This window comes from Sinohyriopsis cumingii, chromosome 17 (assembly GCF_028554795.1).
Source record: "Sinohyriopsis cumingii isolate HCF-2022 chromosome 17, ASM2855479v2, whole genome shotgun sequence".
NCBI lineage: Eukaryota > Metazoa > Mollusca > Bivalvia > Unionida > Unionidae > Sinohyriopsis > Sinohyriopsis cumingii.
Window position 1 is genome coordinate 115,875,114 of NC_142977.1, and position 144,179 is coordinate 116,019,292.

Sequence of the window (144,179 nt, forward strand, 5' to 3'; positions counted from 1 at the left end):
TTACATAACACTGGCATCACACCTCTGTCCGCGTAGGTTCAAGTCTCTGGCTCGGCAGCGTAAGCATCCCAGAAGCTTCCATGGGGTCTAGGGTTCGATACGCGTTTACTCAAGTTCTTCCTCCACCAAATGTACTGACCGTTATGTATAACCTTCTCTTTGCTATAACTTTGCGTTAAATCTATGGATACATACATCCGCACGCACTAATGCACTCACACATATATACATCCATGCTTACATACATACATGCATTAATGCACGCACGCAAGCACACACACACGTACATAATGGGTGGGACATCATGATACATGTCTGCTGCATGATGCCTCAATGGTATACATCACTGTAAACTGTCACGTCGTAGACATCCTAGCGATATGACTGATTTCTTTTTTTTAAAGCTACGTTAAAAATCCATATCATACACACACACACACACACACACACACACACACACACATTGTTTCAGGTCCCAATTTCCTGCTGCGGGGATTGACATGGGTTTGGGGGCAAGCCTTCATTGGCTTAACCATGAGTGTAACTATATAAGTGCCATACAAGAATCAATCATTACCGATAACGTAATGTTTTTGATATTTACTATTTTTCAAATAAAATCAGATATCTTAATGATATAATGGTTTATCTGTTGACAAGCTATCGAAAAGCTGATAAAACGGGTTTGCAATGAACCAAACTAATACATTGTATATGTGTGTGGGGCATACTGTGATACCGGTTAGGTGGCAGGGGCCAGTTTATATGTACAAATTTAATGCCGCAATCAGCGACCTGGTATAAAAAATCATTTTAAAAAAATGAAATACCAAAGCGAGGTTAAGAAGGTCAATATTGTTGGATACCTATATTAAAACAAAGCATAAGAATATTATCCACTTGACCAAAGAAGTCAATGGCAGTTCATTACAGTTTATGCACCCCAACCCCAAACTGATATCTGCAATTTTCATGTCCGAAGGTCATTTTAGACACCATGTTTAGCTCACATTGCAATCACAATCCCTTTTCCTAGATGACAATTCAGCAAAACAGTGTGTGTACTAAACAGGCTGATATAACTGAAAATAGTTGTCATCCAAGCCGTTTTTGAGATATTCTACTTACCTCAATTCCATGTGTTTACTTCTAAGGGAGGCTAGCTCTTCTTCCTGGCCAACTATTGGTATTTCACTATCAACATACGGCAGAGTAACTACGGAAGGTGTACATGCCTGAAATCAATTTCAAGAACAACACAAGCCCGAAACACCTAGTTCATAAATATATCCATATCTTTAAATAGTAAACAATAATAGCTGAAAAAGTCACACCATAGCCTTAAGTTCAGAAATTTGTCAGGGACCCATTTACGAAACTGGACTCTGCCACCTTATTCTGTTAACATTAGTCACTGCTTGCATATTTATTTGATAATCTCAAATAAATTGCTAAAGTTTATCAAATTGATGCACTTCAGGCTAGATACTGGAAAAGCATCACCATAAGTGTCTAAGTATACTGATTACACGTAAGACTTACACTTCAACCTTTTACAGTGACGGCGCCAAAGGGAAGGGCGAGGGTAGCAATTTCCGCATTGGAGCCAGGCAATGGGTCCGCCGTCGTGGTCTTTATTTATAGTTTGAAATTTTTACTGTATTTCACCTCACCTTGATGTATCAAGGGCAATTGTATATATATATGGAGAGAGAGAGAAGGGGAGGAGGTAGAGGAGTACGAGGGGTGCCATTGAAGAATAATGCCTCTGGGGCCTTAAATTCACGCACCGCCATTATTCATTCGGCAAATATATTAGCGGCTCTACCGTTCAAGTTACGGGATGTTTTGTATTTTAATAAAGGACAGCCTGGAGAATCGTACGCACTGGAGGTTACTTTCTATAATTTCAGATTTTCTTCACACTTTCCGTCGACTGCTGGATAATCCAGTCTACGTGCCGCTGATAGCCGCCATTTGTCTGACGCTGCTTTGAGTGTCATCAGGGGTAGCATTAGGGCCGAAATACTTGGAGGTGGAATTCTTTGTTCCTACCTGGAAGGCTAATATAATTCAGGGTAAGCTTGACGTTAGACGGTATACTAGCACATGAAAGACTTTTGAGAGGCAACTGGAGAAAAAAGACCGGTCCAGGGATACCTAATGACAGGCGACTGGGGCCGGTCTAAGTGCTAATGAATTTGGCACAGATCTTGATGCTTGTAATATAAAGTTAACAGGAGAGATGCCTGTCTGTCTGTCTGTACATACATACATACATACATACATACATTTCGATAAAAGTGGAGTGGTTAAGACGTTTAACTATTTATGTGACCATTTATTCAAGTATAGATCGACTGATTCAATGTATGAAATATGGGTAAAAACATGCCATAAAAAATAACATAAACAAACTAAATGAAGGTAGCGGTGAAAGAAGATGCTTTGGTTTCAAATAGCAAATAGCACAGCAGTACAAGTAGTTATACAAGTAGGTAAATTGGTGCCCAAGCAGTTGGAGTAAAATGTCTGCCTTGGACCTGGGCTGACCCAAGAGAGAGAGAGAGGTCTTGTGATTTATCCATAGATGATTTTAACAGTTAACAGGAATACAGGCTTGGAAAGGTATAATTTTAAGTGTTTTTCTCCCAGCTATCTTCACGCTTGGCTTCACCGTCTCGCCTGCATGAATCTTATTATCTAACTACTTTGGGAAGAAAAAAAAATCTGTCCAGGTCACGTGACTTGTCTGTTAAACTCTGGGCGGGATGAATTATGTATTTGCCTGGCTGTCATATGGCCGTATTATATGCAAGTTCATATTTGCAGCACCAAAGGACTACAGGTAACACATTTGTATCGTATAGTCATTTTTTCTGAAATAGCGACCTCTTCGTCCTCAAAACTGCCTTTAATTTCATCGTCGAATGAATTAATACAAACCGATCGATAACACAGCTTTATTACCCATGAAACATATCAGGTTAGAGGTGTTTGTTTCGTCTTATGTGTGGAATGAGATTTGTTTACCATCTTAGTCCTACCTGATGTAAGATAAATTTAGACTATCACAGAAACATTGGACTCGAGACTAAAACTCTTTGCAACGCGCCTGTCCCCCACCCCGCCCTAACAAATCATTAATCGTGTTGCATATTTTCCGTTCATGTCATGCGTGTGTCTTTTCTAAAATGTTTTCCAAATGTACCACCGTTGTATTAATGTTCCAACTATATAATCTATGTAATCTAGGGTTGTTACCTGTTACGCATTTTAAGGAACCTTTCTGTATCAACTTGTAGCATACAGCGTTGTAATATGTCAATTTTAATTTCTTAAGAGCTGATATGTACTCCGTATTTTGGAGCTCTTCACAGGACAACCATATGTATATACGTTCCCACTCTGCTTGTAATTTTTAGTCATGTGTGTGTGTGTGTGTGTGTGTGTGTGTGTGTGTGTGTGTGTGACAAGTAGACATTGTAAGTAACTCAATCAATATAGCTTACATTTATGGGCTGCTAAACATCAATATGTGTAGGTGTGAAAACTGCATTAAAGGATGTTTTCGTGATGGGTTCTCACTGTTAATGAATTTACCTGATGATTCACCTTAAACCTGTGCATGCGATTCATTTCAGTCTAACAACGGGATGATTTTGATGAATGGTGTTATCACACTCGCAAACAGATAAGGAAATAAATTGTGGACATGTGACCATAGCTAATATCTAATTAATGTTTATCTGAATTTATAAATTCAAAATGTTATAGGGAAGATAATATTTTCCGAAACATATGCTACGTTTTGCGAATCTTCTTTCTTTATTTTTGATATATACAAAATCAAATACTTCCGTAGAGCATATATGCACGTCTATTGCAATTATTTATATCAGTGACATCAATCTCGCGTTCAAAGCTGCAATGTTATGTTTCTCACTAATACATGTTCTGTAGCCACACTGCTTTTATTCAGAAAAAGAAAAGATTTTCTGCTTTGTCCAGGTAAATCAGTGCATGGATGGAATGGTAGAGTTGTATCTGGTTTTCATTAGCAGACTGCTAATTATAGTAACGCACTTACCCAAACTTTTTCCTGCCGAGGCTTATCCAAATGTCATCCGTGACGTAATCAGCCATTGTTTCTTGTTGCCGTTACAAAATCTGACTAATTGGATGAGATGACTGACGCGGTCTTTTACTCTTGACACAAATCGATTGTGAAATAAACCAGAATGCTTATAAATATTCCTGTGTCCGTTGAATTATTTAAAGCGAAACCTTTAAATACTATCTTAAGAACCTTGAGTATACAAATAACACGGTCAGGTCATAAACATTATATCATGAAATATAACGACTTGGTGTTCACCTCGTCTGAATGAAAAATATTTTGAACTAACTGGTTTTAAAACTGTTCTAAAAGTATACTGATGTCTATTATACTAAAGTGTCCATTATAACAGGGCTACCTATACACGTTCTTGCTAAGTCATGATTACATTTTACTGTGTGGTTATCAGTCGGTTAGATATTTAGTATCATATGTAAATCCCCAGTAGGTAACGTTGGTTGATTGGTTTAAAACACATTATTGCCTATGTCATGTGATGAAATGGGAGATAAATGCCTTTCCAAAGGACTGACCAAAACCAAAGACGTGGCTGGCCTGGTCGGTTATCGAACCCACATATCCAAACCCAAATGGATTATAAGTTCGACCAAATGATCTACGGAGCTGACATATTGTAAAGTAGTATTTAACTTCAAATCGCCGGATTTGTTAATTCTACTATTAAAATTCAACGGTCTTTAAAAGGTACTCACGCTTTTCAAAGAACTCCGGGAATAAATAAATAAATAAATAAATAAATAGGTAGCAGAGTTGAGACCAGCTTAATACTTAGCTTCGTCAAGATTACAGATAATTACTGGCAGATATGGCGCATATGTTACATAAATATAGGACACGTGGTTTCCCTTGATTTTCTTGTCAAAGATGATATTCAGTTATTGAAATTTCATAAGTATGGCAATAGTACTGCAAACTCATAAACTCATTTTCTTCTCCATTTGTTCTTGGTTTTCTCTAGTTCGTCAACTAAAATTGGTTTCATTCAATGACGCAAATTAGTTTCCCTGTAGGAACAATGCCAGTAACTAGATCAAATTAGACATGTACAAATGACATAAGCGCCATATTGGTTATATTTACTCAGTATATTTCACACAGAAAGCATTTATTTTACCTATACACAGCATATTGTACATATAGTCTACATATTTTACATGTACACCGTATATTGTACAGATGTACCCTAGGATTTTCGTATGTACTATATATTTTATATTGCACCATATATTTTACATATACACCGTATATTTTGCATATGCACCAGATATTGGGTCCAAAAATATGTTTCCGGTCGGCCGACTATCACTGTTTCTCATTACCGACCCTAGCACTTTTCCCCCATTGTAAATGACCCCATTGTAAAAAAAAATAAACCACATTGACTATATATAATGTTTAAAAAGAGCAGAAAAAACCCGACTCACTTATCCTAATTTGATAACACCAGTGCAATAGGAAACACATTTTTTTGTGGGCCTTTGACATGTACAACGTATGTCTATATGTTGCACATATACACCGTATATTTTACATTTGCACTATATATTTTACGTATACACTATATATGTTACATGTACAAGCATATGAATCACATGTACATCGTATATTTCAGCAAGGAGTACAGAAAGGAAAAGAAATGAGAATCATGCATGAAGAAACAGAATCAGACTTACCATTAAAGAAGAAAATATTTTAGAAATGACAAACAAGTATTAGATTTGTACAAGGACACATTGTTTGAATCTGGACCTAAATTTAAGTGGACTTGGTGTGTGACATAATCTTAAAATTCAGCGACAATGCCGGAAAGAGCCCATTTTCAAACACCGGTTTTTGTATCTCCTTCAGAGATACGGATTAAGAAGAGGATAACAGAGACTGAATGTGGAATCGGAAAATGCAAGCCAAAACGTCTGCAATGCTGCGCAAACATCTGCACGATGGTCAGTGTGTATTGTTTGTCAGGTTTATTTACGTCTGTTTTAAGGACTTACGTAGAATATCAAATAAGTAATTTAAAGAAACAGTTTGGATTTTCTGATTCTCATATCACTCTTCTACTCCGACTGTATGACGTTGGGTTCTTATTGGCAGTCCTGTTTGCTGGATTCATAGCTCGGACGGTTCACATACCACGAATGTTAACTGCTAGCACAGTGCTCTATGGTATCGGTGGGATAATTTTCTCTGTTCCATATTTCATATCTGAAGATTCATTTCGATCACTGCAAAACGAAGTCATGAGCAAGGACATGACTGATTTTAGTTTTTATTGGAATCCAGTTTCCGATATGCAGTCATCCCATCGAGCCCCACTGTGTTCCTCAAAAGAGATCTCACTAGACAACTGCTCCGCAGTGAATCAGCAGTATGGAGGTCATACTTCAAGCCAGAGCAATATCCTTCCAATGATACTGATGTTAGGTGGAGCGTTATTACAAGGAGTTGGACAAGCGCCGAGGTATCCTTTGGTAGCCACTTACATCGATGATAATGTAGATAAAAATCACACTCCAATGTATTTAGGTAAGAACGTATTTTGATTTGACAGAAATGGTCATTTTTATCTTATACAAACAGTTTCAAAAACATCATGTGCAAAACACAGTAAGATGTAGATTTTCCCTCCTTATTGTAAGATACTTCCTCTCCCGAGTAAGAGTTTAACTGACTGACTGGTATGCATACACATTTTGCACGCAATGCTCGTACTTCATCCCCTCCAAATTGTTTAGAAAAGTACACCGAGAACACATTAATTAATACAATAAATTGTAATCGCAAAGACTTACATGAAATATCAATTCACCACCAGCAATGGATCCTGAAAACGTTTGAAAATTGTAATTTTTTCTGTCATCTGTATTTAATGAAAAGCGAGTCGTTTAGCAAACCCCTCCTATAAAATCTTGACCCCACCAGTCATAGCTGGTCTCCATGCCTGGCTGATAGGCCCATGCTCACAAAACGGTATGCACTACGTATATTTACAGAACAAATGCTTGCTGGTTTCTTAACAAAAAACAAACCAATGTACATCAGGTCTCTCTCAGTGTGAGGTAAATTGTTATAATAGTCAGCATAAGAATTTTCAAGACGGCTCAGAGACGGAAACTCATTTGTTGTAGAAAAAGCAAAACGGCGTATTTGGTATTTGTTGTTTGACTTTTGTCCCGTGATTACTCACGTGCAATGTTCAGTCACTCTCCAAAATGTCCATTCTATTGCAATATTATACTAGTTAAAATTTTAACTGAACCTGCATTTCCCTAAATTGCAGAACGACAAGGAATTGTAAGCACTAGATGATTACAAGCATGAATATAAACAGGTATTATATGATTTACCGTCACGTCAGCACGGTCTTGACTATATAATACCAATTAAATGTCATATTTAAAAAATATGGCGGTGAATATTCAAAAACTAACAAAATATCGGGCATCGCGAGATAGCTGATTATCGTCATAACTCCATAGTCGTTTTGTCCGTCATGATAAAGTAGCTGCTAGATGTAACAAAACTTTGTAAAGAAATGGATATCTGTTCCAAACCGTATGGGAACTTTATTAAACTGTTATCATTATAATGAGGAACATGCTCACGTAGATATAAAGGTGGGGAGTGGGGTTATTGCAGAACCCTTAAAAGGAAAAATTGGAATACTTTTAGAAGAAGAATGGAACCAAGTCAACCGTCTTTATTTTCTATTAGTGGTGGTGACAGTAGTGCATCAAATATACATGAATTCAATGTTATTTGAATACATATCTCTTTTTGATATTGTAACTCAAATCAGTTTTACTGAAACATGGAGATCTGTCTGGGACCAGGTTTACTATATTAAAACATAGATATATGTTGGACTGAGGCCATCTTTACTATACCAAACATATATATCTCTAGGACTGAGGCCGTCTTTACTATACCAAGACATATATATCTCTAGGACTGAGGCCGTCTTTACTATACCAAGACATATATATCTCTAGGACTGAGGCCGTCTTTACTATACCAAACATATATATCTCTAGGACTGAGGCCGTCTTTACTATACCAAAACATAGATATATGTTAGACTGAGTCCATCTTTACTAGAACCTGAATATGTGTTGGACTGAGACGATTTCTACTTTACCAAAACATAGATATATGTTAGACTGAGGCCATCTTTACTATACCAAAACATGGATATGTGATGGACTGAGACTATTTCTACTGTATCAAAATATGGATATCTCTAGGACTGAGGCCATCTTTACTATACCAAGACATATATATCTCTAGGACTGAGGTCATATTTATTATACCACAACATGGATATATGTTAGACTAAGTCCATCTTTTCTTTACCAGAACCTGAATATGTCTTGGACTGAGACTATCTCTCCTGTATCAAAACATGGATATGTGTAGAACTGAGACTATCTCTACTGTACCAAAACATGGATATGTGTTGGACTGAGACTATTTCTACTGTACCAAAACATGGATATGTGTAGGACTGAGACTATCTCTACTGAACCAAAACATGGATATGTGTAGGACTGAGACTATTTCTACTGTACCAAAACACGGATATGTGTTGGACTGAGACTCTCTCTACTGTACCAAAACATGGATATGTGTAGGACTGAGACTATCTCTACTGTACCAAAACATGGATCTGTGTTTAACTGAGACTCTCTCTACTGTACCAAAACATGGATATGTGTTGGACTGAGACTATCTCTACTGAACCAAAACATGGATATGTGTAGGACTGAGACTATTTCTACTGTACCAAAACATGGATATGTGTAGGACTGAGACTATTTCTACTGTACCAAAACATGGATATGTGTAGGACTGAGACTATCTCTCCTGAACCAAAACATGGATATGTGTTGGACTGAGACTATCTCTACTGAACCAAAACATGGATATGTGTAGGACTGAGACTCTCTCTACTGTACCAAAACATGGATATGTGTTGGACTGAGACTATCTCTACTGAACCAAAACATGGATATGTGTAGGACTGAGACTATTTCTACTGTACCAAAACACGGATATGTGTTGGACTGAGACTCTCTCTACTGTACCAAAACATGGATATGTGTAGGACTGAGACTATCTCTACTGTACCAAAACATGGATCTGTGTTTAACTGAGACTCTCTCTACTGTACCAAAACATGGATATGTGTTGGACTGAGACTATCTCTACTGAACCAAAACATGGATATGTGTAGGACTGAGACTATTTCTACTGTACCAAAACATGGATATGTGTAGGACTGAGACTATTTCTACTGTACCAAAACATGGATATGTGTAGGACTGAGACTATCTCTCCTGAACCAAAACATGGATATGTGTTGGACTGAGACTATCTCTACTGAACCAAAACATGGATATGTGTAGGACTGAGACTCTCTCTACTGTACCAAAACATGGATATGTGTTGGACTGAGACTATCTCTACTGAACCAAAACATGGATATGTGTAGGACTGAGACTATTTCTACTGTACCAAAACACGGATATGTGTTGGACTGAGACTCTCTCTACTGTACCAAAACATGGATATGTGTAGGACTGAGACTATCTCTACTGTACCAAAACATGGATCTGTGTTTAACTGAGACTCTCTCTACTGAACCAAAACATGGATATGTGTTGGACTGAGACTATCTCTACTGAACCAAAACATGGATATGTGTAGGACTGAGACTATTTCTACTGTACCAAAACATAGATATGTGTAGGACTGAGACTATTTCTACTGTACCAAAACATGGATATGTGTAGGACTGAGACTATCTCTACTGAACCAAAACATGGATATGTGTTGGACTGAGACTATCTCTACTGAACCAAAACATGGATATGTGTAGGACTGAGACTTTCTCTACTGTACCAAAACATGGATATGTGTTGGACTGAGACTATTTCTACTGTACCAAAACATGGATATGTGTTGGACTGAGACTATTTCTACTGTACCAAAACATGGATATGTGTAGGACTGAGACTATCTCTACTGTACCAAAACATGGATATGTGTTGGACTGAGACTATTTCTACTGTACCAAAACACGGATATGTGTTGGACTGAGACTCTCTCTACTGTACCAAAACATGGATATGTGTAGGACTGAGACTATTTCTACTGTACCAAAACATGGATATGTGTAGGACTGAGACTATTTCTACTGTACCAAAACATGGATATGAGTAGGACTGAGACTATCTCTACTGTACCAAAACACGGATATGTGTTGTACTGAGAATATTTCTACTGTACCAAAACATGGATATGTGTTGGACTGAGACTATTTCTACTGTACCAAAACATGGATATGTGTAGGACTGAGACTATCTCTACTGTACCAAAACATGGATATGTGTTGGACTGAGACTATTTCTACTGTACCAAAACATGGATTTGTGTAGGACTGAGACTATTTCTACTGTACCAAAAGATGGATATCTGTTGGACTGAGACTATTTCTACTGTACCAGAACATGGATATGTGTTGGACTGAGAATATTTCTACTGTACCAAAACATGGATATGTGTAGGACTGAGACTATTTCTACTGTACCACAGCATGGATATGTGTAGGACTGAGACTATTTCTACTGTACCAAAACATGGATATGTGTAGCACTGAGACGATCTCTACTGTACCAAAACATGGATATCTCTAGGACTGAGGCCATCTTTGCTATACCAAAACATGGATATGTGATTGACTGAGACTATCTCTACTGAACCAACACATCGATATATGTAGGACTGAGGCCATCTTTACTATACCAAAACATGGATATGTGATGGACTGAGACTATCTCTACTGAACCAACACATCGATATATGTAGGAGTGAGGCCTGAATATGTGTTGGACTGAGACTATCTCTACTGTACCAAAACATGGATATGTGTAGGACTGAGACTATCTCTACTGTACCGAAACATGGATATGTGTTGGACTGAGACTATCTCTACTGTATTAAAACATGGATATATGTAGGACTGAGGCCATTTTTACTATACCACAACATCGATATATGTTAGACTAAGTCCATCTTTACTATACCAGAACCTGAATATGTCTTGGACTGAGACTATCTCTACTGTATCAAAACATGGATATATATAGAACTGAGGCCATCTTTACTGTATCAAAACATGGATATCTCTAAGACTGGGGCCATCTTTAATCTAATGAAACATATATATATCCCTAGGACTTAAGCCATCTTTAATATACCAAAACATAGATATCTGTTGGACTGAGGCCACATTTACTATACCAGAACCTGAATATGTCTTGGACTGAGACTATCTCTACTGTATCAAAACATGGATATATGTAGAACTGAGACCATCTTTACTATACCTAAACATGGATATCTGTAGGACTGAGACCATCTTTACTATACCTAAACATGGATATATGTAGGACTGAGACCATCTTTACTATACCAAAATATGGATATGTGTTGGACTGAGGCTATCTCTGTTGTATCAAAACATGGATATATGTTGGACTGAGGCCATCTTTATTATACCTAAACATGGATATATGTTGGACTGAGGCCACATTTACTATACCAAAACATGGATATGTGACGGACTGAGACTATCTCTAGTGTACCAAGGCATGGATATATGTAGAACTGAGGCCATCTTTAGTATACTAAAACATGGATATCTGTTGGACTGAGGCCATATCTACTATACCAAAATATATATATATCTCTAGGACTGATGTCATCTTTACTATACCAAAACATAGATATCTGTTGAACTGAAGCCATTTTTATTATACCAAAATATGGATATCTGTCGTACTGAGACCATCTTTACTATACCAAAACACGGATATCTCTTGGACTGAGGCCATCTTTACTATACCTAAACATGGATATCCGTTGGACTGAAGCCATCTTTACTATACCAAAACAAGGATATATTTTGGACTAAGGTCATCTCTACCATACCGAAATATAGATATCTGTAGGACTGAGACTATTTCTACTGTACCAAAACATGGTTATCTGTAGGATTGAGACTATCTCTGCTGTACCAAAACAGGGATATAGGTTGGAATGAGGCCATCTTTACTATACCAAAACATGGATATATGTTGGACGGAGGCCATCTTTATTATACCAACACATGGATATGTGATGGACTGAGACCATCCATACTATACCAAAATATGGATATCTGTTGGACTGAGACTATCTCTACTATACCAAAACATGGATATATGTTGGTCTGAGGCCATCTTTACTGTACCAAAACAAGGATATATGTTGGATTAAAGCCATCTTTACTATACCAAAATGTGGATATATGTTGGACTGAGGCCATCTGTATTATACCAAAAGCATAGATATATGTTGGTCTGATGCCATCTTTATTATACCAAAACATGGATATCTGTTGGCCTGAGACCATCTTTACTATACCAAAATATGGATATATGTTGGCCTGAGGCCATCTTTACTATACCAAAACATGGATATATGTTGGCCTGAGGCCATCTCTACTGTACCTAAACATGGATATCTCTAGGACTGAAGCCATCTTTACTATACCAAAACATGGATATCTGTAGGGTTGAGACTATTTCCAATGTACCAAAACATGGATATAGGTTGGACCGAGGCCATCTTTACTATACCAAAACATGGATATATGTTGGACTGAGTCCGTCTTTACTATACCAAAATATAGATATCTGTAGGCGTGAGACTATTTCTCCTATACCAAAACATGGATATCTGTTTGACTGAATCCATCTTTACTATACCAAAAACATGGATATATGTAGGACTGAGACTATATCTACTATAGTAAAACTAGGAGGTCTGTTTTTCGAAGGCCAGTTTTACCATACTAAATATATGGAGATCTGTTAGGCAAATACCAATTTGAATATCTCTTGAACATTTGAATCAGTCTTAGAACAGTTATAATATTCTTAAAACACATAGATCTGTTTGCATGACTGCCCTTTTGCTATATTGAAGATCGTTCGATCTATGTACCTGACACAATTGTGTAACATAAAGGGTTTCCTATGGCTACTTTTCAGGTATTGTTACGGGTATTGCACTGTTTGGTCCAGCTCTAGCCTCAGTCATTAGTGGAATTTTGAACAAAATTGATGTGGTCGTAGGCGGTAAGTTCCTTCACCCTCCCCACACTCTCTCTACGTTCAGTCATGTCTGTCACATTACTTAAATAGCCACTCCCCATGTTTAACAGCTTCAACATTTTGTAGCTCTTTAAAAAGAAAGATGTCCCTTGTCTAATCTCTCTACTTAATACGATTGTATTGTTTGTGTTAATGTTTTCAAATAGATTTACGTTAAAGATTTTTCCATTTCATGTCTGAACGGCTAATATACTTACAAAGAAATGAATATTTATTTGCAATCAACATCCAAATTTATTAAATGGCAAACATAATGAAGTCATCGCGTTCTTTGACAGGAATTGCAAGACATTATGGTTTGTATTAATCCAGTCGGACTCTTCCAAAGCAATTGCATCACAGTGTTTGTTTATTTCCACGTTTATACCATGTAAAAAGGAAATTTCACCTGATGTGCAAACGTTTTTTGCTTTACTGTGTTTTTTTTCTTCTCTTTTTGGCAGAAATTTGTTTTCACACGCAACATCGTTCTAGAATTGGATCATGGTTGCTTGGTTTCTTCATTATCGGAGTAGCGTCGGTTCTCTCAGGTATTCCATTGATGTTTTTTCCGCGATGGACAAAGGTGGGGGCCGTGAGAAAATCCAGACTGACACTGGGCAAAAGAACGAAAGAGAGCAAATCCACATGCAAAAGATGCCGTACTGGTATTACGTGAAAATAAACAAGTCTTGTCAATGAACAATTAATTTGTATTTTGAACATAAGTTACAAAACTAAAAATTTCCATACCTATTCCAACCCATCATGCCGTAAAATGATCAGTGTTGGGCCTTATGCCAAATCAGTACAAGTTTGGCCTCCCGGATACAAGTGTTTTGCTGAGGCTACGGGTAAGGATTTAACAAGGAACAGAGTAAGGTTGACTGATATGGTGGCACTGTTAATTAGTTATTCATTCTCCAGTTGGAAATTAGTGGAAATTCCACAGAAGAACTGTGGGTTCAAGATTGTTTTTATAGTTTTGGGTTGCTTGTGCTTCGGATGCTGCCATCGAAATGATTCATTACATTAGGTATGTCGACATAAAATGTTTCTCCACATTTCGAGTAATGTTGCTCCAGATTCTGAAATCTTACTCGACATGTGCAATCGTAGTTTCTGATTGGTAAGTATGTTCTCGAGTAAGCTTCGTGGTCAAGGGCAATTTAATGAAGGAGGAGACGAAAATCACAAGAATTATACTGACTGTTCGAGTTATTGGTACATCATGTCACTAGAATGATATGGAGTGTTACAGGTATTCATACTTCATGTCATGGAATGCAACCGAGTGTTCGAGTTATTAATACTTCAGGTCACGAGAAAGATGCTGAGTGTTAGAGGTATTCAAACTTCAGGTCACTAGAATATTTTCCAAGTGTTCGAGTTATTGATACTTCAGGTCGTCTGAATGCTACCAATTGTTAAAAGTATTCATACTTCAGGCCACTGGAATGCCACAGAGTGTTCGAGTTATTGATACTTCAGATACCTGTTCTACTGTATAGATATATTCCTTTCTAAAGTTCAGTTACTGATAGCACCACAAAATTACTAAATCTCCGGAAGGTCATTGCCACCAGGCGGGTGTGTGCCCAAAACCTGATGCTATATTATTTTTTTCATTATCTTTCTCGTTATACATAACACTTCTAAGGTTTTGCTAATATCTTCAAAACGAATACTAGCAATACATGTACACATCATGTAATGCCAGTAATTTCTTTGGAGGTACGGATGACATAAATGGAGACTGGAGCCATTGCGTCTGACTTAACATCACATTCTCCGGTTTCAATTGACTTGTTGTCATGTTACTTATTGATGCCATTAGTTGTTATAGAAATTCAATGCAATCAAATCAACCGGTAAAAATTGCTACTTCGACATAATTATCTAAAAACTATAGTTGACTAATGTTTCTCACTATGTAATCTCCGTTGCGTGCTATAATGTTACCATTTTGTTTGTCTGTTTGCAGTGTTTACTGGAATTTTGTGCCGAATAGCCGCTAATCCATTGTTTTGGTTGCTGACCATTGCCGCCTGTCTACATTTTCTAGTGGCGTCTATGTCCGAAGTTTTCTCAGCCAAATATATAGAAATAGCTTTGTCCATGCCGACGAGGAAAGCAGTTGGTTTACATAGTGTGTACAAAACTTAATGGTCATATTGACCTATAAGGAGTCGTTACTCTGACAATAAAAATTGAAATTGTTCATGATCTCCTATTGATCCATGCCTTTCTGAATTAGTTTATATATATTGAACACTACATATGTGTAAATTCTATCAATTGCTAAAACATGTAAGGTAATAAAATTAAATATGTACTCACATCAGGATTTAGATCTCAAATACTAAATTAACTATAGACGTTAACTTATCGTTACTAATGAGCATAAACTTATACCACTTCTTTGTATACCAGAACAAAAATAACAACTACAAACCCAATTATGCAATAAATAATTTAGCGTTTTTAAAAGTAATTTTAATGCTGCAGTATCTATCCATATGTCTAGAAGATAGGCTTCCTCATTGCTACCTAGTCCCCTATCGATATTTCTACTCACCTACCTTGTTACCTACGAAATACTTACTTCTTCACTAAATATGCTCACCGACCTACCTATCCACCTTTTTAACCGCCTAACTTCCTACCTACCAAATTCTCCACTTACATGCTCATTTACCTACATATCTACCTTTCTACTCAGTTATATCCTGCCTACCGAAATACTCACTTCTACATTGACATTCTCGTTTACATATCAATCTACCATTTTATTCAGCATAAATGCATATATTTGATCACTTACTTCATTTCCATGTTAATCAGTTTGGTTCTACTATAATTATTATTATTATTATTATTATTATTATTATTATTATTATTATCATTATTATTATTATCATTATTATTATTATTATTATTATTATTATTAATTTTATTATTATTATTATTATTATTAATTTTATTTTATTATTATTATTATTATTAATAATTTTATTTTATTATTATTATTATTATAATTATTATTATTATTATCATTATTATTATTATTAATTTTATTATTATTATTAATTTTATTTTATTATTATTATTATTATTATTATTATTACTATTATTATTATTTTATTATTATTATTATTATTATTAATTTTATTATTATTATTTTATTATTATTATTATTATTATTATTATTATTATTATTATTATTTCTAAACTGTTATGTGCTTACTAAATTGTGAATTTACGATCTAACTGGTCATAACTCTCGACTTTTCTTCAGACGTATAATCAAAACTATAATGTATTTTAACAGAAGCCATCAGTGTGTTATCGTCAGTGTTTGGCACAGTTATCGGGGGAGTCATTATATCAAGAACGAGGCTACATCCAGTTACGTGCACGAAGTTAGTCATCGTTGTGAGTGTCACAACCACAGTTTTAGGGATGTCGTCACTGTTTCTCAGATGCTCCATACCAGAAATTAAGGGATTCACTATTAACGGTACAATTCAAATGTACGTTCCTTAAAAAAAATTGTCCACTCTCTTGTAACGTATATATGGGGTTTGTGAATGGGGTCAATATAGTTCGCATCAACACACGACCGATCAGCAAGCAAGCACAAAATGTCGTATTCATATTAATAGACTTCGTATCAACACACGACTGATCGGCAAGCAAGCACGAAATGTCGTATTCATATTAATAGAGTTCGTATCAACACACGACCCATCGGCAAGCAAGCTCGAAATGTCGTATTCATATAATATTGAGTTCGTATGAACACACGACCGATCGGCAAGCAAGCACGAAATGTCGTATTCATATAATATGGAGTTCGTATCAACACACGACCGATCGGCAAGCAAGCATAAAATGTCGTGTTCATATAATATGGAGTTCATATCAACACACGACCGATCGGCAAGCAAGCACGAAATGTATTCATAGTAGACAAATATAACAAATTCTGTATTAAAGGGAGACAAATCTGTTATGTAAGGCACTCGGACCGAAAGCCCCGTGACGTTGGTTTCTGCTCGACTGTTATTGTCTTTTTCTGTGAGAGAGAGGTTTTTTGCATTGCCACCATGCACAATGGAGAAAGTTTTTGGCTACCTTTACGTTTCTTTTATTTACTATGACATCTTGACATGTGGTAATTATGTGAACTATACACTATCTAAAGCAGACAGCTATCAAAATGGCCGCTTCGATGTGCTCCAAAAATGTGCCTGAACACCTCAAAATAAACTATCGTTAGCAGTTTTTGAAATGTGGAAATTTATTTTGCCAGATTAGATAATACATGCTTTTGAAAGTGAATTCAACGCACTAAACAATATACAACACGTAGTTTGCAAAATGTTATAAACTCTTTTATCCCCAATTTACTTTAGTGAAAGTGAAAATGACGAAGTGAACCTGTCAGTCTTTTCTGAGAAATGCAAATCTAACATAAGGCCAAACTGTATACCCAAACTACACCTAGCAATCATGCATCACAATACAAATTTATTTTAACACTATATATGATAAACGCTGTCTTTTGTACAAAACCAGTAGAGCCCGTGAGGAAATCATGGAAAATTCGTTATCTTTAAATTCCAAATTCTATATGAAGTGCGAAACTGTAGAATGGAGCCTTTAATGCAGGTCATAATTGGGTGTTGACTGAAGTAGGCTTATATTCTTAGAAAGTACGCTCTCCTTGTCTTATTATATGTCACAAATAAGAAACCTTTGTGCAGTAACTTACGCAAAATGTCTAACATTTTGGAGGCTAGTTTCGCTTGCCAGTAGCAGTGACACCGACATTTTTGTTTATAGTTTGCTTGAACAAGTGTATTTTGTAAAATCATTTTTAAAAACTGTCTTTTTTTTAAAGAAATGAACTATAAATGCTTTTCATTTGTCTGTCTGTAAAATGACTAAGGAAGATACCCATTCTTTGCACCATTTCGACTTTAACTGTAGTTTCTAACGTGGATAAATGTAGTCTAGGGGTTACCAAAATATATTTGTATATAAACCGCACCCAGGTAAGAACATCGTATTCAAGGCTCCCACCTCGACCCCCACCCACCCCACACACACTTAGCGCCTAGTGGTCTACGCTCTTAGCTTAAATGCACATAAAAATCTTCTAAACCATGGAATGAATTGCTGTCGCATTGTGTCAGCCTTCATGTTATTATACTAAAATTGAATTATCCGATTATCTACACAAGATCAAGAAGAAAAAAAAAAAGAAACTTCTCTAGTGAGTTCATGCTTTAATAAAATAAACAAGGAACTGTCCAGTGGTCCGTAATGAACTCTGTAATGGCGGTTGATGAGCATTACCCTTAGTATTAGTTGATAAATAAGATACATGTATATAAGGTACATGTATATGCAAATGCGGGTTCTGAAGTAATCCTGTTCAGTTTTTTTCCAATGATTGACGGAAATATCAAAGCGTGTACCGATTGCCCTTTAGTTTTAAATCTTTTAATTTCTTGCGACTTATATGGTATTAAATTCACTGGTATTTGGTGTGTGTGTGCGTGTGTGTGTGTGTGCGCGCGCGATTTAGATTTTTAACGTAGATTTAACATTGTAACAGTCATATCGATACAATCTCTGCAGTGTGGCAGTTTAAAGTGATGTCTAGTACTGGGGCATCATGCCGCAGACATGTAGCATGATGTCCCACCCAGTCTCATTATCCTGACAGCAGGCCGATCAGTTTAAACACTAATCTCTTAATGCTGAGTGACTAGTGAGGCAGCTGTTAGTACCATCTCTAGAAGTCTTTGGTATGACTCGGCCAGAGTTTGAACCCAATACCTCCCGCATCTGAGGCGGATGCTTTAACCACTAGGCTACCGAAGCGGGGCCTGTTATTTGGTAACATTTTACAAATTATTGGCTTTCTCTGCAGTTGTAGGTTTACACCACTGTTTCTTGTTTACTTTGTACATTTTGCTTTTTAGAGAAAATTCCCATCCAGAACAAAACAATGATTCCTCCACAAAATGTACGGATACATGTTACTGTGATGTGATGGACTTCTTTCCTGTATGCGGATCTGATGGAAGGAATTACTTTTCTCCATGTACTGCTGGCTGCACAACGAGAGAGGAAAAGGTCAGCGAATAATCTCTCTCTCTCTCTCTCTCTCTCTCTCTCTTCGTATTTTCATGCATTCGCCATTTCTTTTATTTAAACAACTTTTTCTTCAAAGATTGAAAGTGAATATTATGAACCCATTTATATAAAATATTTGCAACGAACACGAAAACGTTTAGATATAAGACAATATGTGATACGGCAAAAATGGCTTAAGGAATACAACGTCTTTGTAATACAATTATGTAGAGGCTTTTCAAGTATGCATACTACGTTCAGACATTTATTTTATGTTATTCAACTGTTCTTGTTAGATATTCGCCAATTGTTCGTGCATTGAAGGAACAAGGACAGCGACACCTGCACTCTGCGATACCGATTGTGACAAGATTGTACCCTACCTAGTCGCAACTGCATTGACGGATCTCTCAGCAGGATTTTACTACATGCCGGCTTTCTTTGTCTTTCTCAGGTAATGATTGATAACGTCCGTTTGACCTTTCATTTGAATGGGCATTAGTGTTTCGTCCAATGGCGTACATTCGTCGATAATGACATATCTGTTTCAGCTTGCATTAGAATATGTTCTATGACATACTCAATTGACAAAACACCAACAAAGAATAACAAATCCGTCTGACCTTTTATTAAAGATGTACCAGAGTCTAAGCCAATAGCAATATACTGGTAATAGAAATAAACAATATGTCAGTTTGACCCTATTTTTCTGTACACTTAGAATCACTATATATTACCATACTATCAGATATCATCACTATACAGTCTGTTGCTGTTATGTTTATTTGTTTTTGTATTGAATTACTTTTCTCGATGATTATATGTTATGTATATTTCTATCTTGTAATTGAGCATAGTCCAAAATCAAGTTAATGGTATACCTGACTAGTGATATTTATTTTACAGACAACATGATAGATCGCTAACGCTTTAATGAGGATATAAGTTAAATTTTCTGATCATTATTACTGGCAGTAAACATATTCATTTGACTCAGGGTCTAGGACATTAGTCTTATACATGGAAATTCCTAAACTTTTTGATAACTTTGAATGTTTTTGAAAGGAAACTGTGTTACTGCCTAGCTCTATTATTGTGGTTTTTTTATTGTATATTAATGTTGTTTGCCTGAAAAATGTATTATTCCAACCTTAACATCCTAAGTGAGTCAGTCTTATTGTTGTGTTCAGTTTTTAATTTGGGTGGATTTTTGTCTTCTTAAAGAATTTACTGGAGTTACAGAGTGTTCATTAATACTCCTGCGGCTAAATCATTAATTTGGAATTATAGTTCATTCAGTCAAGGACTTTTATAATGATAGTATCGTGATAAAACACTGTTATTATATCGCCACATTGCAGGCCATTGTCACATTATCACATTCAATAATATATGCGCATCATCATATTCAACACTGGAATGTACTTGAAGCACCAGTTGAATTCAATTGGAACTTCATACATTTGTACTTGTGTTAGAACTGTTAGGATTATTTGGGATTAAATTCACAGTACTGTAATTTATTTTTACATTTTAACTTTGTATTGAAAGAAAATAATTTATTTGTTGAATTTCAAAAATCTTGTTGGTTTTTTATCTTTTCTTTTACTTAGTTTAATACTGCTGAGTCGTGACAATTACATACAGTCTTTGGGTTAAATTATACGCGGTAAAACTAGAGGACATTTGGCAAATTGATTTTAGCCATTTGTCCTGTTGTTTTCCGAAAGTCATTCTTTTGGAAAACAGTTAAAACGTCAGTCTTAAACGCAAAAAAAACTTGAGCGCTGTGTGTATGTGTGTATGTGTGTGTGTGTGTGTGTGTGATAAAGATTTTTAACGTAGCTTTAACACTCTTTCAGTCATATGTGCAGTGTAACAGTCATATCGATACAATGTCTGCAGTGTGGCAGTTTAAAGTGATGTCAAGCACTAAGGCATCATGCCACAGATATATATATAGCATGATGTCCCATACAGTCACATTATCCTGACACCAGGCCGATCAGTCCTAACACTAACCTCTTAATGCTGAGAGCCTAGCGAGGCAGCTGTTAGTACCATTTTTTAAAGTCGTTGGTATGCATTGGCCGGGCTTCGAACCCACGGCCTCCCGCTTCCGAAGCGGATGCTCTTACCACTAGGTCACCGGAGCGCTCTTGAGCGCTGAGACTGATCTTTTAGGTGAAATTCCAAAATTAGATTTAAAGCTACTGAAGTTAGCAAACGGAATTTATCAGCCTTTCCTGTTCTTTACTAGAAAGGGATCCTAGATATGAATATTGTTTATGTTGAAACACAATCATGCCCTTCAGATTTATTGTCATCATTATTAGCAACATGACTAAAAGCTTCAAAGGTACATGCATAATAATACAAATTAAAGTGCACTCAGTACATTGGTAGTTAGCCTATCGCTGACTGTTTATTTAAACGCTAATAATTCGAAGTCTTTTTTGTTATGGGAAGAAGGGTGTAATTCCACTATCGAAATATCCGATATCTGCTTCCATAGTGGTTGCTGGGCAAGGCACATCACTCAACTTGCATTTGCACGGCATAAACTGCAAATTGTTTCTCTACTAAATGATATTGAAACTAGAAGCCCCCAAAAGCACATCTTTAATTATTAGGGTTTGTTATTCGCATGCCTAGCCAGATGCTCGTCAGCAAAATCTAAGACTTTGGGAAACAACACAATACTTCCTTTCGCGTTTCTTCTTTAAATAAGTTACCTAATCATACTACCTTATGAAAACTACTACTAACCCTCAAATCTAGCCAAGCCAGATACTACATTTAGCTGAGGGACCTAATGTTGTCTGTTGAGCTAGGTGGCCGTCGGGGAAGAGTGATTTCACCGTAGGTATAAGACTGCGTGGCAAAGTTTAAGAATCCTTGAGTTACTCCTTCTGCTCGTGCCAAGAAGCACGCTGTCGACACGAGAGACCTTGCAAAATTCAGAATCTTCTTGGAAGATATACCATTGGCTGACTTACAACAGACGGAATATAGCTTATCTCCTCCCACTCCGAATACTTCCTCCAAGAATAGCCCGAATACAGCCGCTAAACATACTTTTGCCGATGCCGTAACTGCAGATACACTTTACAATAGGCTGAATAATGACTCAGTTCGCTCTGCCTGCATTTTCCTGAAGGATCACCCTAATAACAAGATAAGAAACAACTTTCAACCTCTAACCTTCTTGCTTGCGGTCAGATAGAAGGAGTTCGTAAAATAATCTACCCAGAAGAACGACGTCCGTCTATTCCATAACCCAAGCGTCGATACAGGAATAATACGGAGAAAAAAAAAACAAAAGGACCCAAGAGCCACTCATTGGACACGAACCTCTGAAAACCGTCCTTTTGAAGCCCTACCGTCCGAAATCGACAGTTCTCGCATACCAAACCGGAACGAGCACGTAGAAAGTCATATCGTCAATTTTCAGACCCATAGGCGAACCGCAAGCTAAGTCAGGACATCGACCTAAACGCCTTCAGCCAATTCATTCACATTCATTGGTTCTCAATGAAAAAACAACAGAGTACTTTGAATGCCATTAATGAAAGAGAATTCGCCATCATTGTGATACCTCCATGTCTCATTTCGCAAGGTTTCCGGGATGATCCTCAGTTTCGCCTACGACACTCCCATTTGGGCTGAACATCAGCCCTTGGGTTTTCATTCGTCTGATGAATCGAGTAATGGCGCATGTCCGGACCATTTCTTTGGCAACACCATCAAATTGCCTGGATGACATCCTGCAGGAACAGCAGTGGGATAGGTCTAGGAAGATATGACAACCATTGTTACCAATCTGGACTTCTTGTCAGCAAGGAAAAATCTGACCTAGTACCATCTTAAGAAGATTTTGACCTAGGTATATAATTCAATATACAGGCCACATATTTCGTCTCCCTCAGGATCGGGTATTGAAATTGCAATCATGGTAGCACCGTTCTTTCGAGGACCTCTATCCTCACATACATTCCGTAATATACTAGCCTTGCCAAACGCTGCAGTGGACCTCATGCTCATACGTCGCCTTCCTATGCGTCCATTGCAAATGATTCTTCTGCCCGAATGGTGGCTTAAAGTTAGCCCACTGGACCTTCCTCTCGCCACCAGCACACAATTGTGGTACCATCTACGGAATTAGGGCAACCTAACTTATTTCACGGAGGGTATACATAAGTACAACAACCCGAGATTTTGGTCTATACCGAAGCAAGTACGGAAAGCTGGAGAGCACACTTACTACCATACTTTCGGGAAGCCAGCAGTGCATGCTCTCCTCAGGAAAAACATTCCTATCAATCAATTCTGGAGATGACGGCCATTGTGAAAACCTTTCACTGGTGGCAGGAATATTTGCATGACAAGGGTATCCTGATTCTGTCCAAAAGCTCTCCAGTGGTGACTTATCTCAAATTACAAGGAGGAACCAAGTACTACACTGGCGACGTATATCAAACGACAAGGAGGAGCCAAGTACCAAGACTTTGTGTCATGGTGTGGGACTTATAAATTGGTGTTGTCACCAACAAATCCACGTACAAGTATGCTATATCCCAGAACTCCTAACCGACTATTTGTTTAACTACAATTAACTAATACAGACGGGATGGCCTCCTCATTTTTTCAATTTGTCATTAATATATGCACTCCATGGGACCAACATTTGGTGCACGTGTTTGAGACAAGGGTGGATAATAAATTCCCATCGTTCGTATCTCCTAGTCTTAGACGCAAAACCTGGGCAGTCGACACTCATTCGATAGATTGGAAGCGGCCTGGATGCATACGCCTACCCTCGTATACCTCTGTTTCCGACCGTGATAAAGAAAGCAAGAGAATCAGAGTGAAGCCTTATCCACATTGCACCACGCATGTGAGAGATGTCGTGGATCAACGACATTATCGATCTCTGAACTGGAACTCGTGTGAGTATTCGAATTTTGCCTCATCTACTCAAACAAGCAAGACAGCGGTTGTTTCATTCCTACTCAAAGCCACGAAACCTGCACGTCTGGATCATGTTACTCAAGCCATCAGAAATAAACAATTCTCACAACCAGTCGTGGAGAGAATCACTCAGCAATTAGGTCCTTCACTCTAAAAGTATATATTGACATATGGTACGTTTCTACCCAGTGATGCACTAAATAACACATCATACCTCTGCAGGTATCTATACCGCAATAGCTAACTTCGTCTAAGTCTCCGAAGAAACGTCACAATGTACGATGAAAGGTTACCGCTCCACGATCGCTTACACCTTTCTTCATCTTGAAGAGAAAGCATAAACAAGGACGTATCCGACATCGCTAACGTTGAATATAAACTGCCGAAAACATCAACCCTATGCCCAATTGGAACTTATCTTGGGCATTAATCTGACGGAACACGACACCTTTTGTACCAATTTCAAGGGCATCTCTGGTGCACCTTTCTTAGAAGACCAGCTTCTTCTTGGCCTTAGCGACTGCAGGCAGAATTAGTGAAATGCACGCCCTATCAACCGACCCGAATTGCATGCTGTTCTGACAAGACACTTTCAGTCTTGCTTTAGACGGCATCCTCTTCCATCACCAAGAACCGCCACAAGTAACCAGATTTTCATCATGCAACCTCTGTCTTGTCTAGACACATCAGCTCCAAGACCTAGCTCTGGCTTTGAAGCAGTACCATAATAGAACAGACGTTGAGTCGAAGGAGATTACGTCTCTTTGTACCTCTCAAGACTAGACAGCGGGATATATCAACACACACTTCTCGTCCTGGATTAAGTAGGTTATTCACTCCGCATATAGGGAAATAATCCAAGCTCCAATGACCTTATTACATAATGTGGTTCACGAGGTTAGACTAGAACTGTTCGGTAACCGTGAAAGAGGTCGAAGTCCACATTCTCTAGCTTTTTCTGCGGATATGTCATCCCAGAGGGCCCAACTCGATATGGTAGGACCTTTATCCGCAGCTCAACATGTCCTCCTTCCAGGTCAACCGACAGCTTCTTAAGAAGCGGCTGTACGACTTCCACGGGATTTGCGAGTGTGGGGTGGATTTTTCCCTATTTGAAACCGCGTCCCGACGGATGGAGTGTCCTCCAGTCGAGTCCCCTGGATGTTGTCTTGCATAACTTTGGAGACCGAAGATGATATTTCCTGGGTAAGTGGATCTACCTCCCTCCACGTCTTACCTATTATCCTAAGGTATTAAGATTGGGTAACATAATTTAAGAAGAAACCATTTTTTCCTAGTAAAATAAGCTTCTTTGAGAATACTTACCCAGTCATGTGATATATATATATATATATATATATATATATATATATATATATATATATATATATATATATATATACGAGCAGTTTCATCCATAGGGAGCTTGCCTTCCACTCCAGTAGTAGTAACTGAATAGTTCTGAGACATTCCCGCTAAGTATTATATCAAAAGGGAGATCTCTCTGCCCGACCGCCATATGGGTCGGTAGACAATTTTTAGCTCCCCTTAGCTATATGTAGTATCCGGGCAGGCTGGAATTAGGAGAAAATAGTAGTTCTCCTAGGTATTATGACTGGGTAATTATTCTCGAAGAAACATATTTTACAATGAATTTTTGTATTTCTTACAGAGTTTAAAAGTGATTCGATTCACGTCAAAAAGAGGTTATATTTCGATTGCTAATGGACAGATCACATATCTCTTAGCTAAATTACCCCGCAAAAATATTACGAGCAATATTTTTCATGTTTGCCTGTGTCTAACAATGATTTTCAAACATTTAGTTTTGATTAAATGTTTGATCCCTTCATTCAAATCAATGTATGAATTCGAGGACATGTGTAATAAGAAAATTAATTAATGAACTTAAAAATGCCAGATGATCGATTTCAAACAGAAATGAAATTTTAAAAGTTGCAGCCTATTTGGATTACTTTCAACGTGTTTTTAGATTTGTAAAACCATTCGGATCAAACCGAAATCGCTTGTTGATTTATTTATTTATTTCAATATTTTTGTAGATGTGTAAAGGACAGGGATAAATCATTTGCAGTTGCTTTGGCAGCCTTCTTTATCATGCTGATGGGTAAGTATTCAATGACAAACAATGTCTTGTGAAGAAAATAAATATAATTGAACTGCAGAATTTTGGCGGCGAATATTTGGCAATTAATACCTTATGTAAATGTTCAAATCAGAATTCTATAATTTTATCAGTCTATATAAATGCATGTTTTAGAGATATATGCATGTCTCAATGTATGTTTATGATTATCCTCTTAATGTCTTCTCTATCTCTCTCTTTAATTGTGTGTGTGTGTATATATATATATATATATATATATATATATATATATATATATCGACATGTTTTGTTTTCTTCCCAATATTAATGTATCGATCTATCTTTGTTTATTCGTTTGTTCGATCTATCTTTGTTTATTCTTTTGTTTCATTGTCTATCTGTTTGTTGGTATAGATACATTTAATATGTTCATTAAGACCGATGCATAGTTTAAAATATTTATAGACATTGTTTTCCTTCTTTTCAGGTTGGATTCCGGGTCCATTCATATCTGGAAAGTTGCTGGATTCCTCGTGCCTTTTATGGAAATCCACTAGTGGGAATACTGGAACTTGCTCTTTGTATAATGTTGATCACTTTCGGCACATAAAGACTGGATTTGAGACTGGTTTTCGAATTGTTTTTGTTATCTTCAACATCATCATTTTCCTTATAGCCAGAAAGAAACGAGACTGGTCCTTTGAGGATGAAGTTGATTCAGTTCTTCCATTTGACCAGGAAGAAAGTATTGAATTAATGGAAGAATCGGAAATGGCGACAACTCCTACTGGTTGGAACTCAGATCCCATCTACATGGGCTTCACTACCCCTAAGCGACTCGGCTCCTTCAACAAAAAGTGACTTATGCATGCCGTATGATGATATGATGATAAGAGTGGATAATTAAAAGACTAATTTAAAGTGTCATATATGGCGCACCTGAGATTGATTTGGCTTCAACTTCTTCTAAGTTTATGAATATTTATACACTGGTGACTGCTCTTAAGCTCTCCACTTCTTCATCCACCATGTCAGGAAGAGCCGTCTTTCTTGAAAAATTGGTCCACCGGCCCTGAACAGGCCATTTATATATATATATATATATATATATATATATATATATATATATATATATATATATATCAGTTGGCCTTAATTAACATCTCATTTTCTCATAGATGCAAGATACAATAGATTTCATTGGATGTCAGCGGTAAAATAAATAACACTCTGGATCTGGACGAGTTATTTTATCGACCTTACTCAGAAGCGATGCGAGGCGCTAGGACCTCTTGTAAGTTGTAGCCTCATGCTGCAAAATGCGAGACAATGTGGGAGGGGCATTATCCTCCCACGAGCTAGGACTTATGAATTATGTCGAAGTTGAGCTTGATAAACTCAGAAATTCTCATTTATATGGCTCTATAATTTCAATATTATCTTGCATTCAGTTAAATTAACAAGTTTGTAGAGATTTACAATCCTTTATATAGTACAAGAGATTTCCTGATGTAACTGGGCACTGGAGAGACTTCTAGTTAATTTGGGTAGCATCCATTAAATGCTTTCCATACAACTTCCTTCCTAGCCAAGCTCTACTCTAACACAAGTCGTAAAACCTGCCTAAATTTCGACTTCGTTTCCACTTCATTTAGTATAGGTACCAATGCCTGGTAATCATTGCAGCTTTTTTTGTTGTTGTTGAATATGTATGTATATAACATAATAAACATGTATTCAATTATGTATAATATGTCTTCCTTCCTCGTGTAACTCACACATCCTAGACCGTTTCATTGCTTTGTCATTTTATTTAAAATCATTGACCTCACATTGTTATGTTGTGGATACATACATGCATGCATACATATACACTTGTGGAAATGCATGGTACATACAAACACACATACCTACCTATCTGCGTCAAAATGTTTATCCAAAAATTCAGTCACAATACTAGTAGCCTGTTTTTAATTCTTTGCTTGCTAATTCATACTTTTTGTTACAAGTGAACAATACATTGCCTTTACCACTAACTTAATGCCTCTTTTCGGGGGTACGGGTGGCCTAGTGGTCTAAGACCCCCGGTGGTCGAGTGGTCGGTCTAAGCCTCTCGTGTTTACCGATCACTGTCATCTGTCAGTGGGTTCGAGTCTCGGGCTCTGACAACCTGTGTATGTGAGAGAGCTTGCCTGTAGCCTCCCGTGGCTTAGTAGTTTTTACCGGATTTTTTTCGGGTTCTTCCTCCACCAGTTATACTGGCCACCATGTATAGCCATCATATCGTGGGCTTAAAAAAATTATGTTAATTCCACAGCAACAACAACAACAACATATCTAATTTAATTGATTCGTCTGATATCGATACCAAAGCCATCCAGGTACATAAGAAATGTCTTCTCTTTTATGTTCCTAGCTGTCGAACTGTACTTTTCCTCACTCAAAAGTTTTGTCACAGTCTGTTTTTGGGAGCATCGTTTGCTCTTTCGTTCAGGTGGTGATATAAGAGTTAGATTTTTGGCATTCTTGGTATTTGTAGTATTTCAGGTATCTGTTTATTCTTTAGAATATTTGCAGTATGGTGTGAGTGTCTGTGCGTATTTCGGCAACAGTACACAGCGCGTAATGAGGCCCATTGCACGCTGCTTTGTTTACAGTCCAGTCTCATAGGAAACTGCCAGATAGCCTATGACAAGAACTTCATTGTAGGTACATCTTTGAAGCTATTTCAGACTAACATTTTTTTATGATTTTGACTCAGTCAACAGTTCATTATAAAGAAACAGATGTACAACTACATAGGGAAAATAAGCGTGATCAAAATCCATGCAGTCTTAGCAACGTTCTCTCTTTAAAAATAAAAGGAGTCAGTGAAATTAGATAAGTAACCATACATCTGATTATTTCAACCGAATAAGGCATGTGTTGTTTTTTGTTATGGGCGCAACGCTAATCTTCATTTCATGGTTATACGCTATACATGGCTGCCTCTTTATGTATTGGAAGAATAACCTGTGGAGAACTACCGATCCACGGGCAGTTCCTAGCAAGCTTTCTCACGTATCCAAGTTGGCCTGGGCAGCTACTGGCAAGATTTATCACGTAGTCAAGTTGTCCCATCCATGAGCAGCTATTTGCAAGCTTTCTTACGTACCCAAGTAGGCCTAGCCACAGACTCAACCCCACGTTGACACCGGTGAGATTTCAATTAGCTGTAAAGGCGAGCAACTTAGACCACTAGGCCACCCGGGGGCCCTTAAAAGGGTTTTTTGAAAATGTCTGTCTTTATTATGAAGATACTATATATGAACATTATGTAGTGATAAACATTGTGTATACTAGGTTATTATATTTTGTTCTACTATTCAAAAACAGTAATGAGATCACGGATACTTTACTGTCCATATGGTGTGGGATAAAGGCTTCTTGTACTAAAGGATTACACGTTTAAAAACAACAAATATCATGTTTTTGGTGCTTAACTCTAGAACTATCAAGTCGGACTATTATTTGACTTTCTGCATTTAATAAAGAATAAAAACAGTCCCTCTCTGTATATTATTCGAATGAGACAAAAAGAGCAAAGTACCCTACTGAACAAACACAAGCTATCAGCTTCTTCCTCCTCTTACATCTGTTCGCCGTGCTTGGTATTTATTGTGAACAAGGCGCAATATGACACTTTATTATGTCAATTCCAGTTTATGACATATCCTTCCAAAATAGAACTAACACGGTACAAACAGACAGGCCTCCCTGTAATACATATCATGTAATACGGCATTTCAGTTGGAGAGCAGACCTACGTATCATTTTACACTGCTACAACTTAAATTTCAAAATGGTTGCCTAATTGTCGTATATCATTCACCCATAAACTGCTATTCATGTGTAACATGGTTGAATCTAATCCCTAAATCACCGCGCAATACTATTCTCGATAGTTATATACTATTAAATGCAATAGTTATAAGTGTTTCTTGTTCGTTTGTTGTGTTTTTTTTATAGTAGTTTTTTCAGTAAATTGATGTTACCTATACTAATGTGTGTGTGATTAGGACTTTTTAGCGTACTTGAACAATGTTTCAGTCATATCGCTACGATGTCTGCAGTGTGGTAGTTTATAATGATGTCTGGCACTGGGATATCTTGCCGCAGACATGTATCATGATGTCCCACTCAGTCACATTATCCTGACACCAGACCGACCAGTCCTAACACTAACCTGTTAATGTTCGTACCATTTTTGTAAGTCGTTGGTATGACTCGACCGGGGTTCGAACCCACGACCTCCCGCTTACGAGGCGGACGCTCTAACCACTAGACCACCGGAGCGGTCACCTTTACTATTACATAAGTCCACTTCATAGCTGTCCATAACATTATAGTTCTACAGATTTCCAGAAGTGTTAAATTCTTTACTTTTGCAAATTAATACTAACAAAAATGACCAACGTTGCAATTCGTGTATGTGCCTCTGACAGTGCTGGGGCGATGCTTGTTTAATTTCAGAGATAGAGAATTGTTCTTGGGGTTTTGATATGTGCAGTTTGTAGCAATGTGGTACCACAAGAATAGGTCAGATGATTTTTAAATTTAAAAAAAAACAGTCTGTGCTCTTTTGAAGAAGAAGAAGAAAAAGAGAAAAAGAAGAAGGAGAGAGAGAGAGAGAGAGAGAGAGAGAGAGAGAGAGAGATATTTGAACAGTGAGCAGAAGAAAAAGAGTGGAAACAAAAATGTTTGTTTGCTAAAAGACAGGTTGGCAGAGTTAAAACTGTTGACATAAATGCATCTTTTGAGAAACCTTGGCGAACGAGACCCACATCTAAACCATCAACAGCAAAGCTATTGCTACTACTACTACTACCACAGCAAGAGTAGAAATAGTGTAAATACGAAGTGTTAATACGGACCCCGACTGTTTTATTATGGAATATCTAAGTGGAAACTGTAATAAACTATAACATACATAGTTTTCATGGCCATGAATGTACGTGTATTTACCTCGTCTCCCTAGATAAGTAAATGCCCGCTTTCGGTGGATATCGTGTTTGCAGACTTTGTGACGTTATTTATCTAGTATATTCAAGTCACTCGAGATAAAACGTGACAGCTTTATGTCATATATATAAGAACACATTACGGTATCGGCAGGGTATTGGACGGTGATTAAATTAGGGGTCTGATGCGATCCCTAATTCAAGTGCGTCACATATATAAGAACACATTACGGTATCGGCAAGGTATTGGACGGTGATTAAATTAGGGGTCTGATGTGATCCCTAATTCAAGTGAGTGAGAAGCTCGAACCATACCTTCATTGCCATTTTGATACCTAAATGTGCATCTTTATTTTATAATATGGTTGAATACTGTTCTTAGCTATGATACAATAGCATGCTCCTAAAGATTTCAATATTCATATAAATATTATTAAAGTGTAATTACTCGAATTAATGTTCAAATAGAGCTCGTTTGCAACTATGAACCCCACCTTACTACAATTATAACACTTAACCTAATCCGGCCCTGCGCAACACTTAATCTATTTTTGTTGTTTTCTAAATTTGCTATAATATAAGACAATATAAATTGGTTTGACTTTATCCTTTATGCGCTACCCATTGCAGAAATTAAGACTTGAACAAAGTGTTTTTCACTAATCTTTCTAACGTGTATAATATAAAAACTTATTCATTTCTTACATTCACCCAAATACCAGCAGTAATTGAAATCCAATCCTTTACTCTATGTGTTATCCTCACGATTGTGAATATATAAAAAAAAACATCAAATGACGGTATTGAAAGACTATACAATGACAAGGTGTTTTATACGGACTTCCCGGGTCTCATAATTGAAGAGCTAAGTGGAATCTGTACTAAACTATAACATGCATAGCTGTTATGACCGTATAAATATTTACCTCGCTTTGCCGGGTATAGTGTTTATAGATTTATGTGACGAGACAGGCTGTACTTATCTACCGTATAGTAAAGTCACTCGAGATAAAACGTGACAGTCTCATTTGGAAGTATGGTATGGGGTAACACACAGAAGAACAGCAAATGGTACGTTCATAACCCGCATGTATGATCTATCTATCTATCTATCTATCTATCTATCTGTTTGTCTCTCTGTCTGTCTGCTTGTTTACCCTTATGTATTACATTCATGTATATATCAAGCAATAGAGTACTTGGTGCCGATACATGGTAAAAGGAATACAAGCGTAAGAAGTTATACGTTTGTTGTCCCGAATATTAAACACGAAATAAGCACAGTTGGAATGATAATAAATATCAATACAATTAATTACTGTATTACCTACAATACACATTATATCATGCAGCGATGGTAGTGTGTGTGTGTGTGTGTGTGTGTGTGTGTGTGTGTGTGTAGATAGACAGATAGATATATAGAAAACATGACTTTTTAAGTTTTAAAATTTTGGGAAAGGCAATTTGATATGCTACTACTGCTGGTATATCAACCTGTGATCCACTCGTGGCGCATTAATACACATATATAGACATGTTTACAAGAGTAGACTAGTAATTTATACTCTTTAAATCAGTGATGAATTTCCACTGATTATTCATCAGCGACGTCAAAAACTAGCGAGAAGAAATATTGATACTCTCCATTTTCTAAATGAAATAAACATGGTACACAATGTTATAAAAATTCTCTCTCTCTCTCTCTCTCTCTCTCTCTCTCTCTCTCTCTCTCTCAATTCCAGTAGGGACAAAATAGGGGAAATCTGTGGAATGAGATAGAAAACGAGTTTGGGCCTAATGAAACCGTTGAAATTGAACTTATAGCAAGTAACCTGGAAGAACCTGAGTCCCAGTGACGGTTATCTGTACACTTTCCGTGGGATTTAGATACAGTGTTCAAAATACCAGTGACGCGAAGTTGCAATAATCTGTCGAGATTGTACGGTATATTGCTTTATTTGGAGGCACATGCATACTGCAATCTATTTAATGCATTTTTTGTGTGACCAATTTATAAAAAAAGTATCAATAAGGTTCTAAAAACAGATTATTTAATAATAAAATGTCTGAAGTCCGCTTTCTCAATGCATCCATTTTATTTCTTTCCCACTGTTTTGATTGTTTTGAATCTAATTACCACCTTTCATGTACGTTAATTTAATTTGAATACTAATCTGCATTTGGCTGAGTATCAAACTCTATAACTAGTAATTGCCTAACATAGACGTTGAATATCAAACTCTACAACTAGTACTTGCCTAACATAGACGTTGAATATCAAACTCTACAACTAGTACTTGCCTAACATAGACGTTGAGTATCAAACTCTACAACTAGTACTTGCCTAACATAGACGTTGAATATCAAGCTATACAAATAGTAATTGCCTAACATAGACGTTGAATATCAAACTCTACAACTAGTACTTGCCTAACATAGACGTTGAGTATCAAACTCTACAACTAGTACTTGCCTGACATAGACGTTGAATATCAAACTCTACAACTAGTACTTGCCTAACATAGACGTTGAATATCAAACTATACAACGAGTACTTGCCTAAGATAGACGTTGAATATCAAACTATACAACTAGTACTTACCTAAGATAGACGTTGAATATCAAGCTATACAACTAGTTTTTGCCTAACACCAAGTGTTCCATAGATGTTAAATATCAATCTATGCAGCTAGTACTTGCCTAACACAGTGTATAGACGTTTAATATCAAACTCTACAACTAGTACTTGCCTAACATAGACGTTGACTATCAAACTCTATAACTAGTACTTGCCTAAGATAGACGTTGAATATCAAACTATACAACTAGTACTTGCCTACGATAGACGTTGAATATCAAGCTATACAACTAGTTTTTGCCTAACACCAAGTGTTCCATAGACGTTGAATATCAAGCTATACAACTAGTACTTGCCAAACACCCAGTGTTCTATAGACGTTGGATATCAAACTATACAACTAGTAATAATACCAAGTGTTATATAGATGTTGAACCACTCAATATTGTACTTCTGATCCCGTTAATTTGACCTTTGGATTAAGTTTATCATCTACTACCGTATTTGACCTAAAGGCTTGACCCGTAGCTATTATCTGCTCTTAGAATATCTCCTTATGAAGTGATATAACTCTAATGTACCTTGGATTGTAAAGGACAGAAATCGCTTGCAGTGATATAACTCTAATGTACCTTGGAGTGTAAAAGACAGAAACCGCTTGCAGTGATATGACTCTAATGTACCTTGAAGTTTAACAGCTAGCAGACGCTTGCGGATACATACATACATACATACACACACACACAGATATATATATATATATATATATATATATATATATATATATATATATATATATATATATATATATATATATATATATATATATATATATATATAATAGAATTTCTAACGAGTCAAAGTTGTAAATAAACTTTATTGGTATACCAAAACACATCCAACTCTTTTGTTTAATAACAATAATACTATTCGACTACATATCCTTATTTGAATTTCACTATAAATTTAGGTCTCTGTTTCCAGAATATTATTTTAGATGAGCACTTTGTATTTCTAGTGACTAATTAATTTGAATAAACTCCTGCTCAAATGAAATGTTAGTCACAACAGTAAGACTTATTTCTCCTTTATTGCATGAATAAATAATTTCCAATAAACAAGGTTGTATTCTCTTTTACCTAGCCTATGTCACAATCAGAATTTTCTATATAAAAACTACTACCAAATGGAATTTAATTCTAGAATGTTCCTAAATGTTTACAAGGCAAAATCTTAGTTATAATTAGAAAGCCTGTTACTAAAATTATAATATAGAACATGGCAAACACATTTTCCTTGACAGACTAATATAATAATCTTAATATATATCATTCAGTCATTAAAAGATGTTAACAATGTTGTTTTTAAAAAAAAAACTGTCACTGATTTTGGACATGGTCAGCTATAAAATTTTACATTACCCAGAACATATAATGGAATTAAAAAATTAAACAATTAAAAATAACAAATCATTCAAATTAAATATACTTAACAAAATAATGTACCTTAGAAGTTTAATAGTCATAAGCCGTTTGCAGTGATATGTAAACTGCATATTAGTTTCTTAAAGTTTGTTCATCCCTATGGATAGTGTCATGTATATTTCATTGATAGTGTGTGATTACTTGTGTCTATAGTTGTAAGCTGTAAGCAACATGTTTACATAGGTAACTTGTGTCCATGATTGTAGGTTGTAAACAACATATTTAGTAGCAAGGATTCAAGCTCATTCTTGTTTAGACTATGATTTTCCGTTGGGAATCTTAAAGTTCTATTACACTATAGGTCAATTTAAAATGTGTTTAAGTAGAGATTTTATTTACAAATAATAATTCATATTTTAGATTAATCTGTAAGATATATGTTGAGAAGAATTATTTATTTTAAATATTCGTTCAAATTAACAAAGTGTTCAAAGACTATTGGACTAATACATCATTTTTTAATTATTGTGAACTCGTTAAAACACATAGTGGATTGCATCATTAAGGTACATCAGAACCATCAAGACTATATTAATTGATTCAGAAATTTCCATATTTTGTATACCTGAAATAGGAAATTAAGATTATTTGTGATTTAGTTTAGACAACTGTAAGTGTGTGTAAATTTGCACTTTGTATTGCAGGGAAATAAATAGTTTGAAGATTTTAAATAAAATTGATGTTTTTACTTCTTTCCGTAAAATAATTCAAGACTTAGAATTGTAACGGAAATTGGGGTCGCATCTGGGATATGAATTTATTTTAAACATTTTAGATATATTAGAAATTGTCTTTAAAATTTTAATTGATTTTGTCCGCAATTTTCGGTGTTATTATTAAAGTATTTTCTGTCATACATTTGAGAAATAGTCAGCAAAACCAGCAAACATGTTATCCAATATCGCGAACTTTATTAGAATCATTAAAGCCTACGGAAAAGGACGAGATGATTGAGCTAGCCAAATGTCATGATCTTTCTGATGCGATGGCATCTTTAACGAAACAAGAGATAACTATTTTTATTCAGTATTTGGTGGGAAAAGTAATTTTTGATACTAGTGCTTTCGTTTGGTTGGCAGATCTATATCTAGCTTTGATTGGAAATTACAGGAATTCAGGAATTACAGTTGAAAAACAGGAATTTAGAAAGTTTCGATTTCAGAATGAAATGGTGGAAATGCGGAGAGAGAGAGAGACAGACAGACAGACAGAGTACACGTGCAGATTCGAAGAGAAGGGGAATAGAGAGGAAAGCAATATAGAGTTTAAAATTTTTACTGGCAGGCCCATCACACACATCTTCAGGTTTTGATGTTACCAAAAATATTAGGTTAGTACCTTGCTTGAAGGAAAATAAGTAGATCGTCATTTTGAGATAATAGCTGAATACGTAAAGTAAAGATAACATTGGACTTTATTATTACAAATTGTTCATATTCAAAGCTCGAGAAATGTACTCTTCACTGCCGGTACAACAAAACACTGTTTGTGACCTGGTTAAGGAATATATCTTCAAGGGTTATGTGCTGGTACCTGAGGCATATCGACAAACGTTTATGAAATTTAGAAAAGAAAATGGACTGATCCATGCTGAATTTGTATGGGAACAAGAACAACTACTGATACGTGAAGCGAAGCGAAGAATGTTGATAGATAGAATGATAACCTCAGTCAGCTCATAGCAATGGACAAATTCAAGAACTGCATCGATATGATGTCAATACATCTAAAAATGTAGAACCTTTGGGAAATGCTGACCGCACAGCTGATAATTATTTCTTCACTCGCAAAGATTCATTTGTCAACAAATTTTATGAGCATTCATGTCAGAAGGTTCTATATTGCTTGTGAGTGATTCTCCCAAGTATATCCCTATGGCAATATTAAGGAACACGGGACTTCTTAGCGTCTTCTGTTATTGGGTACTTTGCAGTTGTCTGAGAAGTCTTGTAGTAATAAAAGTGTTCTTATTCCGAAGTATGGTGAGGTAATGTTCATTGGTGAAAATGAAGTCACCCAAGTCCCAGGTTTTGTGTGTGTGTGAATAATTGTGTCTTTAGGAAAAAGTGGGGACCACCTGAAGTACCTGATGATGACGAGAGATTGGTGAGCGATCCCATTTTCATTCCTAAGTCTTATAGAAAGAGAGGTCTTAGTCTGGTCCACGAAACCCTTTGTCTGGACAATTAGGAGTCAGTAAAACTTATCACAAGATCTTAAATCCTTTTTTATTGGTTGAAATATAAAATTGATGTTTCTAAATAATGTAGATAATATTGTTAAACTTTAACTTGTGATAATCTTTTAGAATTATTTTGGATTTAATTTGCCTGTGGCGTTCTACGTACGCTCTGTTATGAGTTGGGGGTGGGGTGCTCCCATTATTTATTTGAATTACTGTGGAATTCCCACCCTGGCTCGTTTTTGTAGGAAGTGAAATTAGTGAATGAGAGAGATACAGCTCCGAGCCCCCAGTCAGCAATACCGACAATCAAATTATTAAGAACACAAAGGTGAAATTCAAAGAATAACAATTTAATACCATTTAAACGATATTAATTTCTCAACCAATCTTCTTCCTCTCGACCATGTAACAACCTATTTAATCACGTGTTTATAGTGTGAGATGGCTTTCCCCTGTATTTGGTTTCTATTCATCTGTGTTCTACTCTGCTAATTCCTTTCCTCCTTCCGGCGTTCTCCGTCTGCGATTCTTCCTATCCTCTTCTCCTTTGTCTCCTCCCCCTTCTCTCTCTCTTTCTCTAGCAACTAGGCTTATTCTCTGTCTACTGCCTTGTTCTATCCCGTCTCTCTGAGACTCGGGACTTGACTACCCGGTAGTTCTGTCCCCAAAAGCTTCCTGGGAAAACACAAGGACGTTAGCATGTTTCGTTAGCCATCTCGCTCACACTAAATCAACAATCAATCATCAGATAGAGGCTATCTACATCCTCTGTCACGCATTCGTGCACATCGAAAACCACACACGTTCTTATAGAAAACAACGTTACAATAAAGAGCTGTATCCTACTTATCATACAGACATCACTAAATTGCGTCACATCAATATATTCTTAATCTCATTATTCTGAACAATATCACAACGATCAGACGCATTTCTGTACATTACACTCCCACAAGTGTACACACATATTCAAATATCCATATTATTTAAATTTACACACTGCAACCATTTCCAAAGTTACAATTTAATTCAACAATTGCAAACTCTAGAATATGACATAAATAAATACACTAGTTTACCACGAAGTAACCAGACAGCGAATTACAATATTAATTCTGACCACGAGCTAGCAATCTACATAATCATAGCTCATTTCTCAAGTACGAATGTAAATTAAACAATACAACGGCAATTCTACGTACTAACAATTCTAGTAAGTAAATATACATACTGCACATAATTACAATTACACTGCCGTAACATTCTGCAACAATCGAGCAAATAACTCACTGACCTTTAAGAAGCTTTCTGTCCTTGAATGTATCAAGGTTTTTTTCCCGCCAATTCACGAGTGGCTTCCTCGGAGTTTTTGTTACAACTTCTCAGCACGATGCTTCACAATGACTAATTCGTTCCCAGCCCAAATGACTGTTAAATTCTGGTTCGAATTGATGACCCCACCCTTTCTCAGTTCCGATTGGATATCAATTCTACCCCAGTCGGTCTAGATTAACAGACGAGCCTCAGGCCATCTGTCAAAGCGGGGTGATTTACAACAGCATCGAGGGTCCTTTGTTCTAGAACAAAGCTTCCAGCGTCTACATGTTAGTTTTGACACCTAACGATGTGGGCTCTTGTACAACACGAATCGCTACGATAGACGCAGGGTCTACATACACATGGCCCTAAACCATTCCTTTGTTCCTGACTTACGTAATCGCGGACTGGCAAAAGTGACATTTCCTTACCCTAATCTTTTTTTAAATTCTCTCTTTCTACTATGGGGAAATACGTTATTTATTTAATTTAAGAAAACTTTTTGGTTTTCGCTTTTTTCTGTTACTTTGTTTAAGACCGTAGAGTCGTGATAGCGCTCTCACGTATATAGTAGTACTATATTTCTTTATCTTGTGCATATTTTGTGCAGTTAAGGTGTCATTCATTAGATATTTTCCTATGCAATTTTAATTATTTTATTAACTTGTTCATATTTGACAAACATGTTACAAAAAGTTATTGTATAATTCTTTACTATTATGTATGAGGGGAAGTGTTATGTATATTTAATTATATGTATGCATCACTTTTGTCCATTGTTGTAGTTTTGTAAACAAGATGCTGACACAGATAACTTTTATCCCTGAATGTAAGATGCAAACAATACGTTTACGTAGTAAAATTTCAAGGTCAGTCACTTTTACAGATAGACTATTTTTTTTGTATATTGGAAATCTTCACATTCTATTACGTTGTAGGTCAAGTGTATATAGATATGGATTTGATAAACAAATAATTCGTCCCTGTTTTTAATTGGTCTGTCGAGAGTTGTAGTTTATTTTAAATATTCTATGGAACTACTAAAGTGTTCATTGTATATTGGACTATTCAATGAGGTATGGCTTGAACAGTACTATAATCCACAAAATAAAGCAATATAGTAATATATAGGTGAGAGTGCTATTACAACTCTATGGTCTTTAACTAAGTAACAGAGAGTAAATGAACAAGTTTTCTAAAATTCAATAAATAATTAATTTCCCTATAGTGTAAAGTAAAAATTTGAATTACGAAAAATATATTTCAAACTATTCCTAACCGTTTTGGAGGATAGGCTACGCTTAGAGATTAGGGTCTCAGGAATTTACAGACCATCCAGTTGCGACGTAGCTATTAGGGAGAGCCCAGACAACTAATCCTGACAGTTAGATTTTAATGTTTTAATGGGAGATTTGAATGAAAATTGCCTTCTTCAAAATAACAAAAATTTCGCCGTTATGCCATTCAAGTAAATTTCACCCGTTCATAACCAACCCAACCAATTTTATAGAGCATTTTGAGACCTTTTTGGGGCCTTATTTGGTGTCAAACCGTGATTTTGTGAATTCTTCTGACGTTTCGGATCCGTTTCATGTTGAAGGTGTTCTGTATCACTGTCCTGTACCGGCCACTTTAAATGTATCGTCTCTAACTTAGCATGCTATTAAGAGAAATCGGGTACAGGACCAAGAAAATTATAATCCAGGTATCTTTCTCGTAGAACAGTGTAATTAATTAACATGCTGTAAATGTCCGTATTGAGAGAAGTATAGATATAATACAGGACGCCGTAAAGACATGTGCAGCACACAACTATGCTACTATTCGCAGTAAAGATTCACTTTGGCTGAATAATGTAATCAAGAAACTATTCAAACAGGTAAAACGATTGCATCATCAATCAAAACGTACACAAAATTCCATGCAATGATTTCTATACAGACTAAAAGGAAACTTGAATATTAACAAGTTTATGAAGTCTAAATATAACCATTACAGCACTCATATGGAACGAATCAGATTTTCACATGCTAACCAGCGAGACAGGTGAAAACTAATTAGAGTCATTCAAAGTGTGTCAAAGACGAAATCTTGCGAACAAACGACGAAGAAGGGCAAAATCTTTCAAGCATCCTTTTAGAGAACTGTCCACTTTAAAAACAAAACGTTTACGCCAAGATCTATCTTATTATGCTATTGATAACATTTTGCAATCTAAGATGATGGTTGTTTATAGCTGATTAGGTCTAAATTCATGGAAAGCGTGTCGCCCTCGTCTATTGCATCCTACATTCAAATTGCTGACACAAATTGCACAGTGTTTTCCCAATCAGTGGAAAATAGCAAACGTAGTCCCTGTGCATACAATTGTACAAAACCGTTGCGTCAAATTATTGTTCTATATCTAAAGTTTTGAATGAATAATTTAATACCTAACATATTAGTTAAAAAAACATGTACATCACAACTTAAAGACCAGTTTCTTTGAAAATAGCAGAGTTTTCGAAAGAGGGTGGAATACCAGGTTGTTCTAAAAACAAGAAAGTATTGGCTTTTATGTAAATTTTGTTAGTATGGTTTAAAAGTTGACTACTGTCAAGAAACAGTGAATTATAAATTCTAAATGATTTTATGTTATAGATGCTTCAAAATAAGCAGTCCCCAAAAGGTCCAGTTAGATACATTTTTTTTTAAAAAAATTTGTATCAATAATATTGTAGACAATATATAATCATCCATTAGACTGGTGATTATACAGCTTTATATATAGTACTAATAATAAGACCTTAGCTGGTGAAATCTGCATCTTAAATTCAGATACTGAAAATACACATGAATGGTTTGGACGGTGACTGGTTACAATTAATTCGAATAGGACTCAATCAATTCTAAACTCAGACAACGTAACGATAACCAAGGATTCTAGAGTTTACATGGCCGAAGCAAACATGTTTCCCAGTACAAACATACGGGCATTCTCTCAGCTAGTGATGCACGTGACGCACACATGTCAAGTATATTTCTGATAGTCCTAGGAGAAATTAAATTGTTTAGAAAGTTTTAAATTCAAAACCTGGATGGATTGATTTCGGAAAAACGATGTACTAATCTTTTTTATATTGTGCTTAGTTTTGATTATGCCGATCACATCTGGCACAAAGCATGGTAAAGAACCCCTACTAAAATAAATGTCAAGGCTATGATAATAATAACATTGGCATCCCCTACACAACTGTACCAAGGAACTAATGTTGGAAACCATAAACTCACAACTTTACAAGCATAAATTAGTTGAGTTATTTACCGTTTATTGCCGATTAGCTCCTGTATATTTTCAAGATGTGATACAACATTTATGTACAAAACAAGAAATAAACTCCACTCGGTCAACAAGTGTTAATGGACCTGAAATGTACAGTATAAAATTGTCCCACAATTTTCTGGATTTATTACCCGTAAAATTAAGAAACAATCGTTCATTGCATAATTTCAAAGCCTGCTTGGACGGAGAAAAAGAAATCCTTCCATGTTATTTATATATTGCGAATGCCACGGCTTATGCATTCCAGGCTAACAACAAAGAGTAACACTTTAAAGTACGATTTATACAAGAACGCATATCTTATTTTTAGTATTGCTCTTGCGGTGAAATAGAGAATGCAAAACAATTTCTTCCAGACTCTCCAAAATGTTCCGTTCTTTGAGATAATAGCTTATACGCCCTCCATTTGCTCATTATGCTCTCTAAGGGGTTCTAATTTTGTACAAATGATGCTGACGTTTCAGTCCTTTTGGTTTGCTTCCAAGGAAGGGTGTCGTAACCTTTTCCCACTTATGTGTGTATCCCATTATCTTCCTTACAAATAATCCCACTTTCCCTTCGGCAGTAAATTTCCTTTGCGCTGCTATCTTAGTAACTACTACAATATCGATCAGGGGAGTGATAGTTCTCTTGAGACTCTCGTTGTTGCCATCGTCTGATATAGATACCATGAAAACAGCCATTCTGAAACCAAAAATCAATCATGCGAATTTGACTATATCCATTTGTTCCAAAACCATTACATGTATTATTGTTGAATGGAAACATTTGAACACCCGTATATCACTTTATTATCGTGGCCTACTAAGTGATTATAAATTTTTGTATTTCAGGTGTGAATATTGAATATGTGTGTCACAGAAATATAATGGAAGAAACAGAGAAATTAAGTGTACATGCAGAAGAGCGTCCTACCAACCTGAAAAATGTGGAACAGTCAGACACAGAATGTGGAATAGGATCATGCAAACCAAGTGCACTCCGTTGCTGCGCAACGATGTGCACGTTCGTTGCTGTTTACAGCATATCCGGTCTCCTGACTTCTGTTCTCAGCATGTACATTGCTTCCCAAATCACCACTTTGGAAAAGCAATTCGGACTGAGCAGCACACAAACAGGTTTCATTCTCAGTTGTAATGATATCGGGTACTTATCCACAACCCTCATTGCCAGTTATTTTGCTCAGAAAGTTCACATACCACGAGTCCTAGCCGTAAGCACTGTACTATATGGTGTATCTGGCATTATCTGCTCACTTGCTTTTTTCGTCTCCAAAGACTCTTTAAAATTACCTGAAATTGAAGTATCAAGTTTCGGAAATTTTAGTGACGTTGATCAGATTTTATCGTATTACACAAGCAATCCGACATTCGAAGCTCCGATGTGTTCATTTGAAGAGATTTTACCGACAAACTGTACTACACATGTTTCTAAGCAGACGATTGGTCTTCCAAACCAGTACAGTATACTAGCGGTGGCTCTGATTGGTGGAGGCATGATATTACAGGGAGTAGGAAAAGCGCCAAGGTACTCGATGGTTTCGACCTACATTGACGATAATGTGAAAAGGACACAAACACCACTATATGTCGGTAAGAGCACGTGCAGAACTTTCCGAATCTGTCTTTATCCTTTATAAAATTTGCCTCGATGCACAGCCACAAGCGTATAAGTAAGTAGCAAGACTGGTAGGAAAATAAAGGTTACATATGCATAACAGACATCTCTCATATTTTGTCAGTGCTTCCTTTTCCTATCTGTATTTTGCGTTTTTTCATCCTACGATCGTTACCAGCTTTACCGAAAATAAATTAAAATTACCATTCTACGGATGGATGATTCAAAGAAAAGAAGATAAAAACTATACTATTATGATTTTACTTTTAGTTTAATACGAGTCAGTTTAAGAATAATAATTAATGCACGAGTACTGGCAACCCGTTTATTGTGTTGTATCTTGGACGGAAGTTCAAAACTATGGTTGGTCAAATGCCTCAAACTAGTTCAGTTTGAATGAATATATTATCGTAGTGTAAAAGAGATCATTACAGCATTTCCCTAATAATATATTATCGTAGTGTTAAAGAGATCATTACAGCGTTTCCCTAATAATATATTATCGTAATGTTAAAGAGATCATTACAGCGTTTCCCTAATAATATATTATCGTAATGTTAAAGAGATCATTACAGCGTTTCCCTAATAATATATTATCGTAGTATTAGAGATTATTATAGCGTTTCCCTAATAATATATTATCGTAATGTTAAAGAGATCATTACAGCGTTTCCCTAATAATATATTATCGTAGTATTAGAGATTATTATAGCGTTTCCCTAATAATATATTATCGTAGTGTTAAAGAGATCATTACAGCGTTTCCCTAATAATATATTATCGTAGTGTTAGAGATTATTATAGCGTTTCCCTAATAATATATTATCGTAGTGTTAAAGAGATCATTACAGCGTTTCCCTAATAATATATTATCGTAGTATTAGAGATTATTATAGCGTTTCCCTAATAATATATTATCGTAGTGTTAAAGAGATCATTACAGCGTTTCCCTAATAATAAATTATAGTAGTGTTGAAGAGATCATTACAGCGTTTCCCTAATAATATATTATCGTAGTGTTAAAGAGATCATTACAGCGTTTCCCTAATAATATATTATCGTAGTGTTAAAGAGATCATTACAGCGTTTCCCTAATAATATATTATCGTAGTGTTAAAGAGATCATTATAGCGTTTCCCTAATAATATATTATCGTAGTGTTAAAGAGATCATTACAGCGTTTCCCTAATAATATATTATCGTAGTGTTAAAGAGATCATTACAGCGTTTCCCTAATAATATATTATCGTAGTGTTAAAGAGATCATTATAGCGTTTCCCTAATAATATATTATCGTAGTGTTAAAGAGATCATTACAGCGTTTCCCTAATAATATATTATCGTAGTGTTAAAGAGATTATTATAGCGTTTCCCTAATAATATATTATCGTAGTGTTAAAGAGATCATTACAGCGTTTCCCTAATAATATATTATCGTAGTGTTAAAGAGATCATTATAGCGTTTCCCTAATAATATATTATAGTAGTGTTAAAGAGATCATTATAGCGTTTCCCTAATAATATATTATAGTAGCGTTAAAGAGATCATTACAGCGTTTCCCTAATAATATATTATCGTAGTGTTAAAGAGATCATTATAGCGTTTCCCTAATAATATATTATCGTAGTGTTAAAGAGATTATTATAGCGTTTCCCTAATAATATATTATAGTAGCGTTAAAGAGATCATTACAGCGTTTCCCTAATAATATATTATCGTAGTGTTAAAGAGATCATTATAGCGTTTCCCTAATAATATATTATCGTAGTGTTAAAGAGATCATTATAGCGTTTCCCTAATAATATATTATGGTAGTGTTAAAGAGATCATTACATCGTTTCCCTAATAATATATTATCGTAGTGTTAAAGAGATTATTATAGCGTTTCCCTAATAATATATTATCGTAGTGTTAAAGAGATTATTATAGCGTCTCCCTAATAACATTAATGACATAGTTTTAAGTTGTGCACTTGTATTAAAATGATTGAGAAACACTTTGGTATGATTTCTATATCATCTGTGTTAAACTATAAAAGCTGAAACTGTTTTATATGTATCACCATCGATCGTTGGATTTTAAGGTTTGCAAAATCAAATATTGTCAGCATCCAAGTTACAAACCACTGTTACATAAACAAAATATCATCCTCTCAAGCGAATTAGGTGAAATTCTATCTACAAAAATATCTCACTTTGTGAATAGTTCAAAACAGACCTTGCTAAACGTTATTTGAATTTGAAGCAAAATGCAAGGTAGATCTCGCAATTATGTAGATAGATAGATATAGATAGATAGATAGATGTAGATATATAGGTAGATAGCGATAAATAGATAGACAGATAGATAGATAGACAGACAGACAGACATATAGATAGATAGACAGATACCATACCATACCATATCATATCATACCATGCCATACCATACCATGCCATATTTCTTTGGCATTGCGAAGAATACAATGAGTCATACGGAAACATCAAGAATGAACAAAGGAAATCTTCGCGGCTACTTGAGAAAAGAAACAATAAAATCGTAAACGTAGAATATAATTGTAAACAACATTATGTGAACGCGGCACATACAGTACAGAAGTAGGTGAAAGCATTTAGCGTTTAGGCAAATATGAATAGCTGATTCCTTCTTGTTGACCTAGAAGATGGAATTACAGAAGCTGACATCACATCACGAAGCATACATTTTTAAATGAGAAATCGAGGTATAGAATTGCATACCATGATCGTGCCCCATCTGCTAGAGTTGGACAAGGACACCGGTTGTCGAGGAATGCAAAACCAAAGTTGCAAGTTGTTAAAATATCCAGCAGTTCATTGATAAAGACAATGTAAAGTCAAAGGGATAATATTCCATCTTTGCGTGTGCCTTTTATCACCGGAAATCGATTAGAAACTCTTCTTGAATTGAAAACTTTGCTGTACCTATGTGTGCAAAGATACACAATCAAAATCCATAGTCTTGGAGAGATATCTATTTATAGAATAATCGGTATCAAAGTTTTCTCTGTATCAAGGAAAACTGCGTACGGTTTGCTTAGGTCTTCATAAACTCTGATAGATCCATCTGCCTGGGGTCGGGCATTAAATCACTCACACCAGTAGATATCATCAAAATCGAGAACAAACTGGTGAGCAGCCAACGTGTTGCCAATGCTTCATCAAGATGGCTGACCTAATAATGCCAACATTAAAGTTTTCATTTTTCCTACAATTAAACATTTCCCAAAATGCTGACAATAATTTTACCTAATTGTTTTTCTTTGAAAAGAATCCATATAATCTGTTTGATGAAGTCTAATATAATTATTTGCAGGCATTGTTTCGGGAGTTGGTATATTTGGGCCAGCAATTGCATTTGCCACTGGAGGAATATTTAGTACTATCTATGTGACATTGGAGGGTAATCTCTCTCTCTCTCTCTCTCTCTCTCTCTCACACACACACACACACACACACACACACACACACACACCACATTACACACACCACATTACACACACACATACACACACACGGACAAAGTATATACGGAATGGAGGTTTTTGGAGCTTCTCAATGAAGATTTATAATGTAAAGCCTGAATCATATTAGATTTCACTGAAGATTTATAATGTAATGCCTGAATCATATTAGATTTCACTTTTAATAACGATAAACTACTCTGGTTTGTGGTTAGTCTTTCTAAGGAAAAGGAAAAATAAAACATGTTTGCTAATTTGTGAATCGATCAAAGCAACATTTGGTGTCTATTGTGAGCACGCAACTCAGAAAGGACTTATCAAAATATTTATTGGGATATCACGATTTCAAATGATTAAACCTTTACACGTCTTGTAGGAACAAAACGATTCCAATTCCACTAGCACGTCATCTTTCACTGTCATAGTAAACCATAATCGCGGATTTCTCTAACAGTCAATCATTATCAGTCTCTTTATAACTGATGTTGATGTTAAAAAATAATTATGTATGTTGCTAAAGTGTAAACAATAATAGCTTGTTCAAAATATTTACATTTTTTCTGTAAGTCTGACACGGCGAAAAACAATTATTTCTGCTGGGCGCGCTTGACTTACTTAAAAAAAATTAACCAGGCGCATTTGTGATTTATATACAATAACAGACCAGAACAAATATGTAAACAGTTAGGAACCAGTCAAAAAATAACAAAATGATACCGAATGAACTGACAATGTACGTTGTGTAACAAATTAGGGACCATTCAAAAGATAACAAAAAATACCGAATGAATTAAAAATATCCGTTGTGTAACAATTTAGGGACCAGTCAAGAGATAACAAAAAATACCATATGAACTAAAATTGTACGTTGTAGAACAAATTATTATGCTTTACAGTTTTGTTTCCAGATGTCAACATACACCCGAGGCATCCGTCTTGGATTGGAGCATGGTGGCTTGGATTCTTGATATACGGAATCGCCTCCATTATCTCAGCTGGTCCTCTTCTATTTTTCCCCAGGAGGATGAAGAAAGGAGCTGATGGTAGGACCATGCGGAAGCAAAAAAGAAAACCGAAGGGAAAACTAATATGGAAAAAGCATATTTTTGGTATGGACATATTCTTGTCTTCTGGAATATTTTTATAATACAATTATGCTAGATGAACGTAACTGTATTATAGCTCTGTCTGTTTTTGTGTGTCTCTGCCTGTTTGTCTGTTTATCTGTTTCACACCCACACACACATACATATATATATATATATATATATATATATATATATATATATATATATATATATATATATATATATATATTCTTTGCCTTCTCTAATACCGGATATATTCCATCGTGTAATACCAAAAACATAATATTTTATCATCTAGCCACGAGTTAAACTTGATTGTTTTTGTTACCACAGGATGAAATGTATTTGAGATTAGAGTAGGAAAAGACAGTTTTCGTTTTATTCTATACATAACCTTATACATATCTACATACATATACATAAACTTACATCAGGATCGAAGTTTAGAATAATTTACTCGCTCTTCGGCACAACACCCTCACCCCAACCCTTTTTCGTAAATTGACCTGACTTTCATGCCCTGATCTTACAAATTTACGTGACTTAAGAAATCGGCAGGATTGGGTTGACCTTATCTTTCGCATTAAGTTATATTAATGTCATTTTATGAATTATTTGAAATTATCTGAAAGCAATTCCGATTCACCAATGCATTAAAGAAGGTGTGTCGTTGTTTTGAAGTAAGTAACGGAAAATAACTTCAGAGAAACGAAAATGGCAGTGGCTCAAAATCCTTTATCAAAGACTAACTTCAATGTCTGAAATGTAAAACAGTTTCTATTTATTTCTACTAGCTCACAAAGGTCTCGTTTTGTTGTTGTAGTACAGCTTTTGTAGGTACATACAATCCAGTATCGCTTGGCACGATCGGGAATCTTATATTTTCACATGTGAACATATACCGATATATTTTTTCTACCCCGGCCGAGTCAGATGAGGGAGGTCGTGAGTTCGATCCCGGCCGAGTCATGCCAAGGACTTATAAAAAATTATACTAACAGCTGCCTCGTTTGGCGCTTAGCATTAAGCATTTAGTGTTAGGACTGGTTGGCTTGGTGTCAGGATAATGTGACTGGGTGGGTCATCATGCTACATGTCTGCAGCATGATGCCCCAGTGCTAGACATCACTATAAACAGTCACACTACAGACATCGTAGCGATATGACTGAAAAATTGTTAAAGCTACGTTAAAGATTAATATCACATACACACACAAACACACACACACACACACACACACATTGTTTCAGGTTCGAATTTCCAGCTGCAGGGTTTGATGTGGGTTGGGGGCAAGTCTTCATTGGCTGAACCATGAGTGTAACTATATAAGTGAAATAGAAGAATCAGTCATTACCGGTAATATAATGTTTTTGCTATTTGCTATTTTTCAAATAAAATCAGACATCTTAATGAGTTAATGGTTTATCTGTTGACAAACTATCGACTTGCTGATACAACGGGTTTGCAATGAACCAAACTAACACCTTGTCTCTGTTTGTGGGGCATACTGTGATACCTGTTAGGGGGTAGGGGCCAGTTTTTATGTACAAATTTAATGCCGCAATCAGCGACCTGGCATAAAAAAAATCATAAAACAATCAAATACAAAAGCGAGGTTACAAAGGTCAATATTTTTGGATACCTATTTTTTTGAAAGTATAAGAATATTATCCAGTTGACCAAAGAAATCAATGGCAGTTCATTACAGAAGAAGTTTATGTACCCCAATCCCAAATTTCTACCTAAAGTTTTCATATACGGTCATTTTTTACACCATGTGAAGCTGACAGTGCAACAGTAAGCCCTTTTCTATGAAATGCCGTAGCGGAAAAAAGCTGGTCCAATCAGACCTTTGCCGTTGATATTTTAATGTCATATGTCCAGAATTCTAATTTCATGTGTTGTATCAAAAATACTTGTCCTTAAAATTCCATTTTCTAGGTCGAGATTTTAGGCTGCGTCTGTTTTATTAAACAGTAGTGGTTGATAGTTATATTTTCTATGTCGAGGTTTAATATTGTGTCGTTTGAATTGCACGGAGGTGGTTGAAATTTCAATGTCATATGTCGAGAATTCCTAATTTACGTATTGGTTCAAAGAGTTTATGTTGAAAGTTCCATTTCATATGGTGAGTATTTACATTTCATCTTTTGAAATACACAACGCTGGTTGAAAATTCGTTGTCCAATATCGAGTTTTTAGATTGTATCTTCTGAATTACACGGCGGTTTTTGAAATTTTAATGTCATATGTCGAGAATTTCAATTTAGCATGTCGAATAACATAGATTATGCTGAAAGTTCCATTTCGTGTGTTGCGTTTTTAGACTATATCTGTTGAATTACACAGCGGTGATTGGACATTTTATTGTGGTTATCAGAATTGTCATTTTTTATATGGTGAAATGATGTGTTGGTGTTAAAAGTAACATTATATAATGTCCACTTTAACAATTCAAATTAATATCGAGTATTAAGATACATCATTCGTGTATTCAATTATGAGGCACCATTACATTTCATGCATTTACAGTTTGAAAATTACCATTCACAGGTCGAGAATTACTATGAATTTCTTCGCTAGAGGTCGCTCTAGTGAATGGACCACGTTATTTTTAAACAAGGAGGCTGCTTCTCGATGCTGTGAAATTCAACAGATGAAAAATAAATACTCGCCATTTGAAATGGAACTTTGATCACAAACAGTTACGTTCAACGTGTGAATTAGTGATTCTCGACCTATGATATTGAAATTTAAACCACCGCCGTATAATTCAGAATATACATTGTAAAACGTCGACATAGGAAATAGAACTTTAAACCACCACCGTATAATTCAATTCAACATATAAAATCTAACATCTCAATCTAGAAAATGTAACTTTAAGGACATGCAGTTTGATTCAACACTTGATATTGGATTTCTCGACATACTACACCGAAATTTCAACTGCAACTTTCTCATTGGATCAGCTTTTGTCCGCTACGGCTCCTCATACTTTTCCTAGACGACAATTCTGCAAATCAGTGTGTTAATACACGCTAATTTGCAGAATTTTCATCTAGGAAAATGCGGATAGAACTGATAGAACTGAAAATAGTTGTCATCCAAGCCGTTGTTGAGATATTCTACTTGCCCCAATTACATGTATTTACTGCTATGGGAGGCTAGCTCTTCTTCCTAGCCGACTATTGGTATTTCACTAACATCTCAATCTAGAAAATGTAACTTTAAGGACATGCAGTTTGATTCAACACTTGATATTGGATTTCAAGCCCGAAAGACCTAGTTCACCTATCTATATCCATATCTTTAAATAGTAAACAATAATAGCTAAAAAAGTCACACAATAGCCTTAAGTTCAGAAATTTGCCAGGGGTCAAGTTACGAAACTGGACCCTGCCACCTTATTCTGTTAACATTATTCACTACTTGTATATTTATTTGATAATCTCAAACAAATTGCTAAAGCTTATACAATTGATGCACTTAAGGCTAGATACATGAAAAACATCACCATAAGTGTCTAACTATACTGATTACACGTAAGTCTTACACTTTAACATTTTGCAGTGACGGCTCCAAGGGGAAGGGGGAGGGTAGCAATTTCCGCATTGGAGCCAGTCAGTGGGTGCGCCGTCGAGGTCTATATATATTGTTTGAAATTTTCATTGTATTTCATCTCACCTTGATGTGTCAAGGGCAATTATATATATATATATATATATATATATATATATATATATATATATATATATATATATATATATATACGAGGGGTGCCATTGAAGAATAATGCCTATGGGGCCTTAAACTCACGCGCCGCCATTATCCATTTGGCAAATATATTAGTGGTTCTACCGTTCAAGCGACAGGACGTTTTGTATTTTAATAAAATACAGCCTGGAGAATCATACGCATTGGAGATTACTTTCTATAATTTCAGAATTTCTTCACACTCTCCGTCGACTGCTGACCAATCCAGTCTACATGCCGTTGATAGCCGCCGTTTGTCTGATGTTGCTAGGAGTGTCATCAGGGGTAGCATTCGGGCCGAAATACTTGGAGGTGGAATTCTTTGTTCCTACCTGGAAGGCTAATATAATTCATGGTAAGCTTGGCGTTTGACGGTACACTAGCACATGACAGACTTTTGGCGTTTGACGGTACACTAGCACATGACAGACTTTTGGCGTTTGACGGTACACTAGCACATGAAAGACTTTTGGCGTTTGACGGTACACTAGCACATGACAGACTTTTGGCGTTTGACGGTACACTAGCACATGAAAGACTTTTACGAGACATTTGGAGAAAAGAGACTGGTCCAGGGATACCTAATGACAGGCGACCGGGGCTGGTCTAAGTGTGAATGAATTTGGCACAGATCTCAATGCTAAAGACTATTTTATTGTAATATAAAATTAGCGGATGAGATAAGTCTGTATGTTTGTCTACCTGCCTGTACACACACACACACACACACACACACACACACACACACACATACATACATACATGCATACATACATGCATTATAGAAGTTTAAGGTATCAGGAATAAATACTAAGGAGGAGGTTTGACGAGAAGGAGGTTTAATACTAAGGAGGAGGTTTGACGAGAAGGAGGTTTAATACTAAGGAGGAGGTTTGACGAGAAGGAGGTTTAATACTAAGGAGGAGGTTTGACGAGAAGGAGGTTTAATACTAAGGAGGAGGTTTGACGAGAAGGAGGTTTAATACTAAGGAGGAGGTTTGACGAGAAGGAGGTTTAATACTAAGGAGGAGGTTTGACGAGAAGGAGGTTTAATACTAAGGAGGAGGTTTGACGAGAAGGAGGTTTAATACTAAGGAGGAGATTTAACGCCTTCTGTAAGCTTGTTTAAACACAACAATATTTGATAGAATACATCTGAGCTATTTAAGGCAGTGAATCACCTCTCAGTTTCATTATGCAAAACTGTTTTGTTTTCCATAATAACAATAATAAATACGGAAGCGAGGGAAGAAACAAATTCCTTTAATTAAACAATTGCCTTTTTATTCAGGAGTGGTTGGCGTATTGACAGCATCAATTGGAACTGTTATGGGTGGAATTGTCACAACTAAATTTAAACTACACCCGGTCACGTGTGTTAAAATCGTCCTAGTTGTGTACCTCTTCTCTACAGGCCTAGGGTCACTGAATTTCCTGTTCGGATGTTCTAACCCGGAAATCAGTGGATACATTAGGAGCGGGTGAGTCTTAGAATTGGAAGGAGAATATCAGGTCAAATTTATCAGACCTTGTAAATTGTGTTACAAAAATACAAGTCAACAAAGAAGGAAAGTACACGCATTAACGTTGTCAACTATTTAGCTCTGACTTTAACAAAGACGTGCGTCATTCTATGAGACGCCGTAGCGGACAAAAGCTGGTCCAATGAGAAAGTTGCAGTCGAAATTTCGATGTCGTATGTCGAGAAATCCAGTAGCATGTGTTGTATCAAAAATGCTTGTCCTTAAAGTTCCATTTTCTAGGTCGAGAGTTTAGATTGCATCTGTTGAATTAAACAGCAGTGGTTGATAGATATATTTTCCATGTCGAGGTTTAATATTGTGTCGTTTGAATTGCACGGAGGTGGTTGAAATTTCAATGTCATATGTTGAGAATTCCTAATTTGCGTATTGGTTCAACGAGTTTATATTGAAAGTTCCATTTCATATGTTGAGTATTTAGATTTCATCTGCTGAATTACACAGTGCTACTTGAAAATTCGATGTCCAATGTCGAGTTTTTAGATTGTATCTTCTGAATTACACGGCGGTTGTTGAAATTTTAATGTCATATGAACAGAGTTTCAATTTAACATGTTGAATCATGTTGATTGTGCTGAAAGTTTCATTTCGTATGTTGAGTTTTTAGATTGTATTTGTTGAATTACACAGCGGTGGTTGGACATCTTATTGTGCTTCTCAGAATTTTTATTTTTATATGGTGAAATGATGTGTTGGTGTTAAAAGTAACATTACACAATGTACACTTAAAGAATTCAAAATAATATCGAGTATTACGATACATCATTTGTGTATTCCATTATTAGGCTCCATTACATTTCCTGCATTTACAGTTTGAAAGTTAACTTTCAAAAGTTAACAGGTCGAGAATTACTATGAATTTCTTCGCTAGAGGTCGCTCTTGTGAACGGACCTTGTTATTTTTAATCAAGGAGGCTGCTTCTCGATGCTGTGAAATTCAACAGATGAAATCTAAATACTCTCCATATGAAATGGAACTTTCATCACAAACAGTTACATATAACGTTTGAATTAGGGATTCTTGACATAAGATGTTGAAATTTCAAGCACCGCTGTGTAATTCAAAATATACTCTGTAAAACGTAGTCATAGGAAATTGAACTTTAAACCACCACTGTGTAGTAGGGACTTTTATATGATTTAACTGTTTTCCAATTTTCTAGTCTGGTACATAGTCATGCTGAATAGAATCCACATTCTCCAAAACAAGACAAACATAATCTTTACAGCACACTCACCCCATGGCCTTAGTAACATTAATCATTTGGTTTAACAGGTCTAGCTCTATGGTCTATGTTAGTGAGAACAGGCATTTGTGTTTATGCAAATTAATTAAATGATTATTTACAGGACTTACAATTAGTTTTAGATTTTGAAAATGCTGATGATATTAGAGACAAGATATTAGATTAAGTTTCTCTAATTAGCAAGAGTGTCTTGTATATAGATTTTAAAGAAATAGATATTTTATACTTGAACTCTGACAATCCTTGCCAACCTTTACACTTGAACTACATTTATTTAACATTTGTATTTTGAGGGAGAGGTTGAAAGTGAGTGTGAGTCTGATCAGATATGTAGCAATCATATTATATGTTTTCAAATCAACTTCTAGACAACTCATTAGTGAGATATCAAATGTTTAGTTAAATGTAGGAAACACAGATCTATGTACCAGAAACAATTCAAGCCAGTTACAGAAATACGATAACAGGATGTCTCCTGTGAAGTCCGCTCTAGGCTGATATATATACCAGAGGCAGCACTGGTTAGGGGAGCTTTTGAATCTGAATTAAAGAAATATGTAACATAGATGTTTGTTTGTTAGCTCTACCAGCTAATTCCCCAATGTAACTGCCACCTACCCACCAAGTCAGCTACAACAACTGTATAATTCCACATATAAAATCTGAAATCTCGATCTGCAAAATGGAACTTTAAGAACAAGCATTTTTGATACAATACGTGAAACTGGTATTCTGAACATATGACATTACAATTTCAACGGCAACCTTCCGAATGGACCAGCTTTTTGTCCGCTACGGCGCCTTATATCTTTGATAATTTGCAACTTAAATTTCACCTCATTTCTCTTTTGCTACAGCTGAGAAAGTGTGGTGATGGTTTAACATAGCGTCTGTGAGACAGCAAACATGTCGTGACAACTGTACAAATTAAAATATCTTTGTTGATTATTGAACGTAAGACTATTGTGTTTGTGTGTGTGTGTGTGTGTGAGAGAGAGAGAGAGAGAGACTACCCAAGGAGATCGAGATAAATAAAACAATAATATATGTACAATCGTAAGATTCAATTTTTATTTTTTCTCAGTTCTGGGCTTTCTTTTAATATTTTTGCAATTATTATTAAATCAGATTTGACACTGAGTTTTCAAGAAATGATTCCAAGAGTTGTATAGATGCATGTCACTGCGATCCGACGTCATACTTCCCGATTTGTGGTTCCAGTAAACATAATTACTTTTCCCCGTGTTATGCAGGGTGTTCTGAGGCAGATGAAAAGGTAAGAAAAAGTCCATGCGTCCTCTTAATATAGTAGTGGTACGTCAGTGTTTAGAACATGTGTATTGCTTATTTTGGTTGAATCATTAAGGGCTGGTTCGACTATATTTTGTTTCGTTTTAAGAATAAAACAAAACCCGTGTCTACACATTAATATTGTTTTCAGTTCGACTTTTGTCAATGCTTTGGTCGTTTTCTGCAGTAGTTTAGTAATACGATGCAATCATCAATATCCTCAAAATTGAATGACTTTTAAATAATAATTACCCACCATATCAATATCATTGACTCAATTACACAGTCCTGCAATAATAATTACCCATCATAGCAATACCGTTGACTCAATTACACAGTGCTGTAATAATAATTACCCATCTTAGCAATATCGTTGACTCATTTACACAGTCGTATTATAAAAATTACCCATCATAACAATATCGTTAACTCAATTACACAGTCCTGTAATAATAATTACCCATCATATAAATATCGTTGATTCAATTACACAGTCGTATTATAATAATTACCCATCATAGCAATATCGTTGACTCAATTACACAGTCGTATTATAATAATTACACATCATAGCACTATCGTTCCCGCAATTACACAGTCCTGTAATAATAATTACCCATCATAGCACTATCGTTGACTCAATTACATAGTCCTATAATAATAATTACCCATCATAGCAATATCGTTGACTCAATTACTCAGTCCTGTAATAACAACTACCCATCATAGAAATATCGTGGACTCTAGTACAAAGTCGTATTATAATTATTACCCATCATAACAATATCGTTGACTCAATTACACAGTTGTATTATAATAATTACACATCATAGCAATATCGATGACTCAATTACACAGTCGTATTATAATAATTACCCATCGTAGCAATATGGATGACTCAAATACTCAGTCGTATTATAATAATTGCCCATCATAGCAATAGCGATGACTCAATTACACAATCGTATTATAATAATTACCCATCGCAGCATTATGGTTGACTCAATTACACAGTCGTATTATAATAATTACCCATCACAGCAATATGGTTGACTCAATTACACAGTCGTATGATAATAATTACCCATCACATCAATACCGTTGAATCAGCTACACATTGCTGGGTATCATACGTCTATTGCATACTCTCTGATCACATGATAATCTAGTTTTGTATTTCTCTACAGGGTTTTCACAATTGTTCCTGCATTGGACAAAATGGGACAGCCACAGCGGGACTCTGCGACTCTAATTGTCACATGCTTGCCCCCTATTTAGTCTTAAATGCAGTCACCAACCTTCTGGGAGCCTTCAACATGATGCCCATATTCTGTATTTATTTGAGGTACTTTCGTGTCCCTCTTTGAGACATCCCCACCCCCTCCCATATACACCCTCTCTCTATTTGTAAGTGGTACCGGTACTAAAATTTTCCTGTATTGTCCTGTACTATTGGTGTCTATCTTTATTTATCGGTCTTTTTCTCGTCCTTTTTAACCGACTGCTCGACTGGTCTACGTGATGTTCAATACACCAAAATGATCATTTTACCCCCAATTCTCATACAGCAAGAGTAGTCGTCAAGTTCATCTAATGTTTTATGATTAATCACTTGTCTGTTTAATGGCTGTAATTAACATCCAAAACATCCATATTTATCTCTTTTTTTATTCAATGTGTCTACTGGCTCATATATATATATATATATATATATATATATATATATATATATATATATATAGTTGATTTTCTTACCTATTTGAAGGAGTGTCAAGGACGAAGACAAAGCATTTGCTATTGGAATGTCAGCCTTTATGAGCACTTTGTTCGGTAAGTTCCGTCGTTTTTGTGATGTCAACGCACACTTCATCATGTTTGTTTCGTAAAAACACCCCTAATCACTTTTGGGTCGTAAAAACACGCCTCGTGCGATATATAGCTGATGCATTCTCCCGAAGGTAATTTTGTTTGGGGGCGCTCACCAGTTAATATGTATTTTTGAGAGAGTGACGTATGTAAGGTGAAGTAGTTCGCATTTAAAACATGTACAATGGAGAGAATGTTGGCATACCTCTATGCTACATTAATGTGGATATTGTACTTTTGGAAATTTTACATGATTTAAGCACACTGTTATCTAAAATGACTGCTCCCTTGTGTTAAAAAAACAGCCTGAATTAGTCTAAAGTACACTATACATAGCAGATATTAAAATAGGGAAAATGAATTTTGCCAGACTAGACAATACCAGCTTCTGAAAGTGCAATGAATGAATTACCAAATATATAAAATGTATAAAAAAAAAAGTTATCGGCTTTTTTAAAATACAATTTACCTCTGAAGCTCAGGAAGTGAAAATGATCAAGTAGAGCTAGCACTTTTTTTTAAAGGTGCACATCTGAAGTAAGGCCAAGCTGTATACTCTATAACCCATAGTACACCCATCAATCATACACCAAAAAAAGGGAATTAAAGGTTCTTTGAATTGCACCTAAGATATACAAGGTCTTTTTTAAATAGCCAGTATAACCATTGAGGTAAGCGGGGGAAATTCTTTTTCTTTAAAATCCTAACCTTTGAAAAATACGAAACTGTAGAGCGCCACCTTTACTAAGATGTCAAACTTACCAGCAATAAACAATATGTACGGTATTGAATGGTAATTTAAGTTCTCCATATTTGACAACATTCTTTTAGAACCTTTCAATCATTAAATTGATCTAATCCATAAGTGCGATAGTCACGTCTACATTATGCATTGTTTCACAAAAAATCCAGAATTTGCCATCTGCCTCATTAGAAGAATGCTTATGGAACGTAATAAAAACAGAAGCAAAACAAACCCAAAACAACCACACAAACAAACAAAGCCTCGATCTGAAGTTTGGAAGAGAACGTTAAAAGTTATAGCTTACCTAAATGTGGCAAAGACCGTCACGTGATGGTGTTCTAAAAATCAGCATAATATACTGCTTCACGTTCTAGCATAAGCTTTCGTGTGCGTTAGTATTGTAACAACGGACATATCAATGGGTAGGGATCAGTGATAACAGAATATGGTGGTAATAAAGTGACCACCCCATGTTCTCCCAGACTCGTTCTGGTAGTTAAAATACCGTTCCATTACATCGTCTGTGTCGATTAAGGCATCTTAGTTTTATTTAAAGAAAAAAGAGAACGTCATTTTTATTGATTTGACGTGTGTAAACAAACAAAAAATTAATAATAAAAAAGAAACAAATAATCCACATAGGCAATACAATACATGAATCATGTACAATTCACCTAAATGAATGAATCAATAATGCCGATTAAATCCTGCACATAAACCCTCCAGAGAGAGAGAGAGAGAGAGAGAAGAGTTTCTCAGTCCGTCTGCAGTGAACTACTTTATTCCATAAATGTGTCCTTTTCCAAAAAATGAAATCATTTTTAAATCGATAAAATATGCAAGAAAGCGTTTCCTTTTCAATGAGTGGCCTTTGAATAAAAAATAGAATATTCAAATGGCATCTACAGTACTATTATTCCTCTCCAAACGAAATTGTGCATCAGTAATAATATCCTGCCTAATTGGCCCAGAAGATACTTTAATATGCAAGTTAAAACATTTCTATGCAGGGATATATATATATATATATATATATATATATATATATATATATATATATATATATATATATATGAGCACTTTCTTATTACGTCAGAAAATAGTGTAAACTATGGCACATCTAGTTATAAACAGGGTTTTTTTCCCCTCCAAATATTAGACTTTTCATATGACCTGATGTTTCCCGGTGAAGCCTAAGACGAATAAGATTTGTCCATTCAAACAGCTAAATTGTTAAATTATACCTAGATCCTGAGTTACCGTGTCTATCCTTGTATCTGGTAGATGCTGTATATTTTAAAAGTTATAAATTGTATCGCGCTGTACACCAACGTCCTTTTTATTAGTGAGCAGTACGTAATCCGATGACCTTGAAATATTTCCCTTGCACCACTATTCATTCCTCCGATCCAATCTGCATTAATGTATCTTGAGCCTGGTTTAAGGAAGTAAATCGGTATCGTATGACTAACATAATCTCATTTAACTTCAGTAGTTAATCCTTGCATATTTTGCGAGTGGCTGTTTAGCCATTTAAATCTGAGTTTATTTATGTTCATTTGTAAACAAATGCAAGGCCCATTTTACACAAACCTCTCGGCTTTCAAATGACTTTTCAATATATTACAAGCAGCTGACGAATTAATGTCGGTGAGATTATGAATATATTCCACTGTTTATCGAGCATTTACTTCAGTTGCCACGTTCACTGCAAGGGCTTCACCTTTACCAACTGAAAGAAAACGGTCTTCTAGAACATGAGTCATTTCCATGGATTTGTGGCCATCTTTAAAAGTACGGAACCACCTCAAAATTGTAGAATATGACACAAAATTATATCTATAAATTTCATCCAAGTCGGCCTTGACGTCATTCAAAGAGTAGCCTAAGAGCGAATGGATTTTACAGTATGTTCTTTGTGCAATTTATTGACAGGTTCAAAGAAACAAACAAAATATAACAAATGTTCAGAATTTTTCGGATATCCCTCGTATGTTGATGTAGTGTGAAAGAAACACCATAGGCTCAAATGTTGCGGAGGAAACACGAGAAGGCAATTCTCGAACTAAACATTGTTATCTGGGTGCGCGTGATACAAGGATGTTACAATAAATTGAAATTTTGTTAAGTCCATACCTTCCCATTATATGAAGTTGCATTATATGAAGTTGTTTGAAAATTGGTTTGAATTATCGATTTTATTATTTATTTATTTTTATTTTATTGTATGTATGTATGTATGTATGTATGTATAGATAGATAGATAGATAGATAGATATATTTTTTTAAATTAATATTTCATCTGTGCGCCAAGTAAAAGTCATGAAATTAAGAATTTACAGTAGATTTAAAGTAGTCTATGATCGTTAAACATATAATGCATTCCTTTTATTCCTAAAGGTTGGTTCCCTGGTCCAGTAATATTTGGTAAGCTCGTCGACACAACGTGCCTTCTGTGGAAATCATCGTGTGGAAAGATTGGCTCATGCGCTATGTACGATGCAGATCTCTTCCGGTATCTCAAGGCTGGATACGAGACTATTTTACGCGTCTTTACTGTCCTGGTCTTCATCGTAGTTCTTTTAAAGGCACGAAAAAAGACGGACTGGAACCTTGGAGAAACGATGCTTCTCCCCGCTGAAGAAAATACACTATTTTTGGAGGAAAGGGACTTAGCTAAAACTCCAACTGACTGGGATCCAAATCCGATTTACAAGGTGAAATTCCAGCCGAAGCAGTTGAAGTCATTCAAGTATTAAATTTCCCGTGGCCTTCATTAGGTTTTGGAGTCGTTCATATCCAAAGCAATTAAATTAATTTGTAACAATATATAAATAGTGCGATTTAGATTTTCTACAGTCACATCTTTTAATTTGTTCATAGCATGCAAACATAAACGTTTAAAGTCTCCAAAACATAAGCAACTGATGAGTAATTGAGTATTAACAAGTATTACATAAATTACTTGTAACAAAAATACGCTTCCCTTCTTCTTTTGTAGTTTTTGTTTTATTTACTTGAAAAGCAGGACCGGGTGCAAAATTTATTTTAGCAATGGTTCGTTTTCAGACTGTTAATTTTGTTATAAAACAACTTTCTTAGGAACAGAGTTATAGAAATGATATATTTAATCGGATAGTATCAGTCAAATTTTTAATAAAACTACAGTCAATAAAAAAACAATAAATTTTTCATTAAATAATAGATGATATACATGTAAGAATTTTGACGCTGGATTCTAAACATTTGATCCTTCCAAGCTTCAGCAAAATTGAAAAAGATTTTTGTACTATAAACCAAACAACAAAAACAGAAAATAAAAGCAAACAAAACAAAATAAACCACACAAAAAAATCCTCAAGCAAGCTGTAACATCTGACGTACTGACAATTAGTACTGGAGAAAGCGGCAGCCATATATATTTAAGTTCAGTCGTGCCGATAACAGGTAAGTTCATTTCCTAAGTGTATTACATCACTCTGGTGAACTGGACAAGTAAACTGGCTAATCCCTCTCAAAATCGTGACTTTTCTTAACGGTGTTTTATATTTATAACAGAATTTCGATAGAAATCCGTAAACATTTGAGGGATAGAAAAACATGGACAGTTTTACAAATAATTTGTTACTAGTCTATGCTCTTAAAAGTAGTAATAGAAAAGAGTGAAGACAACAAACTTTGTAAAATTTATCAAATAATTTCTTTCCCTAGAATACAAAGTGGAAAATGAGAAAAAAGAACTTAATGTATTGCGAATTAAATCCCAAAATAATCCAAGAATTAAAAAATAGAATTCCTAGTTGTAACAAGATAACATGGGTGGGATTTCCGGATTCACAAAAAAACACTTTTGAGGATGATTGAAATACAATGTTTATTAATGATTTGAATGAGCAATTAATTATGACAATGTGCGTGTATATATAATCCAAATATAGGATTTAATTAACATAAGAACGCACAGACTTAATAATGAAAAATGAAATAAATTACTTTACAAAATACAAAGACAAGAGGTGAATGGTTCACAACGATTTCACAGTGAAAAGATGGATATATTTTACTCGTCTAGTAAACAATGTAGAATTTTACTCATGTAGTAAAATGAATTCACTCAGGCAGTGAAATTATGGTGATAAAAAGGGACAGCTATACAATTTATCTTTACAGTCCCGAAAGATACAATGCTTTTTACGAACCCCAAAATTAGCCAACGGCTAACAGATTATATGTAAGGAGATACATTCCGTCTTCAGCACACTTTCTTTCAGCTTCACGGCTGCTACAGTTAATTCCTGTGGTTGGCTTTACAGCTTGCACCACGTCGACCCCGATCACTCTGATAACTTTGAACGCTTGGGTCACTCTGGTCACTCTAGACACCCTAGATACTCACGACACTCCAGACAGCTCTACACAGCTCTACACACTCCAGACACTCCGAACAGCTCTACACAGATATACACACTCCGGACACTCAGAACAGCTGAACATATATCCAATACCGTGTACTATACATGACACGGGCATAATAACGTAATGACGTTATACACGGTAAGTTATACGGATTACATTACCGGTACAATAATTACACAACAACAGGTTCAGAAGTAAACCTAACCCTGCTTGATGAGAATTCTACTATATTAAACATTTCTTAAAAATGTAGCTTTATATATTACTAATATAAATCCCTTGCTAAGTCGCAAACAAGAATAGAAATACGTGCATTATACTGTGTAAACCAAAGCTACATAGCAAACATACAAAACTAAACGTGGTAGTACAATAATTATATCTTATACACAAGAAATAATAAGCGTACATACCTCTACAGCTGAAGATATGCAAGTCCTTATAGTAGACCGCTGACTGACAAGACTATCCGTAATGTAAATAGTTTTACCTATGGTGAGGTATTTATACACAGATATCGTCTGTGCACTGAAGGTATTCGGTTCTTCCCATCGAAAGCACTTCGCTTGTGCGGCATACGATGAACCGAACTCACTAATTCGAAATACAACGCAATATACATAAGTCACCCTTGAGTATCGTTGTACACAAGAAACGAAACCCGAGTACATGTATTTAATAAATAAAAGAATTTATACGATTCCGTGACACTAGTAATAAAAAGTCCTGAATGAAATTGAGTTCGAGTCCCGATGAAATCCTAACTTAAAGGCGATGACGTCTTTAATATCCTACGAAGTGCAAATGTGTCAACAGTCTCTTGTTGAATCACAGAAAATATTATTCCAATGAATCTCTTTATCCAATAATTTTGTCACATCACTTTTGTATTTTCAGAAAAAATAATCATATGAATTCAATAATTTGAAGAAAATAAAATTTAGCCCAAACTGGTCAAAACATCATATATCTTAACGTGTCAAGTATTTAAAGCCCAACTCACTAACCTTTATCAAAAGATCAGTTATAATACTTATTAAGACGCAAAACAGATTCCCGGATGAGGGTCAAAAGTTCATTCTTCAAGAAAAAATAGAAGTTTCTTACCAATTAGTTGACATTGATTCAACTTAATGATTCTTGCTCTGAGAAAGATTACTAAAAATTTTATTTACCAAAACTGTCACTGATTTCGGAACAAGGTCAGCAACTAATTACATTGTTTCATGAAGCCATTATTAGTTGTTTACATCAAAAATATTAATAAAATAAAAAAGTCAACCAGGTCAAATAGAACTGAACTCAATTCTGGACAAGGTCAAGTCAAATAAACAATATTACATTACAATATTATGTAATGGAATAAAAAAGAACTTTAAAACTAACAGACAAACAACTAAATTAAATATACATAACAATTAAAAAATACGGTCTTTGGAAAATATTTCCAAGATCTCGTTAAAAGCTTGCTCATTTATCCTTTTAATTTAATGGTTGTAACTCTAACGTAAATGACCTGGTCATGAAGGCAACATTTACGGTATTTATTCTTCATAACCAGTATATCTGAAATGGGAATCTACAGGCATCATTGAAAATTAATTTGTTCTGGTTTGGAGTTTTAGGCGATAACAACGCAAGTGCGAGTAAAGTGCTTTGCCCGGGGTCATACTACGGTACTCTAACCACTAAGTCACCACGGCTTCTTTGAGAAAGCAATGTATATTGCAGTAGTGATGGTAAGCTCAAGGACAACTGTTTAACATATTAGGAAGTGTGACGGATGCCAGTAGATGAATAATATTCACTATTAAACTTCAATAAGGGAATAGAAATAGCAGAAATAGGGGCAATGTTTCAACTTGGTTCCAGCAGGTGATAAAAACCTGTCTATAATCCACACCCACAAACAGATATAGCCTTAACCATTAAATCACCGTGGCTTCATTGAAAAAGTATATATATATATATATATATATATATATATATATATATATATATATATATATATATATATATATATATATATATATATATATATAATACTATCATACAGGTTAGAGAATAACAGGTCCACGGGTAAACGGCACACATCGCCTTGCCTGCACACACGAGCCAATATTCCCTCACTACTAAGCACATATGGTATCACGGTACCAATTGTTTTTCCATATACCTCAATGCTAATGTTTTGTGAAATAAATATACTTTCTGTCCTACTTGGGCATGCATGTCACACACTGTCATATAGAACAATGCTAGATTGTCAATTTGACAATGACATAACCAGGTACTCCATTGCATTTAAGAGAGATAACTCTACTGGAACTAGACAGGGGTAAGAGTTATCTAGTCACAACAAGCACATTTTCAGCCATGTGTACCATATTTTAAAAAAATCATAAAAAATACAAAATATGATCTAGATAGAAATTAACACAAACTCACATGTTGCCAAGAGGCTCAACATTTTTTTTAAGCCAAACAGAAAGTACAACTCTTACATAATGCACCAATCACAGCTAGTGTTGTTCTTTAATTCTGAATACAATGTTCCATACACCTTAAGCTCCGCCCACCTGGACTTGCGCAATTGGTACCGTTATACCTATAGCAAACCTTAATTTTTCCAATAATCTGTGAAATAGTTCGGGACTGTATAAGTAACAAATATACTTAGTCTCACTTGTGAAAAACAATTTGATGAGGTACTAACCTATGTCTTATATGAATGTGTATAGAAATGTCATTGAGCTGTTTGAACTATTGTTTTCATACTTTTGCTTCACCATCAAAATCATCTTTTGAAATAAAATGAATTCTTTCAACTATGACTTGTATCTTATTCCTATCAGCACTTATTGAACTTCACATAGGTGATATGGGATAAATCACATTATGTCATATTATGTAATAACTAGGTCAAAGGTCAATGTACCAAATAGTATGTACCTGTCCTATTTCAAAATGTACAATTCACCTAAAAGAAAGGACTTTATATTTGTTTGGTAGGTGCAGAACTTAACATCAGAGACAGGTGGACATGACCCAATCTTATTATAAAGTATAAGCTTTGACCACATTACACTATCTGCAGATACAAGAAGTCACTAACCACCAGTCCTCACACAAAGGTCCACCTACCCATCCTCTTTGTAACACAAATAGTAAGCTTTCCTCCTTTGTAATGTGAACAAAATTGTTTCAATAAGCCAATCAGTCACCAAATATAGTAAATCACAGCCTCTAAGTGGTTATGTTGGATTGGGGGGTGAACTTAGGGGAATAAAATACAGAAAAATACCAAATATAAACACTAAGTATAGCACATCAAATGGAGTTAAAAACAGGAGGAAAGTGTTTATCTAAAAGGGAGAGGTAGCTTATGATAAAGGAATTAAAGGAGGCAAAATCAGCAATGCTGAAAATGAGAAGTGAAAGTTTGATGACCTTACCTTGGACAAATATATGGGGCAGGGCCCAACAGGTCCAAGGACAGCCCAATGGCAACTGTGCTATAACATCCCTTACAGGTACCCAAATTTCAAGTGAAGTTGTGTTCATTTCCATCTAATATGAAAGGGTGAATAATTTAGATAATATAGATACATATAAAGTATATTTCTTCTACATAAGAATTTAATAATAATTGGCATAAGATAGAGAGAAACTTATCTCAGATCCAAACAGAAGATACCTTATCAGTTTTCAAACTTGTAAACTTTACTGTGAGAAATTATTAAATTGCTTCTACTTACATTTGCATCAAGATAGAGGGCTAATATAATATTTCACAAATCTTCTCTTTATTTTCATAACCAGTTACTGAAAATGTGAGATTTTATTTCCTTAAAATGTTATGACTGGTGTAAGGGAGATAACTGAATGATATACATAAGGTGTGGTAACCTCTAATACAGTATCCATGTAATATAGATGAGTTCATCAACAACCTGTATTAACTTCATTGCAATTAAATTATCTCAAAACACATTACTGATAAAGTGAGAACCTAACATTTAGACTCCTATATTTAGTGGAGACCTCAAGAGTCATGTAATTTTAATTTCTAAGATGACGCAGCTCTTTCATATCACATAGTTCATATTTTCTACAATGCCAGCATGTAGAGTGCAGCCTTCCATAACCATGCAGATATCATCTTATGCCAATTTGGATTCTTGCGATGAGATGCAAAGTTTCAAGAACAGTGTGGATTTGAATGGAATGAATATGCACTGTGTGACTAAAATGGTTATCATTCTGTAATGTTGGACCAAACATGGAAATTCCACAAGAGCAGCTTGACACAAAGAAATAGGATTAATTGAAAGTCAATAGTAGATTATAATTGGGCTTATACAAGTGCCAATGGCAAATGCTGACTTAAGGAAACTATTCTTGTTTGTTGGTATTCACTGCTACTTCAACAAAAGGGAATGCAAGAGAACTGAACTAACTACATGAACAATTTCAAAGCAGGAAAGTGTAAAAAAAAGGACAATTAGAGCAGGACAATTCAAATCAAAGTGGGAAGAAACACCATATCCTTAATAAATTACCTAAAAATTACTCATGCCAGAACATCCCACATGGTACAAGTGATCTATCTACAAGTGTACTTAGAGTGTTCTGTATCCTGGTTTATGGCATGCCTTACAAGAACAAGATAGCTGTTTTTGTACACATGATTTTTCATCTTTTGCAGGTAAAATAGCCAATATTTGGCCAAAATCAATTATATTATGTTTACATAACTTATTTTGTTGCATGCATTCCAATCTAGGAGGTAACAGCACATACATAAAGGCATCAGGTAACACAAGCCTATATCTATCATAGCTATAGCTATCAAAAGTCCCCATCCAAAGCCAACTTGTGCTATTTTCTGAAGATTTCATACATTTTATTCTTAAAGAACTTTCAATATTTGGCCAAAACTGTTCAGTACACATTTGTTTTCCTACATCAAACTAGTATAGTTCATAAATGCCGCCCACATGTATGCGTTTCTATGGATACACTGTGAGGCTATTCTTTTCTTTAGGTATCACGGTACCAATTGTTTTTCCATATACCTCAATGCTAATGTTTTGTGAAATAAATATACTTTCTGTCCTACTTGGGCATGCATGTCACACACTGTCATATAGAACAATGCTAGATTGTCAATTTGACAATGACATAACCAGGTACTCCATTGCATTTAAGAGAGATAACTCTACTGGAACTAGACAGGGGTAAGAGTTATCTAGTCACAACAAGCACATTTTCAGCCATGTGTACCATATTTTAAAAAAATCATAAAAAATACAAAATATGATCTAGATAGAAATTAACACAAACTCACATGTTGCCAAGAGGCTCAACATTTTTTTTAAGCCAAACAGAAAGTACAACTCTTACATAATGCACCAATCACAGCTAGTGTTGTTCTTTAATTCTGAATACAATGTTCCATACACCTTAAGCTCCGCCCACCTGGACTTGCGCAATTGGTACCGTTATACCATATCACCAAAAACTGATCTGACTCAGTCGGTTTTATATGCACTCGTGTGTAGCAGACACACTCGCATGACGACCTAGTAATTAATTCTCATATATCTACACAGTCATTCCGGATTCCATGAAAGAAACCAAAGTATATATAATTAATTACAGAGAATTATGAATATACACCAGACAGAACGTGAAGTGCTATCCCAGGATTCCTATAGACGAATGCATGATTCATCAAAAGATTGTTGGCACATCACTACAATCCAGTCCATTGGTACATTAGTAGGCATTAGACTGCAGTCCATTGGTACATTAGTAGGTATTAGACTGCAGTCCATTGGTACATTAGTAGGCATTAGACTACAGTCTATAGGTACATTAGTAGGTATTAGACTGCAGTCCATTGGTACATTAGTAGGTATTAGACTGCAGTCCATTGGTACATTAGTAGGTATTAGACTGCAGTCTATAGGTACATTAGTAGGTATTAGACTGCAGTTCATTGGTACATTAGTAGGTATTAGACTACAGTCCATAGGTACATTAGTAGGTATTAGACTGCAGTCCATTGGTACATTAGTAGGTATTAGGCTACAGTCCATAGGTACATTAGTAGGTATTAGACTGCAGTCCATTAGTACATTAGTAGGTATTAGACTGCAGTCCATTGGTACATTAGTAGGTATTAGACTACAGTATATAGGTACATTAGTAGGTATTAGACTGCAGTCCATTGGTACATTAGTAGGTATTAGACTGCAGTCCATAGGTACATTAGAAGGTATTAGACTGCAGTCCATAGGTACATTAGTTGGTATTAGACTACAGTCCATTGGTACATTAGTAGATATTAGACTACAGTCCATTGGTACATTAGAAGGTATTAGACTACAGTCCATTGGTACATTAGTAGGTATTAGACTACAGTCCATTGGTATATTAGTAGGTATTGGACTACAGTCCATTGGTACATTGGTAGGTATTAGACTACAGTCCATTGGTGCATTAGTAGGTATTAGACTACAGTCGATAGGCACATTAGTAGGTATTAGACTACAGTCCATAGGTACATTAGTAGGTATTAGACTACAGTCCATTAGTTCATTAGTAGGTATTAGACTGCAGTCTATTACAGGTTCATCAGCACCTTCAGGGTTGGAAATTTGTTCGTGCTGTAAGATCTTGAATCAGTCTTATTGTTGTGTTAAGTATTTCATTTGGGTAAGATATTATCTTGGAATTATAGTGAATTCAAACAAGAGCATTGCATCACTGTGCTTCATTAAAAGACTATCGGCACATCACTTCAATCCAGGCGATTGGTATACTAGTAGGTATTTGACTACAGTCTACTACAGGCTCACCAGCACCTTCAGGGTATGAAATTTGTGCAAATAACACTAACGATTAATTTTTTGTAGAAATTCTAAGATTTGGGATTTAATTTGCATTACCTTAAGATATTTTTATATTTTCACTTTGTTTTCAATTGAACTCAATTATTAGTTGAATTATAAAGGACTTGTTAGTTTTCCCTTTTTTGCTATTAGTTATATATATATATATATATATATATATATATATATATATATATATATATATATATATATATATATATATATATATATATATATATATATATATATATATATATATATATATATATATATATATATATGTAGTGAAGGGGGGCACCCTACGGACAATGGGAATTAGCATTAAAAACACCCCTTGGGGCACTCTACGGACAATGGAAATTTAACATGGCGAAAAATCGTGGGTCACTCTACGGACAAGGGGAATTTAACATGGCAATAAATCGTGGGTCACTCTACGGACAAGGGGAATTTAACATGGCAATAAATCGTGGGTCACTCTACGGACAAGGGGAATTTAACATGGGATTTTTTTTTTTTTAAAAAAATTTTTTTTAAAAAAGGGGTAGGCAATGGAAAGGCTATCTCTTTTCGAGAAATATGGCTGGCCCTGAAAAGGGCCTTTGGGTTTTCTTCTTCTAATTTCTTCTTTTCCTCCACCAAGTTCTTATCTTATCTCCTACACTCTTCTTCTCTTTTTTTTTTCTTCTCCTCCTCTTCTTTCTTTTTCTCTTCCTCTTCTTCTTTCTTCTTCTTTTCATTTTCCTCTTCTTTTTCAATTTTTTCGTTCCATGTTCTTATTCTTATCTTTTCCTCTTCATCCTCCTTCTCCTCCTTTATTTCCTTCATCACACCACTAATCTTGTCCTTTGCTTTTCTTAAATTGTTAATTTCCATCTTTACACGATGGGGACTATAGGAATAATGGTCTTCAACGAGTCTTATTAGCATCTGTTCCATTATTCCTAAGTTGTCTAAAACGTCTTGCAAGGTTTGTATTTTGTCCATTTGGTTTGACGCCATCTTCTTTTTATTCTTTGCAGAATGGTTTGAACAACTAATACTGTGGGTTCTTATACGAAAAGCGCGAACGTGAAGGAAAACATCCCCCTAAAACATAAAATGGATCTTACCTAGATCATGACCCAACAACGCGCGGACGTGAAGGAAAACATCCCCTACTTTTTTCATATAATATAACCCTAACTATACTCTTCACATACGCTAAGAAACCCATAATCTACTATTCACACAAACTTACTTCACCATTTACAAACACAAACACACAAACACACACTTCCACTATTAATAAAGAGTTAGTGTTTATATTCACACTACTCTACCTACACACATTGGCAAATTAATAGTTATTTCTTTTCTAGAGTATTGGTTAGCCCTGAAAAGGGCTGTTTTGTTTGGAACTTCATGGACACCTGGTTAATGGTGGCACCTTCCAGGCCTGGCGCCACATACACATCTTATCCCCCAGTTACTTTTTACCTTTTGGGGGGAGAGAGCAGAGGCAGGATATGTCGCTTCAGAATCCCAATTTTCACTCTCTGGGATTCTGAAATTTTTTCTTCTCTCCTTTTCCTCCTCCTCTTCTTTATATCTTCTCTCCTCCTCTTCTTTTTTTCTTCTTTCCTCCTCTCTTATCCTTCCCTCCTCGACAATGGCTTCAGCGGCCAGTTCATTTAATATGCGCCTGGCATATTCCAGATGCACATGAAGTTCCAACAGTTTCTCCAGTCTCGTGTTCATTTTTGGTGTTGATCAATCAACAAGGGTAGCTGGACTGCCGAACGAGTTTCAATTTATACTGAAAGCGCGGACGTGAAGGAAAACATCCCCCTAATAACATAAAATTCATCTTACCTAGATCATGAACCAAAAAACAACAACAACAACGCGCGGACCTAAAAGAAACACTCACTCACTTTTTATGCTACCCATTACTATTGTAAAATTTTTATAAATCACTTCAATAGACTATCCACATACGCAAAGCAATTCAATCTAACCCAAAATATATACCTCTAACAGCCAAAAAAACTAACATCATTTTAATCTACTATCCACACCAACCTATTTTACCACTTACAAACACAAACACACAAACACATACACTTCCACTATTAATAAAGAGTTAGTGTTTATATTCACACTACTCTACCTACACACATTGGCAAATCGATCGTTATTTCTTTTCTAGAGTATTGGGTAGCCCTGAAAAGGGCTGTTTTTTTGTTTTTGCTACGACATTCTTTTTTAGTTTCTAAGAATGCGATGTCCTCTGAGGATAGACTTTCTGGCGATAGGTCTGCTTCTTCGGAAAGAGAAGAAGAACTCTTTGGTGTCGATACGGCAATCGACAAAGCCTCTGTCAGCTTCAGTTTGCTGTTGCTGTTGCTGTTGTTGCTGCTGTTGCTGCTGTTTCTGAAGTCTGTACTTCTCTGTCCATTCTTCTTTCTCCCTGTTCATTTCTTCTCTGAAGAGCTCTTCTATCAGGTCTTCAGTGATTTTTAACATTCTCACATTCTCTATTTCTTCTGGCTTCGGTATCAGACTGTGTCTGACCCTATGCAAATTCACGTAGGCTTCGTTGAGCTTAGCTAGTTTGGAGCACATCTTCTTAGGAGGATGAGTCGACAATGGATGGCTAGACTGGGAACAACCCGGTTCTTAAAGTTAAAGCGCGGACTTGAAGGAAAACATCCCCCACACGGTTTTCGAGCCGCAACGTTCATGAGAGGGATAGTAAGAAATGAAAGAGCATCAATCCAACATTCTTATAGCTAAACAAAAGACAAAGGCATTTTTTTCTAAACACAACATTTTTATTCAAAAATCACTTAACACTAAACAACAACATTTTTAACAATAATCCAACATGATAACATGAAACAATTTTTTTCTAATCACAATCATTTTTTTCTTCAAATACAATCTCCTTTAAACAAGGCTGACAACGTTGTGAATGAAATTGTGATTTCCACTGTTGGAAATCATTAGACCATTGATGGACACTACGTTTCCTAGCTTGAGACAAAAGATAAGCATAATGGTCACAAAACCATCGATCTACTTTCACATCGTTTCTAGCAGAAGAACGAGGATCAAAATGAGTCACTAAATGTTCTAAGGAATAGCCCAGGCTGCGATGATGCAGAAAATACACACAGTACTGTCCACACACCAAGGAATCTGTGCCTTGTAATTTCACATTATTGAATCGGGTGGTCTGAGCATTTCTTCTCATAAAGTCGATGATATCGTCTTCCAAAGGGGGCAATCCGTACGAATCGAAATATTCCACACATCCTTCTTGAGGAAAGTAAACGGCTACCCAGTGGGTTCCTGGGAGATGACTATCGTCCGTGTTGATCACGTAAGCTTGATGGTCGTTAGGTTTGCGATGAGGGAGTTCATCTTTAGCACAGACGACGGGATTCCAAGAAGCCGTATACGAACTGTGGTTCAAAAGGTAATAAAGTTCCCAGGTATCCATTGTTTTGTGTTTTTTTCTTCACAGGTAATAATACGTCGTCAATTCGATTCTGACTTTTTGCTTGAAAATGTCTGACGTATAAACGGTTATTCGTTCTGTTTCCTCACTCTGATTCAGGAGAGCTTCGATACGATGGATCTCTTGAGTGGTTAATGGTGGACAAGAATGTTCACGCAAGTCTTTATACCACTGGTGCAACACGTCTTTGTTCGAGATGAGACTCCAAGCTTCGTCCAGATACTCGTCCAATTTTTCTTCTTGACTCAACATCAGGCATTTATCGTGTTGAATTTGACTGGGATGATCGTTTTGACATCCATAACAATTTTTCTTGATCAATTCCGTCATTTTGTCGACCAAGTGTTTGGCAAAACAGCAGACTAAATGGGCTTCTTGTTCTGGCCATCTCGACTTCATTATGATATCTTCTTCGTCTTTGTCTTGAGATTCTTCTCCTTCCACGGTCTCCTCACATTCCATCTCCAAAGTTTCTCCACTAGGTAAAGAGGGATAACAGTCTTCCATGGCTTTCTAATAATCTAGAATGACTTCTCTCAAACTGTTGATTTCTATGGTATTATCGAATTCTGCATACAGGATGACGTTCACTGTCGCTGGTAGTTTATCTGCAAACTGAAGTTCCACACGAATCTGGCCAGATTTTATAGGGTGGAAATGTCCCTCGTCGCTGCCTTGGTCTGGAGTGAAATCGAAAGCCCACAAAGCATAGCCTCCGTCATATTCGTCGTACTCAATGCCGTGACTGGTGTTGGTTCCTAACTGGCCGGTGGCTTCGTACAGGGACAAGTACGATCTCAAGTAATTTTTGTTGGTAAAGTCAGTTTCGAAAGGTCGGGTACACAAGGTCTTGCCATCGCGACTGATTTCGATTTTCTTCACGTTGAAGTGATGAAAGTTGAAAGGATTTTCAGTGAAGGCTCCGTTGAAGGCTGCATTCGAGACCATACCAAGGATCAAACGTTTGGGTAACTGTCCTTGGAACAGATGATCTTCGGTTATGGATTGCAGTCCAGCAGAAATGGTGAACGTTTTCACTTCCACACGTCGTATGGGATACTTGGCGGTCGTTCTGCTCAACGTCTGACTGATGTCGTTTCCCACTTTAGGTAACACTTCTACGCGCCGTACGTAGAGTCTGGCCACTTCGATTTGGCTTTTAGGATTGCCACCCTTAGTAGCAGTTTCATCAGCCAACAAATGGAAAGCGGCACTGCTGCGATTCAGTCTCAGGCGCACATTGACGCCGTTCAGCAAATATTTCTCTTGCAACCACATGTCCAAATGCAAACGATCCATCAGTTCTAAACTCTTTTTACCTGCGATTCTGTTTCGTCTTGCCACAAAGCCGTCATTGTCATCTGCGTCAGCTATCTTAAACTTGCTCGCTTCGTCATCTACCCACAGCACACAGGCATTGAGATGGGTGTTTTTGGCATCTGGTCCGTACGTCAAGAGATTTTCCAGGTAGGCACGGTAAGGGTAAGTATCCATGCTGCTGCTAATCAGTTTGTTGTTCAAGTACAAGTCCACTGAGCTGAACAAGGAATGCATGAAATTGTTGACGGGAGCTATAATCTCAGAGGCATCTACTCCACCATCATCCTTATCTAGAACTTGGACTTTCAAGTACAAGTAACTGCTATTCAGATCGATGTAATCTTCGGGCTGTCCTTTGATTTCAAACTCGATGGGAGCTGAGGCTGCCAATGAGGAGACGGGATGAAATTCCACCCATTGGGATTCTTGCATCGTCATCATGTTGGGGGGCATGGCAAACAGATCCAGTTCCGTCTTGGAACAGGCGCAAGACTCTCGGTGCATCATTTTTGTTGTTGCTGTGTCTCAATAATCGAAAACGTCTAAGTCTCGAACGGTTCTTCTTTTCTTGGCCTTTCTCGCTTGAAGTCTGGTGAAAGGGTGTTTTCTTCTTCGTCGTCTCTTTCTGCCTTGTCCTTGCTGAATGCTTGACTCGGTAGCGTGCAGGGCATTTATAGGTGTGTCTCGTCGGCCTAAAATGTCTTTGCCCGTTTGCAGCAAGACATTTTTGCCTGCCCTCATGAAGGCTTCTTTAGGGTTTTGTTTGTCGATGATGACATTTTGGAGAAATTCTTTGCCTTGTGTCAGTGCCGCATCTTTCAAGGCGTGCAATCCTCGTGTCACCATCGGTTTCAAGACCGGAGCCACCGAACGAAAGGCCGATTTTAACATGTCTCCTAAACCGTGTCCTCGCTGTCGAGCAACCCCTCGGTACACTGGATACATGACTTACTTACTTACGAGTCGTGAGAGAACCGTTTTCGAAAATGGAGTTTCACCGTGACTTTTCCTTTGGTGAATGGAATATTTTGTCCCAAATCTCCTTTTATAGTAATGTTGACCGTGTCCAAATACGACTTGCTGACCGGCAAATAGTGAGGATGGACAAATTCGCGGTGGACGTGGTAAGTGTTTCCACCTTCCTCGTCAGCGATCGTGGCAGAGTCCACTTTGAAAGGAATGACACGCAGTAACGGCACGGAGGTGTGTCCCACCACGTTGTATTCCACCACATCGGAATACACAAAGATCAAATTCAGTCCTTGGTTCAGTTCTACCGGGGCATGAAAATACTGGCCAAAAGACTCGTTGCTGTAAATGACGGTTTTTTCTTTTAGTGTTTGTTCTACTTTCTTCCTCATCTTTACGTTACCACCCAACATGTCAAACAATTCATCACAGAAATAGAAACCCATGATTTTTTCCCCCTCAGGAAATTTCATCAGGAAGCGACGAGCTGTTTTGTGGTATTCCAGGGTGACAGCTTTGGACTTGAAAGTCTTAAAAGCTTCCCCAAACACACCATTAAACTTGGAGGCTATGGCGCTGACCAAATGTTGACCACTAAAATAATAGCCTGAGGGAATGAACAACTCATAGTCGGTCCAATTTGGATTGACTTTGTTTTTTGTTTTATGGGGATATTTGTTATTGTCATTCATCCACTTTTGCAATGGTTCGTCATAAACTTCCACCGTAAATTTACTTTGATCGTCAATGACATTGAGGATTTGGGTCGGGTGAATCATTTCTACCAAAGCCACTTCCCAATGGGCTTCGTGATCTAAGGGGATGGCCTGAGGTAATTTGGCCGTGTAACAGCACAACGTGTTGTTGGGAAACACCTCCATGGAACTGTCACTGGGTAAGGTTAAGTAAAATTGGTTTTGGTGACTCATAATTCCAGAGTTCTGTGGCTGTCCGAGGGGTTAGTGGACGTCAGAGGCGTGTCTCCGCCCAAAATGGGGTTTTGGTTGTGGATGTTGGAGTGGTGACTGGCACTGGCACTGGACACAACGTTCCCGTTCGAGGAGAATTTCAGGGAGGGATTAGGAAGCAGGTAACCGATGCAACTGCTCAATAAAATGGTCCACAATTGTTTGTCTCCTTGTTGCAAACTCAAATTGGCGATGGCTGCCCCGATGACACAATACACCACGAAGATTTGGCAGAAAAAGACGATTTGCGTTTTAGGCACACGTTCTCCACACCACACCCACAAGGGTTGTTTTTGTAAATCTTGCACAGAAGAACAAGGGGAAGAAGGAGTGGTCGACGTAGCTGCGTCTGCTGCTATGTGAAAGGGCATGATGGTCACTTCTTCTTTTTATAGTCGATGACTTGCGAAGCGTCGATCCAAGAATCGAAACTGGGTGGATATCCTTTCCAACGTACTTTGACTTCTTTGACACGTCGTTTGCCCACTTTACGGGTTCTGCGTTCGAGAATGCTTTCGATGTCGTACACGTCGTCTTCTTTTTTGGTGACACGTTGTAACTCGGGCAAATAAAACGTTCCTTTGAGTACTTCTCCGTTCATGTCTTCCAATTTATAGACGGCAGGATGACGGCCATGCACTCGTCCAGTGACGCGAAACAATTCGGTCGTCCAGTTAGGTAAGTAACCTTTGTCGAAAGTGCGTTTGGTTTTGCCAATGCGCACCCAATCTCCTACGGTCAACTCTCCACTTTTCTTGGGGACAGCCCTCGTCGGGGACGTACCGAACAGGCGCTCGAACACCAGCACTTCGTTGTCGGGAGTCACGTCTTGCGGGGCACGTCCGATGCTTCGATGGTAAGATTGGTTGTACGCTTGCACCAGGTGCGGTAAGATGTCGATGTACTTCAGAGTGTGGTGATGCGTAAAATATTTCCACATGCGTTCTTTCAAAGTGCGTTGAAAACGTTCCACGATGCTGGCTTTGGTTTCGGGATTCTCGGTGGTAAAAAAATGAATGTCACGTTTCTTTAATTCTTTTTGGAAAGCTTGGTTCAGAAATTCGGTGCCTTTGTCCGTTTGCCATCGAAGAGGGCGACGACCGCTTTGTTTCAACACCCGTTGCAGGGCTCGCACTAACTCGCTGCTCGATTTGGAAGTCAAGGGCACGACCCAGGCAAATTTGGAAAAGACGTCGATGACACAAAACAAATATTTGTAGCCACGATTGTAGCTGGCCAAATGAGAGACATCGGCTAAATCGGCTTGCCATTGATGATCGATGCCTTCCACTCGGGTGCGACTTCTGGCAAACTTGCGTCGAATGGGTTTGTGCAAAGTGTAGGTAGCTTGTTCTTGTAACCATCGTTGCACTTGAGGTAAACGGAGACTTTTCAGTCGCGTTTTGGCAGCACGATACAATTTTTGAACTCCTGCGTAACCTGCAGGATGCGAGGGATCGTAGTAAATGCTGGCTAAGACTTTTTCCATTTTTTTGTGTTGATTGGTGTCTTAATAAGGCACCAGCTCTTGGAAGAGGCTACTCTTTTTCTCTTGGGGTATTTTCTTGGATTGCAAGGCTTTGCGTGTGCGGCCAGCAATAGGTGTCGAAGAGGAGGAGGATGTCTGAGCAGGGGATATCGGTTCTTGTTTCACTTCTGTCTTCACTTCTGTCTTCACTTTCTTTTTCTCTTGTGAGGAAGAAGGGGTGGCCATCATCTTTTTAATCCATCCAATTCTGGAGGTAGGTGGTGTTGTTAACTTGCGTACTTTTTCTGGTGCAGTTTGAAACCCTTCTTCTTCTTCTTCTTTTCCTTTTTCTGTCTTGGTCACGGGTACTGGTGGTACTGGTACTGGTACTGGTGATGGTGCTGGACTTTTCATCAAGGTCTTAAAATCTTTCAGAGTGGGTAGAGCTGTTTCGTCTAAAGCTTTCTGGTGAAAGAGTTGTAGTCGTTGCAAGAGTTGACCGTACTTTTGCGATTTTTCTGTTTCGGACAAATCTTGGCGATCCATCAAGGATTGCAATTCGTGTTGTAACTGGGACATCTCGCTCAAATTGGGATTGGGAGGTAAATGCGGGGTGCGTTGTTCTGCCACCGATGGTATTCCATCCATCGTTTGTAAGGCACTAAAGCTAGTTTTCGTCCTTCCATGGGGTTGTCAGGGGTGAATTCTGAGATCTTGGGACTTCCGAAGGCCTTTTTATCTTGCTCCCATCAGTCCTCCCAACATGGTTCCCAAGACTCCTTTTAGTATGGGGCCTAACAAGAGAGGTAAAATGCCTCCACGTTGGACCAACATCTTCTTTTTTTGACGAATGGGAATTTTCTTTTGAACCATTTTCCGAAGAACGTGACGATGTTTGCCTAAGCATTGTTTCTGGTGTTTGGACAAAGGGATCGTGCCTTTCAAAACGTTCAAACAACATTCGCACACGGTATCGATGACCTCTTTGGAGGCCGTTTGAATGAGTTTTTTTCGTAGGGGTGGAGAAGCTTTGGACAGGACAGATAACAGGTCCCCATGTTTGGCTAAACGTGGTGGCAGTCCTTTCCTTTTTTTTCCTTGGGGTTTTCTGGAGGGTGACATTTTTGCTTGTGGGTTCCGGGACATTCACCGAACAGACACTAACGTCGATGACTTAACGCACACCCTTTTATCTTTTTTTTGGGACTATCGCTTTGTCATAAAGGTGACAATGTTTTTCCGAAAATCGCCAAGGAATCCTCCCCTTTGTTGGCGCCTCTTTTTCTTGGAACGACTGTGTCTTTTTTTAGGGTAACGTCGATGCTTGGCTAAGCGCTTTGTCGGATGACGCGTCTGCCTTTGTCTCTTTCTTTTGTGGCTTGTTGGAGGTGACATCTTTTACAAGTTCACTGATACCCCCGATTTGGTCACAGGTCTTTTTATACTGGAACGCGTCGCCACTGATTGTCTTTACGTTTTATCAGTTTGAGGACAGGCATGACACGTCGTGCAGGGGTACGTAACGGACTAAATCGAGCCAGTTCTTGTTTGGACAAATCCAGTAAACTTTGTAACATGCCCGATCTTTCTTGGACTTTGATTTTGGGAGAAGGTACTTTGTGAGCAGCAGCCACTGCCGCTAAATTGGAAGGTCCTGCCACTGGGGAAGTTCTTTTGGGGGTCATCAACGGAGAAGTTCTTGGTGTAATCAACGTCTCCAAGTACTCTTCAGTTCCTGGTGACATCAACGGAGAAGTGGACAAACGTGAGGCTGCCGGAGACGCTGTGGCAGGTCGTGGCTTGCGAGTGTAAGGTTGCGTCCTGGCCGAAGTGCCTCTCTTGCGACTAGTTTTCTTCTTCTGTGGACTTTTCTTTTTCTGGGGACTTTTTCTCTGTTTCTTTTTCTGGGATCTTCTTTTCTTTTTCCGGGGTGATGGTGGTGGTGTCTGGTAAGAGGAGGGTCCTGCCACTGGAGAAGTTATTCTTCTTGGGGACCTGGTCTTTTTCTTTTTCTTCTTGGGGCTTCGTTGGACTTTTGTCTTGGGGATAACTTTGGGGGCATTAGGATCCCATCTTAAGAGTGAGCGAATGATGACCCCTCCTAGAGTACCGCTCCCTCCAGGTTTCAAAATGATTTGTTTTTTGGTTTGAGTGTCGATGCGGGGATCGGCCAGTTGGACCAAAGCGACTTTGTTTCGATCGAAAAAGCGTTGGGTTTGATGAGGAATCTGAATGATTCCTTGGAGTAATTGACGTGCCGTCACCGTGAACCATCGTAAGACTTCTTTGAGACTAGCTTCTAAGACACGGGCTCGTGTTTGTGGATCTTTTTCTCGACTGATGCCATACAAGGCACGAATCAATTTGACGGGAAGATGCGACTGAAGGGACGTCATGTTCACACTGTGTGAGACAGACGAAAAAGGGTCTGAGGTTTTTATAGATTTTTTTCATGGGGAGTGAAATGAAGTCGAGGACGGAGACGTGTACAGGACAGGCCCTCCGTCTTGGCACCAGTGGTGAAACAAGTGGGTACGAAATCGCAAATCCTCGGGGGTCGTAGGTTTCAAATCGACGAGTAAATAGGCGTGTGACGTTTGAGTGGCATCGTCGTACGCTTGAGTCAGCCAAGGCGTTCCTAACTGTTTGGCTAAGACTTGCACTTGCGATTTATCTCGAGGGCTTTTAAACAAGACCACGTAATGCGCATTGAGACTGATGGTGCGATGGGCTTTACTTTGTTGAAACAAATTTTGGGTGATGTAAATGACACTGGCATTACGGTGATGCCCTTTGCGCGTGAACCACAGTTTAATTTCTTCTTCGTCTTCTCCTAACATGTCGTCGAAAATGACCAAATGGGTTTGACGGGTGTCAGAGACGATGCCGTCGTCTTCTTTAGGAATGCCTTCCACAAACACGATGGAATCGCCTTGACTTTCTCGCAAGAGGCTGTACGCCGATTGCCACTCTTTGTAACACCACACGATTCGTTGAGGGGGTCGATCGATCAAATGATGTTTATGTTCGATCAAACGTTTGACGAATTCGGTTTTGCCTGAACCGCTAGGTCCAGCAATGAGCATGTTAAAGGGATGGCGAAGATACAAAGCCTCCCAACTGGCACGATCTAAGTGTTCGTCGATGACTTTGACAGTAGAGGAAGAGGGAGCAGAGACAGTAGAGGTAGCCATGGTGTCAGAAATGTCACTTGTGACACGAAAACAAACAAGACAAGAGTTTATATACTTTTTCAGAACACGTTTATTGAATGTTTTTTATCAAACATGAATACGAAAGACAAAAATACATAAAAGCCAAAGGCTTAAGTACAAGAATAAGAGGCACATGATAACGATGAACGTGGAATAAACACAAGTGTCTGTACAACAATCACATGTTTTGGGTAATGTTCTAACTAGTTCAACAGGGGGTAAAGTCACACAAGTGTCCTCCCGAAAAGGTCTTTCAGGTCTGTCCACGACAGTCCTGTCTTGGGTGACGGGTTCTTCTGGCACCGTCACTAACACGGGTTGAAAAGTAACTTTTTTCCTTGAACAACTCTCGTGCATACTGGGCCACTTCTTGGGTCCAAGCCTCAAAATCCCATTCTTTCCAGGCACGGACATCTGTCCAATGGGGATGTAAGTCACAAGCTACACACACATCGTCATACACGTCTTGGGTAGCTAAAAGTTGACGAATCTTTTTTTCCTGTTGAGGTCGAGAAGTATCCAGATGAAAACGCAAGGCTTTGAGCAAAAGGAGTTTTTCGTGACCATTTAAGGCCATGGAGGTGGTAAGTACTGATCGTAAAGAGTCCACAAAGAATCGGCTGGTAAACGAAATCCCAAAAAAACAAGTCACTAAGACACACACCACTTGTCGTCCCAAATTGAATGGATACAGTTCTTGTAATAATCGATGGTAATGATCCACGGTTTGAATATGGTCATTGAGTTCCTTCCACGGAATCTGTTGGATGACATGTGACATAAGTCGTGGCATGGCAGCCTGTTTTTATAGTCTCTTTGTTTCGGAAACAATACACGTACTTTCTAGCCAGAGATCTTCGTTCTCCAGTAGGGAATCTAAATCTTGCATACTGTAACCGAAACTTCAGAGTTCGTTTAGAAGTTTCCTCTTCCTCTAAGTAGATTCCACGTAAAATATGTTGATAATCCTTTAACTTGTCTTCCTCAATGTATTGCTGTAGGTGAATCTCGAAGTAACCAAAATAATGAACATTTCGATCATTCACTAACTCAAAGTGTTGAACAAGGTCTGACCACTGAAACAATTTCTGACGAATCAGTTCTCTTATACCATTCAGGTACCGGTGGTTAAAGATCTGGTGACGTAACGGATGCAATTGTTCTTTACGTTTCACTTGTATTTTCACCAGCTCTCGGTAAATGCGTTCTCTCAACTCCACAGGCAAAGCACGAATGTTCTCTAGCAAAGTATCCATGAATAGGTCATACTAAATCCTCTTTGGTCTGACACAAGAAATGTACTCTTTGCACAAACATGGTTTCACTTCAGTGTCGAATTTAAATCGTTGAGTCACTAATCTACACATTACAATTCGTTTAGAAGTTTCCTCTTTCACTAAGTTGACATTGTGTTCAAGATGTTGGTAATTCGTTAACTCTTCCTCTGGAATTCGATGCAGTACGTTTACAATGATGTAACTACAATCGTCCATACCAAACCAATCCTTTTTAAAACTAGAGGATCGTTGATCAATGTCTGTCCGATGGAACACGTTCAATTGAATCAATCCTTGTATAGCCTTCAGGTACCAGTGGTTCAAACACCGGTGACGTAACGGATGCAATTGTTCTTTACGTTTCACTTGTATTTTGACCAGTTCTCGATAAATACGTTCTCTCAACTCCACAGGCAAAGCACGAATGTTCTCTTGTAAAGTATCCATGAACAGATTATTATGGTAAGAAGTTACTTCAATGTCTCGGTCCCACTAAGGGTAAGTAATGACAATTCGGTGACCATCGAGCATGTTCTACGTAGGCCGAATCTTGCGGTTCCCAGTGGTGAAGTGACACACCGCAACTGAAGCACTTGACTTTATCTCCTTCGCCCAAGTAGAAAAATCCGGCTCTGGCTAATTCTTCGGGGGTCGGTCCTCCCAGATACTTTGGCCATTTTCCTTTGAACGATTGAAGACGATTTTCAAAGTCGCAGTATTCCGACAAACGCACAGGGAACGAATATTCGTCTTTCACAGGTTCGTTTCGATGAGGGTTGGGTGACAGGAACAGGAGTTTGCTCAGGGCTGGATGACATCCGTAGGGAGGTAAACGTGAAGGTTGACATTCCCCTTTAAACCCGGTAAAATGTCTAAGAGGACGAGCGGCATCGCTTTCGCATCCCTCAGGTTTGACACGCACAGCATCACTTTCCATGACAGGGGCAGTGAGAACAAAGTTCCCATGATGCTTTACGGCATCGCTCAGGTCACAACGTACAGCATCGGTCCCATCGCAAGGCTCACAATCGCACTCGTCTGCAAACTCCGTTACGCAATTACAATGGTAACCATTTGGACAATCGCAGTTTCCTTCCGGACATTTTCCGTCGCAATGCCTGGGTCTTATCCATCCAATATTAGTCACACTAGAGGAAGATACAACTTTTTTACAATCCCCAAACTGAAACGATGTCTTTTTCAAAGTATTCATCTTGTTCGCTCGGTCTTGGTAGTCACAATGAACTATCGATCTTGACCATAGCCCCCTTTTTATACTAGTCGCAATGCAGTCTCCAGCTTGTACATCTTTCCTTTTTTACGTTTTTTATGTCTTGTTTCGGAAGGTACCGTCTCTAAGGTACCGTCAACATTGTACCGTAGTGTGATGGGTGGAAAGGCCATAGAAAGGTAAGGGCAGTGCGGAGACCATCGAGTATGTTCCAGAATAGCTGAATCTTTATAGATACATAGATCCATTCGTAACTTCAGTCCGCAAGCAAAACACTGTACCTCGTATCCCAATCCTGACTCAGGTCCCAAGTAGACAAATCCTGTTCTAGCTAAAACATGCGAAGAAGGTAATCCTTCCCTATCCGTAGGCCATTTCTGAAACGTGTCCAATCGACGGGCACAATCACAATAGTCAGGTAAGAAGACTGGAAAATGGTAGGGTTTGAACTTGGAGTTCTCATCGGGTTTCTCACTCGATTCTTGCTGTGGCGAAGTCATCTTTCTGGTGGGGTAACTATCTTACAACCAATGTTTTATACCAACGTGTCCATACGGTAAGGTGAAATGATTGGGAAGTCGAACTCGCTTCTGGTACACGATTTGATAGACTTTTTCCAAGGGTCGACTGACGATGTGGTGAGTGGGTAAACGTACAATCTTGTTCGGTTGATAGGTGGTCACTTTAAAGTTTCCATCCTCTCCCGATTGCAAGGCTTCTTTCAATACCCCAAAGTTGACCACTCGACTGGTACGATAATTCAGAGTCAGTCCTTTCACTTTGCACGTCGTGTGCACTTCTCCTTGTTTGTCACGGTATTCGTAGCCGTAATTTTTGGGACCGCCACTGACAAAACTTAGAATCTTGTCGTCGGGATGTTCGTCTCTCCAGGCTCCTAAACGGTCTCCTTCGATGTTAGGGTGATGTTGAATCGGGTGATGGATGTAAATGCAACTGTCCGTGTCAAAGTACAGGACGCGTTCCCCTAACAGTTCTAAAGCTTCGTACAATTTTAAGCGAGCATGGGCTGTCACGTAAGCCGCAATGATGACATTTCCAAAAGGGTCGTCTTGTACAAAGTCCAGATCATCTTCGTAATTGACCAAGATCAAATTCTCTCGAACGACGTCCACGTGTTTCATGTATTTGGTTTTGTCGTGAATCATCTGGAAGTAGCGGGAAGGTTCTGTCAAATATTCCGTCTTGGGTAAACACGGTCGTTGTGCCATTTTACCCCACAAGCAATTTAACATCACTTTGGCAAACGATCGCCTGCCTTCGTTTTTCTCGATGTGGTCTAAAGTGATGCCTTCTTGTTCATAGTATTTCTCTTTGAATTGTATTTGGTCTTCGGGAGTGTGACACCAGGAAGGATAGCCGCTGGCTTCTTGTTTCAGTTTCAAAAAGGCATCCACGTAGTCGGCGAAAATGCCTTTCTGAGTAGGGTCACCCTTGCGGTATTGTTGTGTCTTGGGAAAGTGGCAAATTTCGTACACTTCTAACAGTTGGTATCCCATGTCCAGAGCTTTGAACAATTCTACGCTGACCCAGGTTCCCATCAAGGCCCGTTCTTCCTGGCTGTGCTGACAAGGTTGGTCTTGGTTGCACGTTTCGGCACAAGTACGGCACAAGGGAAACATCAGTTTGCCTTGACAATGGTGAGGTAAGACGGGATGGTATAGGTTCGTGGGAGGCAAAACTTTACACTTGATCAAGCCTTCGTATTGTTGAATGTTGACCAGGTCGATGTGTTCCGTCAGCAATTGCGGGTGCCCTACGGGAAAGCGACAATATTTGCACACGTAAGGATACAGCGAACACACGTCCAAGTATTTGATTTCTTCTCCTTTCTCTTCGTCGGCTTGGTACAGCAAACAGGTGGCATTGGTCCTTCCTCCGTACAAACTATCCCTCGGGTTCAGCGGGTCCATGAACTGGTAACTTTCCACGAGGCGTTTAAACTCGGGATCGGTTTTCATACGGTGATCGTACTCGTGTTCCCACATTTCCACCACTTGGTATCCTTGCTGTTCTAACTTTAGGCGTCGCTGACAAGTGTCCTGGTACAAGTCTTCCATGGTTCGTTGCAAAAACTGATTTTTAGTGCCACGGTCAGGGTAACAGACGGGACATCCGTGAAATAAGCAACCGTTAAACTCGTACACGATCTTGGGGTTTTCTAAGTCCCAGCCATCGACCGAATACGTTCCGATGGTCTTTTCGCCCCCTCCGTTGCGGGCATGCTGAATCCACTTGTCTTCCTTGTCGCACAAGTAATGTAACCAACGTAGGGCTTTGACCGAGTATTGACGTTTGACAAAGTGGGTCGTTTGAGGACTGATGACAGCCACGGTTTTTTCAGGCATGAATCGTTGTCGATACACTAAGGAACACGCTTTGGCAATGGTGCAAGCTTCTTTCAAAGGATCGACCCCTCCGTGTTCCATGAACAGTTCTCGAAATTTTCCACAGCAACGTCGTAAAATGTCCACGTCGGAACGACAATACTTTAGCATTTCTTCCTGAAAGTCGAAAGGGTCCGAGGCGTGAGCCTGGTACCAAGCGTAGAAAGCTTCTCGTTGTTCGGTACGCATGTTGTCGGGGTCGTAATAGTGAGCCTCAGGTAAATGGGGTAGAACGGCGTGTTGATTGGCTTCCGTATTGAAAAAGTGAGGAAAGTACCCTTTAGCCATTTCTGTCATTCCAAACGTTTTAGGCATTCGACTCAAAGGCATGGCCAAATAGCTCATCGAATCTTTAAACTGTACTTGTCCCACTTGCATGAAAATGATTTTGGCTCCGTTCAAAGTCACTTTAGGACGCTCGGTGCCTTGTTCCGTATAGTACCTCAAAAGAAACTGTCCATCGTATCCGGAGAAATTGTGAGCCATCACCGCGGCATGACGATGACAATCTCCGTAACGTTCGATGTCCTCTTGGCTCCACGTCTTGTCGATGGGGTCTAAGACCCATCGAGCGAAATCGGCTAGCGTGTTTGGTCCCCGAAAGATTTTTTCACGCCCTCCGGGTATCTTGCTGCAGTGATGGCAATGACTGAAGATAGGTTCTTGAATGCACTTCTCGCACGCTCGATGAGCCACGCAGAAATTAGGAATGTGAATGCCGGTTTCTTGCATGCATTCGAAATCGAAAAAGATGAAATTGCCTTTCTTCTTGTGACCGTCGTCTTTCTCTGGTGGGGGTTGGTATTTTTGCACGTAACATTGGTGTTCCAAGTCCACGATGTGGTGACAAATGTGACATTTTTTCTTTCCTGAACATACGTGTGCCTTGGTATTATTGGTACGTATGACTTGTTCACACGTAGAGCACAATCTCAGCAGTTGACAAACGCATTTCTTCTGTGAACCTTGCGTTTTCAGATGTTGTTGGTAACAGGTAGGGCTGACAAACGTGCGCAGACAAGTGGAACAAGGCACTGGTTCTTCGCTCAGACAGGGTGAAGAGGCCAAACATCCTGTGCATTTCGATCCACAATGCTTGTGTTGCTCTCGATTGTTATAACCATGGTCACATTTCTCACAGTAATAACTGTATTTCAGGAATCCAGTGATACTGGTAATGGTATCGAAATGGTCATCGTGATGATAAAGGTGAATGTATTTTCCGTCCTTAAAATCTTGCCCTCGAAACAATAGAGGTCCGCGCACTTCTTGAGGGTGCACTTTCAAGGTGTATCGTGGAGCTAGGGCATCTTGCAATTTTTGCATCTCAGGAATGCCACAGGGTGTGTCTTTGGGCAGGCCAGCTTGTTGTAACAGGAGTTCTGCTTCGTTTCGTTGTTTGGCTCGATCGGATCGTTGAATAGTGTCCCAGGTTCTTTTCCATTCTACCGTGTCGTTCTTGTTGGCATAGGTTCGTCCCACCACGATGGCACGGGCTAAACACATCTGGTCATGAGGGTTGTTAATTCGGACGAGACTCGTTTTGGTGTTGCGAAGGTCGTCCACCAATAACATCTTTTTGCGTCCTGTCCCTTGAGGAGGAGAGACGTGGGTCATGTCCAGTGTGGCTTTACCATCGGTGATGTCAAACTGATCATTAGGTTGTTGTACGTGTTGAATCTTGTCCATGACTTTGGAAGCAGTCAATTCTGCAGGGGTGCTAAACTCGATCCAAACAGGGGATTTCAAACCGTCGTGTTGTATGGAAAGTCTCAAGCGATCGTCTTCTTTGGGTTGACATTGTCGCTTGAGTGCAGTGAGCAAAGAATCCCACACCTCGGTGATGAACACTTCTGCTTTCTCTAACGGCACTTCAGCCTTGAAATCTTTAAACTTCACCGTGTATTTGTAAGCCGTGGTTCTAAATTTTCTAGAGGAGCGCTTTTCAGTCTCTCGAATGGAATAGTACTTTTCAGGGTTGACTAAGGGTGGTGAACTTGGTTTAGAGGTTTCAAATTCTGGTTCACTCATGTCCTCTTCAAAATCACTGGCATGAATTTGTGCCAAGATTTCAGCCCTGGTACGAGGCGATAGATCACGTTTCTGCCTCTTACTTTCTTCTTCTTTCTTCTCGAATGAATGGGATCGTTTCATCTTGAAAGCAAAAAGTCAAATGACTCAAGTTCAAACACCATAAACTACTTTATAGTCATAGCAGACCAGCGTATATAAAAGGGTGTGTGTCTTGTCCTTTCACTATTCATTTTACTCTCAAGCCGAGCACAACGATGGAAGAGACTAACCAGATGGAACGTTTCGTCAGAGCTTTGCGAGGGGTCATTAGAAAATTCTCTTCAGACCAGCCTACGGACTACTCTCCTTCCTTTAGAGATAAAAGTCAAGATACTTGCTATATCTGTCAGAAGAAAGGGCATTGGTCTTCAGAGTGTCCAGACCGTCAAAAAAGAAAAAAAACAGGGGATAAAAAAGACAAAAGTCAAGATACCTGTTATTATTGTAAAGAAAAAGGACATTGGTCTCCAGATTGCCCAAAAAAGAAACAAGAGGAGTCAGAAGAAAACAGGAATTCTTCAGAAGAAGAGAGGGATTCTTCAGAGGAAGAGAGGGATTCTTCTGAGGAAGAAAGAAGACAGGTGAAGAAAAAGAAACAGGAGAAAAAAAGAAGAAGGGAAGAAAGCGAGGAGGAAGAAGAGGAAAAGAGTGTGACGGTGAAGAAATTCAAAAAACAGAGAGACTAAACAAGGAGAAATCAATGAACTTTTTATTAAAGTGTTGTGTTGTGAATTGTGAATTGGATTGTAAAAAATGGAGAAAAGAATAAATGAATGATATAAGGTAAGAGTCTTTGAGTTTTGATTTTAAAATAAGAAGCTACACTCACGCACTCATACACAGACACGTACTATAAGGGTAACATGGGTGAGTTTTTTTTGAGTTATTGGCAAATTGAAATTGTATTTCTTTTCGAGAAATGTGGGTGGCCCTGAAAAGGGCCTTTTTTTCTTTATGGTGAAGGGGTGAGTTTAAGCAATCAATTTTAACTGCCTTAAGCCTTTGCCACGGCCAAGGCCTACTTCTGGACTGCGTAATGATGATGATTGGGTTGAAATCACTAAGGGTGGTACGGTAGGCTTAGTCACAGGGTTGACATGTTTGGCTCGGGAAGGTCGTATTCTCTTCGGTCGTGATAAAGAAGTCTGATACATTTGTTTCAGACTTCTTAACTCCGCTAAAATGTCCAACAGTACCGTGACCGTTTGATTTTCACCCTCTTGTTTCTTTGCTGCTACTTCTTCTTGCTGTTGTTTTTTTCTTACCTCTTCTTCTTGTTGCTGTTGCTGTAGGAGAAAAGCCTGTTCCGCTTCCTTTTGTCGTTGTATAAATTTCTCCAATTCTTCTTTCTGTCTCTGTCTAAAATTCTCCACTTGCGGTAATGAAGAAGGTAACGAAGGTTCCGGAACAAATTCTTGCGAGGAGAGAAAATCCACAAAATCCCAATTCACCTCTTCTGAAAGTAAGTCCGGGTTCCCTTGGGCGGTCTCCCCTGCTGGTGCACCCCACTGGATCGTTTTCTGAGTTTCCGTCATGTTGAATCACTATCGCATAGATTGACTGCACACAAGCGCTAGCGAATCTATATTGACTACGTGACGTCACAGACTGCTCTCTTCGGATTGGATGCGGGCTGACTGAATTCTGTAACGCGTGTTCAGATTGGTGAATGAACTCAATCCGTTTCAATCCTTTCTGTCCCTATAAATAAGCGCAGTTCACTGCATTGATTCACCTATTCTCGGAGCCTCAACATGTGGACCGACGTTGAATCTTCAACCCTTGTGTCAACAATGATGTTCAGGACGGACATGCTCATGTATGTCCGATCCAAGTGGACCGTTGTCTACAGGACCAACAGCAGTCTGTGGATAAGAAGAGTCTATATAGAGAGACAAGGTTGCCTCAAGAGGACTCTGATGTATGGCCCTGCTGTAAGACGAAGTTTGAGGAAAAGAAGATGTCGCAAATGCCCTTTATGTTAAGGGCATATTAACATAAACCAAAGGCCCTTTTCAGGGCCAGCCATATTTCTCGAAAAGAGATAGCCTTTCCATTGCCTACCCCTTTTTTAAAAAAAATTTTTTTAAAAAAAAAAAATCCCATGTTAAATTCCCCTTGTCCGTAGAGTGACCCACGATTTATTGCCATGTTAAATTCCCCTTGTCCGTAGAGTGACCCACGATTTATTGCCATGTTAAATTCCCCTTGTCCGTAGAGTGACCCACGATTTTTCGCCATGTTAAATTTCCATTGTCCGTAGAGTGCCCCAGGGGTGTTTTTAATGCTAATTCCCATTGTCCGTAGGGTGCCCCCCTTCACTACTTATTTATATATATATATATATATATATATATATATATATATATATATATATCGAAAGAATACGATAGATAGATAGATATAAAAGAGGGCATTACTAATTGTTGTCCTAAATGTAAGGTACATTGCTTAGATGAATAAAGACTAATTTGTTTTTGCTTTGTGAAGAGAATTGTAAGCATGAAGGAATGACATAAATATGCAAATAACCAGGATACGTACATGTAGGATAATGGACGAATATACATTCAGAAGACTAATACATGTTGAATAACACAAAAATATACATGCAGAAGGCTATTACATGAAGGAAAACGGAAGAATGATTATGCATAACGGACAAATGTACAAAGAAATAAGTGATACATATAGGATAACTGTAGAATGATTATGCATAACAGAAGAATGTACGTGCAGAAAAGTACATGTATGATAACGGAAGAATGATATACATGCATAATTAATACATGTCGGATAACGGAAGAATGATTATGCATAACGGAAGAATGTACATGCAGAAAAGTACATGTATGATAACGGAAGAATGATCTACATGCAGAATTAATACATGTAGGATAACGGAAGAATGATTATGAATAACGGAGGAATGTACATGCAGAATTCTAATAAATGTAGAATAAAGAAGGAATGTACATGAAGAAGACTAATGCGTATAAGATAACGGAAACGTGCAAAGAGAGAAGACTAGTAGACCAGCAGCAAAAAGGAGAGGCATACGTGAACATCAGAATAAAGGAGGATGTGGCGGAAAGATATGTTAGAACAAACGGAAGATGGTGTCCCTGATTATTAATAGGGATGTCCTGCTACCACACCCTTACACGATACGTAGGCCTGACTTTTACTACACGTTGATCATTGACCTTAGACTATATGAAGTAATCATTGACCTTACACTATATGAAGTAATCATTGACCTTAACATGAAGGTCTGGCTTTTTACTATACGGTAATCATTGACCTTAGACTATATGAAGTAATCATTGACCTTAGACTGTATGAAGTAATCATTGACCTTACACTATATGAAGTAATCATTGACCGTAACATGAAGGTCTGGATTATTACTATACGGTAATCATTGACCTTACACTATATGAAGTAATCATTGACCTTAACATGAAGGTCTGGATTTTTACTATACGGTAATCATTGACCTTACACTATATGAAGTAATCATTGACCGTAACATGAAGGTCTGGATTATTACTATACGGTAATCAGTGACTTTAGACTATATAAAGTAATCATTGACCTTAGACTGTATGAAGTAATCATTGACCTTACACTATACGAAGTAATCATTGACCTTAACATGAAGGTCTGGATTATTACTATACGGTAATCAGTGACTTTAGACTATATAAAGTAATCATTGACCTTAGACTGTATGAAGTAATCATTGACCTTACACTATACGAAGTAATCATTGACCTTAACATGAAGGTCTGGATTTTTACTATACGGTAATCATTGACCTTACACTATATGAAGTAATCATTGACCTTAACATGAAGGTCTGGATTTTTACTATACGGTAATCATTGACCTTAGACTATATGAAGTAATCACTGACCTTACACTATATGAAGTGATCACTGACCTTAACATGAAGGTCTGGCTTTTTACTATACGGTAATCATTGACCTTAGACTATATGAAGTAATCACTGACCTTAATATGAAGGTCTGGCTTTTTACTATACGGTAATCATTGACCTTAGACTATATGAAGTAATCACTGACCTTAACATGAAGGTCTGGCTTTTTACTATACGGTAATCATTGACCTTAGACTATATGAAGTAATCACTGACCTTACACTATATGAAGTGATCACTGACCTTAACATGAAGGTCTGGCTTTTTACTATACGGTAATCATTGACCTTAGACTATATGAAGTAATCATTGACCTTACACTATATGAAGTAATCACTGACCTTAACATGAAGGTCTGGAATATTACTATACGGTAGTCATTGACCTTACGCTATATGAAGTAATCAATGACCTTAACATGAAGGTCTGGATTTTTACTATACGATAATCATTGACCTTACATTATATGAAGCAATCATTGACCGTAACATGAAGGTCTGGCTTTTACTACACGGTATTCACTGGCCTGCTTTGCAGCAAAGGAGTGTTGTCCTACCACGCTGCGCAGCCCGGAAACGGAACACAAAAATTAAACTTATTCTTGAATGCTAAATATCTGAATGCTATATAATTTCATTCGGTGACTCCATTTTCAATCTTTGACTCTAATTTCACTGTAGTTTCACTCAGTGACTCTAATTCACTCATTGCATCTAATTTTCTCGTGTAATGAGTTTAAGATAAATGAGCCCTCACCTGGTCATAGTTGATATATAATATAAAAGTGTATTTTTTATTTTATTTTTATTTAAATGAATGATGAGGTAATTATTCCCTGTATGTCACTTCAAATATGGACCTGTACCAAAATACAAGCACAATGCCTGTTTTGCTTATTTCCTGTATCAAAATAATATTACCAAGGTTATTGTGTTTATGTCTAGTAAAAAAATTACTATTACCATGGTTATTTATATCCAGTACCAAAATACTAGTACGGATGAATGATTTAAATAAATGATTCCTCTCAAATTATATCTGAACACAGCTAAAACCTTTAACAATACATACCTAAAGACTGATATGAAACAGCAATGAACTGCCAATCCAATTCTTTACATTTATGTTTTTCACTTCAACTATGACACAAATAACATTTCATAGCGAAAACTCCAAGTCTTGAATTAAATAAAATGTGAACGACATTTAAAAAATGACTAAAGTCAGGTATTTGAACACTCTACCCTCAATCACAGACTAAGGTGAAGCGTAAATTTCTTTTTTAAAACTTCATTGTTATGTATATATATATATATATATATATATATATATATATATATATATATATATATATATATATATATATATATATATATATATCATGTAGAATAATTTTATAATATTGATTTTTGTGAGTCATTTAGCTAATAAAATATATCTACTGCCATTGTCTTATGAATGGATTGCACTATAAAGATGAGTACATGTATTATACATAGTCCTATTTTCTTTCATAAATCACAAGGTCGATGTTCCAACTTTAAGTAAACACCATCACGCGATCCAAGGAGGACCGCTGTACTGTAGAAAGGTCAAAGACTGATCTAGTTTGTGATTGGTTAAAACTGAGGCAGCTTGTTGACTACAAATGAAATATTTCGAAATAACTAAGTGGTTCAGTAAAAGCCTGGAATTATATTCTAGTAATTGCATATGTAGCTACTGCATTTTTAGATTTCAATAGAACGCTGAAATCACTCATACTTAAGAGCTAACATCTGCATTATAGGACATACATTGCTAGTCTTTATTTATTTAAATTCATAACCGTTCATTTGAGTTGCAGAGCTTGGAAGATTTATTGTAAATAGACAATTCCATCTAGTGGAGTATTGTGAAATTATTAAATCCTTTCATACATTAGTATCTTTGGATTTACCGTGAACGATTTATTGACATTCTTTGGGACTTACTATTCTTTAGATTCATCTTGAATTCAATTATAAACTTTTGGATTTGTAAACCGTGATTTTTCTGTGCTGTTTGCATGAAAGCATATTATTGTATTCATTAGGAATACCTTTGGATGGTATCTGGATTACTTTGAATTGATCGAACATTTTAATGATTTTAGGAATTATTACCATTCTGCAAGATATGTTTAATTCTTTCACTTTTCATTTTAGGGAAATAAATTTATATTTTAAATTATACAAAATTTGTTAGGTTTGCTCGTTCTGGTTACGTAGTGTATGCCCCTATGACGTAATAACATAACAATTACATGCCAAAAGTATGTCAAATGTAAATGGAAGAAAACTAGGAAAAATTTAGAACAGCAACTATAGAAATTGAAGAAACAATATATGTGCAACAAGTAAATAAATAAGCTTAATCTAAATTTTGCAAACAATACGAAATCAAACAAACGGCGAACAAAAGAAAAAATGTGTTGTAGTGTGTTGTTTATTTGAGGAACGAAAATCTATAGCAATGAAAACAGGGACTAAGATTTCAAGATATGACAAGCTATGCATGTATTAATTGTCCTGTAACTCAGTTTCATGCAACAGTTAATTGAGTCATGGCAGAAATATTTATAGAGATGAACATCAATTATGCTAAATAAAACATATTAATCAGTAAAGCTGATAAAATCCCATAACTCGATGTCTGAACTATTCGAAGTCAGACATAACTCGTTGTCTGGACTACTCGTTTTCGAAGTCAGACAGTAAATGTTTTTAAGGCGCTAGCCCAGGAAATACCTTTTAGTATTTTGAAACAAGCACCGTGAGCACTAATTTTCATACTGATTCTTTACCTTATTCTGATTAACGAGGCCTTCCGAGCATACTGAATGCTTGAATAATATTACTTTATTTATTCAGTTGCATCGTATGAAAATTCAGTAAACGATAATTGACGACTGTTGCATGTGCACGAGTTATGTTCTCCTTCACATCATGCTAGGCTAAGATAAATATGTCGGACACTTCACCTCAAACAATATATTCTGTGTATTTAATTAGCGTTGTTTCAAACAAAGTTTTTAATTTTGTGTTTACACAACCAATATACTCAAGAGCGGATCACATTTTTTCCATCATGCGTTCAATACAATGAAATTAATGACGTGGTGTACTGACATTGGTGTCGGTTTCCTTTATGAACGGATTAAATGACAGCAATGAGTCTTTGTTTATTCAATATTCGCAATTTGTTTTACGTTGTACTATTTTCCCTGTTTATGCATATAAAAAAATTAATATATTTTGCTTGCGTTCCTAAGGTTAGTTTTGTTTGTATGTGTTTGGTTATTGTTACGTATTCTTCTTGCTGCATGTTATTTTCTTCGGGCCTTTTGGCATTTAGTTCCAAACCTTTGTTATTTATTCTTACTACAACTTTGAATGACATTTACAAGAAAACATTTTCTACCAGAACCACTAAACAATGTTGAGATCGATGATTGCATCCGTTTGATATCATTTTTATGCATGAATTCTATACTGTTCTGTGCATGAATTCTATACTATTCTGTGTATGAATTCTATACTATACTGTGTATGAATTCTATACTATTCTCTGTATGACTTCTATACTATTCTGTGTATGAATTCTATACTATTCTGTGTATGAATTCTATACTATTCTGTGTATGACTTCTATAATATTCTGTGCATGAATTCTATACTATTCTGTTTATGACTTCTATACTATTCTGTGTATGACTTCTATACTATTCTGTGTATGAATTCCATACTATTCTGTGTATGAATTCTATAATATGCTGTGTATGAATTATATACTATTCTGTTTATGACTTCTATACTATTCTGTGTATGACTTCTATACTATTCTGTGTATGAATTCTATAATATGCTGTGTATGAATTCTATACTATTCTGTTTATGACTTCTATACTATTCTGTGTATGACTTCTATACTATTCTGTGTATGAATTCTATACTATTCTGTGTATGACTTCTATACTATTCTGTGTATGAATTCTATAATATGCTGTGTATGAATTCTATACTATTCTGTGTATGACTTCTATACTATTCTGTGTATGAATTCTATACCATTCTGTGTATGAATTCTATACTATTCTGTGCATGAATTCTATCCTATTCTGTGTATGAATTCTATATTATTCTGTGTATGACTTCTATACTATTCTGTGTATGAATTCTATACTATTCTGTGTATGAATTCTATACTATTCTGTGCATGAATTCTATACTATTGTGTGTATGAATTCTATACTATTCTGTGTATGACTTCTATACTATTCTGTGCATGAATTCTATCCTATTCTGTGTATGAATTCTATACTATTCTGTGTATGACTTCTATACTATTCTATGTATGAATTCTATCCTATTCTGTGTATGAATTCTATACTATTCTGTGTATGACTTCTATACTATTCTGTGTATGAATTCTATACTATTATGTGTATGACTTCTATACTATTCTGTGTATGAATTCTATACTATTCTGTGCATCCTTGGTCTTCTTTACTAACTCTTAAGGTTTACCGGAATCAATATTATTAACAAAATCATTCTTTCTATTTTCTTGCCTTCTTGGTTTATGTGATAATGTTTTGGTATCATCAAATAAAGTTTGTTTTATTTTGTTCTAAAATTCTTAAATCAGTAATTAACAATGAGTGACTGATAGTATAAAGTGGGTCCAGTTCATGTATGCAGAAATTATTAACATTCTTCGCTCTGAATTAAGGATGTAATCAAAGAAGTCAAATGACTGTTTTTGACCTCGTAATGCATTAGCGGTACATTGTATGCATAAGAAAAGATATCATCTGCAGTAATCTCTGAAGTTAGAGTTGCTGACACTCCATTAGGAAATCCCATTTTAAAACGAAATGAGACTAAAATGAAATACCTGTAAAATAAAACCACCTCTCTTTTTTAACACAATCTACAACTAAGGCCAAGATAGAAAACCATTTTCTGATATAGAAAGGCTGTGTAAGCTCCAGGAACAAAATGGTGTTGAATGTGGCAATAATTATAAGAATAAACGCAGAGCAAGAGACTTTGTTCTGTCACTGCATCATGTGTTAAGAGAATTAGTTGTCACAGTTCTGAATTCCATTCCATTGTTTTCTATCCTTCCTGTCAAACGTACTGATGCTACCGTATCAGAGCAAGAAATAGTATATATAAGGTATCTTGACATAGGAGAACTAAAACGTTAAGCCCTTGAAAAACAAAATGAATATGTTGTGATTTATTTCTTTTGTTTATTCTGTGGAAAAATTCATACGTCACATCAAATCTTACGAGAGATTGAAATTTTGGGCCACGTGAAAATATAGGTGGAACAAGTTGATTTTCTGGGACCACTTGTTATAGGCAAGTGGGTGAAAACATATCAATCAGGCGTGTTTACATGCATATACGAGTCATTAAGCATAATTGATAATTATATTTGAAGAGTTGGCAGTGATACAGAATAATATTCGTTTTATGCTTATTTTTATTTTGTTATCGCTATTTTATTACAACTTTATTATGTTGAATAAGTAGTTTTATAATCAAAGAACTGTTGGAAATGCGGTAGTAGTAAGGTGGGTCACCCTAGCCTCAATGGGAATTAGCATTACAGAGACCCCTGGGTCACTCTAGCCTCAATGGAAATTTAACATGGAGAAAAATCGTGGGTCACTCTAGGCTCAAGGGGAATTTAACATGGAGAAAAGTCTTGGGTCACTCTAGCCTCAAGGGGAATTGAACATGGGATTTTTTTAAAAATTTTTTTTAAATTTAAATTTAAATTTAAAAAAGGGGTAGGCAATTGAAAAGTCATTCTCTTTTCGAGAAATATGGCTGGCCCTGAAAAGGGCCTTTGGGTTTATGTTAATGTATCCATTAACATAAAGGGCACCGCATTGGTCTTCTTCTTGTCCTTAGGCTGCGTCTCACTGTAGGACCGTAAATCAGGACTCTTTTGAGGCATCCTTGTCTTTATACGTAGATCCTACGTATCCACAGACTGGTGTTTGTCCTGTGGACAACGGTCCACTTGGATCGGACATACATGGGTATGTCCGTCCGGAACATCATGGAAGGCACAAGCGTAGAAGATTGCACATCGGTCCACATCTTGAAGCGACGAGAACAGGTGAATCAATGCACTGAACTGCGCTTATTTATAGGTAGAGGTAGGATTGAAACGGATTGAGTTCATTCACCAATCCAAACACGTGTTAAAAAATTCAGTCAGCCCGCATCCAATCCGAAGAGAGTAGTCTGTGACGTCAGTTGGTCTATATAGATTCGCTAGCGCTTGTGTGCAGTCAATCTATGCGACAGTGATTCAACATGACGGAAATTCAGAAAACGATCCATTGGGGGTGCACCAACAGGGGAGACTGCCCAAGGGAACCCGGACTTACTTTCAGAAGAGGTGAATTGGGATTTTGTGGATTTTCTCTCCTCGCAAGAATTTGTTCCGGAACCTTCGTTACCTTCTTCATTACCGCAAGTGGAGAATTTTAGACAGAGACAGAAAGAAGAATTGGAGAAATTTATACAACGACAAAAGGAAGCGGAACAGGCTTTTCTCCTATAGCAACAGCAGCAAGAAGAAGAGGTAAGAAAAAACCAACAGCAACAACAGCAAGAAGAAGTAGCAGCAGCAAAGAAACAGGAGGGTGAAAATCAAACGGTCACGGTACTGTTGGACATTTTAGCGGAGTTAAGAAGTCTGAAACAAATGTATCAGACTTCTTTATTACGACCGAAGAGAATACGACCTTCCCGAGCTAAACACGTCAACCCTGTGACTAAGCCTACCGTACCACCCTTAGTGATTTCAACCCAATCATCATCATCAACATTACGCAGTCCAGACGTACGCCTTGGCCGTGGCAAAGGCTTAAGGCAGTTAAAGTTGATTGCTTAAACTCACCCCTACACCGAAATAAAAAGGCCCTTTTCAGGGCCACCCACATTTCTCGAAAAGAAATACAATTTCAATTTGCCAATAACTCAAAAAAAAAAACCCACCCATTTAACCCTTATAGTACGTGTCTGTGTATGAGTGCGTGAGTGTAGCTTCTTATTTTAAAATCAAAACTCAAAGACACTTACCTTGTATCATTAATTTATTCTTTTATCCATTGTTACAATGCAATTCACAATTAACAACAGAACACTTTAATTAAAAGTTCATTGACTTCTCCTGTTTCCTTCTTTAGTCTCTCTGTTTTTTGAATTTTTTCACCGTCACACTCTTTTCCTCTTCTTCCTCCTCCTCGCTTTCTTCCCTTCTTCTTTTTTTCTCCTGTTTCTTTTTCTTCACCTGTCTTCTTTCTTCCTCAGAAGAATCCCTCTCTTCCTCTGAAGAATCCCTCTCTTCTTCTGAAGAATTCCTCTTTTCTTCTGATTCCTCTTGTTTCTTTTTTGGGCAATCTGGAGACCAATGTCCTTTTTCTTTACAATAATAACAGGTATCTTTACTTTTGTCTTTTTTAGCCCCTGTTTTCTTTCTTTTTTGACGGTCTGGACACTGAAGACCAATGCCCTTTCTTCTGACAGATATAGCAAGTATCTTGACTTTTATCTCAAAAGGAAGGAGAGTAGTCCGTGGGCTGGTCTGAAGAGAATTTTCTAATGACCCCTCGCAAAGCTCTGACGAAACGTTCGATTTGGTTAGTCTCTTCCATCGTTGTGCTCGGCTTGAGAGTGAAATAAATAGTGAAAGGACAAGACACACACCCTTTTATATACGCTGGTCTGCCATGACTATAAATTAGTCTATGGTGTTTAAACTTGAGTCATTTGACGTTTTGCACTCAAGATGAAACGATCCTATTCATTCGAGAAGAAAGAAGAAGAAAGTAAGAGGCAGAAATGTGATCTATCGCCTCGAACCAGGGCTGAAATCTTGGCACAAATTCATGCCAGTGATTTTGAAGAGAACATGAGTGAACCAGAATCCGAACCCTCTAAACCAAGTTCACCACCCTTAGTCAACCCTGAAAAGTACTATTCCATTCGAGAGACGGAAAAGCGCTCCTCTAGAAAATTTAGAACCACGGCTTACACCTACACAGTGAAGTTTAAAGATTTCAAGGCCGACGTACCATTGGAGAAAGCAGAAGGGTTTATCACCGAGATGTGGGATTCTTTGCTCACCGCACTCAAGCGACAATGTCAAGCCAAAGAAGACGATCGCTTGACACTATCCATAGATCATGACGGTTTGAAATCCCCTGTTTGGATCGAGTTTAGCAGACCCGCAGAACTAACCCCTTCCAAAGTCATGGACAAGATTCAATACGTACAACAATCTAATGACCAGTTTGACATCACCGATGGTAAAGCCACACTGAAAATGGCCCACGTCTCTCCTCCTCAAGGGACTGGACGCAAAAAGATGTTATTGGTGGACGACCTTCGCAACACCAAAAAGAGTCTCGTCCGAATTAACAACCCTCAAGACCAGATGTGCTTAGCTCGAGCCATCGTGGTGGGACGAACCTATGCCAACAAGAACGACACGACAGAATGGAAAAGAGCCTGGAAAACTATTCGACAATCGGACCGAGCCAAACAACGAAACGAAGCAGAACTCCTGTTGCAACAAGCTGGTCTGTCCAAAGACACACCCTGTGGCATTCCTGAGATGCAGAAATTGCAAGATGCCCTAGCTCCACGCTACACATTGAAAGTGCGCCCTCAAGAAATGCGCGGACCTCTGGTGTTTCGAGGTCAAGATTTTAAGGACGGAAAATACATTCATGTTTATTATCACGATGACCATTTCGATACCATTACCACTATCACCGGATTCCTGGGATATGTTTATTATTCTGAGAAATGTGATTATGGTTATAACAATCGAGAGCAACACAAGCATTGTGGATGAAAATGCCCAGGATGTTTGGCCCATTAACCCTGTCTGAGCGAAGAACCAGTGCCTTGTTCGACTTGTCTGCGCACGTTTGTCAGCCCTACCTGTTACCAACAACATTTGAAAACACTAGGTTCACAGAAGAAATGTGCTTGTCAACTCCTGAGATTGTGCACTACCTGTGGACAAGGCATACTTACCAATAATGCCAAGGCACACGTATGTCGAGGAAAGAAAAAATGTCACATTTGTCACCACATCGTGGACTTGGAACACCAATGTTACGTGCAAAAATACCAACCCCCACCAGAGAAAGAGGACGGTCACAAGAAGAAAGGCAATTTCATCTTTTTCGATTTCGAATGCATGCAAGAGACCGGCATTCACATTCCTAATTTCTGCGTGGCTCATCGAGCGTGCGAGAAGTGCATTCAAGAACCTATCTTCAGTCATTGCCCTCACTGCAGCAAAATTCCCGGAGGGCGTGAAAAAATCTTTCGAGGACCAAACACGCTAGCCGATTTCGCTCGATGGGTCTTAGACCCCATCGACAAGACGTGGAGCCAAGAGGACATCGAACGTTACGGAGATTGTCATCGTCATGCCACAGTGATGGCTCACAATTTCTCCGGATACGATGGACAGTTTCTTTTGAGATACTATACGGATCATTGCACCGAACGTTCTAAAGTGACTTTGAACGGAGCCAAAATCATTTTCATGCAAGTGGGACAAGTACAGTTTAAAGATTCGATGAGCTATTTGGCCATGCCTTTGAACCGAATGCCTAAAACGTTTGGAATGACAGAAATGGCTAAAGGGTACTTTCCTCACTTTTTCAATACGGAAGCCAATCAACACGCCGTTCTACCCCATTTGCCCGAGGCTCACTATTACGACCCCGACAACATGCGTACCGAACAACGAGAAGCTTTCTACGCTTGTTACCAGGCTCACGCCTCGGACCCTTTCGACTTTCAGGAAGAAATGCTAAAGTATTGTCGTTCCGACGTGGACATTTTACGGCGTTGCTGTGGAAAATTTCGAGAACTGTTCATGGAACACGGAGGGGTCGATCCTTTGAAAGAAGCTTGCACCATTGCCAAAGCGTGTTCCTTAGTGTATCGACAACGATTCATGCCTGAAAACACCGTGGCTGTCATCAGTCCTCAAACGACCCACTATGTCAAACGTCAATACTCGGTCAAAGCCTTACGTTGGTTACATTACTTGTGCGACAAGGAAGATAAATGGATTCAGCATGCCCGCAACGGAGGGGGTGAAAAGACCATCGGAACGTATTCGGTAGATGGCTGGGACTTAGAAAACCCCAAGATCGTGTACGAGTTTAACGGTTGCTTATTTCACGGATGTCCCGTCTGTTACCCTGACCGTGGCACTAAAAATCAGTTTTTGCAACGAACCATGGAAGACTTTTACCAGGACACTTGTCAGCGACGCCTAAAGTTGGAACAGGAAGGATACCAAGTGGTGGAAATGTGGGAACACGAGTACGATCACCGTATGAAAACCGATCCAGAGTTTAAACGCCTCGTGGAAAGTTACCAGTTCATGGACCCGCTGAACCCGAGGGATAGTTTGTACGGAGGAAGAACCAATGCCACCTGTTTGCTGTACCAAGCCGACGAAGAGAACGGAGAAGAAATCAAATACTTGGACGTGTGTTCGCTGTATCCTTACGTGTGCAAATATTGTCGCTTTCCTGTAGGGCACCCGCAATTGTTAACGGAACACATCGACCTGAAAAACATTCGACAATATGAAGGCTTGATCAAGTGTAAAGTTTTGCCTCCCACGAACCTATACCATCCCGTCTTACCTCACCATTGTCAAGGCAAACTGATGTTTCCCTTGTGTCGTACTTGTGCCGAAACGTGCAACCAAGATCAACCTTGTCAGCACACCCAGGAAGAACGTGCCTTGACGGGAACCTTGGTCAGCGTAGAATTGTTCAAAGCTCTGGACATGGGATACGAACTGTTAGAAGTGTACGAAATTTGCCACTTTCCCAAGACACAACAGTACCACAAGGGTGACCCTACTCAGAAAGGCATTTTCGCAGATTACGTGGATGCCTTTTTAAAACTGAAACAAGAAGCCAGCGGCTATCCGTCCTGGTGTCACACTCCCGAAGACCAAATACAATTCAAAGAGAAATACTATGAACAAGAAGGCATCTCTTTAGACCACATCGAGAAAAACGAAGGTAGGCGATCGTTTGCCAGAGTGATGTTAAATTGCTTGTGGGGTAAAATGGCACAACGCCCGTGTTTACCCAAGACGGAATATTTGACAGAACCTTCCCGCTACTTTCAGATGATTCACGACAAAACCAAATACATGAAACACGTGGACGTCGTTCGAGAGGATTTGATCTTGGTCAATTACGAAGAAGATCTGGACTTTGTACAAGACGACCCTTTTGGAAATGTCATCATTGCGGCTTACGTGACAGCTCATGCTCGCTTAAAATTGTACGAAGCTTTAGAACTGTTAGGGTAACGCGTCCTGTACTTTGACACGGACAGTTGCATTTACATCCATCACCCGATTCAACATCACCCTGACATCGAAGGAGACCGTTTAGGAGCCTGGACAGACGAGCATCCCGACGACAAGATTCTAAGTTTCGTCAGTGGTGGTCCCAAAAATTACGGCTACGAATACCGGGACAAACAAGGAGAAGTGCACACGACGTGCAAAGTGAAAGGACTGACTCTGAATCATCGTACCAGTCGAGTGGTCAACTTTGGGGTATTGAAAGAAGCCTTGCAATCGGGAGAGGATGGAAACTTTTAAGTGACCACCTATCAACCGAACAAGATTGTACGTTTACCCACTCACCACATCGTCAGTCGACCCTTGGAAAAAGTCTATCAAATCGTGTACCAGAAGCGAGTGAGACTTCCCAATCACTTTACGTTGCCGTACGGTCACGTCGGTATTGGTCTGTATATAAAAAGGAACCCTACGCAAGATCGATAGCTCATTGTGACTACCAAGACCGAGCGAACAAGATGAATACTTTCAGAGAAACACAGAACAAGTTGTTTAGAAAGGCACAATTCAAGTGTGAGGCTTCGGAAGTGGAATGCGATTGTGAGCCTTGCGATGGGTACGATGCTGTACGCTGTGACCTGAGCGATGCCGTAAAGCATCATGGGAACTTTAGTGTCACTACCCCTATCATGGAAAGGGATGCTGTGCGTGTCAAACCTGAGGGATGCGAAAGTGATGCCACTCGTCCTCTTGGACATTTTACTGGGCTTCATTTTAAAGGGGAATGTTCACCTTCACGTCTACCCCCCTACGGATGTCATCCAGCCCTGAGCAAACTCCTGCCCATGTCACTCAACCCTCATCGAAACGAACCTGTGAAAGACGAATATTCGTTTCCTGTGCGTTTGTCGGAATACTGCGACTTTGAAAATCGTCTTCAATCGTTCAAAGGAAAATGGCCTAAGTATCTGGGAGGACCGACCCCCGAAGAATTAGCCAGAGCCGGATTTTTCTACTTGGGCGAAGGAGATAAAGTCAAGTGCTTCAGTTGCGGTGTGTCACTTCACCACTGGGAACCGCAAGAGTCGGCCTACGTAGAACATGCTCAATGGTCACCGAATTGTCATTACTTACCCTTAGTGGGACCGAGACATTGAAGTAACTTACCATAATCTGTTCATGGATACTTTACAAGAGAACATTCGTGCTTTGCCTGTGGAGTTGAGAGAACGCATTTACCGAGAGCTGGTCAAAATACAAGTGAAACGTAAAGAACAATTGCATCCGTTACGTCACCGGTGTTTGAACCACTGGTACCTGAAGGCTATACAAGGATTGATTCAATTGAAAGTGTTCCATCGGACAGACATTGATCAACGATCCTCTAGTTTTAAAAAGGATTGGTTTGTTATGGACGATTCTACCTACATCATTGTAAACGTACTGCATCGAATTCCAGAGGAAGAGTTAACGAATTACCAACATCTTGAACACAATGTCAACTTAGTGAAAGAGGAAACTTCTGAACGAATTGTAATGTGCAAATTAGTGACTAAACGATTTAAATTCGACACTGAAGTAAAACCATGTTTGTGCAAAGAGTACATTTCTTGTGTCAGACCAAAGAGGATTTAGTATGACCTATTCATGGATACTTTGTTAGAGAACATTCGTGCTTTGCCTGTGGAGTTGAGAGAACGCATTTACCGAGAACTGATCAAAATACAAGTGAAACGCAAACTCAAAGTGATTCGTCCGTTTTTAAATTATGCTCTGTTCCAAAGTACAAGAAGACTGATTATGAGTGGATATTACATTAGGCACAAAGTTAAACGAGGCTATTGGTCACCACCCAACGATTCCAAAAACAGTGTATATACTTATGGATACTTTACAAGAGAACATTTTGGGCTTGCCTGAGGAGTTGAGAGAAAGGATTTACCGAGTGCTGGTGAAAATACAAGTGAAACGTAAAGAACAATTGCATCCGTTACGTCACCAGATCTTTAACCACTGGTACCTGAATGGTATAAGAGGACTGATTCGTCAGAAATTTTTTCAGTGGTCAGACCTTGTTGAACACTTTCAGTTTGGGGATGATGATGGACTAGACGTTCGTAATTTTGGTTACTTCGAGATTCACTTACTGCAACGTATTGAAGAAGACGAGTTAAAGGATTACCAACATTTGTTACATGGAATCTGCTTAGAAAAAGACGAAACATCTAGACAAACTCTGACGTTTCAGTTACAGTATGTAACATTTAAATTCCCTACTGGAGAACGAACGTGTTTGGTTAGAAATTACCTTTACTGCTTCCGAAACAAAGACACTATAAAATCAAGTTGCCATGCCACGGATTATGTCACATATTATTGAACAGATTCCGTGGAAGGAACTCAATGACCATATTCAAACCGTGGATCATTACCATCGATTATTACAAGAACTGTATCCATTCAATTTGGGACGACAAGTGGTGTGTGTCTTAGTGACTTCTTTTCTGGGATTTCGTTTACCAGCCGATTCTTTGTGGACTCTTTACGGTCAGTACTTACCACCTCAATGGCCTTAAATGGTCACGAAAAACTCCTTTTCCTCAAAGCCTTGCGTTTTCATCTGGATACTTCTCGACCTCAACAGGAAAAAAAGATTCGTCAACTTTTAGCTACCCAAGACGTGTATGACGATGTGTGTGTAGCTTGTGACTTACATCCCCATTGGACAGATGTCCGTGCCTGGAAAGAATGGGGTTTTGAGGCTTGGACCCAAGAAGTGGCCCAGTATGCACGAGAGTTGTTCAAGGAAAAAAGTTACTTTTCAACCCGTGTTAGTGACGGTGCCAGAAGAACCCGTCACCCAGGACAGGACTGTCGTGGACAGGCCTGAAAGACCCTTTCGGGAGGACACTTGTGTGACCTTACCCCCTACTATAGAACTGGTTAGAACATTACCCAAAACATGTTGTACAGACACTTGTTTTTATTCCACGTTAATGGTTATCATGTGCCTTTTATTCTTGTACTTAAGCCTTTGGCTTTTATGTAGTCTTGTCTTTCGTATTCATGTTTGAAAAAAAACATTCAACAAACGTGTTCTGAAAAAAGTATATAAACTCTTGTCTTGTTTGTTTGCGTGTCACAAGTGACATTCTCACACAATGGCTACCTCTGCTGTCTCTGCTCCCTCTTCCTCTACTGTCAAAGTCATCGACGAACACTTAGATCGTGCCAGTTGGGAGGCTTTGTATCTTCGCCATCCCTTTAACATGCTCATTGCTGGACCTAGCGGTTCAGGCAAAACCGAATTCGTCAAACGTTTGATCGAACATAAACATCATTTGATCGATCGGCCACCTCAACGGATCGTGTGGTGTTACAAAGAGTGGCAATCGGCGTACAACCTCTTGCGAGAAAGTCAAGGCGATTCCATCGTGTTTGTGGAAGGCATTCCTAAAGAAGACGACGGCATCGTCTCTGACTCCCGTCAAACCCATTTGGTCATTTTCGACGACATGTTAGGAGAAGACGAAGAAGAAATTAAATTGTGGTTCACGCGCAAAGGGCATCACCGTAATGCCAGTGTCGTTTACATCACCCAAAATTTGTTTCAACAAAGTAAAGCCCATCGCACCATCAGTCTCAATGCGCATTACGTGGTCTTGTTTAAAAGCCATCGAGATAAATCGCAAGTGCAAGTCTTAGCCAAACAGTTAGGAACGCCTTGGCTGACTCAGGCGTACGACGATGCCACTCAAACACCACACGCCTATTTACACGTCGATTTGAAACCTACGACTCCCGAGGATTTGCGATTTCGTACCCACTTGTTTCACCACTGGTGCCAAGACGGAGGACCTGTCCTGTACACGTCTCCGTCCTCGACTTCATTTCACTCCCCATAAAAAAATCTATAAAAACCTCAGACCCTTTTTCGTCTCTCTCACACAGTGCGAACATGACGTCCCTTCAGTCGCATCTTCCCGTCAAATTGATTCGTGCCTTGTATGGCATCAGTCGAGAAAAAAATCCACAAACACGAGCTCGTGTCTTAGAAGCTAGTCTCAAAGAAGTCTTACGATGGTTCACGGTGACGGCACGTCAAATACTCCAAGGAATCATTCAGATTCCTCATCAAACCAAACGCTTTTTCGATCGAAACAAAGTCGCTTTGGTCCAACTGGCTGATCCCCGCATCGACACTCAAACCAAAAAACAAATCATTTTGAAACCTGGAGGGAGCGGTACTCTAGGAGGGGTCATCATTCGCTCTCTCTTAAGATGGGATCCTAATGCCCCCAAAGTTATACCCAAGACAAAAGTCCAACAAAGCCCCAAGAAGAAAAAGAAAAAGACCAGGTCCCCAAGGAGAACTTCTCCAGTGGCAGGACCCTCCTCTTACCAGACACCACCCCGGAAAAAGAAAAGAAGCCCCCAGAAAAAGAAACAGAAAAAAAGTCCCCAGAAAAAGAAAAGTCCACAGAAGAAAACTAGTCGCAAGAGAGGCACTTCGGCCAGGACGCAACCTTACACTCGCAAATCACGACCTGCCACAGCGGTGACTGCGTCTCCGGCAGCCTCACGTTTATCCACTTCTCCGTTAATGACACCCAGAACTGAAGAATACTTGGAGACGTTGATCACACCAAGAACTTCTCCGTTGATGACCCCCAAAAGAACTTCCCCAGTGGCAGGACCCTCCAATTTAGTGACAGTGGCTGCTGCTCACAAAGTACCTTCTCCCAAAATCAAAGTCCAAGAAAGATCGGGCATGTTACAAAGTTTACTGGATTTGTCCAAGCAAGAACTGGCTCGATTTAGTCCGTTACGTACCCCTGCACGACGTGTCATGCCTGTCCTCAAACTGATGCGACGTAAAGACAATCAGTGGCGACGCGTTCCAGTATAAAAAAGGCCTGTGACCAAGTAGGGTATCAGTGGTTTTTTTTTTTTGGTGCTCCTGAAGACTCAAAGATGTCACCCTCCAGAAAACCCCAAGGAAAGAAAAGGAAAGGACTGCCACCACGTTTAGCCAAACATGGGGACATGTTATCTGTCCTGTCCAAAGCTTCTCCACCCCTACGAAAAAACTCATTCAAACGGCCTCCAAAGAGGGCATCGATACCGTGTGCGAATGTTGTTTGAACGTTTTGAAAGGCACGATTCCTTTGTCCAAACACCAGAAACAATGCTTAGGCAAACATCGTCACGTTCTTCGCCAAATGGTTCAAAAGAAAATTCCATTCGTCAAAAAAAGAAGATGTTAGTGCAACGTGGAGGTATTTTACCTCTCTTGTTAGGCCCCATACTGAAAGGAGTTTTGGGAACCATGTTGGGAGGACTGGTGGGAGCAAGATAAAAAGGCCCTCGGAAGTCCCAAGATCTCAGAATCGACCCTTGACAACCCCATGGAAGGACGAAAACTAGCTTTAGTGCCTTACAAACGATGGATGGAATACCATCGGTGGCAAGAACAACGCACCCCGCATTTACCTCACAATCCCAATTTGAGCGAGATGTCCCAGTTACAACACGAATTGCAGTCCTTGATGGATCGCCAAGATTTGTCCGAAACAGAAAAATCGCAAAAGTACGGTCAACTCTTGCAACGACTGCAACTCTTTCACCAGAAAGCTTTAGACGAAACAGCTCTACCCACTCTGAAAGATTTTAAGACCTTGATGAAAAGTCCAGCACCATCACCAGTACCAGTACCACCAGTACCAGTGATCAAGACAGAAAAAGGAGAAGAAGAAGAAGAAGGGTTTCAAACTCCACCAGAAAAAGTACGCAAGTTAACAACACCACCTACCTCCAGAATTGGATGGAATCAAAAGATGATGGCCACCCCTTCTTCATCACAAGAGAAAAAGAAAGTGAAGACAGAAGTGAAGACAGAAGTGAAACAAGAACCGATATCCCCCGCTCAGACATCCTCCTCCTCTTCAACACCTATTGCCGGTCGCACACGCAAAGCATTGCAATCCAAGAAAATACCCCAAGAGAAAAAGAGTAGCATCCTCCAAGAGTGGGTGCCTTATTAACACACAAACACACCAAAAATGGAAAAAGTCTTAGCCAGCATTTACTACGATCCCTCCCATCCTGCAGGTTACGCAGGAGTTCAAAAATTGTATCGTGCTGCCAAAACGCGACTAAAAAGTCTCCGTTTACCTCAAGTGCAACGATGGTTACAAGAACAAGCTACCTACACTTTGCACAAACCCATTCGACGCAAGTTTGCCAGAAGTCGCACCCGAGTGGAAGGCATCGATCATCAATGGCAAGCCGATTTAGCCGATGTCTCTCATTTGGCCAGCTACAATCGTGGCTACAAATATTTGTTTTGTGTCATCGACGTCTTTTCCAAATTTGCCTGGTTCGTGCCCTTGACTTCCAAATCGAGCAGCGAGTTAGTGCGAGCCCTGCAACGGGTGTTGAAACAAAGCGGTCGTCACCCTCTTCGATGGCAAACGGACAAAGGCACCGAATTTCTGAACCAAGCTTTCCAAAAAGAATTAAAGAAACGTGACATTCATTTTTTTACCACCGAGAATCCCGAAACCAAAGCCAGCATCGTGCAACGTTTTCAACGCACTTTTAAAGAACGCATGTGGAAATATTTTACGCATCACCACACTCTGAAGTACATCGACATCTTACCGCACCTGGTGCAAGCGTACAACCAATCTTACCATCGAAGCATCGGACGTGCCCCGCAAGACGTGACTCCCGAGAACGAAGTGTTGGTGTTTGAGCGCCTGTTCGGTACGTCCCCGACGAGGGCTGTCCCCAAGAAAAGTGGAGAGTTGGCCGTAGGAGATTGGGTGCGCATTGGCAAAACCAAACGCACTTTCGACAAAGGTTACTTACCTAACTGGACGACCGAACTGTTTCGTGTCACTGGACGAGTGCATGCCGTCATCCTGCCGTCTATAAATTGGAAGACATGAACGGAGAAGTGCTCAAAGGAACGTTTTATTTGCCCGAGTTACAACGTGTCACCAAAAAAGAAGACGACGTGTACGACATCGAAAGCATTCTCGAACACAGAACCCGTAAAGTGGGCAAACGACGTGTCAAAGAAGTCAAAGTACGTTGGAAAGGATATCCACCCAGTTTTGATTCTTGGATCGACGCTTCGCAAGTCATCGACTATAAAAGGAAGTGAACATCATGCCCTTTCACACAGATGCAGCTACGTCGACCACTCCCCTTCACCAAGTTCTTCTGTGCAAGATTTACAAAAACAACCCTTGTGGGTGTGGTGTGGAGAACGTGTGCCTAAAATGCAAATCGTCTTTTTCTGCCAAATCTTCGTGGTGTATTGTGTCATCGGGGCAGCCATTGCCAATTTGAGTTTGCAACAAGGAGACAAACAATTGTGGACCATTTTATTGAGAAGTTGCATCGGTTACCTGCTTCCCAATCCCTCCCTGAAATTCTCCACGAACGGGAACCACGGGAACCTTGTGTCCAGTGCTAGTGTCAGTCACCACTCTAACAACAACAACCAGAATCCCATTTTGGGCGGAGACACGCCTCTGACATCCACTAACCCCTCGGACAGCCACAGAACTCTGGAATTATGAGTCACCAAAACCAATTTTACTTAACCTTACCCAGTGACAGTTCCATGGAGGTGTTTCCCCACAACACGTTGTGCTGTTACACGGCCAAATTACCTCAGGCCATCCCCTTAGATCACGAAGCCCATTGGGAAGTGGCTTTAGTAGAAATCATTCACCCGACCCAAGTCCTCAATGTCCTTCCCAATCAAAATTTTTTTGATGTGGAAGTTCATGACGAGCAATTGCAACAGTGGATGGATAGCAATGTCAAATATGACAAGAAAACCCGTACACAAAATCAAAAGTACACCACCTATCATTTGTTCATTCCCCCAGGCTATTATTTTAGTCGTCAACATTTGGTAAGCACCATAGCCTCTAGGTTTAATGTCGTGTTTCTGAAAGCTTTGGAGCATGTCAACAAAAATGTCACCATGGAGTACCACAAAGCAGCTCGTCGCTTCTTGATGAAATTTGAACGGAGTAAAATCATGTCCATTTTATTTTGTCCTGAATTGTTTGACATGTTGGGCGGAGACATGAACATGAGAATGAGCATGATGAAGAAAAGCGAATTACCCATCGTTTACGACAACGAGTCTCTTAGCAAGTTATTTCGTGCCCCGGTAGAACTGAATCAAGGACTGAATTTGATGTTCGTGTATTCCGATGTGGTGGAGTACAACGTGGTGGGACACACCTCCGTACCGTTACTGCGTGTCATTCCTTTCAAAGTAGATTCTGCCACGAACGCTGACAAGGAAGGTGGAAACACTTACCACGTCCACCGCGAATTTGTCCATCCTCACTATTTGCCTGTCAGTAAGTCGTATTTGGACACGGTCAACATTGCTATAAAAGGAGATTTGGGACAAAATATTCCATTCACCAAAGGAAAAGTCACGGTGAAACTCCATTTTCGAAAACGGTTTTCTCACGATTCGTAAGTCATGTATCCAGTGTACCGAGGGGTTGCACGACAGCGAGGACAGGGTTTAGGAGATATGTTAAAATCGGCCTTTCGTTCGGTGGCCCCAGTGTTGAAACCGATGGTAACACGCGGATTGCACGCCTTAAAAGATGCGGCACTGACGCAAGGCAAAGAATTTCTCCAAAATGTCATCATCGACAAACAAAACCCTAAAGAAGCCTTCATGAGGGCAGGCAAAAATGTCTTGCTGCAAACGGGCAAAGACATTTTGGGCCGACAAGACACACCTATAAATGCCCTGCACGCTACCGAGTCAGGCATTCAGCAAGGACAAGGCAGAAAGAGACGACGAAGAAAACACTCTTTCACCAGACTTCAAGCGAGAAAGGCCAAGAAAAGAATAACCGTTCGAGACTTAGACGTTTTCGATTATTGAGAAAGAACAAAAAAAAATGATGCACCGAGAATCTTGCGCTTGTTCCAAGTCGGAACTGGATCTGTTTGCCATGCCACCTACCATGATGACCATGCAAGAATCCCAGTGGGTGGAATTTCACCCCGTCTCCTCTTTGACGGATTCCGCTCCCATCGAGTTTGAAATCAAAGGACAGCCCGAAGATTACATCGATCTGAATAGCAGTTACTTGTACCTGAAAGTCAAAATTCTAGATAAGACTGGAGGTGCTATAGACGATGAAGCAGTAGCTCCCGTGAACAATTTCATGCATTCCTTGTTCAGTAGAGTAGACTTGTACTTGAATAACAAACTGGTCAGTAGCAGCATGGATACTTACCCTTATTGTGCCTACCTGGAAAATCTCTTGACGTACGGAATAGATGCCAAGAACACTCATCTCAATGCCTGTGTGGTATGGGAAGCTGACGAACCTATCAAGTTTGAAATATTGGAAACTGATGAAAAGAAAGACAACAATGATGGATTTGTAGAACGAAGAAAGAGAATCACGGGAGTCGACACAAGTTTAGAACTGATGGATCGTTTGCATTTGGACATGTGGTTGCAAGAAAAGTATTTGCTGAACGGGGTGGATGTCCGCCTGAGACTGAATCGTAGCAGTACCGCTTTCCATTTATTGGCTGATAGTGACGGTTACAAAACCAAAATCCAAGAAGCCAGACTCTACGTACGCCGTGTGGAAGTATTACCTAAAGTGGGAAACGACATCAGTCAGACGTTGAGCAGAACGACCGCCAAGTATCCCATACGACGCGTGGAAGTGAAAACCTTCACCATTCCCAAGGGACAGCGATCCATGATCGAAGATCATCTGTTCCAAGGACAGTTACCCAAACGTTTGATCGTTGGTATCGTCGAGAATACAGCCTTCAACGGAGCTGCCGAAAAAAATCCTTTCTACTTTCAACACTTTGGCGTGTCCAAAATCGAAGTCAGTCGCGATGGCAAAACCTTGTGTACCCGACCGTTTGAACCTGACTTTACCAAGAAGAATTACTTGAGATCGTACTTGTCCCTGTACGAAACCACCGGACAGTTAGGAACCAATACCAGTCACAGTATTACGTACGAGGATTATGCAGGAGGCTACGCTTTGTGGGCTTTTGATTTCACTCCAGACCAAGGCAGCGACGAGGGACATTTCCACCCTATAAAATCCGGCCAGATTCGTGTGGAAATTCAGTTTAAAGACCGAGACCCTGATGAAACGGTGAACATCATCCTGTATGCAGAATTCGATAATACGATAGAAATCAACAGTTTGAGAGAAGTCATTCTAGATTACTAGAAGCCATGGAAGACTGTTATCCCTCTTTACCTAGTGGAGAAACTTTGGACATGAAATGTGAGAAAACTGTGGAAGAAGAAGTGATCATGATGAAGTCGAGATGGCCAGAACAAGAAGCCCATTTAGTCTCCTGTTTTGCCAAACACTTGGTCGAAAAAATGACGGAATTGGTCAAGAAAAATTGCTATGGATGTCAAAACGATCATCCCAGTCAAATTCAACACGATAAATGCCTAATGTTGAGTCAAGAAGAAAAATTGGACGAGTATCTGGACGAAGCTTGGAGTCTCATCTCGAACAAAGACGTGTTGCATCAGTGGTATAAAGACTTGCGTGAACATTCTTGTCCACCATTAACCACTCAAGAGATCCATCGTATCGAAGCTCTCCTGAATCAGAGTGAGGAAACAGAACGAATAACCGTTTATTCGTCAGACATTTTCAAGCAAAAAGTCAGGATCGAATTGACGACTTATTATTACCTGTGAAGAAGCAAAAAAGCACACACAAAACATCGATACCTGGGAACTTTATTACCTTTTGAACCACAGTTCGTATACGGCTTCTTGGAATCCTGTCGTCTGTGCTAAAGATGAACTCCCTCATCGCAAACCTAAAGACCATCAAGCTTACGTAATCAACACGGACGACAGTCATCTCCCCGGAACCCACTGGGTAGCCGTCTACTTTCCTCAAGAAGGATGTGTGGAATATTTCGATCCGTACGGATTGCCCCCTTTGGAAGACGATATCATTGACTTTATGAGAAGAAATGCTCAGACTACCCGATTCAATAACGTGAAATTACAAGGCACAGATTCCTTGGTGTGTGGACAGTACTGTGTGTATTTTCTGCATCATCGCAGCCTGGGCTATTCCTTAGAACATTTAGTGACTCATTTTGATCCTCGTTCTTCTGCTAGAAACGATGTGAAAGTAGATCGATGGTTTTGTGACCATTATGCTTATCTTTTGTCTCAAGCTAGGAAACGTAGTGTCCATCAATGGCCTAATGATTTCCAACAGTGGAAATCACAATTTCATTCACAACGTTGTCAGCCCTGTTTAAAGTAGATTGTCAATTGAGAAATAAATGTTTGTGATTTGAAAAAATTGTTTGATGTTATATTGTTGGATTATTGTTAAAAATGTTAGAGTTGTTGTTTAGTGTTAAGTGATTTTTGAATAAAAAATGTTGTGTTTTGAAAAAAATGCCTTTGTCTTTTGTTTAGCTATAAGAATGTTGGACTGATGCTCTTTGATTTCTTACTATCCCTCTCATGACACTCAGTGAACGTTGCGGCTCGAAAACCGTGTGGGGGATGTTTTCCTTCACATCCGCGCCTTGACTTTAAGAACCGGAGTTGTTTCCAGTCTAACCATCCATTGTCGACTCATCCTCCTACGAAGATGTGCTCCAAACTAGCTAAGCTCAACGAAGCCTACGTGAATTTGCATAGGGTCAGACACAGTCTGATACCGAAGCCAGAAGAAATAGAGAATGTGAGAATGTTAAAAATCACTGAAGACCTGATAGAAGAGCTCTTCAGAGAAGAAATGAACAGGGAAAAAGAAGAATGGACAGAGACGTACAGACTTCAGAGACAGCAGCAACAGCAGCAACAACAACAACAGCAGCAGCAGCAACCTGAAGCTGACAGAGGCTTTGTCGATTGTCGTAGCGACACCAAAGAGTTCTTCTTCTCTTTCCGAAGAAGCAGACTTATCGCCAGAAAGACTATCCTCAGAGGACATCGCATTCTTAGAAACTAAAAAAGATTGCCATAGCAAACAAGAAAACAGCCCTTTTCAGGGCTACCCCAATACTCTAGAAAAGAAATAACTATCCATTTGCCAATGTGTGTAGGTAGAGTAGTGTGAAAATAAACACTAACTCTTTCTTAAAACATGTGAGGGTATGTGTTTGTGAGTTTGTGTGTTTGTGTTTGTAAGCGCTCACGTAAGTTGGTGTGGATAGTAGATTAAAATTATGTTTTTTTGGTGTTTGAGGTGTACATTTGGGGTTAGATTGCTTTGCGTATGTAAATAGTCTATTGAAGTGATTTATAAAAAATTTTAAAATAGTGATGGGTAGCATTAAAAAAGTGAGTGAGTGTTTCTTTTAGGTCCGCGCATTGTTTTTTGGTCATGATCTAGGTAAGATTAATTTTATGTTTTTAGGGGGATGTTTTCCTTCACGTCCGCGCTTTCACTATAAATTGAAACTTGCTCTGCAGTCTAACTACCCTTGTTGATTGATCAACACCAAAAATGAATAGCAGAATAAGCAAACTTCTTGAACTCCAGATACATCTGGAATATGTCAGGCGCCTGTTAAATGAACTGGCCGCGGAGGCTATAGTAGAAGAGGAAAGAATAAAGAAGGAAGAGGAGGAGAGAAGACAGAGGGAAGAGGAGGAAAAGAAAATAGGAGAGAGGATGTCGTACAATATTCCCGAGACAGAGGATTGGGGTGTTGAAGCGAATCATCCTCCCTCTGCGCTCCCAAGAAGAAAGGTGAAAGGAGACTGGGGAAGAAGATGCGTGTGTGGCGCCAGGCCAGGAAGGTGCCATCATTAGATAGGTGCATCTGGAGTTCAAAAAAAAACAGCCCTTTTAAGGGCTACCCGATACTCAAGAAAAGAAATAACGATCAATTTGCCAATGTGTGTAGGTAGAGTAGTGTGAATATAAACACTAACTCTTTATTAATAGTGCGAGTGTTTGTGTTTGTGTTTGTAACTGCTCAAGTAAAGTTTGTGTGAATAGTAGTTTCTTTATTGTTTCTTAGCGTATGTGGAGAGTATAGTTTGGGTTTTATTATACGAAATGAGAAAAGTGGGCATGTTTTCCTTCACGTCCGCGCGTTGTTTGGTCATGATCTAGGTAAGATCAATTTTATGTTTTAGGGGGATGTTTTCCTTCACGTACGCGCTTTAAGTATAAGAACCCACAAAGTTTGATGTTGAAACGATTCTAAGGAATAACTGAGACAAAATGACTCAAGTATCAGTTCTATTTAATCTATTGAGAGACATCTATTCCTGGATAATGGATGTAGAATATGTTTTAGGAAGAATAGAAGAGGAATGGAGGCATGGAGATATGAAAGACTTTGTAACGAGTCAAGTTCAAGGCCTAAAGACAGCAAGAGATATCATAGCAGGGATGATTGAAGAAGAAGTCAATAAGTCAAGAGGCTTCATTAACCCACCTTACTTCAGAGTGGGAAGTTTGAAGGAAGCACTGGATAATGTCATCAAAGTCCGGTGCTTCCTAGAAAAAATATTGCACTGGACAGAGTGGAGAAATGTCTGATGAGAAAAGTAATGGAGGAAGAAGTAGAGAAGATTAAAGAGAAATGGAGGGAAGAAAGAAAAGATGTGGAAAACAAAAAGAAACAGGCAGAGTTTGAGAGGTTGAATCAGAATTGGATAAAAGTTCAGGAAAAGTTTAGAGCTCTAGGTCATCCTGACTGGATGCCAGAAAAGGAGAAAAAGAAGACAGGAATAGTGACAAAAGTGAGAAGATGGTTGAAGAAGTGGAAGTGTTAGAAGAAACCCAAAGGCCCTTTTCAGGGCCAGCCATATTTCTCGAAAAGAGAATGACTTTTCAATTGCCTACCCCTTTTTTAAATTTAAATTTAAATTTAAATTTAAAAAACAATTTTTAAAAAAAATCCCATGTTCAATTCCCCTTGAGGCTAGAGTGACCCAAGACTTTTCTCCATGTTAAATTCCCCTTGAGCCTAGAGTGACCCACGATTTTTCTCCATGTTAAATTTCCATTGAGGCTAGAGTGACCCAGGGGTCTCTGTAATGCTAATTCCCATTGAGGCTAGGGTGACCCACCTTGCTACTTGCGGTCAACAATTTATCAAGGACAGAATGTGTTTTTTCATATACAAGGCAGTTTTTATTTTGAAATGACTGAAGGCATCACGAATTAGATATTTGTAGAACAGTTATTAATTGTTTAAATTATTTATGTTATTATATAAATATGTATCCGATAATTTGTGACAAATGTTACTCGCTGACTCGCGATTGATATATTAGAAGACACACGTGCTCATTCTCTCTCAAACTCCCCCACACACACACACACACACACACACACACACATCGACCAGATCTAGTTTGACAGTCCTGCGATCGTTAACACGGTAATAACAGTGCCGGTTACACATCAGCTCGCCATCTGCTATAAGACAGTGTGAGAAAGAAAAAGCTGTTTTGTCTTAAACTGCTAAAATGTATGACCTTTAGGCTTGGGCAAGAGCAATTTATTGACTCTCATCAATTTCTCAGTTCCAACCTGGATAAATTCGAGAATATCCTCGCAGGGAATGATAATGATCGATTCATAATTGCTAGTCGATACGGTGGTGCCAACGTTCGGTTTACTCACACGCAGATGAATCTGTCCTTAGGAGTACATCAGCGATTGGAGCAAGTTTTATGTCTAGCCAACGATTACGCACATGCAAACAATGTCTGGTACGTATTAGGTTTTTGATTTGTTGGAATGGATTGATCCCGCGCATGTAGACATTCACGAAGATGTACATGAGTAAGTAACAGCAACCATTTGTGCTTCTTAGAGTTCACCTCCAATATCCTAATGATCTTCACCGCACCTATAACGATTATGATCTTGCTCTAGAAGCGTTGTTGTTTCTTTGCGAGTGGTTGTCCTTATAAGTGTGCAACCGTAGATTAATCCGAAAGCATGTTTTCTGAATGCACCAAGCTTGTCCTAAATTTTCGGACTAAAATCAACAATGTAGTCCACGTACGAAATCTGCATTGGCATTTGCGAGTAGGAATCAAAGTACATAGGGTGCTGACATTTCACCTGTGCGACTGGATGAATGCAGATCTGCGTACAAAAGCCAAAACGAATTTGAGAAAGACTTCGTCAAACTGATGAACTATACTATGCTTAGGAAAGTATGGAGAACCTACTACAAGGAATGAATGTTGATAATGTCTGTGATAGTGAGCAAGACAACTGAATCGATTAAATACGTTCCTGGCATTTCAGTCACGCAAAATATGATAACGTGTACGAGAACATGGCTGAACAGTTTTAGCAAATTAATTTCATGCCAGTGAGTATCCGAACGATCATCCACTGTTTATCGAAACCAGCAAAATGGTCTTTAGTAAGATCCAAGACACGTGTGCTGGCAAGCCAATCTAAGAATACGTGAGAATGCGCCCTAAAATGTATTCGATTGTAGTAGGAAGTGGAGCCTGCAGCTCCAGAGCTGACGTTGTATGTTCCTGATCCGATAAAAACATTAAAAAAGGGAGAGGAGTTCTCCGAATTGTTGTTGCAACAAATCTCAAACACGACTTATATGTAGAATGTTTGCGTGAGCGACTCGAATTCGCATACACAGCAACATCCTCTCTGGTCACAAAAGCATCGCATAGGTGTGTATCGTTGTGCATCGCCGACAGAGTCACAACGTATCCGTATAAACCCAACGCGATTGTCAATGAAATTATGATTAATACACATTGATTCACTAGTGCATTAAAAGAGATCTTGTTCATAGTTCTTTGTTCAAGGGAATGTTTTGTAATTCTTCCCCCTAAATGCCCTGCCGCCCCCCCCCCCCCCAACCAATTCGACTCATCTTTGCTACTCTTTATTCCAGGGGCTCACAATGATAACGTATTGATTGTCCTGTGTAAGCCAAACGGTCTGAAATTGTAAATATATCGACGGATTCCACTGTATCAATATCTTTGTATCTACTGGCAACATGATTAACGGTTAACGCTTATTTGTATATTCGTTAATCGATGTGTAAGAAAGAAACAATAAAACTATTAACCTGATGAACTTCACTGGATGGTTGAACCATTCGAAATCTTCCTTTTGTGCGGGTAAGTAAATTTGTCATTGCTTGTCTTGCCGACCGTGCTCGAGCAATCTCATGGGTGAATTTTGCTGCACTTGCCAACCGTTCAACAACAACTTTATCTTTGCGATAACAGTGAATATTATAACATATTTTGGAATGAAAACGCTTTTCTTATTAATATGTGTTTATTTATTTTTTATCAATATATTTTACTTCCAATAAGTGATATTGTCAACCACTTAGTGGCAACCAGGAGAAATCATAGCATTCGTGCCTCCTTTGACAATCCATCTAGCATTTCGTACCCCGAGTGTAAGATTAATTGCGTTCAAGTCATGACGATGATTATATCGGCATGGTGACGTACATGGATATCGTATAGTACGTTATATGCTAGATCATGTCGGTGACATGCTGCATCTACACGATTTATAAGTGCTTCTCCGGGCTTTTATTTGGTTGTTAGAATCAAGCCGTATATCCGGCGTGTACTAGGCCGACAGTAATTATATCCAGAAATGTGTCTTCATCATGGCGTGTTCTCCGTGATACTAAAGGCGGCTTCGATAAAGCAACGGCTATATCATAGCCGACGACTTTTCTTTAGACCCTGCCCATCTATGGTCAGAAGGCCCGACAGAGTTGAATTCTTTGGCTCCACATCGATTACCAGTTTCCGTTATCGCAGATCTACAAGCACGTGTTTCAACTCGACCTAGATTTGCAGTACGTGTTTGGATGCGACATCGCACATTGTATGAATACGTTATGGTATTATACGACAATCGTGTGATAAAACATTCAACATGACATCAGTAAAAAAGACAAGCTCAGGTTTTACCGTCAATGGCTTCTCTACTCGAGCAAAGCACAAACTACTTAAGTATACTGACATGTTTCCAAGTTCAGTTCTCTCGTGGATTTTTGGCCAGGCTGAATCAACTGATGCTAAATCTGGTTTAGAGTTTTGTTAACGTGGGATAATGACTCCACCTTGGATATCACAGATGGGGTCGAACAAATACTTGCACCATAGCTTAAATCCATGCTTGCAGCCGCGCGGAACATATTGAGGATATGAAAAAAGACACTATAGCAGTCATGGAATAGATTGCACCACTGACGGTAACAGACGGGGAACTGAGTCATATTTGTAAGAAAGTCAAACTCAGCAAAGACATTAAGAAAGCCATGGGGGAAACTGCAGACATTATTGAATGCTTGCCAGAGTAGATGAAGATATTTCAGAATGATCTGGGTGAAGCCAAAGGAGACAATTTGCAAGTTATCAAAACACATCAATTATATTAAGGCGTTCACAGTGTGAGATGTAGAACATATAGCAGCACTAACAGGATCAGAAAAAGAATCGGGACCTATTCGTGAAACCATGGAAAGAGTTGAGGATAATAAGAAAGCCACTAGTAAAATCATGGAACAGATGGCATCACTGACCAAATCGGAAAAACGAACGGGGTCCAATTTGTTGAATAGTCAAACTCAGCAAGGATATTAAGAAAGCCAAGAGGGCAACTGCCGAAACTACTGAACGCTTGCCATAGCAGATGGGTAGATTCCAAGAAGATCTGGACGAAATCAAATAAGACGTCGGAGAATTTGGAGAGAGGTTGTTGATGCGATTTTAAAAGACATTCACGTGTTTGATGAAAACGTCAGAGAGGCACTTGCGATTATTTCAGCACAATCACTACACCAGCATCAATGATTCACCAAAGAAGACAGTCAGTGGATTTTTGAAAATCATTTAAAAGCGATCAATTAAAGACCATCCATCCGGGACGAGTTCGTGTTGAACAAAAGTGATTATAATCTGAACAAAATAAGGTACAAGTGGATTTTCAGGTAAACATCTATATCGAGAATTATTTGATAAAAGCATAGGAGCCGGGAAAACGTATAAAACGAGCAAAACAGTATCACTGGCCCATACCAACCTGCACGTGAAAATGTTCGCAAGCATAACTCATCTGTCGGAAGGTCTAGTTGGGTCAGTGTACGAAAAAGAATCACACTAATGGTGTCGGTTCATGCAGGGAACAACGTACCAGAAGTCATTAATCAAACCGCATCAATATTTTAACGCTTGATCACCGAGAACGTCGCACTGCTTGACGTACGAAGTAGCTGAAGACACTGATGATGTATCTTGCGACGCCAGTGATGAATTCTTCACAAAATCAATGCTGCCATCAAAGTTTTATTGTAAATACAACACCAAGATTACGATCTCGTCAATGAGACTAGAATTTCACTTGACTCTTTCTACACCATACATCGCGGAGGAAGGCCGCACGTGATCGTCACTGCACATGTACTACATTTGACTTCGTTAGTTTGTACCCGATATTTTACTTGTCACTGTAACATGTTGAGTTGTTTAAGCGGTCCGTCGTCGACATGCACTTTCATGCTCGTGTGTGTGGTCCAATTATCACTCCTGGTTACAAATGCAGAGATGTAATCCTCTCAGCGAACAGGGTAGCAGAACGGTTCGGCAGCAACTAGGGCAACTATGAGCAGATCTTTTCAGGACAGCGTTGCTCACCCTGCATAGAGAGGGGCCTAGAAAAGGTGGCCTAAACAACAGCCTGCCCATCAAAATCTGGCCAGCTTGCCGCGGCTGGCAAAATCATCCATATCTGCGGTCGAAACAGTCAAATAAAACCAAAAACTTCCTATTGGAGCATTTAACATCCGTTCTCTCATGGACAAAGAGAACGTAACAAGACCTCACAGGAGAACAGCCCAAGTTGCTAAGGAGCTTTCACGCTACAATATCGACATTGCAGCCTTGAGTGAAACCAGGTTCGCAGAGGAGGGTTCTCTGACTGAGCTAGCAAGCGGCTACACATTCTTCTGAAAAGGAAAGTCCAAACCGAGGACAGGATCAACGGAGTCGGCCTGGCTATCAAATCAGGTCTTCTGAAGCAGCTTCCAGACCTGCCTGTCGGAATCAATGAGAGGCTAATGAAACTGTGATTCCCTATCAGCCACAAATGCCGCGCAACAATCATCGGCGCCTACACCCCTAGCTTCTCAAGCGCAGCGGAAACCATTGAGTAGTTCTATACGGACCTCAGCTCTGTACTTAGCTCAGTTGCAGCTGACGAATATATCATACTACTGGTGGACTTCAACGCCCGTGTTGGCTGCGATTATGGTCGATGGAATGGTGTGCTTGGAAAGCACGGTGTTGGCAACATGAACAACAACTGGCCTGCGCTTACTCGACAAATGAGCAGAATGTGTTCTCCTAATCACAAACTCAATGTTCAAAATCACGAACAATTGGATGCACCCCAGATCTCGCCAATGACACTTAATCGGCTATATAATAGTCCGCCAGCGCGGGCACTTAATCGGCTATGTAATAGTCCGCCGGCGCGATGCACAGGATGTCCTCATCACTAAGGCCATGCGAAGAGCGCAATGCTTGACAGACCACAGACTTGTTAGAACAACCCTAAAGCTGCGTATTGCCCCACATCACCCAAGGCGTCCTAATTTTGTGCGCACAGCATTCAACATTGTCAAACTTCAGCAACCTACCATCCAGCTCAATTTCCAGAAGAGCATAGATGACAAGCTGTTCACCAACGGAACTATAAGTGGAAGTGTCTCCGAGAAATGAAACAAGTTCAGGGACATTATAAGAGAAACAGCTATGGCGACTCTTGGCCCCAAGAAGCGAACCCATCAAGACTGGTTCGACGAGAACAACGGTATCATTGCACATCTACTTGCCAGAAAGAACAAAGCATGCATGGACCGGCAGAATGACACAAACTCCATCCCAACAAGACTGCTTCAAATCATATCAAGCTGATGCTCAGAGAGAAATCCGCAAGATGCATGACCTTTGGTGGGAAAGGAAAGCTGATTAAGTGGAACGCTATGCAAACACTAACAACTCCAACGAGTTCCACAACACCATCAAGTCAATCTTCAGTCTTTCAAAGTCTGGCTCTGTCCCCTCACTTGCTGACGATGACAGTACACTAATATAGGACAAGGCTGCCATTAAGGGCAAATAGTAAGAACACTTGAGTCGGCTCCTAAACCTGCCCTCATCAGTCAGCCAATCTGTTCTTGACCAAATACCCCAACAGCCAACGCACGACCAACTGGATGATCCGCAAACAAATGAACTGTGGCAGGGCACCTGGAAAGGATGGTATCTCAGCGGATGTGTACAAGGCTTTCAGTGAACAGACTTTGGAGGCATTCCACGAAGTGCTAATCAGCTTCTGGACGGAAGAGGAGATGCCAGGCGACCTCTGAGATGCACCAATTGTGACCCTCTACAAGAAGAAAGGCACACGTGCAGACTGCATTGACTGATGAGGCATCTCCTTGCTCTCCATAGCTGCCAAAATGTTTGCTTGCATCATTCTCAACAGGCTTATTGCGGCATATAACCTCCACGAGTCTAAGTGTGGTTTTCGCTCAGACCACAGCACCGTTTACATGATCTTCGGCGTGAGACAAGTTCAAGAGACGTGCCTTAAGCAGAACATGAATATGTATGCCGTCTTCGTGGAGCTAACAAAGACTTTCGATAGAGTCAACATATATGCACTGTGATTAGTACCCTGGGTGTCCTCAGAAGTTTGCCAACCTCATCCGGCTCTTGCACGATGACATGACTGGAGACATTTTCTCAAACGGTGAACCCTCTGAGAAATTCCCCATATCTAACGGTGTCAAAAAGCGCTGTGTACTCGCTCAGATACTCTTCAACCTCTTCTTCACACAGGTACTGTTCCGTGCCATCCGTGACCTTGACCTTGGTATATACATTAGATATTGCCTGGATGGATCAGTGTTTGATCCCCGTCGCCTGGCTGAAAAAAAACAAGTCGCTAGAAGGACTTATCACTGAAACACTCTTTGCAGATGAATGTGCCCTCATGGCCCATGAAGGGACTCATTTACGGGCAATCGTGGACAGGTTCTCTGAAGCCTCCAACCTATTTAGACTCACAATTAGCCTGGGAAAGACAGAAGCCCTCTTCCAGCCCGCCCAAAACACTGTCCTTTCACAACCCTGCATTGGCGCCACGCATCTGAAGAATGTGGACAGTTTCCAATACCTTGGCAGCACAATATCCAGTGATCTCTCCCTGGACAAAGAGACCACTACAAGGATTGAAAAAGCCAGTCAAGCATTTGGACGACTCCGAACCAAGGTTTTTCAGCACAAGGACATACGTCTGTCAACAAAGATGAAAGTGTACAATCCATTTGTCCTCACGTCTCTCTTGTATTGCTGTGCTACGTGAACTGTCTACCGAAGGCATATCAGTCAGTTGGAACAATTGCATCAGTTCTCACTGAGATCGATCATGCGGATCAAGTGGCAGGACTGAATCACCCACCAGGAAGTCCTTGATAGAGCCAACACATCAAGCATCGAAGGCAAACTAATCCAGGCCCAGCTTCGATGGACTGGCTACATAATCCGCATGGATCACAACAGAATCCCAAAGCAGCTGTTCTTTGGCGAGCTAGCCCAGGGCAACCGAAACCGAAGCCGGTATCAAAAGAGGTACAAAGACAATCTCAAGACGCACATCAGTGGACAGACCTTGAACCCCACCAGCTAGAGCTCGCTGCCTCAGACAGAAGTCAATGGCCAGCCCTGACCAGAAAAGCCTGTTCCAACTTCGAGGTTGACCGCCGTCAGCGTCTTGCTGAAGCTCGTGAGAGACGTCACTGTGCTGTACCCCAACCACTCCCAACCACCTATGTCCCATGCCCCACCTGAAACCGCCTGTGTGCATCGTAATTTGGACTCCGGAGCCACATGCACGTCCACCATCGATGACATTGCACACCTTGTCTTCCTCGGCTCGAGAGACTATCAAGATGTAATCCTCTCTGCGAACACTCTGTTCTTGAAAGGTGTTATGCGCCTATAGAAAATTCGCCTACAGGAAATTCATATAATTGTTTGGAAAATTATAACATAGTAATTACACCTGTTAGTTTGTAAATACTAATATCATATCATGATCTTTAGGTTTACCTTAGCTCAAAGCAGTTTAATTAAATAAGGATCGCAATAAGAAACAATTGTGGGGTCACAATGAGGCTTTCCACGATAAAATTAACTTAAGGTGTCCCCAGGTGGTACATCGGAAGACAACTTGATCAGTTCAGTCAGCTATCAAACAAAAGAACACTTCAGGTACATTAAAATTATCAAACCTAAGGTAATGCAACTGCAAAAGACTTGCGTTATATTTCAATTCCTTGAGGGTATTCCAGCGTTGTTAGTTGCTGTAGCTATTGAGTGTTGCAAAAGCGGCTAAAAATGGGGCCGGCCGAACAGCATCCGATATGGCTATGATAGAAAAAGCTACTGGAGACCGCATAGCTTCTCGTAACTAGTTAAACGGGACACTTGTTCTATTACCTGGAACGACTGGCAAATGGTCTTTCCCGTTAATCAGTTTTGATTCACTAGCTATGGCAAGGTTAGTCAAGGTATTTCGAGGTGTCTTCATGCGGAATGAATTTTGTATTCATGGTTAAACACACAGGAGAAATCTTCATCGTCAGCCAGGATTTAACTACATGTTTGCATGCATAAACATATCCGGACATATATTATAGTTTAACTTGTATGGGCCTACAGCACTACTTTACGCGTTTGATTATGTAACGTAAGGCGGTGAACGACAAGCGCTGTCTCATTCAGCCCTACCGTTACAAACTCAGCTGAACCGCCCAATATGCAGACATTCTGTTGTTAAAGTGTTGCGTGCAACACAGTGGTTGCCGAAACCACAAGCATTCAATGGTGTTACGTTATCATTTAGAATGTACACTTAATAATATACCAAATGTCTGTCAAAATATACGGAGGTGAGGTCTCGGCGACCGGACGCCTCGGTGATGTGGATCTGACCAGGTTTGTCACCAAAATGGATTTGACAGATTACACTGGTCAACAGTGAAATCATTACTGACTTGAAAAGGCCCTAATCTGTAGTATTTTGGTGTGCCGAACACGAATATAACCGTGAAAAATTTGTATTGGCTCTCGTTTTGAAGATATTCATATACCTCATTTTCTATGTTTCACTGTGTAAATTTCTCCAGTAGGACTGCAGCAACATCCGGAATAATGATGTAACATTGCATAATACCATCATGCTCACATCATCCACAGTTGATTGCATCATTTTCTGATGCAATGCAATACTAATGCCATGCGGCTGCTGAAGTAAGTTGACGTCAGCAGTGTACTATACATGTGTAGGCCTATTATACTAATGCCAGGCGGCTGCTGAAGCTGACGTAAGCAGTGTACTATATAAAGCCCAATCAGATAGGTTCAGCATTTAAAATATTTTAGACGTTGTGCGAGACAGTTCAAGCTACTGTTACATAAAACTTATTATTTTATCCATTTACGTACAATAAAGAACAGTAATGCCTCGAAAGTGTGTTAATACCGCGGACAATTTTTGCTATATTTGTGGGGAAGTGACATTTGCCAACCAGAAGAAAAGTATCAATTCTCAAGTGAAGAAGGCATATCATCTTTACTTCGGATGCAAGGTTGGTGACCAAGACAAGCCTTGGGCTCCGCATATATGCTGTGCTACATGTACAACACAGCTTTCACAGTGGTTGAATTGCAAAAGGTCATCAATGCCGTTTGCAGTCCCAATGGTGTGGAGAGAGCCAAGCAACCACCTAAATGACTGTTACTTCTGCTTGGTTCCTCCTCTTTCCGGCGGAATAACGAAGCGAAAGAAGTCGAGAATAGTCTACCCAAACATTCCGTCTGCATTGAGACCAGTTCCACATGGTGAGGGACTTCCTATTCCAGAACCTCCAGCAGAATATTCTCTTGATTCATCTGACGAAGACAAAGGTGAGTCGACCTGTTCTTCTCCTGGTCCATCAGCATGCAGTGATCCAGATTTTCACTGTGGTGCATCATCAACCCCACACAGAATAACACAGGAAGAACTAAATGACCTGATTCGTGATTTGGACTTATCAAAGAACAAGGCAGAATTGCTAGGATCAAGACTCCAACAATGGAATCTTCTAGAAGAAGATGTCACAATTACTGCATATCGAAAGCGCCACCAGCAATTGGAGCCTTTCTTCAGAAAGGAAAGTAATCTGATATTCTGTTCCGATATTGAGGGCCTCATGAATGCTTTAAAAATCACTCATGACCCACAAGAATGGAGACTATTTGTGGACTCTTCGAAACTGAGTCTCAAGGCTGTGCTTTTGCACAATGGAAACATTCTTCCATCTATTCCAGTAGCGTATGCTGTCCACATGAAAGAGACATACGATAACTTAAGGCAGCTACTGAATTCCATTGAGTATAACAAGTACAGCTGGCACCTCTGTGGTGATTTGAAGGTAGTTGCCCTTTTAATGGGACTGCAGCAAGGATATACAAAATACATGTGTTTCTTATGCGAGTGGGATAGCCGAGCAAGGGAAATGCACTACATGAGGAAGGAATGGACTCACAGGCAGAATGTAGCCATTGGAGAGAAGAATATCCAACACCCAGCTCTGGTTGAGGCTCAGAAAATCTTGCTACCACCCCTTCACATCAAACTAGGTTTGATGAAGAACTTCGTGAAAGCCATTGACCGGACTTTGCCAGCATTCCGATACCTGCATGAAAAATTCCCTCGACTCAGCGAAGCAAAGATTAAAGAGGGAGTTTTTGTGGGTCCTCAGATTCGAGAGCTTTTCAAAGATGACCGGTTCAACAACTTGCTGGAAGGTGACGCGAAACAAGCATGGAATGCTTTTCGCCTAGTTTCTACAAACTTCCTCGGAAATGTTAGGGCAGAAAACTATAAGGAACTAGTAGAAGACATGTTGATGAAGTATAAGAAACTTGGCTGCAATATGTCTCTAAAGATTCACTTCCTTCATTCCCATTTGGATTTCTTTCCTAGCAACTGTGGTATTGTTAGTGATGAACACGGCGAACGTTTTCATCAAGATATCGCAACAATGGAACAAAGATACCAGGGAAAATGGTCCACTACAATGCTGGCTGACTACTGCTGGACACTCCTCAGAGATGCTCCCGAACAGCTGTACAAGAGACAGGCGAAGAAATCTAAGATGTAGTCAATGACTTGATTTTTTATAGGTAGGCTATTACAGTTGACCTTTTACTATTGGAATGCATTTCGTTATGTAAACATTAATTTCTTGCAGATTACAAAAAAACTAGAGCCAATTTTGCAATTTGACTGTCATATTCGTGTTCAGCACATAAAAATTTATAAGAATTGACTAATTTTATTTCAGTAACATGACTTTTGTAAAAATTTGTTGTCCAGTGTTATACTAGCCATCATGTTGTTGGTATTGACCCAGCCGTGCTTGTGGCTTTTTAAGAAACTGTAAACATTAAACGAACATCAAACGTAGATATTTAATTTCTGTTACGAAGCTGTGAGGTGCTGTTGCAAAGAACCTGGTGAAAATCAATCAAATTGGGGAATGAGAGGCTCTAGCATAATGACTGAGCCGCCTATCACAACCATTTCAATTATGCCCATGCTGAGATGGAGTAGATGCCAATGTTGCCTAGGTGCATTCAACCATGTTTTGATACACCTAAACATCACATATGGAGGGTTGGCGAGTCTGGCACATATTTGTTCAACTTAACCGGATACAATATTATTAGAAATGACAAGTGGCACAATGGTCTGCCAAAAGCATATGTCGACAATAGTACTTTTGCAGACTATCTTACATTTGTTTTAATAGTGCCGTTTGCCGGAAAAAATGAAATTCAATTTGAAAAATTCAACATCTATCCAGTCGGGTACTTAACCACCTTTGGCGTTTGCGTTTAGGAATAGAGTTATCATTACATATATAAGTGCGATTTTAACCGCGGTGACGAGATTGCGGAATTGCAAGACGGGCTGTTGGATAAAATGACCAGCGATGCTAAAATTTATAACGAATCTGTACCACTTTTCAAAGACTATCTCATTCAGAGCGCTGTTGCCAGACCTCTTTATACGCTTAAATATAATTTAAGCGTGAGCAAAATAGAAATAGTCTGTTGGAAACACTCTAGGGTAAGACTACGAACTCAATGCCAGCTTGGGGTCATGACGCTAGCACATGGAAATACAATATAACGCACGCATGAATGATTTCTACTAGGATGTGGTGGATTTCTAACCCAATTGTAATCACCGTTGTTTAAGTTGCACCAACATGCACTCAGCCAAAAAGGCAAAAATCTTGACTGCTATTTGGCAAGGACGTGCTTGTCGGGACAACATTGGACAACAATGAGGACGGTCTTTTCAGACACCATTTAATGATTTGATTGGTCTGTTTTCATTTGAAAATGGTGTTAGAGCCTCAGAAGAGACACTCGCCGGAGAATTAAATATTCATCAGACTGAGATTCGTTTAGCATCGTACAACAGTTGGACCAGCAAAAATTAATAATTGGTAAGAAGCGTATATTGTACCTAATCAAGGCAAGCTTTTAGATCAATTATACTACGTAATTACATTTTTGTCATCAACACTTTTATAGACCCTCAGTGTCGCCGACATGAGAATATAGTCGAAGCGATGCATCAGCTACGAGATAATTCAGCAAGACAACCGCTTTGCTTACGAATACAACCAATATGTGTGGTTGTATATGCTATTTGCGAAATCACTGGGGCAACCACAGTTGGCATGGGTGTGGTTGAAATCACGACTACTGCAACTATCATAACAACGCTGATCTGAATTGTTTTCGGGCTTCTAACAATATAAATTGGTGTCGAAAGTGGTGCTGGTAAAATAATTTCGATATGTTACACCAATGAGTACATTTCTGTTAACTAATTCTAGCAACAGCATAAAGTAGTCGCAATAAAATTACCAAGCTATACTCGATGGCTGTCGAGGTAAAATAATTAATGATTGAGATTGTGCTTGCGCAAAAAGTCATATCCCCGCCCCCCACCTTCGGCGCCTAGTACAAATACGGTAGGGAGTCATTAAAGACGCAAAACAATTGATTGATTTGCAGGCAGTAGGGATGTATTTCATGTTTGCTGGTGTATGTTGGTCATTTTACCAGTGAACTGACCTGTCAAATAGTAACTTCACTTAAAGGTGCTGTCGGCTACAAACCACATGGACGCGTTTATATACGCTTACTCAAATCATGCACTTTCATTAACGGAATGGTTAAATCATGGTCTGTAGAGACCTTGGTCTTACGTCAGACCAGTAACCAAAGTCTAAAATGCTCAAAATGGTACTCCTATAGCACTTCAATTACCCCAAAGCATAATGTATGTGCCACATTATAATGGTACTCCTATTGCACTTCATTTACCTCAAAGCATAATGTATGTGCCACATTATAATGGTGCTCCTATTGCACTTCAATTACCTCAAAGCATAATGTATGTGCCACATTATAATGGTACTCCTATTGCACTTCAATTACCTCAAAGCATAATTTATATGCCAAATTATAATTATACTACCACAGCACGTTAATTCTCTCATGTATCGCATCATGATGACTTTAAGCTGTCAAAATAGACTTTCTTAACACCTCTTTTAGACCAGCTTCTAGCAAACGTGAAGGTACTTGTCTTACTTTGTGGGGACTGATGACATACAGTGTACTAACCGTTTGGTAGGTGGAAAAGACTTAATTCGAAGTTATGTTGAATATTCTGAGAAAGAAAATAAGTACTCTTAAACAACACCACATAATGTGCATTGAGACTGTTATGTGATTTACGCTTTGATGCAATTTGTGAATAATTAAATGATACTGGTATTAGGATGCTATTCTTTTCCTGTAAACCAAAGTTTAATTTCTTCTTTGTCTTCTGCTAACATGTCGTCGAAGTTAACAACAATCCCATGGTCTTCAAGGGGAATTCCTTTTACAAACGAAATGGTTTCCCTTGAATTTCTTGCAGCATCGTTCAAGCCGATTGCCACTCTTTGTAAAACCACGTGACAGTTTATGGAGGACAATCGAACAACTGATATGTCTTCGATCATACTTTGGACAAAAAATCGCTTTTGCCGGAACCACATGTTCCAGCAAACAATATCTTAAAGAGTCAGCGAATACACCGTACCTCCAACTTCGATGATCTAACCTTTCGTCAGTCAATTTTAGAAAATTGATTTTTTATTTATCAGTGAAACACAATAGTGGCATTGTCAATCTATACAATTTAAACACAAAAACAAACAATCTACAATCACTTGTACACAAATAAAGCACACATTAAAGTCAGAACATTGAATATAAGCCGGTAAAATTACAACATTCCCGATATACCTGCGTGACATTCAATCTATGTAAGCACCCTTTCTCCATCGTTATAGTCTCGGTAAATCTGAAATAACCAGTCGTTCATGTCTATCTGTGAAATACTACCTTCGTGGGTTTGTATAATGTCCTGTTTCTAGTTATTCTCCCGCTGCTTCTAAGTCACGCAACGTTATATTTCCGTTGTATGTCGATACGAATGCTCGAAACGGAACCAGAACGTTAAAACTTTCTTGGTTTGTGGGTATAGTGTGTTGCAACTTCATCTCTTGGATTGTGAGCATAGTGTGTTTCTAAACAATACCGACCGGTGCTTGTATGTTATAGTATAATTGCACGTATGTAAGTATACGCGTGTTTAAAAACACCCCTACCCATATCGTGTGATGGTTGCTTTTATACAGTACTTAAAACTTTGGGTGTTGGAATGTATATCTTGAAGTAGATGATGGATAGTAATCACAACGCGTGTCGTAGATAGTAGTCAAAAGTGGGTTGAATAGTAAATCTAAACAGTTTAACGTTATATTGTCTGTAGTGGGTCAGGTACTCTTCAACATGGAAATGAGCTGTAACACTCCACACTTTTGCATTACCATTCCTGTAAAGGGTCAATGGATCTCCTACATGTTAATCCTATAGATATTTCTGACATTACCATTCTCATAGGTGGTCAGATTGGCACCACATGTACACATATGGCGTAATGGAAATTCCCGTAGGGGACCCTGGTGACTGGTATAACTGCATCTGCTACGCTATGTATAACGCTACTTTTAAAATGTTTGATGGATACTCCCTCCTCTGTGACTTGTATAATGACAGCCTACTGATAAAAAACCTAACAGCAAATAATCTCAGAATAACTTCATCTGAGGCAACAATACAACTTTATAAAAGCCGTAGAATCCATTCATGCCTGCGTGTACTCCAACCTCTAAAGAAACAACAATTCATCTCTTGCCTTGTAAGATCATATTTCGAGTGGAAATGCTCTGCGTAGTTTCGCGAAAATATTGTGTTTATTCGCGAGCATACTGCGTTTATCTGGAATATTATTGTATTTATTCTCATTATTCTTGCGAATATTTGCAATATAATTTTTCCTCATTTACTCAATTGGCACTAACGGGCTCAAGTAAAATGTTTCAGTTGTTTCTTTGCCACTCGTGACAATACAGTCTTTTCATTTTGAAATATTTCCTTATATTACACATTGTACATCTCTGTTATATGTAGATCATTAACGTACTCCTATGCCCTGGAACAAAAATGCCGATTTCTTTACTTCATTGTATAGTCCATGGCTTTAATAACATAACGTCATGTTTAAATTTGATATTACCGTCAATGACACACCAAACAATGATACAAATTTTGGAAGAGAAAAAGGCGCTTAAGGGAAATATGTTGAGTTGGCCAGAGTGAACAGAGGATCAGTGGTAGAAGAATTGGAAGCAAAACCTCGAACTTGTAACAAACATCAGCTACATAGTATTATCTTGAACGTTAGCAATTATATATTTGAGAGATGGGCTCAAAGGGTATTTGCAAAGACTCAAGTTCTAAAACGCTCTCGATTTATTTATCAATATTCTTTTCGTCGCCCCACCATACTATATATCTAGTATCTTACTTGCGCATGACATCTAATACGTACCATGCGATTACAGCTTCCAGTTGTAAACAACAAAATGAATTCAACGACAGAGAACAAGAGCGTTTTTGTACTAATGATAACAATGTCTTTGCTTCTTCTCTATGAAACAAATTATATCATCACAAGATGTGAAAATCAGAAAAGCAGCATGGATCACAAAGTAGAGTCATTAGTGACCACAGTTGTACACGCTGACAAGCCTTCACACATCCTGGACGCGACGTCAGAAATTAAGTTGCCGAATACCAAAATGACTCTGTTCTCCGGAAAACCGTTCCGTAAAGTTCCGAATAATCTGGAAATTGAAGAAGATGCATTGTTTCTTCATGATCACAAACCAAATTGCAAAAATTGGGCAGTTGTTACCACAATTTTTAAGCCATCAGAATCCGTTAGGTATGTAGCTGAAGACCCCAAATGGTGTATGGTTGTAGTCGCCGACATTCAAACGCAGCCCAGGGAGTCCTATATGTCTGAATTTGGATACAAGCGAGAACGTGTTACATTTCTGGAGCCCATTGATCATGATAGATTGTATCCTGCGATTTCGAAGGCATTACCATGGAAACATTTTGGTAGAAAGAACATTGGTTATATATATGCGATTCATCATGGTGCCGAGTACATATGGGATTTTGATGATGATAATGTAGGTTTAATTGATTCTGGAATGCTTACAGCAAAAACAAATTTCAGTTATTTAACTCCGTGTTCTGCATCTCGAAAGCCAATGATTAACATATATCCATACTTTGGTGTCAACGAAACGTACTCGTGGCCAAGGGGATTTCCGTTGGAGGAAATACGTAATCCCGCAGTAACTCCAACTTTGTGCCAATCAAGTGTTTCTGTGGTCATTGGTGTTATCCAATCCCTGGCTAACAAACAACCGGATGTCGATGCTATTTATAGATTCACTCGCAACAATCCGTTTGATTTCAAAGCTACACTGAAAAGCCACCAACCTCTCACGATTCCGAAAGGTGTCTATACCCCCTTCAATGCCCAAGCAACATTATGGGCAAAGCCAGCATTTCGCTACCTGCCCCTCCCAATCAGTGTTAGTGGAAGAGTTACCGATATCTGGAGAAGCTACTTTGCCGAGTATTTTTTCCATAGGGACGGTATAAAGTTAATATTTTCGTCGCCTTATGTGAGGCAAGACAGAAATCCTCACAACATTTTGAAAGACTTTGACGCTGAAAATGACTTGTATATGAGAAGTAACGTGCTAATAAATCTGCTGTCAGAGCTTTCTAGCTCAGGCGATTATTTGGACCTTCCAAATTTATATGACGAACTTTATACGAGAGGAATCATCGAATATGAGGACCTGAAATTTATTCGAGCTTGGATTAATACGTTGGAAGCCATTTGTAAGGAAAGGGGGGAGGCGGCTGTTTAGAACAAGTGTTATTTCACTTTGTTGATTGCCGTATGTTACTGCATCAACTGGTCATATATTTGGAATTAACAGGCTCTGAACATTATTGCACACAAAACCCCCAAACAGTTTAGTATAAATGACCATAGATGTATAAATATTTCCGTACTTTTACCAGCTTGATACGATTTTATGTTGTATTTCCCAAAACATCGTGTACGAAATAAGTGCGAATTAAAATCCTGAGCGACTATCAATATATATATATATATATATATATATATATATATATATATATATATATATTGTTACGATTCAAAAAGTCTTAAAGTAAGTAAAGAAAAAATCGAAAACCAACAACGTTTGTAAATTTCAACACGTACTTTATTTCCCACGAATACAAAGTGAAAATAGAACTTACACAATTGTGAATTAAATAGCGTATAGTCCTGAACGTTCTATCACAAGTAAAAGTACATGAAGTTCCAATTGAATTCCAGTGCGAGTCCAATTACATTCCATTTTTGAATTTATCGATGTGCCTGTAGTCTAGGACGTGCTAATGTGGCAGTGCTAACAGTCCTTTTATGTATCACAATTTAAAAAATAAAAAAGTCGTTGTCTGAATTCACTATAATTTCAAATTAATGCTCCAGTCCACGAATAGTAGCACTTTGCATTCCAGTGAATACTATTTTGAATAAATAAATCCATTGAACTAAAGAATTGAACACAATAATCAGAATGCTTCTGCTTCAGATGGAAGAAAAGAATGAATTATTGTTACCCCTCTGCTTGACCTAGATAGCAATTACCATTTTCTGGAAATTTTCTGACACTAATTATAATTTTCCATTCTAGAAGATTCCAAGGTCAGACTGTATCTTTTAGCTCAAAATCAGGTAAACATGTTTACATTAATAATGAACTGAATATTTAATCCACACTCAGAGAATTTTATCTATGTATTATGTTGTTTACAAAATAAATGTCACTGGTCACATACACTATGAACTTGATTTTGGACAAGGTCAAGTACAACATACAAATATATATATATATATATATATATATATATATATATATATATATATATATATATATATATATATATATATATATATATATATATATATATATAACACTATGAGAAAAAAATGTGTATATAATATGATAAGGTAGACCAGTAACGTATTACTGCATGTAACTGATATCGTCTTTACTTGTCCGTTTTTCTAAATGATATTTTCTCATTTCCTTGTGTATAATGCCAATATTGGTGTAAAATGTCATCATATGTAACTATGTAGGTATGACTGTATTGTACACTTTGATTTGGCACTAAATTATATGCAACAATGAAATTGTGTTATTTGTGCTATCTGCTGCAAAATTTACATGCATTTTCATTTTTTGTTACAATTTACTAACCCGTTCATTTTATTTTTTGTTACCTGTATGTCAGACTAGCAGATATATCTTATTGTTTATTTCATAAAATGTAAAATTAAAGTTTCGTATTTGTAGCGCCAGTCCTTCTAAAACGAGTTGCAGCTGGACTCTTGGCACTGATAGGTATCGTTGAGAAGCATCCGGTAAATACATAATGCAAAATGTATACAACAGACACAAAAAAACGCGTTAGGTCGGGTCTATTTTACGGGAACATATCGCATTTCTTGCGTCTGATACGATCAAAAATTTAACCAAAATAAATCCCTTAGATCGGTATGCAAACGAAGTAAAGGGTGGACGACATTATGTGTACGTCAATAAAAAAACGGATCATTTTTCATGGCGGCTTGCTCATCTAAGATATGGTTATCAAATTCCCTTCATTTCTAGCAGGTTGTTTTTGTTAATATTATTTCCCCCTCTAAACAATTTATCTAACAAGAGACCTCGTGTACAAGTGCATACTGGATATGGAGTTTAAAAGAAATCGGACTCCTCACTGCAACAGGATTTGACCTGAATGGATGCCTGGATTAAATGACAACACAACACAATGTGATGAAAGATGGTAGTTAATGAAATGAATTAATAAAAATATGTATATCCTCTACAAATGCAGTGCGATTGTAAACACACGACTTTTATTTACTTTACACAAATATTCACAAATGGGACAACAAATATAAGATTCATATGTTCTCATGCAATGAAGGCGTGATTCATATAATCTCATGTAATGAAACGAAGATTCATATAATCTCATGTAATGAAAGTAAGATTCATATAATTTTATTTAATGAAATAAGATTCATATAATCTCATGTAATGAAGATTCATATAATCTCGTGTAATGAAATTAAATTCATATAACCTCGTGTAATGAAAGTAAAATTCATATATTTTCGTGTAATGAAAGGAAGATTCATATAATTTCGTGTAATGAAAGGAAGGTTTATATAATCTCATGTAACAAAAAAAAAATTCATATCTCATATAATGAAAGCAAGATTCGTTTAATCTCATGTATTGAAAGCAATTCAATTGTACTCAATTGAAACACACCATCTGTTCCATGTACTCTGTTGAAACAACATAAACAATTGGAACAAACATGTTCAATTGTAATCATCATAACAATTGTACACAACATACGACACGTGATTCATAGCCATTTGTACAGTCCGTACGATTCATAACCACGCATGACTCATATAAATACTTGTATAAACTTGCAAACGAAAATTTTGACCTAGTTCATATGTCCCTTGTCAAGCCACACAGTTCACCTGAATTCTTGGGTTGGCACACTTAAATTGGCCACACACACCCTTCATGGATCCACCATGCGCACAAGTTTAGAAATCAGCACTTCCGTCCTTGTATGGCCCTAATGGTTTCACCTGCTTCCATCCCCATACAGACGTACAGACAGCCAGACCGACAACCTGATACATCCACCCATACACAGACAGCTAACATAAAACCAAACTGGTCTTAATTACGGAATTAAAATCTATAGATACATGCTACTAAATTAAACTCTTAATAGCAACATGTAACAATTCAAAAGTTCACAAAGTTTTAAATCCGCGTAGTGGTAACGGCAACATTTCACGCTACGACATAAAAACTGAATATGCTTAACATATCAAATAAAATAAAGATGTAACACTTACCCTTATGGTTGTAGAACAAAATGAAGGACATACACGCCTTGACAAGATCCCAAAATACCAATGTGTCAATTAAAAAAAGAAATTTGCCTTAAATCCACAGGAGAATGAGTTTTAGTAAGGGTAAAATACCCGTGCATACCGTGGTTTTTATGTGTCTCACCGCAAGTGATCTACGACGAGATACATGCTTGTTCAGTCACTTAACCTATAAACAAAAAAGAAAGTATAAACCCTAGGGAAAGTTGTACGCATGTACGACGAAAAATAATCAAATCGTTCTAAGGCAAAACTAAGTTATTTCTTGCCTTATTCTGTCAAACACACACACACACACACACACATCAGTAGCTATCAGCTGACATGTTTATGCCGTATGGTGAAATATTTACTTTCTTCCAATCATGATAAACAAAGCCATTCTTTGTCTGCAAAAGACTGTCTTTCGCCAATGTTTGTAAAGACATATTTCAGCGCACAATATGAATGCGTATCTGGAGATTTCTCCAGCATTATGTCAGAGAATCCACGACTGCACTTATTGAATGTTCGGCAGCACACACTTCAACGTGAATCATGCGTTCAAGGCCTCTAGTAATTTTAAAATATTTAGAAACCACAAACTATCGCCACACAATAAGTAACGAACGATTGTAAGGCACCTTTGTGTGATAGAGTACACCTCCGTGCCACAGAAGGGAAGACGTATCTTCAAAAGTATCGCCTTTATACCGTTTGCTGGGCTTGAACCAGAAAAAAAAAAAACATTGGTCTGCAGCTTAAAACAGTTCACACTTTTGTGAGTCGAAGACTCATGGCTGATAACTACCAAGTCAAATTCAAATATACACCTATTGGCACATACTCTGGGTCATTTTTAGACTGCGTGCCACAAATAACACGAATAAGAAGATGCCTGGAACAGGAAGGAACTACCAAAAATTAATGTGCTAAGAAATTGAGAGCTTTTGTTTGTTTGTTTGTTTGTTTGTTTTGGGGTGGGGTTGGGGGGATTGCACTTGTCATGGACTTAACACTTGTTGTCAGGTACGTGCCTGAAAGAAACAAAGTGACTAGTCCCGATGATAAAACTATACAATTGTATAGCCCTGGCTGTTCAACATCCAAAAACAGATATTTTGTGGACGTATCATTAATAAAGTAGGCCATTGTCGTGTTTATGTAAAGTTTATCTTCGCATGTGCTCAGGTTTAACTTTTACTCCAGACTCGAAAGAGTCAAATGGATGCTGCAGTTTTAAAACTTATTTTGGATTGGAAATCTATTCGATATCATGTACAATAATAAGTTATGCTGATTGTTGGTGTTCGCCTGTCGAGTCAACGAGGACCACTCTAGTCATCTGAGAGTTTGAGGGGCTGGTTCTATTCGGTGCGTGAGCAGGTTGATTATGAGGCCAATCCTTGCACGAAATGTTCGTCTGCATAAAGGACAAGGGATGAATGGGACATCTCCAGGAGGGTTGATGGCATGCGCTTTTCGGGCTTGCTTCTTCAGCTCTGCAGCTGCTGTCCTGTTAGATTTGCACAACGTGGAGCCTTTGTGCACGGAGGAACGCCAAGTGACTCGATCGCTTGCTGTTTGCTCCGATGAATCAGGATTTACGTTGAACGCTTTCAATACAGCTTCCAGATTGTCTTTGAAGCGTTTCTTCTGACCCCCGTGGGAACTTTGTCCTTGCTGTAGCTCAACATAGAAGAGTCTCTTATGCAGCCGGTGGCCTGGTATGCGTACAACATGTCCCGCCCAGCGTAGCTGGGACTACATCAGGATGGTGTGGGTGCTCGGGAGACGAGCTTGGGTGAGTACCACAGTGTTTGGATCCTTGTCCTGCCACTTGATGTTGAGGATTTCTCTGAGACTTGTGGTGTGAAAGTGGTTCAGCTTCCTGGCATGGCGTTGGTACACCATCCATGTTTCGCATAAGTAAAGTAGTGGTGGGAGCACAACTGCCCTGTAGAACTTTAGTTTGGTCTGGATGCTGATGCCTCTCCTATTCCTAACATTGGCATGCAGTCTGCCGAAAGTTGCGCTGGCTCTGGCAATGCGGAGGTTCACCTCGTCGTCAGTAGTGACTCTCTGCGACAGTGTGCTGCCAATGTAGGTGAAGCGGATCACTGCGTTGAGTTTTTGGCCGTTGACGATGATGTTTGGCTGGATATAGAGCTTTCCAGGGGCCGGCTGATGCAGGACTTCAGTCTTCTTGGTATTGATGGGGAGACCGAAGCTTGTGCAGGAGCTGGAGAACTTGTCAACGCTGCGTTGCAGGTCGGCTTCTGAGCCAGTGTTATACAGATAAAACTGAACCAAAATAACACCATTTTAATTATAGTGTATAAAAACTTAAATTACACAGTACCAAACCCTTTAGTTACAGAGTAGCAAAGCTATAAATTACAGAGTATCAAAACCTTAAGTTACAGAGTACCAATACTTTAAATTACGGAGCAACAACAGAAAATGCCAAACATGGAATAATCGAAGGTAATAAAAATTTTCACAATGCATTAGATCCGTGAAGAATCCCGGTATATCTTACAGAAGAATCGAAACAGCCAAAACGAATTAAATTCAAACATTATATCAGTGCTACAAAGAAAACTTTTATTTAACAATGAAAAAAGTATGATCACGGTTTGTATTTAAAATAATAATATGGTATCAAAATGTAAACAATTCATTCCATAACTTTTTATACTACTACTACTAATAAGAATAAGAATAATAATAATAATAAGAAGAAGAAGAAGAAGAAGAAGAATATGAGGAGTAGAATGAGGAGGCGGATAAGGAGGAGGAAGAGTATTATTATTATCATTATTATTACAAATTCGTCTTTTATTATAAATTCATCCTTTTCTTTCTTTAATCGCGATCATTTACCAGTATTATTTCGGTCTTTATAACATCATTGCGAAATATAAATAAAAGAACAAATAATTATGTAAGAAATGAACAAATTATGTCTTACAATATTTGCAGTTAAAAGAAAACCTTATTAATTTTCAATCAAATATGTTAGACAAAAGAAATAAATCACGAATAACAATATAATTGGACAAAAGGAAAGAGAAGAACATTTGGCGTTAATATTAAATCTATGGGGGTGGGGAGTGTTTTCTTCATTATAATGAAAGACAGCTATAGCAAATCATTTTGACTCTGACATGTCTCCATACATAGAGGGTATCAAATGGGTTTTGATTTAATAGCAAATATTAGAACTCGGTGAACAATGGCTAGCTTTTTCATTGTCTTATTAGCACTGCCCACCAGCTGTAAAGTATGCTCAATACAATGCATTCATATTTCTTAATGAGGAATTTAAAAGCGAATATGGAAACAAAAGAACAAGGGTGATTGTATTTTGCAAAACAGCTATCTCATAAGGTATGAAACGTGTTAACAGTGGTAAAGACTGAATCCTACTACGAGTATCTAGGATTTTCCTTAAAACGGTCCCAGTATATGTGCCAGAAATTTCTATCTTTGCAAGCATTGAAGGCTATGCATATCTGGAATGAAAATCTTTCAAAGCGTAGCCAAAACACCTGTAAGGTATAACGGTACCAATTGCGCAAGTCCAGGTGGGCGGAGCTTAACGTGTAGGAACATTGCATTCGGAAAAAAGAACAACACTAGCTGTGATTGGTGCATTATGTAAGAGTCGTACTTTCTGTTAGGCTTTAAAAGAAAGGTTCAGTCTCTTGGCAACATGTGAGATTATGTTAATTCCTATCTGGACCATATTTTGTATTTTTTTATGATTTTTTTTTTAAATGTGGTACACATGGCTGAAACTGCGTATGTTGTGACTAGATAACTCTTACCCCTGTCTAGTTCCAGCAGAGTTATCTCTCTTAAATGCAATGGAGTACCTGGTTTTGTCCTTGTCAAATTGACAAGCTAGCATTGTTCTCTATGACAGTGTGTGACATGCATGCTGAGGTAGGATAGAAAGTATATTTGTTTCACAAAACATTTGTATTGAGGTATATGAAAAAACAATTGGTACCGTGATATCTGTAACTGGATTGCTTCGTCTGTTTGACTCGAATATAGCTTCGTAATCATGGGTATGGGTTTCGGGGGCTTATGATGCCGACGATATTGAAATCGTTCATTTGCCATTTTGTAAATATATTCGTGGTATAAATAAGTCTACTGAAATGTTGATTTAGAAATCTAAGCATGCAAGAAGACAGATGGGGAGAAACTTGGAAGTGTTGGGCTAACCGTGTTATAAAGCTTATATTTAAGAAAGAATAAGGCTATGTTTCGTGTTGTCAGAGTGTATATGATAAAAATAAATATAAAATATTAGGTAAGAGATGTGAAGATAGTGTAAGACAAAAACTTCAGTTTTCGATCAAATCAATGGAAAGACTAAGTTTATATAGGCTATTGAGAATATAAATCACTTGTCAAAGAGATCCAGAATTATTTGTGGATAGAAATTTTTCTTACACAATTACCATGCTTAAAGCGGATAAATTGATGATCATTTTGCAGCTTACTTCGCCATTTATTTTATGAATTTCTTGTATATATTTGTCCCAAACCTGTGACGGTTGAATTTCATTGAATTTCCATATAATGCAGTTTTAATGTTGTAACTCACGCTTGTAAAATTTTAATAAAGATTTTGATTACTGGTTAATTATCGCAATAATGTTTTACATTGTAAAAGTATATTGCAGTGTTGCCTCCTGTATTCTGCTCAGAATCATGATTCTCGTGTTACGTACATTACTTATCACAGGCTATTCGAGAGGAAAAGTTGAATCTCATCAAATCTTCCTGTGCTGACGTTCAGTACCGATGCCTTGTAAGGAAACATTGCTGTCTCAGACAATTTTTTTTCCGTGCTCACGTTTACAAGTACAAAATAGATATCGTAAAGGTTATGAACTCTGAAGTCGGATAGCAGGAACTCTTGCCAAAAAAGGCCGATCATTATTGGAAAATGAGTATGTTTTTTTAAACATGTTCGTTATTTTCCGTAAAATCCGGAAAAGGAATCTTCACTCTGAAGTACAGGAACGAGTCAATTGTCTGAACCTCTGGCCTTTTGTGGAGCGAGGTTGCCTTCCTTGCTGTGCACAAACACACACAACACACACATACACACACACACACACACACACACATACACAACGCACACACTGTTGTGTATATTTGATTTAATTTATATTTGATTCAATTTAGTTGTCTGTAAGTTTCAATTTTTTTATTACATTTTAAATTAATGCAATTTTATTTACTGGAATTTGATATTTTCCAGAAATTTGTT

General features: G+C 38.3%; 3 protein-coding genes across 5 annotated transcripts; all 3 read left to right on the forward strand.

Moving 5' to 3' along the window:
* The first annotated feature begins 1,961 nt into the window (after positions 1–1,961).
* Positions 1,962–30,539, forward strand: LOC149779713 (solute carrier organic anion transporter family member 2A1-like). Of its 3 annotated transcripts, none has more exons than XM_089940569.1 (10): positions 1,962–2,078; positions 5,754–6,667; positions 13,237–13,323; positions 13,803–14,006; positions 15,323–15,487; positions 16,670–16,871; positions 19,335–19,488; positions 19,785–19,942; positions 26,523–26,587; positions 27,054–30,539. In XM_089940569.1, the coding sequence occupies exons 2-10, from the start codon at positions 5,941–5,943 to the stop codon at positions 27,425–27,427; spliced, it is 2,136 nt and encodes a 711-aa protein (XP_089796695.1). In that variant the 5' UTR covers positions 1,962–2,078; positions 5,754–5,940; the 3' UTR covers positions 27,428–30,539. The 3 variants fall into 3 exon arrangements, with proteins under 3 accessions (XP_089796695.1, XP_089796697.1, XP_089796694.1); XM_089940571.1 differs by lacking the exon at positions 1,962–2,078 and adding an exon at positions 2,545–2,628; XM_089940568.1 differs by lacking the exon at positions 1,962–2,078 and adding an exon at positions 2,755–2,848.
* A 1,942-nt stretch (positions 30,540–32,481) lies between these two features.
* LOC149779714 (solute carrier organic anion transporter family member 2A1-like) lies at positions 32,482–66,329 on the forward strand. Its single transcript, XM_089940567.1, has 10 exons — positions 32,482–32,637; positions 43,286–44,044; positions 47,404–47,490; positions 48,460–48,660; positions 52,587–52,751; positions 53,688–53,877; positions 56,313–56,460; positions 57,662–57,819; positions 58,240–58,304; positions 61,486–66,329. The coding sequence occupies exons 2-10, from the start codon at positions 43,321–43,323 to the stop codon at positions 61,842–61,844; spliced, it is 2,097 nt and encodes a 698-aa protein (XP_089796693.1). The 5' UTR covers positions 32,482–32,637; positions 43,286–43,320; the 3' UTR covers positions 61,845–66,329.
* A 68,274-nt stretch (positions 66,330–134,603) lies between these two features.
* LOC149779715 (uncharacterized) lies at positions 134,604–135,758 on the forward strand. The gene has a single exon (XM_089938460.1). It carries the CDS (start codon positions 134,604–134,606, stop codon positions 135,756–135,758), a length of 1,155 nt encoding a protein of 384 aa, XP_089794586.1.
* The last annotated feature ends 8,421 nt before the right edge of the window (positions 135,759–144,179 follow it).

Excerpts from the sequence above, each read along its gene's own strand:
- LOC149779714 (XM_089940567.1), top strand. The coding sequence starts at position 43,321 with ATGGAAGAAACAGAGAAATTAAGTGTACATGCAGAAGAGCGTCCTACC. Across the intron at positions 53,878-56,312 it reads AGTGGATACATTAGGAGCGG|ATTTGACACTGAGTTTTCAA; the intron begins GTGAGTCTTAGA and ends TTATTAAATCAG. Across the intron at positions 58,305-61,485 it reads CTTTATGAGCACTTTGTTCG|GTTGGTTCCCTGGTCCAGTA; the intron begins GTAAGTTCCGTC and ends TTATTCCTAAAG.
- LOC149779715 (XM_089938460.1), top strand. The coding sequence starts at position 134,604 with ATGACTCTGTTCTCCGGAAAACCGTTCCGTAAAGTTCCGAATAATCTG.
- LOC149779713 (XM_089940569.1), top strand. The coding sequence starts at position 5,941 with ATGCCGGAAAGAGCCCATTTTCAAACACCGGTTTTTGTATCTCCTTCA. Across the intron at positions 6,668-13,236 it reads TCACACTCCAATGTATTTAG|GTATTGTTACGGGTATTGCA; the intron begins GTAAGAACGTAT and ends GCTACTTTTCAG. Across the intron at positions 14,007-15,322 it reads ATGCAAAAGATGCCGTACTG|TGTTTACTGGAATTTTGTGC; the intron begins GTATTACGTGAA and ends GTCTGTTTGCAG.